At 39.9% G+C, this 118,330-nt stretch overlaps 1 long non-coding RNA gene across 1 annotated transcript; it reads left to right on the top strand.

Annotated features, from left to right (window-relative positions):
• Positions 1–656: 656 nt before the first annotated feature.
• LOC132394034 (uncharacterized) lies at positions 657–96,080 on the top strand. The gene is made up of 9 exons (XR_009512145.1): positions 657–958; positions 45,778–45,924; positions 65,835–65,959; positions 67,795–68,009; positions 68,238–68,281; positions 73,018–75,978; positions 79,523–79,645; positions 89,931–90,042; positions 93,912–96,080. It is a non-coding gene; the product is annotated as an uncharacterized LOC132394034 (long non-coding RNA).
• Positions 96,081–118,330: the final 22,250 nt, after the last annotated feature.

Here is a 118,330-nt window from a genome sequence, read left to right as displayed (position 1 = left end):
CCTACACAGTGGAGATTGTGTCTGATGTCTTCTGGAGATGACACATTGATCAGTTGTGGAGAGCAGAGTCAATTGTTAGAGAGAATAGGTGTCCAGACTTCTCTGAACCATTTCCTGCTGTCCCAGAGTCAACCCCTACAACCACCATGTAGGAGGCCCCAGAACCTGAGGTTGTTTCACAGCCTCAGGTCTCAGCTGCCAAGAAGAATGACCTCCTCCCACCACCTCAGAAAAGGCGTTATCCCACAGGAGTAAGAAATCCTCCACAGCAATTAAATCTTTAGGCCTGAATGGGACAATTTCAAACTTACTCTCCTGTGGATGTCTGTATAATAGTTGTACTGTAGAATGCTGTGTGTGTGTGTATATATCCATGTTAAGCTGGAGTTTATAGCTAAGCAAGGAGGAGTGTTGTGTATTTAATATTTCAGAATATTTGAGTGACATTGTAAATCTATTGCTGTTTAAGCATTCTTTGCTTATTTAAATAGTTCATTACAGTTTATATGCAAAAGTACATGAATGTCATACGTCATTACGGCACCCCACCATAACTACACGCTTCGTTGAAAATAAAACAAAAATAAGATATGCATCTCCTGACTTGATATTTTTCTTTCAATTGGTTTTATGTTTTGGAGTTGCAAACATAACAATTGCCTTTCGTTTTATGTTTGTTCAAGATGTTACAATTGTGTGGGGAAATTGTGTGAAGGTCGGATGTGTAGAAAAATCATTCCCTAAAGGAGTAAATATCTCCTGTTGAGGCAGCAATTCTGGACTTAATAGCCTGCAACACAAATGAAGCAGACTAGCTTTAGGGTTCAGTGATTCTTAAAAGCCTTGTCTGCCTTTCAGCAGCTTATTGACCGGCGTACAAAAGACCCCAATGAGATCTGATTTATACTGCGGCCTTTGCATGGTTTTGTCTGTATGGAAACAAAACATGGAATATTAGGTGAGTGAAAGCCAAGGCAGGTTTACGCTGAAAATGACTGAAAATCTTCTGGTTAATGCTTACCTCCTGATCGGAATATCTCCAGCTTTAGCTCGACATAAACAGGTCACATAGTGCCAACCTGCTATTTTCTTCTGTCAGAGCTTATCTTGTTTTGCTATCTAATTGAGTACAAACTGTGCAGCCCCCTACTAATTGCATGCCATGTAAAGAATTCCAGTACTGCTTTGGTACCCTGTCAGGCAGCCAACTGCTATGCCTTTACAACTGTCAGCATGGTAGCTGCTGTTATTGTAGAGAAGAAAGGGTTTCCTGTTTTCAGACCCTCTCTCTCCCACAGTGTGCAATGTGTATCACCTGACAAGATTGATAGCAAAAAATGCTGGGAATGTGCTGTAAATGGTGGTCAGTGAAACCACAAGAGCTTAAGTGTGGAAGTGAGCTAACATCTGATCTCTTCAGTAAAAGACATTATTCTTTTAGCCAGGCCACATTTGTTGGCTTGCACCAAGCAAGCTATCCTAGATCAAGGGGAAAAATACTTTGGCACTTGGGCAGAAAAAAAATGTGGCTGATGTTTTTAGAATTCAAAACACGACACAGTAGGTTTTGATGTGGTTCTTAAATAGCATAGTTCATCCATCAAAGCAAACAAATGCAGACATGAAAGAAACCTAATCTTCTGCTTTACATGATGTCTAAAGACTTTATTAAGTTGTGCTAATCATTGGTCCTGCTTAATATTGTCCAGTACGACTTTAAAATGTATTCTCCTCTAAGACGGATGTCAAGGGTGAAGGATAAATTTTTAAAAGAATTACTTTAATACTGAGTGAAAGAAAACTTCATCTGCTTTTAATAGGAAACTGCCAGTTTGTGCTCCCTTGTGCGTGGTAATATGTTCAACAGCAAAACGTCAGTGTTGAGTTCTGCCATCCACAAAAGAGCTGCAAGATAGTTTGTGAAGTTTTGCTATTCTTCTGTTGAAGGACCAAAGATGACAGAGAGCCCTTGAATTTTTAATCATGGAACAGGTTGAGTTTGGATTTTAAAGCTAACTATAGGTTATGAATCACCTCAGTATTGAATGTAAGATTGAAGCCATTGAATGCTAAAGAATTTAGAACTTTAAGGTAAGATGATTCCATAACCTTAATTTTGCCTATGATTTTCACAGAACTGTGACTCGAAGCAGTATGGCCATGTAGCACAAGTAACACAGACATGGATCAGTCCTGAACTCTGACCTAATTTTTTTTGTCAAACACTGTGCTGCATGTATTAACTTAGATACGAAGGGAGTCTTACTCTGGCATGTCCTGTCCCTCATTTGTTTTTCACTAAAAGAGGCACACAAATCCTTCAAATTAGCCTCAGATGTCCCTCAAATAAACTGTTGGAGGTTGGCCTGTCTGGATCAGTCAGTGCTGTAAATATGAAGTGTTTCAGTACTTAAGGAAGACAACATTATAAGCACCATTCTCTCTAATGCCGTTGAGAAACCAAATGCTGAGAAAATGTATCCTTTGTTTTGAATCATGGAATTTTTTTTCCCTAGTGTATACCCAGGTCGGGATCATCAATCTTATCACTGACTTCTCTCAGGAAGTAACAGCAATGTGCGGATTATGTTCCATGTGGATCCTTGTTAAAGCCATAAAACACAGAAGCAGAACCGGGCCATTCGGCCCATCAAACAGCTCTACCATTTGATCATGACTGATTATTTTCACTCTCATCCCAGTCACCTGTGTCCTCCCCACAACCTTTAACACCCTTACTAATCAAAAAACGATGAAGCTCCACTCTAAAGATACCCAATGACTCACCCTCCTCAGCTGCCTGTGGCAATGGATTCCATAGACTCGCCAAAATCCTCCTCCCCTCTGTTCTAAAGGGACATCCTTCTATTCTGAGGCTTTGCCCCATGGTCCTGTAGCCTCCTACTACAGGAAACATCTTCAATTTTCTTACAAGTTTCTACGTGCTTTATTCTAGCACAAAGTCTAAGAGATTTCAGGTTTGATGGACTGTCCTTTCCAACTGTTTGCAATTTTTCATGGTCCTGATGTTGTTGTGATGTTCAGGGTCAACAGCTTAGCTGGTGTTTCCACTGGAATCTCCATTTCTGCCTCAGGGAAATGAGCCCTTCAGCGGCCCTCTTCAGGCAGTGAATTCTTCAGCATTCAATCCCTTCCACTGTCATGAGCTTCTGACATTTGGAGTACAAGGTTTGCCAGTTCACCAACACCAAACTTTTCCAACATCCATTGTCAGTCTGACATGATCGCAAACTTCAGTGTAATCCTATTGTACACGAAGTGCACACGATTGGCTTTTAACTACAATGATGAGAAATATAGGTTGTTACATTGAAATGTCAGTCTGTGCATTTACACCACTATCATTAATTACTGCAATGTACTGTAATTCAGTGGGTGAAAATTTGGAAAAAAACTGCAGATGCTAGAAAAATTACATGAAAGCAGAAAGTACTGGAAATGGTCAGTAGGTAAGGGAGTATCTGTGGAAAGAGGAACAGTGTTGACATTTTAGGTTAAGGAACTGGGACAGGGGAAAGGAAGTTTTCTATAAATTACGTTGCAGATGGTGTGAACGAGGGAGGAGTAGGACAAAGGGAATATGTGTGATAGGGTGAAGCCTGGGTTTTAGAGGGCATCTTGTTGATGGGTTAATAGGTGCTGTAGCAGAGAGAGAAAATAAACAAAAGCTGAGAAATAAAGCCTTTAGAGAATGAAAATGCAAACAAAGGAATGTAAAAGACATGACATACAAAACTATAGAAGATGACCAGCAGATTAGGCTATGCGAATGTGGAGTGAGAAAAAGTGAGGCAGTATCACTGGGTATAAGTGTAGGTCATCCATCTCTGCCATGTGTTATTGATGCAATTTTGGTACCATGTGTTCAATGAGATACAATAACATCCTTACTTTTATCTATTCCGTTATAATCTGTTATAACTAGCTCAATAAACAGCGGGGACTCCTGCTTCACCTCTCTGCATATGTTGCACAAGATACTTTACTGAAAATCCATCAACACCAGCAGCTTCATTGTTTCATTATGTATTCTCGCAACTGATTTGCAAAGTTCACTATCTCTTGGGAAAAGTTCATATGCTATCTCAGTTGCTATCCCCAATGTTCGATTTTTAATGTATACATGGTACATAATTTTAATAATTTCACAACCAGCAGTTTTCTCTCAGTTTTTCCCTTACTTTCTCTCTAATTGGAAATAGTCAGTAATTTAAACTATCTACAACAGTGCTTCATTCATGAAGCAACTACAAAGTCAGCAAATATGCTCATAGTTGATTTCATTCCCAGAATATCTTGAAAGCATTTGTATACAAGCTCTACTGCAACCAAAGAAGCAACCACTGAAATACTCCTTCAAGGAGAGACACTATTAAAAGAGTAATTATTGTTTATGGACTGATATTATACATAGTTACCAGAAACATACAGAATATTGTAATATAACAACAGATGTGGCTGATTTGTACACAGTAAGTTCTAAGAACTGTGTAATAGACAAATGTTTGTTATTTTAGTAGTAAGGCATTTTTCTTAGAAAGAAACATTAACTTTATTTGTCATACATACATTGAAACATACAGTGAAATGCGTTGCTTGCATCAATGATGAACACAGTCCAAGGGCAGCCCAGAAGTGTCACCATGCTTTTAGTCCATTCCGACAACTCACTAACCCTAACCTTAACCTTTTGGGAGGAAATGGGAGCACCCAGAAGAAACCCAGATGGTTACAGGGAGAACATACAAACTCCTTACAGGCAGCAGCAGGAATTGAACCTCAATCCTGATCGCTAGTGCCGTAAGGCCTTGCTTTAAAATATTATTTATGTTCAGGGAAGGCTTCAATGTTCCTTTACAATCTGGAATTCACTGGAATTTGAAGAACAAGGTGACCTCATTGAAACCTCTCAACTGGTGAAAGGCATTGATAGAGTGGATGAGGAGAGGATGCTTCCTATTGTGGGAGAGTCTAAGACCAGAGGATACAAGGTCAGGATAGAGGGGTGTTTTTTAGAATGGAGATGAGGAGGAATTTCTTTAGCCAGAGAGCAGAAAAGCTGTGGAGGCCAAGCCTATATTTCAGGCAAAGTTGATAGTTTTTTGATTGGTCAGGGAATGAAGCGATATGGGGAGAAAGAAGCCAGGAGAACAGGGCTGAGAGGAAAGTTGAATCAGCCATGATGAAATGGCAGAGCAGATTTGATGGGCCAAATGCCCTAATTCTGCTCCTATATCTTATGGTCTTGAGTTCTTATACACTGTAATTGCTTATGTTGGATTTTACGTGATTAGAAAGTGTGAAAATGTTTGTGTGCTGAAAATATTTGAACATAGTTAAAAAAACTGCCGTGTTAAAAAAACTGACCAAGAAAATTCATGTATTCATGAGACTCTGATATGTTTGTATAGATGCGGCAGAGAGGGCCTCAAGGTGGCTGTGGCTTGAGGGGGGAGCCATGGAGCCACCTGGACACAAGCTGGGGTCTGATCAGCCCCGACTGGGTCACCTGGAGGAGGGTGTATGATGCTGAAAGACCCGAAACACCCGATGATTCCGGGAACATCACTGATGATGCGTCCAGAAGCATCAGTAGATGTATGCACACAACAGTATCTTCCATCATTATTCTGACTGGTGTCTTACGAATAGTCACAGTATCCCTTTCCAACATAGGGATAAAACTTACCGTAGCTTGGATTGTCTGGAAGGAAAGTTAAATGTTATTAGACAATATTTGGAAGCAGAAATAAGCTTTATAAAATGGCACTATTCAGTTGATTAAAACACCAGTACTAATGCTCAGAGATGCAGAAGAGTCAACAGCATCCATAAGCAAACGTTGTGAAGTTATAAAAACAGAGGAAAAAATAATGCGGTTAAGATATTATATTTTCATACATATCAGTTACTAAATTGCTGTTGGTTGATAAAATAAACTTCTCAGACAATTTTTGATATGACTGCTACATTAGCAGGAGAAAATATTAACAGTGTGTGACTTCCCGCAGTTTTGGAACAAGTTCTACTTTGACATGTAATATAAAGGTGTTAACACCAGATTTTATCTGCAATGACATTCATTTTAGGAGTTGGGTGTTATTCCATTTACTGCAACCATTCCATTTCATTCGTATTTAATTTGCAATTGCTGATATGGTGGGGAAATAGCTTAGCCTGAAGCTTTTGAAACAACTAAAATGAATTGGTGACAAAAAAACCCAGAAAAATCCCAGAAGCTCTCAATAGGTCAGGCAGCTGTGGGGGGAGGGAGAGAAACACAGCTGACATTTGGAATCAAAGAACCTTCATCAGAACTGTTAAGGTGAGAAGTCAGGTGCCTTTTTTTAAGTTGCAAAGTAAGAAAAGGATGCAGAGAACAGTGGGAATGTCTGTGCTTGATTGGGACCAAATGTAAAGATTCAAAGGTTCATTTGTTATCAAAGTATGTATGCAGTTTACAACTCTGAGATTCCTCTCCTCCAGATAGCCATGAGACAAAGAAAACTATGGAAGTCAGTTCAGAGAGAAACATCAAACCCACCAACATGATCTTCAGCCCTCCAAACTCCCTCCTCCATATGAAACGCAACAAGAACATTGACTATTACTTTAAGAAACAGCAGTAAATGGTAGAAATAACTAATGAAATAAATTGAGAAGAAACATGCAGCCACATCAATGGAGAAAGTGAGAAAGGGTTACATGAGACTGTTAAGTCCCAATGACCATAACACACTCAGATAAAAGATGTTCCTGAAGCTTACAATGGGACAGTGCAGGTGGTCAAAGACAGAGAGGTCAGAATGAGAGTGAATTGGAGAATAAAAATTACAAGACACTGGAAGTTCAAGGTTGTCCTTGAGGAGTGAACAATGTGTGTTTGGTTTGTCTATTTGAGAGCAGACTTCATCGTGAACACCGAATGCAATATGTTAACTTAGAAGCACACCTATAAAAGGCCACCTGTGCCCATGCATAATTTCCATTTAATTTAGCTTTAATTGATATTTAATTTACTACTAGTGGAACCTTGATTATAAAATCTCTTGCTGCAACCAGATGGTACATTGATAGAGTCACAGAGTTATAGACTATGGAAACAGGCCCTTTAGCTCCCCCACTTCCCCACCTTCCATGCTGATTAGCAAGCACCTAGTTATAAAGATTCTCTACAAATCTCAATTTATTGTACTATTCACCTACAATGGAGGGGAAATTTAGAATAGCCAATTAAATTATTAATCCATACATCTTTGGTATGTCAAAGAAAGCCACAGTACTCAGGATAGTCAGAAAAAATGGTGATTCACAATGTCCAATTAATGGGGACTGTGCTCACATGTTGTTGATCTACTGTGTATTTTCAGTTTTAAAATTTCTGGCTCAGAGTTGCAGCACCTGCATCATTTTGCTTTTGTGTCTTTGCTGATGTGGAGTATTGGTAACGTTACCATATTAAGGCAGGGCTCTAATGGTTCAGAGACTACATTTCAAAATCATTCAAAGCTCAAGTTGTAAAAGTTGTAAATATCAGGTAAGTGTAACAGGCACACAATTTCAAAGAGGAGAATTCTCCCAATCCCCCTCAAGCAACATCAAAAAGCAGATTACTTAATCACTCAATTCAATTAAAGTTTTATTGTCATTCAATCAGACATGAAGATCCTCAAATACAGCCAAATGAGCCAGCATTTCTGCAGGACCACAGTAAAAAACATAGTACCAACAGCCATTCAGCACAAAGAATGCATAGCACATATAAAATTGCATGTATATAAAGGTATCAGTAAGGTACAATCATGCTAAAAATCATAGTCCAGACCAGAGCCATAAATGCTGCAAAAATCTGTAATGGACCACGATATAGCATTGCTGAAGGTTTTAGGCCTGAGATGTCGACTGTACTTTTTTCAATAGATGCTGCCTGGCCTGCTGAGTTTCTCCAGCATTTTGTGTGTGTCACTCAGATTTCCAGCATCTGCAGCTTTTCTTGTTTGTCACAGTATAGGTTCTCTTTTGCCGAGCAAACACCAGGAAGGTGGGCAGCACTGACTTCAGCCTGGACACTGTGCCACATGACCCCTGGGTCACCGGCTCCAACCACCTCTCTCCTCATGACTGTAAACAGATGACATCATGGCTTGAGGCCCGGCAGCTCCCCCACCATCCAGCCCTGCTCTCTGCCAATAAAAGAGTGACTTCATGTGCCAGCCATAATCCTGTTCCCAAGTCTTCCACTAGCTTTGTTCCCTTTCCTGCTCATTTTATCTCTGAGATTATGTTGTCAATGAGTCCCACTTCTTACTCCCTTGAACCTATTTCAATCATAGTGTTGATCATTCTATTGTTTTAACCTTGCCCCACATTAGGTAATAATGCATATGTTTTCTACTCCTCATGTAGTGTTCATTTTTCATCAAAAATATTGTCCTCTTCATCAAAAGAAACATCCATAATAGCCCCACAAACTGCACCTCAATCCCTAACACTCTTTGAACACACTGCATATTTGCTTCCAAATTCTGCTCCCACTTTTCCTGACTCTCATTGTCTTGCCACTAAATTCATATTGTCCTTACCAAAGTCACCTGTAGCATGCTCCGAATCTATGTTTACATTTATTTCCTCCCTCGGCTTCTTGTCTTTCCGCAAGCTTTGACATATTGGATATATTTCTGAAGGCTCTCCCACTTTTGCTACACGTAGAAATTTGGTTTGGCTCATCTGCAGCTTCTTCCAGTGAAGGATAACAAGACTAAAACTATGATCTTTAAATTTTGGCACTAAGTAGATGTTCTTTCTACCTTGAGCACAGAACCAAACAATTTACAATCTCAGCATCCAATTTCAGAATCAGAATCAAGTTTTTTTTAATCACTGATATACTTCGTGAAATTTGTTGTTTTGTGGCAGCAGTACTGTGAAAAAGTACTGTAAGTTACAATAAAATAATCGTGTAAAAGAGGAATAACAAGGTAGTATTCAAAGGTTCATGGGCCATTCAGAAATCTAATGGAAGAGGAGAGGAACCCGTTCCTAAGTCATTGAGTATGGGTCTCCAAGCTCCTGTACCTCATTCCTTTTTTTTCCTTCTTACTGCACCTAGTCCAGTAAATGGCCATTGTGTGCTCTTCATGCTGGTTGTTGGAGTCCTGGAAGACCCAGAGTCTCCCAGGGAATTACATCTGCGTGAAGTGCATCCAGCTGCAGCTCCTTGAAGACTGTGTTCAGGATCTGGAGCAGCTGTTGGATGACTTTTGGCTTGTACGGGAGAGTTAATTGATTAGAGTTACCCCTAGGGAAGCAGTCACCCCTATGTTGCTGGGTGACTGTCAGGAGAAATGGAATTGTGAATAGGCAATTAGCACGAAGCCCCCCTGTGGCCATTCTCCTCAATAATAAGTATACTGTTTTGGATATTGTTGTTGCATTCCCAAGGGAATGCCATGGAGACCAGGTTACTGGCACTGAGCATGGATCCATGGTGCAGAAAGGAAAGAGGGGAGTGGTAGTGATAAGGGACTCAGTAATCAGGGGAACAGACAGGAGATTCAGTGAACATTAATGGGACACCTGAATGGTATGTTGCCTCCCAGCTGCCAGGGTCAGGGACATCTCAGATCGTGTCCACAGCATTTTGGAGTGGGAGGAAGAGCAGCCAAGTGTCTTGGTACATATTGGTACCAATGACACAGGAAGGAAAAGCAATGAGGTCCTGAAGAGAGAATTTAGAGAGCTAGGCAGACAGCTAGGACCTCCAGGATAGTAGTTTCTGGATTGCTACCTGTGTCATGCACTAGTGAGGGTAGAAACAGGATGATTTGACAGAGTAATGAGTGGCTGAGAACCTGGTGCAGGGAGAAGGTTCTCGGATCATTGTGATCTTGTCTGGGGTAGGTAGGACCTGTACAAAAGTGACAGGTTGTATCTGAACCCGAGGGGGACCAATATACTCATGGGCAGGTTTGTTAGCGCTGTTGGGGAGGGTTTAAGCTAATTTGGCAGGGGTTTGGGAACCTGAGTGAAGGGACTCTGGCTAGGACAGATGGTAAAAAAGCAAAGATGGCATGCAGTCAGACTCTTAGGAAGGACAGGCAGATGACAGGACAAAATTGCAGCCAGCAAGGTGAGTATCAGTGCATTAGGAATGCAGAATCTAAAAAGGTAGCAAATACAGCACTCAAAGCGTTATATGTCAGTGCATGGAGTATAAGAAATAAGGTGAATGATCTTGTTGACCGATAGCAGATTGTTAAGTATGATGTTGTGGCCATCACTGAATTGTGGCCAAAGGATGACTGTAGTTGGGAGCTGAATGTCCAATGTTACACGTTGTTTTGGAGGGATAGGAATGGATAGGAAGGTAGGCTGAGGGCATGGAGTGGCTCTGCTGGTAAAAAATGGCATCAAATCAGTAAACAGATGTAACATAAGATCAGAAGATGTTGAATCCTTGTGGATTGAGTTAAGAAACTGCAAGGGTAAAAGGACCCTGGTGGCAGTTATATACAGTAGCTGGGATGTGGTCCACAGATTACAAAGGGAAATAGAAAAGGTGTGTCAAAAAGGGCAATGTTATGATAGCCATGAGAGATTTCAACATGCAGTTTGATTGGGAAAGTTAGGTTGGTAATGTATCTTAAGAGACTGAGTTTATTAGAGGAGTTTATTAGAGGCATATAGAGGCATATAGAGGCATATTAGAGGAGTTTGTTGTTGAGACTACTAGGGGATTAGTTATATTGGATTGGGTGTTATGTAATGAACTGGAGGTGATCAGGGAGCTGAAGGTAAAATAACCCTTAGGAGGCAGCGATCACAATATGATTGAGTTCTTGAAATTTGATAGGGAGAAGGTAAAGTCTGATGTAGCAGTATTTCAGTGGAATAAAGGAAATTACAGTGATATGAGAGAAGAGTAAATTGGAAGGAGATACTGGCAGGGTTGACAGCAGAGCAGCAATGGTGTGAGTTTCTGGGAAAAATGAGGAAGGTGCAGGATAACTGTATTCCAAAAATGAAGAAATACTTAAATGGCAATATAGTACAATCGTGGCTAACAAGGGAAGTCAAAGCTAACAAAAGAGAGGGCATAAAACAAAGCAAAGATTAGTGGAATATAGAGAATTGGGAAGCTTTTAAAACCCTACAGAGAGCAACTAAAAGAATCATTAGGAGATAAAAGATGAAATATGAAAGTAAGTTAGTAAACAATATCAAAATGGATAGTAAAAACTTTTTTCAAGTATGTAAAAAATAAAAGAGAGATGAGAGTGGATATAGGACCACTAGAAAATGATGCCAGAGAAATAATAATGGGGGACAATGAGATGGCAGATGAACTAAGTGATTATTTTGCTTTGGTCTTCACTGTAGAAAATACTAGCAGTAGGCCAGATGTTGAAGAGTGTGAGGGAAGAAAAGTGAGTGCAGTTACTATTACGAGGGAGAAGGTGCTCAAAAAGTTGGTCCAGGTGAACTGCACCCTATGGTTCTGAAAGAGGTAGTGGTAGAAATTATGGAGGCATTCGAAATTATCTTTCAAAAATCATTGGACATTGGCATAGTGCCAGATGAATGAAAAATTTCATATGTCACTCCACTCTTAAAGAAAGGAGGAAGGCAGCAGAAAGGACCTTATAGACTAGTTAGCCTGACCTCAGTGGTTGGGAAGATGTTGGAGTCAATTGTTAAGGATGAGGTTACGGAGTACTTGGTGACACAGTACAAGATAGGACAAAGTCAGCATGGTTTCCTCAAGGGAAAATCTTGCCTGATGAACCTGTTGGAATTCCTTAAGGAGATTACAGATAGGATAGATAAAGGGGATGTAGTGGATGTTGTATATTTGGACTTTCAGAAGGCCTTTGATAAGGTGCCACACATGAGGCTGCTTGCCAAGTTAAGAGGCCATGTTATTACAGAAAAGTTACTGACATGGTTAGAGCATTGGCTGATCGGTAGGAGGCAGTGAGTGAGGATAAAAGGATCCTATTCTCATTGGCTGCCAGTGGCTAGTGGTGTTCCACAGGAGCTGTTGTTGGAACTGCTTCTCTTTATGCTCCAGATCAATGATTTAGAGAATGGAATAGATTGCTTTGTTGCCAAGCTTGCAGATGATACGAAAACTGGTGAGGGACAGGTAGTGTTTGGAAACAGGAAGGCTGCAGGACAGATTAGGAAAATAGGCAAGAAAGTGCTAATCAAATACAATGTTGGAAAATGCATGGTCATGCACTTTCTTAGTAAAAATAGAAGTGCAGACTATTTTCCAAACAGGGAGAAAATCCAAACATGTGACATGCAAAGTGACTTGGTAGTCCTTGTGCAAAACACCCTAAAGGTTATCTTGCAGGTTTAGTTGGTGGTGAGGAAAGCAAATACAATATTAAAATTCATTTCAAGAGGTCTTGAATACAAGAGCAGGGATGTGATGCTGAGGCTTTATAAGGCACTGGTGAGGTCTCACCTTGAGTATTGTGAACAGTTTTGGGCTCCTCATCTAAGAAAAGATGTGCTGGCATTGGAGAGCATTCAGAGGAGGTTAACAAGGATGATTTTGGGAATTAACGGTTTATCATATGAGGAACGTATGATAGCTCTGGGTCTGCACTCGCTGGAATTTAGAAGGATGGGGAGGAGGGTCTCATTGAAACCTTTCAAATGTTGAATGGCCTAGACCAGGGGTCAGCAACCTTTACCACTGAAAGAGCCACTTGGACCCGTTTCCCACAGAAAAGAAAACACTGGGAGCCGCAAAACCCGTTTGACATTTAAAATGAAATAACACTGCATACAACGTTTTGTTTTGCCTTTATGCTATGTATAAACAAACTATAATGTGTTGCATTTATGAAATTGATGAACTCCTGCAGAGAAAACGAAATTACATTTCTGCATGCAACAAAAACATTTTGAACTCCGAAAAAAAGATGTTGGGTTGAAGGTTACTTTTAAGTAAAATACTCAACGTCTATTTGAGTCCTTCTTGTATTTATGAAAAATGCCAAACTTAAATTTGCCGTCAGCAGCAAACGAAAAATAACGTCAGCCAGCTGTCAACCTGAAAAGTAAAAGGACTATTTCACTGAACAATGAAAACATATGAATATACGTAAAATAATAGGCAATTAAAATATTTATCATACTTGGTCAGGTTGACTCACATCTGACAATGCAGTCGTATTCAGTAGGGATGGATCGATGCTTAGGGGAGTGACCGGGAAGGATAATGTGTTTTTTTCCTCTCTGAACTCACAGAAGCGTTTCCCAAACGATGTTTGCATTGCGATGATTGCAGAATGTAAATACTCCGAATTTATCATGTCGTGACATTGTTTGAACTCTCTCAAATTGGGCAAGTGAGACAATGTGCCTTTCTGTAAATCTCTGGCAAGCAACGTCAACTTGCGCTCGAATGCCAAAACATCCTCCAACATGTGCAGGGCTGTACGTCCTTACCCCGTTGAAGAGCTGTGTTCAGCATGTTCAGGTGCGCTGTCATGTCTACCATGAAGTGTAGCTTTTCCAGCCACTCTGGCTGTTCCAGCTCAGGAAAGGTGAGCCCTTTGCTGCCCAGGAAAGTTTTCACTTCTTCCAGACACGCGACAAAGCGTTTCAGCACCTTCCGTCTGGACAGCCAGCGATAAAAACACGTTGTAGCGGTGTCAGTAAACTGCAGTCAAAGATAGCTTTATTCGAACTAAACAGCCTTGCTTTTAAGCCTCCCTCAACCCGCCCCCCATGGACGCAGATGCTGCAAAAGACGCGTACTCACAAACCCCCGTAGGCTATCTCCCTTAGCCGGAATGCTGGCTAATTGTTTCGGATGTGGCAGGAAATGTGTCGCCACACTTAGATTGTACAAGATCACCATAATCTTCAAATTTAGAATTACATTTCAAAAGCTAACAAACTAACATAAAATACATTTTAATTAAATACTGATCAATTATTTCCCAAAGCCACAGGGAGCCGCAGCACAGAGGTGAAAGAGCCACAAATGGCTCGGGAGCCGCAGGTTGCCGACCCCCGGCCTAGACAGAGTAGATGCCTCAATTCTACTTCTTCACAAAGACAGCTCACATTCACTGTTATAACATCAAATGTTTCTTTATATTCCTCTGGCTATCTCTTGCTGAAATCTTTAGCCTTGACTTTATTTCCTCAGCTCTCACCAGTTCCAACACTTCCTCACCATTCTGGACACATTTAAAATATCTTCTAATTCAATATTTTCTGTCTTCCGCTTACCCCTTCTTTTGCTCACATACCATTCCCATCCCAGTCCTCAGTTCCCAAAATATCATTCTGAACTTCTTGTGTTTGTGTGTATGCTTTCAATGGCTTGATCCTAAATTATACCTGCACTCTCTGCCATTCCTACACCATCTCATACTCTTCTAGAACCAAGGGTTCCCAAACTTTTTTATGCTACGGACCCTTACCATTAACAGAAGGGTCTGTGGAGCCCAGGGTGGGAAACCCTGGTCTAAGTCATTCACTTTTTCCTTAAACCATTACAGGACTCAACACTTCTTCTGTTAAGGTCCTCCTTAACATACAATCTGAAGACCTTTATAATTTCAAAGGGTTTCAGCCCAAAACATGAACATAGTCTTTTCCTAGATGCTGCCTGGCCTGCTGAGTTCCTCCAACATTTTGTGTGTGTTGTTTGGATTTCCAGCACCTGCAGATTTTCTCTTGTTTGATACCCTTATAATTCCTTTGTCTCAGGAGCCTTTTTGACTAAGTGTAAATTGTCGACCACATTTCAACTAACAAAAAATAATCCAGTGATATTTTGCCTTGACTTGTATTATAATAATTACATCAAGTAACAGGAATCATAATGATTGTTTCTTAGACGACAGTCTGTTAAGAATTTTTGGAGGACAGCTTCTTTTCATGCCCCTATCAGGTTTCTATTGCACTTCCAATGAAATTACATCAAGCAGCTTCGGTATGAATTTCCAAGCAATAGTTGGACCCGTGTATCCTGATCAGCTTGACCTTTCATAACGGAGTAAACATTTCCAGTCATCTATTTTCAAGTCCTGAAGTGAGATTTTCTAATCCCTAGTTTCAGTTAATTAATCAAGAAACAAGATCTAAATTATTCAGTGGAGTTACAAACTGAATCACCAGGGAAAGTCAAACTAGTGCAGGTTTGTGCTTTTATTTGGACTAATTTGCATGAATTGTCAGAAGATCTTTGCAAGCAATGAGCCCTGAGAACATAAGTCAGCAGATGGTTTGCTCCTGGTATTAGCATTCCCTCCTTTCTAATATATATGATCCCATTACATCTCTGTAACTGCTACCCAGGTTACTGCTAAATTACTCTGAAAGGCAGGGCAATAAGTAACCCATCTCACATGTAACCAAGCAGCAACATTTTCCCGTTCGCTGAACTTTTCATCCCACCTGTGCCTGTGCATAAATGCAAAACTAATAGCTCCTAAAATAATTGTAGCTGACTTGAGAGTTCCATGATGGAAGTGGCATCTGCATCACATAACCAGGAGGCGGATGGCAAAATTTGCCCTTGCTTAGAAAACAAGTTATATCAGGCATTTTCCAAAGCATTTACATTCAAGGATTGTGACACAAACAGTTGTATCAGCAAGTTAAGCTTCGGTAACTTTACTTGTGATGACAGCTGCTTGTTGGAACTTGGCAAAAGGGGATTTTTAAAAATGTAGCCACTGCACCAAATAGTTTGGTTGCATGAGTAATCTACAGTGTTATTTGAGGGAGGTAATTAAAGGGAATAGTTACAAATGTCAAAATTGAAAGTTCAAAGTAAATTTATTATCAAAGTACACATATGTAACCATATATAACAGGAGATTCATTTTCCCGTGGGAATGCTTAGAAAATACCGAAATGCAATTGAATGAATGAAAGACTGCACTAACAGAATGGGCAAACAATCAATGTGCAAAGGTGCAAACCTAAAAAGAAAGAAAAAACAGAAATAATAATAAATAAATAATCAATAAATACCAAGAACATGAGATGAATAGTGTTTGAAAGTGAGCCCATAGATTGTGGGAATAGTTCAAAGATGGGACGAGAGGAGTTAGTGAATTTATCCCCCCTGCTTCAAAAGGATGATGGTTGAGGAGTAATAACTATTCCTGACCTCGAGGCTCCTGTACCTTCTTGCTAATGGCATCAGTGAGAAGAAAGCATGGCCGGGATGGTGGTGGTTTTTGATGATGGATGCCACTCTCCTGTGACAGAACTCTGTGTAGATGCGCTCAGTAGTGGGGACAGCTTTGCCTGTGATGAACTGGGCCGTATCCACTACTTTTTGTAGGTTTTTCCATTCAACAAATCCATTGTTGTTTCCATTCCAGGCTGTGATGCGATCAGTTAATATACCCTTCACCACACATGTGTAGAAATTTATCAGTGTTTTATATGACATGCCAAATCTTTGCAAACTTCTCAGAAAGCAGGGGTGCAGCCGTGCTTTCTTCATAATGGCACCTACGTGCTGGACCCAGGCTAGATCCTCGGAAGTAATAACATCCAAGGAATTTAAAGTTACTGACCTTCTCCACCTCTGATCCCCAGAATCAGAATCAGAGCTAGCATTCATGGGTTTAATGTCCATTCAGAAATCTGATGGTGGAGGGGACGAAATTATTCCTGAATCATTGAGTGTGTACCTTCAGATTCCTACACCTTCTCCCTGATGGTAGCAATGGGTGTGTCCTGGGCAATGAGGGTCCTTAATGATGGACACCACCTTTTTGAGACTTTGCTCCTTGAAAATGTCCTGGATGCTGGGGAGGCTAATGCCCATGATGGAACTGACTGAGTTTGCAAATTTCTGTAGCTTACTTTGATCCTGTGCAGTGGCCTCCCCCCACCAAACCAAATGGTGATGCAGCCCGTTAGAATGCTCTCCACGGTACATCTGTAGAAATTTGCAAGCGTCTTTGCTGACACACCAAATTTCCTCAAACTCCAAATGAAATATAGCCCCATTGTATCTTCTTTCTAACTGTATTGATATTTTGGGGCCAGGATAGATCCTCAGAGATGATGACACCAAGGAACTTTAAACAGCTCACTCTTTCCACTTGGTGAGGGCTGGTGTGCTTTCTTTCAGCTTACCCTTTCTGAAGTTTGCAATCAATTCTTTGGTCTTCCTGATGTTGAGTGTGTGTTGTCACTGCCCATTCAACAAGCTGATCTGTCTTGCTCCTGTACACCTTCTTGTCACTATCTGAAATTCTACCAGCGGTAGTTGAGTTGTCAGCAAGTTTAGCGAAGACATTTGACCTGTGCCTAGTCATGAGTGTGTAGAGAATAGAGCAGTGAGCTAAGCACATATCATTGAGGTGCACCAGTGTTGATTATCAGCAAGGTGGAGACGTTATTTCTGATCCACACAGACTGTGGTCTTCTGGTGAGGAAGTCAAGGATTCAATTGCAGAGGGAGGTACAGAGGTCCAGGTTTTGGAGCTTTTTTGATTAGAACTATAGGAATAATTGTGTTAAACACTGAGCTTTCATCAATAAACAGCACCCTGACACAGGTATTTTTATTGTCTATGTGATCCAAGACCACATGAAGAGCCAATGAGAATGAAGTCACTGTAGACCTATTGTGGTGATAGGGAAACTGCAGTGGGTCCAGTTCCTTGCTTTGGCAGGAGTTGATGACCAACCTCTCAAAGCAATTCATCACCGTAGATGTGAGTGTCACCTTGTGAGGGTTCTCAAACTTGAAAAACATTAGCCTCCAAAATGGAGGTCACAGGCCTACCAGACCCTGCAGGGATCCTCATAGCTGGGGTTTTATTCTCCCTTTCAAAGTGAGCATAAAAGGCATTGAGCTCATCTGGGAGTGAAGCATCACTGTCATTCATGATGTTAGGTTTCCCTTTGTAGGTAGCAATGGCCTGCAAGCCCTGCCAGAGATGACGTGTGCCCGAAACCACCTCTAACCTCAATCAGAATTGATTTTTTGCTCTTGGGATATCTCTCCTTAAATCTACCTTGCCTTCTTGTCTAGTCTTGGATCACAAGACTTAAGTGCCATAGATCTAGCCGTCAGCAGCCTACAAATTTCCTGGTTCATCCACATCTTTTGATTTGGTTATGTATGGTATGTTCTCATAGGTACACACTCATCCACACAGGTTTTAATGAAATCAGTGACAACTGTGGAGTATTCATTCAGACTTGAAGATTTATCGCTGAATATTATCCAGTCCATCTACTCAAAACAGCCCTGTAAGTGGTCCTCTTCCTTCCTTGTCCATACCTTCTTGTTCCTCTCTACTGTTGCTAGTCTTCAGTCTCTGCACCTGCTCAGGGAGTAGAAGTACAGTCAGGTGATCAAACTTTCCAAAGTGTGGGTGTGGGATGGCACAGTAAGTGTTCATGGTAGTGGTATAACAGTGGCCCAGTGTGTTGGTTCCTCTGGTTCCACAAGTGATACATTGGTGATAATTATTTAGAGACATGTTCAAGCGGTGCGGTTAAAATCCCACAAAATGATGGGGTAGTCATCAGGATTTGTTGTTTCATGCCAGTTGGTCGTGTTGCTTCGTTTGTCTAGAATCTGTTTGACACAGGCCTGAGGTGGAATGTACATTGCTCCTAGATGATGGCTGAAAACTCCCGCTGCAGATAAAATGGATGACACTTGATCGCTGGGTATTCCAGTTTGGATGAGCAGGACTGGGACAGAACCTCAACATTTGTGCACTATGAGGAATTAATCATAAAGCATACTCCACCTCCTCTGCCTCTGACAGACTCAGCTGTCCTAACTTGGCAGTGAATTATGAATCCAGTAAGTTGTATCACTGCATCCAGAATGGCGGGGGATAGCAATGCCTTCATTAAAGACTTATGAGAACTGGCTCATGGACCTCTGGTTTCCACCTCCTGATGTCAATAATCAGCTCTTTGGTCTTGCTGACATTGAGTGAGAGTGTTATTTGAGCAGCACTCCACTAGATTTACAATCTCTCTCTTGTATGCTGATTTGTCACCACCTATGATTTGGCCAATGACAATGATCAGCAAACTTAAATATGGCATTGGAGCTGTGCTTAGCATTACCATCATAAGTATAAAGCATGTAGAGCAGGGAGTTAAGCATACATCCTTGTGGTGCATCTGTGCAGATGGAGATTTAAGAGGAGCTGTTGTTGCCAATCAAAATAGACTGGGATCTGCAAGTAAGGAAATTGAGGATCCATTTGCACAAGGAGGTACTGAGGCCTAGATCTTAAAGCTCATTGATTATTTTTGAGTGGATAATAGAATTGAATGCTCTCCATCAAAAAAATATACCTTCCATCAAAACTGAGGACAAGTTAGTGCCATTTAAGCAAAGCAATAAAAAGAAAAGCAATTGGTCTCCCTATCTCTCCCTATCTCAACATACACACACACATACACACACACACACACACACACACACACACACACACACACACACACACACACACACATGTATTTTGTCCATATCCTTGTCTACCTTCAGCTAGACTTCTGGTTGTAACTGGAAACAAAAATGGTGCATTCATGAAATTGCAGAGTATATGTAGGTTACAGGTAAACACAGGTCCTAAGGCCACTGATTCAACTGATTCATGCAGGAGCAGACCAATTTTCCTGAACTGCACTTTAACACTGTTTAATTCTTTGTCAGCTACAGTGTGGGATAAGTCGGTTAGAAAACCTCCTGGTGGGTATGCCTCCAGCCTTTTCAAAGATATCCATTTATATGTGCAGAATGCACCAGGCAAGTTAACTTTGACTGTTTACCCATGTTCACAACTTTACTACCTGGCTGTGTAGCCATGGAAACATTGCAAGGTAATAATTGCCATTTCTTTGGCTAACTGTGACCAGTGGGCATCATGCAGTATATAAAAGTCAGTGTTTTTTTCAGCTCCAGCTGAGTGGAAGTGGATACTAAGCTTGGATACTAAGTAAAATAAAGTAGAAAATAAACTACTTTTTAAAGTTAGCCTCTCCAGGTAAAAGAGATAATAGTGGACATACATGGATTTATGTGCACTACATGGATTTTGTTGGTGTAGAGAAGAACTCAATCCTAAAACATTCTGAAAAGCTTAGTCAGCAAAGTCCTATACTCAGCTTTGTGGGTTATCAATGGTGCAAGGTGCTTGTAAATATCTCTGTATGCTTATAACCTTCAGTAACATTTAATTACTGTTACATTTCATAATTTAGGAATGAAAACACAGGAAACAGCATGTGCTGGAATCTGGAGCAATGAACTCACCAGGTTGAGCAGCATCTGTGAGGGGGAAGGAATTATCAGCATTTTGGGTTTAAACTCTGTGTCAGGATTCATGGAGGACTGTGTTTTTTAAAGTGGTTAGGACCCAAAAAACACACGTATAATTCAAGATGTTAAACTGAATCGGAATAAGTTTAACGATAAGAAAGTCAAATTCCCTTTTCTATTTCCTTTTGAAGCTGCTGTGGATCTGTTTTGCTAGACTCTACATGGAGTCCGTCAGAGGAGATAACTGACCAACTAAGCATTCTGCATCCATCCATAAGTTCAGCAATTTGCACATGGAAGTGTGAGATTTGCTCTCAATGATAAAGCAAGATCTGATCAGAGGAGCATACCAGTAATTTTTTTTTTGCAGAGCAAAATCCCAAATGTCCTAAAGTCCTAAAACTGTAAGGCTTCACTGTTCTTAATCTCTAGTAAATCATTCATCCTGAAATATGGGTTGATTTAACAATTGAAACAGAAATGATATCATTCCTATGTCCCAAAACAGCAATGAGATAAATGACTGGAGTTTTTCCAAACATTTTGTTTAAAGGATGAGTATTGACCATGGTATTGGGATGATTGCTTTGCTCTCCCTATAATAGTCTGGGAGATCATTTTACATCCACCAGAGTTGGTGGATTTGGGCTTTAAAGATTCATCTGAAAACTGTTACCTCTGAGAGTGAAGCACTATCTTAGCCTAGACTCATTAGCTTAGGTTCTGAGCTTAGTGTTCAGTAAATAGAAGTTTTGAAAGAGGGATGTTCGATTAAACATGTTTGTCTGTCATGTCAAAATACAAAGCACAAGAGACCAGAAATATCTAAGAGTGCACAAATCACTGAATGTAGGAGGGGTAGATAAGCTTGCCAGAAGGGCATACATGATTTTATCAATGGAAGCACCATAGATGAGCAGAGAGGTTATATTAGAACTGATTAGACCTTGGTTGGGATATCATGTGTAGCTATGGTCGTACTGTCACCAGACTACGGGAAAGATGCAAATGGGTTGAAGTGGATACCTGTTTTACCAGGGCTGGAGAATTATGGTGACAAGGAGGGACTCAGCAGAGGCAGTCTTTTTTTTGGATTTGTCGATGTTTAATCAAGATATGTAGCATGTGTAGACGGGCACATTTAGGAATTACTGCCTGAAAGGGCACTGGCAGCATAAACTCTCACCATGCTAAGAAAGTATCTGGTTGATGATCTGAAAATCCATAAGCCAGCAGGCTGGAGGTAGTGGATTCGTCCATCTTGGCTCCATGGACGCAATTGGATGAATATTCTCCTTCAATAAGTTGAATTTCTGCATTTCAGTGAAAGACATGAGTCAAGCGAATTATACATGTTTGCTGTGTTAAGGGAGAAGTTTACAGTGCCTAATTTATTTCACCATCCATAACCTCTAGTGAATGCATCCATCCTGACATGAGATAAGGGTCCACTTAACAGATGAGCCAGAAATGATGTGGATGTGGCAAAGAGTTAAGCAGTCTGACCTTTCTTCATATCAAAGCAATCCAATATTTTTTTCATCTGTATTCTACCATGTTACCTCCCTCTCAAGGGGTTTGATGTTCCTAGTATTCTGGGTATTTCAGTACAGCCTGCTCCTACTACAACGTTAATTGGAAATAAATAGAAGGAAGGAGAAATGAGGAAGGGAAACAAAACACACAACTAGAAATATTCTTCTGGACATTATTCTTTTGAGACAGTACTTTTTCCACATTTCTCAATGCTTTGAATTTTTACCTATAGTGCTTACACAAGCTTGAAATTAATTAGCTAATAAAGGATTAATTAGGCTACTTTTAAAATTCTAAGCAGGACAGCTCTGTAGATGTGCTGACGGGAGCTTCTTTTTTTTCCCTGGATGAGTGAGAGCATACTGGTATAAATAAGGCAGTCATGCTGGGTCATAAAACTAATTGTGTTCCTTGGTGGTGAAAATTCTCAATTTCCAAATGCAGGCGCTGCTGAATGATAGATGAATGTTAGAAATGCAGCACCTTCATCTCTGTCAGCGAATGTTTATTCTTACTGAGCCTCTAAATTATTAATTTTCTTTCTAGGCAATCAGTATTAAGGTTCTGATGTGCATTGTGACATTTTTAGTCACACTTATGTTTAACTGGCTGTGAATAAAGGTCACTTGGTTACTCCCTGCTGCTTTTAAGGCCCTTTCCTAATTAATTCTCAACACGGCTTCCACATGTGATTATCAGTTGCATCCAAGAACAGCAATTAATTGCACTCTGTCTTTGATTCGTTTCAACCAGCTGCATGAATGATTTACATTTGATTGTTTAACACTGTTGAAAATTAAAGACTGTAGGCAAAGCGGCGTGTGTGTGTGTGTGTGTGTGTGTGTGTGTGTGTGTGTGTGTGTATCAAATTCCATTACTTGACTTAAAAATGATAAAACATGTCTCCACAAGTCGTTCCCCAAATACTCGCCTTTCAATGCCGTGTTGTAATGAGTTTGATTTTGTTTCCGCATATTGCTTCAACGCTCTGTGACGGGAATAGTCATTAATATTAGACTGTGTAACTTGCTGTCTTCTCCCCTGATGCCCAAGCAGCAAATGGAAAGAACTTTATTAGTGGTGCATATTAATTTTCTGGCAGGAAATATACCGATAAAAATATAAAGATCATTTGTTGCTACTAGCTTTCTAATTGTAGCATAATTCTGAAGGCCATTACTCAGCTACAGTTCATTTATTGATTTATTTCTTATTTATTTAACGAGACAGCGAAGAGTAGGTCCTTCCTGCCCTTCAAGACATGCTGCCCCAGCAACCTCGGACAAACCCAATTAATCCTAACCTCATCATGGGACAATTTACAATGACCAACCTGGTACAGTCGGCCCTCCTCATCCGCAAATTCCACATGCGCAAATTCAACCAACCACGAATCATGAAAACCCGGAAGTGCTCTTCCAGTACTTGTCGTTCGAGCATGTACAGACTTTTTTTTCTTGTCAATATTCCCTAAACAACGCAGTATAGCAACTATTTTACATAGCGTTTACATTGTATTAGGTATTATAAGTAATCTAGAGATGATTTAATGAATACGGGGGGGGGGGGAGTGCGTGGGTTATCGTAATTCGGGATCGAAAAATTTGGAAGTTCTCTTACTAAGTAAGTCTGAACAGATACATCCGGTATTATTTAGCATCAGTCAGTCAAATGTTTGCCTTAGTATATAGGATATATTTTACCTTTCTATGCATATAAAATGCTTAAGAATGTGTGTTTCAGCGCCGGGCTCGGGAATGGAAGTTTGCAAGTTCGATCCAGCGACAGACCGCTCCCGAGTGCGCTCTCCACCGTGTCAGGTTGATGTGGAGGATCAAAAACCCAAAACCCAGTAATTAAACCACTGCATTGCTTAGTAATAATTGCAGCTTTCATCGGGCAGGGCCTTTCTCACTTTATCCTTTAAAATTGTTCCGATCATTGACCGACGTAGCCTAACGCTTTTCCATTGACAGATGGTATTTCACCTCTTTTCTGATGGCTTTATTATTTCCACTTTATTTTCAATTGTGATCGTGATTATTTTCATGAACAGAAACATTGAGGATTCAGAGCTCCGTCGCCGGGTTCTAATGTCCATCAGACTGAGACAGGTTAAATAAGGTCTGGGTTTCCATTGGGTCCTAAGGTCCACCGCATCGAGACAGGTTGAATAAGGGACTTGAGCATCCACATTTTTTTGGTATCCGCGAGGGGTCCCGGAACCAATCCCTCGCGGATAAGGAGGGCCGACTGTACATCCTAGGACTGTGGGAGGAAACCTGAGAACCCAGAAAAAACCAACGCATTCCAAGGAAATTCTATCCTTAATTCTGTCCTTACCGAACAGCACCAGAATTGAACTCTGAACTCCAGGGCACCCTGAGTTGCAATAGCATTGCACTAACCACTTGCTACTGAGATTTACATCAGGACCCTGTTTCTAGAACCGTCATACATACATTTTTTTTGTATATCCTAGTCAACACTTTAAATTAAAACATGGGGGCCTTTTTATTTAGAAGTTTCTATCTGTCCCACAAATTTACTTATGAAATACAATCCATAAACTTTAAATATTTATTAAAATATCAGGCAATGCATTAGTTATTTAATTTAGTATTTTTGTCTATAATTTTCATTTTCTTTTTTGTTCCTTTCTAAATATTCTGAATTGAAAAGGTTAACAAATGTAGTTCACCATTTTCCAAATCTGTACATAATTAATTTTCTCATAAATAATTCAAATTCTACCTATTTAATCTTATATGGTATCATGTTTCTTAATTATACATGACTGCATTTGAAGAAGAAAATCTGCTCTTGATGGGCCATATTCCTCTTGAACTGATTCAACAGTTGACAGAGTTCACATCAGTGCAAACGTTCCAATGTCTCGCAGAATGAGATGAGTTTACATATGATGGTCATTCAGCTCAGGAAATGGCAGCTAGACCCCAACTTGATTCTTGATCTATAGAGAAATCACCAGAAACTCAGAATGTGGCAAAATACTACATGGAAAATTAATTATACTGTAATGTTTTGGAAACTCTGCTCCTGTCATTGGTCTTGGCTGAATGATATCATCTTTGCTCATGGGTTCAAGGTACATTCCTGAGATAATGTCTCAGATCTTACTGGTAATGGTCTTCCCATTCCTCTATACATCTGTCCCCATCAGTTCTTAACTGGGCAGCATGCAGAGGTCCATTTTGGCTGACCCAAGGTAGCCCGGACTGTAGCAATGTAGCTAAAATGGCAACAGTCTTCAACCAATGCAGTAAGGAAGTCTTGTCCTTGGAAATATCCTGAAAATTTTATAGTCGACAATGCTGGTGGCAAGGCTTCTCTGGATGTCAAAGTTTTCAAGTGCAGAGGTAACAATAGGGAGGTGTAGAATATTGATTCAGGAACCCCACTGCATTTCTGGTCAGGAGGGACTATGTACTATGAGATTTGTGGGCCAATGTGGTAAGCCATAGAGCTTTGGGTTTCTAGATTTCTCTAGCACTTTTATATATACTAATTGTTGTCTTAACTAAAGTTGTTAAGCCCTTGTGTTTTCTATTTAATCCTGTCAATTTAATTGTGACTGGCATGGGTTCTCTGCATTCTGTGATTATTTAAAGTAGTCTCCTGATTAGCACACATTGCAGGGTCCTTATGTTGCGAATGATTTGTCTCATGGTACTGCTTGGTCGTGGCACTGACGTCCTGTTGGAATTCCTATGTTTAAACTCTTGTTTCCATCTTGGTTCCTCTGCACCAGGGTTCGGTCATTGCCAGCACTCACTCTGCCACTATGGCTTGGATGGGAACTGAGTGGCTGCTCTTCTTGTCTCAAGGTGTTGTTTGGTCATGGTGGAAGTACTGAGAAATTTCACTATTCGTAGCAAGGAGTCACCGCAACATTGCCCTTAATCCAACATTTAAAATAATCATCATGAACCAAATGATTATGCACTGAACAATCAGAGTCCGGAGTAATGAGATGGTATTAATTTTGCATGTTACACAAATTTTGACTGGTATTTTAACCTGTCCTAAATTTGCTCTTACAGAATAAAATGCCAGAGGTTAATTAAAATGCCAGAATAGATTTACCAAAGCAGTCTGTTTTTCAGAAGTCAAAGAAAAGCTGTAAATGATGGAAATAAAATTTAAAAAATGAAATGCTGGAGATATTCAACAAATCTGGCAATACTTGTGGAAAAAGAAACACAGTTAAAGTTTCAGTTTGTTGACTTTTCATTGGAACCATTGTTAGACTTTCCACATTTTCAGGATTGTACATTGTTATTAACATTGTTTATTCCTGTTAAGGAAATACGTTTACTTCAAGGAAGTCTGTTTTTTTTCTCAATGTCCTTGGGATATTCCGAAGTGTCTTAGAGCCAATGAAGTTCTTTCGAAGTGTAATCTTTGCATCTCTTTTTGACCCAGCAAGTTTCCAAAAATAATAACATGAAAATATTCTATCTTTCCAGCATTAACTTTTCTACTCTCTTTCAAAGTGCATGAAAATTGCTTTTTGATTATCTGCCCAGCATATTTGTATGGCTCAGTGTCAAATGTTAAATTACAGCACTCCAGAGAGGTGGCTTTTAATGTTTTGCTATGTTAGGAATCTTGTATGTACAAGTTGCTGCAGTTATTAGATTGTACCGCAGTCCCAAAATACCCACAGTTGGGACTGTAGTAAAAGAGTCAAAGGTTTATATCTTTCATTTTGGTTCTGTTCACTTCTATTGTGCCCCATGCAGCTCCCAGTTGAGAAAGCCGTTTTTAGTGTTCTCAGTTAAAGCTGAATTGGAAATTTGCCCACAGTATAGCTGACCTTCTATAGGGCCATACGACATAAGAGCAAAATGAGGTCATTTGGCCCACTGAGTCTACGCTGCCATTCACAATGGCTAATTTATTTTCCATCTCAACCCCATTCTCCTGCCTTCTCCCCGTAACCTTTGACACTTTGACTAATCAAGAATTTATCAATCTCTGCTTTAAATATACCTTATGATTTGGCCACAACTATTCGTGGTGATGGATTCTACAGATTCACTATCCTCTAGCTAAACAAATTCTTCCTAATATGGGTAAATGATCATTTATCATGCAGCTGGTTCACATAACAGTGAATTTATGCTGTAAGCTTATGTGAAATTTTGGTATATGCCAACAATAATTGGAGAAATAGAACTGATAAAATCAGGTATGAAATTGACTGGGTCCATTCCTATTCTGGCAGATTTAGATAACATCAGGTTTTAAATATTTAATTATGAGAAGGATTTTACTGAAAATGTATCAAATTTCAAATTTTAAAGTAAATTTATTGTCACCAAATACAATTCTGAGATTGATTTCCTTGCAGGCATTCACTGGAAACAGAAGAACCACAATAGAATCAATGAAAGACCACCACAGCAGGACAAATAAACAATCAGTTTGCAAAAGACAACAAATACAAAAAGAAAGAAAATAATAATAATAATAATAATAATAATACTAAACGCCACTAAAATAGTCTGAAAGTTCCTAGCAATTGACAAATGCTTTGTGCTTGGCTTTGTCCATACCTCAACATGAGGTGAGAAAAAAATAAATATAAGTAATAATAAATAAGCAGCAACTATCGAGAACATGAGAGAAAGAGTCCCTGAAAGCGCGTCCATAGATTGTTCTATTTATTGAAACAGTTCAGTGACGGGCGAATGAAGTTCAGTGAAATTATACCCTCTAGTTCAAGAGCCTGATGGTTGAGGGGTAGTAACTGTTCCTGAAGCTGGTGGTGTGGGTCCTGAGGCTCCTGTACCTTCTTCCTAATAGTGGAAGCAAGAGGGAGCATGGCCTGGATGGTGGAAAGCCTTGATGATGGATGCTGCTTTCCTGTGATAGCACTTTGTGTAGATGTGCTCTATGGTGAAGATGGCTTTACCTGTGATGGACTGGGCCACATCCAATACTTTTTGTAGACTTTTCCATTGAAAGGTATTGGTGTTTCCATCCTAGTCTGTGATGCAGCCAGTCAATATACTCTTCTCCACAAATCTCATTTGACATGCCAGATCTTTGCAAACATCTAAGTAAGTAGATGCTCTGCCATGCTTTCTTCATAATGGCGCCTACCTGCCGGACCCAGGACAGATCCAGTGCAGTGACAACACCAAAGTATTTATAGTTGCTGACCCTTTCCACCTCTGATCCTCCAATTTCAGCTGTTTCCTGGACCTCTTCTTTCTTCCTCCTGAAGTCTATAATCAGCTCTTTGGTTTTGCTGAGATTAAATGAGAGGTTGTTGTGGTGGCCAGATTTTCAATCTCTCTTCTATATGCTGATTTGTCATCACCTATGTTTTAGCCAATGACAGTGCTAATTTAAATATGGTGTTGGAGCTGTTCTTAACCTCACAGTCATGAGTATAAAGTGAGTAGAGCAGGTGGCTAAGCACACAGACTCGTGCTGCATCTGTACTGATGCAGATTGTGTTGTTGTCAATTCGAACTAACTGAGGTCCAGCTCCAATTTCACGAAGAAGAATTGATTCCTAGGTATTGAAGCATATTGATTAGGTTTGAGGGGATGATAGTATTGAATGACGAGCTGTAGTCAATGAAGAGCATCCTGATGTAATCATCTTCACTGTCTAGATGTTCTAGGGTTAAATAAAGAGACAAAGAAAGGGCATCTGCTGTTGATCTGTTGTGACGGGAGGCAAATTGGAATGGATCTAAGTCACCTCTCAGGCAGGAGTTGGTATGTTTCATAACCAACTTCTCAAAGCCGTTCATCACAGTGGATGCAAGTGCTACTGGAGAATAGCCACTGAGGCAGGTTACCATGTTCTTCTTAAGCACCAGTATAATTGAAGCAGGTGAGTACCTCAGACTGCTGAAGTGAAAGTTAAAGATCTCAGTGAACACTCCAACCACTTGATCAGCACATATGTTTAGTACTTGGCCAGGTACCCCATTTGAGCCGTTTGCTTTTCGTGGGTTCACTCTCCTGAAGGCTGCCCACACTTTTGCCTCAAAGACTGAAATCGCAGGGTCATCAGGGGCTGTAGGAGTTCCTGATAATTTCCATGCTTTGACAGTCAAAGTGAGCATAGAAGGCATTGAGCTCATCTGGAAGCGAAGCCCTGCCGTTGTCTATGTCGCTTGATTTTGCTTCATAAGAGGTGATAGCATTCAAGCTGTACCACAATTGTCAAGTATCCTTCACTGATTGAATTTAGTCCGGAATTGCCAAATTTGCCTGTGAGATGGCTTTCTGGATATCATACCTGGACCTCATGTAACTTTCTTAGTCACCAACTATGAATGCCTCCGATCTGGCCCTCAGCAGATGCAGATCTCGTGGTTCATCCAGGGCTTCTAGTTGCGGAGGACTCTGAATGATTTTGTGGGGACACACTCATCTACAAATGTTTTTATAAAGTCTGTGACAGCTATGATGTATTCATTCATATCCACAGATGAGTCCTTGTTCACAGCCCAGTCCACTGACTCGAAGAAATCCCATAGCTGCTCCTCTGCTTCCTGTGACTGTGGGATGTACTACAGGTCTGCAGTACATCGCCGTGGTTCAACGGCATCATCTTGCTAAATAGCAACATGTACAACACGCTGGAGGAACTCAGTAGGTCGGGCAGCATCCGTGGAATCGAACAGTCAATGTTTCGGGCTGAGACACTTCGTCAGGACTGAAGATGGAGGAGGCTGGGGCCCTCTAAAGAAGGTGGGGGAAGGTGTGAAGGAGAAGGCTGGTAGGTGCCAGGTGAAAAACCGAAGGATCTCGGCCCAAAACATTGACTGCTGGTTTCCATGGATGCTGCCTGACCTGCTGAGTTCCTCCAGCGTGTTGTACGTGTTGCTTTGACCCCCAGCATCTGCAGTGTACTTTGTGTTTATTATCTTGCTAAATAGGTTGTGACTGCAAAATAAAATTTTTGTCTTTGTGAGTAGAAATCATGAAGGATATCACTTGATATTATTCTTTTGCCAATCACCTTTCCAGCTCTTAGCTTCACCCCACCCCCTTCTGCCTTCTCCTATCATTTTTGTATTTTCCCCTCCCCCTCCTACTTTCAAATCTCTTACTATCTTTTCTTTCAGTTAGTCCTGACAAAGGGTCTCTGCTCGAAACGTTGACAATGCTTCTTCTTATAGATGCTGCCTGGCCTGCTGTGGTCCACCAGCATTTTGTGTGTGTTGCTTGAATTTCCAGCATCTGCAGATTTCCTCGTGTTTATGATACTATTCTTGTCGGATCTAGAATTTTTCAGCTTCAGGTCACTGAGAATAATGTAGAAACATACAGTTCTTCCAAAACAAAATCATAGAGAGAAAGGCATTGAGCAATACAATCTTCTGGCCCAAAGAATCTCCTCTGACCATCAGGTACCAAATTTTAAACTAATTCTACCTTAAGCCATTTTACTTTCCCATATTTCACTAAAATCCCCTCTCCACGGAAACGCCCACTCATCTAAACACTAAAGGCAATTTCTAGTTTCCAGTTAATCTACCAACCAATGCCTATATGGGATGTGTGAGGAACCTAGAGAACCTGGAGGATTCTGTGCAGTCACAAATAAAATTCTGTGCAGACAGTGAGGTCAGGAATCTGAAATGCAGTAACAATCCAGCACAAGTCCTGAGTGTGTCTATCCTAGGGGATGAAATTATTAAATTATAAAGGAAGGCTGCCTGAACTAGATTTAAGTCAGGGACACAGCAACTAATCTTCACTCCACCATGTTTGTGCTGGGATCAAGTATCTGTCTGAGACCTCCTATACTGTTAAGGCGAAGTTCACTACTAGCCTTAGGAATGGCACTTTGTCTTCCAGCTGGAAATGTCTCTGCTTTCTGGACTTTATATTGAATTCTGAACCTTCAGATAACTTGATTCTGCGGTCTGTATCTGTTGCACATCTGTGATATTGGGGTAGCTCATTTGATTTCTCTCCCATGTTTTGCCTCCAGAAATGAAGGATCAGGCCACCTAACCTTTGCAATCCTCCATTCTTTGATCTATGTTCTTACCCTTTAACAGATCCATTCACTCATTGACCAGATAATCTTGTTTATAATTTATCCCGTGCTACCCCGGCTTTATCTTATTGGAGGCATTTTCTGTTGCCCACCCTACCCTGTCGTTTAACAAGCTTCCTTTCTGATGATGGGTCGTCAAACTGAAACACTAACTCCTTGCACTTCTCACAGATGTGGCCTGATTGGATGAGTAGTCTCAGCATTTTCTGTCTTTATTTTAGATTTTCAGAATCTTTATTTATTTTTTTTTATTTTCAAGTGCCTGACAAGTCCCATTGAGAACACTTGGTTTACAGCCTAGCATGCCTTGGTGAAATCATCCAGTGTCAGGCAAAACCAAACACAAGGTAGAATAATTACAGAAACAAGCACACAATGTTGAGGCATCGCATTAATGAAAAAAATCATCGCAGAATATTGGGGCTCCTATATTTATACATACGCTATTGACACCCTATCTGGCTGTCTATGTGGTAATCCCCTGACTGCTAACTGTAAAACTTGAAAATAGTGACTGTAATGGATCGGAATCTGCTTTGTTCATAGATGAATGCAGGCTGATACGTTGTTTAAACTCACTATTGTGGGCCTTCACAGGATGAAGATTAAGCCAGCTTGATGTGAATCATTTTTCTCTGCCCTATGTGCATACAGATAAATTGGTTTCAAACCTCTTGTGTGTATTGTGCAGTATACTAACTGCTGAAACTAACCATGCATTCCATAGGACTAGCTAATAGTTTCCATTTCTTTCCTCTCTATTATAGGAAGTGGAAAGCTTGGTTGCTCAGGCTCACTGGGGACATGACAGATTTCTCAAATTACTATCTGTCTTTCAACAGCCACAGCAGAGAACACATCTCACTGCCAGAGAGAGAGAGAGAAAAAACCATGTGTTTATATGCAATGATTTTCAGCTGGGCTATGATAGGTCACTCATTTCTTAATTAATACTTGGAATTGAAGGAGTGCTGAATAACAGGAAAGCATATCTTGGTCACAGAACCTTCTAATAAAGCATTCCTCGGAGAACTTTATAAAAAAAACCGGGCCACTCCTTTGTGAACTTTCCACTCCCTCTTAGGCTTTCCTCTGCATTTTTTTGTCTTCGCTGAACCGGTTGATGCAAATACTTGCCCTTTATTGCACTGTGTCAACCAAACCTGCATATGTTTTTCTAAGGCTCAATACACAAATGAGTCATTAACCTGAGTCCTGGCCTTCGTCAGCTGAGTTATTGCAAACTCAGGCAACCTCAAACGCTTGGTAAAATAAACCAATTGCCTGCAGAAACACTTAGCATGAGAGAAACATTTTGTGTCTGATTACTTTGGTTAAGAAACACTTGACCTTCAGATGTGTCCAGAATCCATATTAAATAAAACCTTGACATTATATTTAGTTTAATAGATTTTACGTGCAACATTAAAACAGTTATGTGAAATGAGGAAAACACCGCTGCATCCTTCCTAAAGGATCCCTTACTTAGTTATTTCACGAATATGCATTTTGGTTGTTCAAGTTTAGGGGGTAAAGTTTGGTTCATCATTTAAATAAGTTATTCTGTCACTTGAAAATGAATGCACGAGTTCATAGTCTTTCTACGTCTTCCAGGTGCTAGGATGCATGTGATGGAAGATTACTAGATGCCCTATTTGAATAGCCCAGAAATTGCTGTGTTGTTATCCTGAATCAGCAGCTCCAATAAGTTGAAAACAAGTTTATGCTGACTGCTAATTGACATTATTACAGCATCCAGTCAGTGCTAATCATGGAGTTCATTGTGTCTGCATCAGCAGGGATCAACACTTGCCGGGCTGACTTGGACACAGACTGCTGTCTGGAATCACGGTCCCCAGAATCTGCCTGCCCGAGTTTATCTTTGCAGGATTTATAGATTTGATTAATCTGTATTTGAGGCACATTGGCTTCTGATCCATATCAAATAATTGGTTATCAGGGACATCTACAAATAAAATAAAACTTAAAATTACAAATTAAAACATTTAAGGTTTTGAAAAGGATAATTAAAATACCTTAAGGTGCCAAGATATAGTTAAAAGGATTAAAACAAGTTGGATTAAATTAAGGAGAAATAAATAATCTCCTGGAGGAACTCATCAGGTAAAACTTCTGGTAAGAGAAGAAATAAATTAAATGTTTGCTTAAATCTCCGAAGTGAATCATCAAATATTCCAGTTTTGGATTAGTATAGCTGAAATACACAATCACAGCCATGGGTACTTCAGTATGCAGCACCATTTTAAGACAACTTAAAAATCTATTGATAGTCAAAATTGTCAGATCTCGGATGGCAGACTCAGGTTGTGAGTGCAGTTCCCCTTTAAGAAAAATGAAGTGGGGACAGGTATGATGGAAATGCAGTAGCCTTAGACCTCCACTCCTGACTATTCTGCTGGCAAATTACTGTTCCTGCAAAGTAAAATTGAAGACCTCAGAACCAGTTTGTTGGACCAGAAGGACGTCAGGGCTTGTTGTGTACTTTGCTTCCAGGAAACATGGTTACCCCCCACCATTTCAAACAGAGCACTGCAATTTGATGGCTTCACCATTCTCTGCAAAGATCGGACAGCAGTGTCTTTCAAAGTCAGAGGAGGTGGAGTGTGCTTTATGACGTGGCTGTTCTGTCTCAGTCCTGCTCACCTGACCTGGAACATCTAGCAGTCAGATGGAGTCCATTTTATCTGCCAAGAGTAGTATCTGCCATTATCCTGGTAGCAGTGTACATTTCACCTCAGGCCAATGTCAGGCACACACTGGAGTAGTTGAGCAACGTAATCACCAGGCATGAAACTGCACCACCTGATGCCTTCCCTGTCATTGTGGGAATTTCAACCAGGCCAGCTTGAAGAAATCTCTGAATAACTCCCACCAACCATCACACTTGACCACTGTGATGCCACCATCAATAATGCCCACAACCACATATTGGCAAGTTCAATCAGCTGGCTGTACTTCTATTCCCAGCATATAGGCAGAGACTAAAGACCGCAGCATCAGTGGTGAGGACCAGGAGGACACGTCCTCTTCTCATTGCTACCATCAAAGAGAAGGTACAGGTTCCTGAAGACACACACACAATGCTTCAGAGCAGCTTCTTCCCCTCTGCCATCAGATTGCTGAATGGGCAATGAACCCATCAACACTATTTCAGTATCTTATTTCCCTCCCTTATTACACTACTTATTTAATTTACTTCTCTTTTTTATACATATTTCTTATTGTAATTTATAGTTTTATTATTATGTATAGCAGTATACTCCTGACACAAAACAGCAAATTTCATGAGATATGCCAGCCTTATTAAACCTGATTCTGATTCAAGCAGCATCTGTGGAAGGAAAGGAATTGTCAACATTTCAGGTTGAAATTCTGCATCAGGACTGGTTGCTGATCAGGACCAGAAACAAATTCAATTAACACAAGCTCCGATCTGTACTTATTTATGGCCCAGTGTAAGCAATCTCATTCAAGTAGCTCAGACTGTGATCCATATGCTTACTGTCCTTAGTTGAGGGGTAGGATGCAAAGTGCATCTGGTATCTCTCAGAACATCATAGTTTGCCCACTAGTGTTGGTGGTGAGTATACAAAGGAAGGACGAGCACATCAAAAGTTTGAGCTGAGCTGAACAGCAATGGCTGATACCAGAACTGCCATCTAACAGACAGTTTCATTTGGCCCATTGTGAATTATTGTTACCTCTTGTTAAAACTATGCTACTAAAATTTATTCAATATGTCTTAAAGGGAAATTTATTCAATATGTCTTGAAGGGAAATAAAAAAAGCAGAAAATGCCAGAAAAACTCAGTAGGTTAGTCAGTATCTGTGAAAAGTGAAACAGGGTTAATGCCTCAGTTCAGGATTTCTTTGATAGGAATGGCAGTGAGAAAAAGTTTTTAAAGAAATGCTTAATGAACACTGAAATGCATTTCAGTTAGTGAATGCACATTAAGGCTTCCTGTCTTGGATTCAAAGCTTTCCAAAGAACCTGGAGGATAAAGCTACCAGAAGGAAAAACCATTCCACTTGATAAACTCCAATATGAAGCTGTTTCAAAGTTCAAAGTAAACTAAGTATGTATATGTCACTATGTACTATCCCAAAATTCATTTTATTGTAGGCATTCTCAGTAGAACAAAGAAATACAACAGTATCAATGAATAACTATGCACAAAGACTGACAATATGCAAAAGAAGCCAAATTATGCAAATACAAAAATAACAAATAATAAATGAAAAAAAATGTATGTAATAGTATATGAGTTGTAGAATCCTTGAAAGTGAGTTCATAGATAGTGGAATCAGTTCAGTCTTTAGGTGAGTGAAGTTATTCTTGCTTGTTCAGGAGTCTGATGGTTGAAGGGTAATAACTCTTCCTGAATCTGATGGGGAGGGACCTAGGGGTCTTGCACTACCTTCCCAATGGCAGCAGTGAGAAGAGAGCATGACCTGGATGGTGGGGTCTGTCATGATTGATGCTGAAGTCCAGTGATAAATGTTAACTCACAGTGAAGTCGGCAGCCATCCAATGCCCAACAGCTCAGCTGCTCTGGAAGCTCAAGGTTACCCTTGTACCAGTTCACACGCAGTTATGCAAGTTCATCTTCTGCCATCATGCCTGTGGATTACAACAAGCAGAAGAGCTTGCTAGGTGTCTTGTAGCCAGAAATTCATCCTCCAATTGATAACCAAGATTACGAAGCATTACTCCTGGGAAGTGGTAGTGGCTACATGAGGCACAAACCTGCTGCCCCTCTTGGAAGAATATTGCCTGGCCTTCCATCCAAGATATCACCACCAGTATTCTGTCAGTGGTATGCCTGTGTGTTTTTGCAGATGCCGGAGGTGTATGAGTGCATCTTCCAAAAATACTTGCAGTCTCGCTTTAAATAATGTCACAAAGTCACGCTGCAGCTACTACTGCAATACTGCATTGCACCTCAGGACAGTCAAAAGCTCAACAAATCATTGAATCATAATATAACAAGAGGAGGACATTTGGCCCATCAATTCTATACAAAGAAAACAAGAACTAAGAGGAAGCAGAAGCATGTTAATTAAGTTCTGTGTTTACTGTTGACAATAACTTATTTGCATGCTTGGTTTGAAATTATTTTGGCTAAACAGTTTCCATGATGCTCAATACCAGAAGTCATGGACAATTGGTGAATGTGGGATTGTGACTGCCCTTACTGGTATTGCTCTCAACCAGACTGTTCAGGTAGAAAGCAAATGTTTGTGTTCCCACCTCCTGCTCATCTTACTTCCCTGATTCCCTCTTGCTTCTACTGTTCAGTTACCTTTTCTGGCCGTTTGTATAGATTCTGCTGTCATGGCATCAAGGCTGAGTGGAACATAGCAAACTACAACGGACCTTGACATCTGCATGGTTCCTTAAGAGCAGTCCAGAAAGGGAACAGCTACTTCAGCACCAGTGATCTCATCTGATGTTCCTTGCTTGGCAACGTGGCTGTCACTCCATGCATGCAAGACACCCGTGCATGGGCTATAAACCAAAGTCCTTGCAGGCAGCATTCAGTTGACTGCAGATGGCACAGGAGACCACCATGTAAAAAGGACATCATGCTATCCACCAAGATGCTGGTTACATTATTCTCTATGATAACTCGCAGGCTGAATTCTAAGGGGAAACAAGCCCTTTCTCCTCAGTATAGAGCAGATTTAACATTTCAGTTTATTTGCAAAGCCTGCAGAGTAAGCCACAGTAGTGTAGTTGTTAGCACAACACTATTACAGCTTGGGATGTTGGAGTTCAATCCTGGCATCTTCTATAAGAAATCTGCCCATCCTTCCTGTGGAATGTGTGAGTTTCTTCCAGGTCCTCCGGTTTCCTTCCACAGTCCAGACATACTGGGTAGGCTAAATGGGCATTTTAAATTGTCCCGTGATTAGATTGGGGTTAAATCGGTGTTGTTGGGGATTGCGGGGCTCGACGGCCCCGAAGGACCTATTCTGCACTGTATCTCGAAGTATAAATAAATGAAGGCAAGTACTCACCTGCCAAAGAGAATGGGATGTTGTTAGCTTAGCTCGAGTAAAGTACCTCAGAGATTTCCCTTGACCTCAACATATGACAAATTGCAAGAAGTTGCAAAAACTTTGCATTAATATTCATTAACACAAGAGATTCAGCAGATGGTGGAAATCTTGAGCAACATTCACAAAATGCTGGAGGAACTCAGCAAGCCAGGCAGTGGATATGAAGGTGAATAAACAAGTCAGTTGACGTTTTGGGTTGAGACCCTTCATTAGGACTGGAAAGGAAGGGGGCAAAAGACGGAATAAGAAGATGGGGGGGAGGAGTACAAGCTGGCAGGTGAATTATGTAAGAGATAAAGGGCTGATAAAGAAGGAGTCTAATAGAACACGGAACAAGTTCAAGTTCATTGTCATTTGAAATTATTTAAATTTAAATCTTACATCCATCCCACAACGTGAGGGAATAAAAATCTGCGTTATGACCCCCATCGCAATATACAGAGTGAATTTCTAAGTCTAATGGCTTGACGAAAGAAGCTGTCCGATGGCCTGTTGGTCCTGGCTTTAATGCTGCAGTAACACTTGCCAAATGGATGCAGGTGAAGTAGTTTATGGTTGGGGTGACTGGTGTCCCCAATGATCTTCCAGGCCTCCTTTCTGCATCTACTGCTGTAAATGTCCTCAATGGAAAGAAGTTCACATCCACAGATGTGCTGCGCTGTCCGTACCACTCACTGCAGTGCCCAGTGATCAAGGCTGGTGCAGTTCCTGTACCAGGCAGGATATAACCAGTCAGGATGCTGTGCAGATATACAACCAACATTCCTCTGAACCACAGGACACCCACAACACATATATCACACACAGCACATGAAACAAAATAAGTTACTGAAATATAAAGTAAAATGTATGTTGTTTGATGCACAGCTAAACAATAGACAGAATGCAACCACCAGCTCACTGTCCTAGTGACAATGCTTTGGTAGTGGCAAGGTATTTATTAGTCCAGCAGTCCTAATTTTGATGCTCCTGTACCTCCTTCCTGGTGGAAGTAGGTCTAAGAGGTTGTGGGATGGGTGGTCGGGATCTTTAATGATTCTTTGGGCCCTTCAACTACCATGCTCTCAGTAAATGTCACAATTAGAGGCAAGGAAGCAAGTGATCCTTTTGGTGGATTTTACCATCTCTGAACGGTCTTGCAGACTGATGTCTTTCAGCTTCATTACCACACAATAATGCAGCCAAACAGCACATTCTCAATGCGGTTTTTGTAGGAAGTTGTTAGAGTAGGGGAGGGGAGCCTTGCCACAGCTCAGTCTCCTCAGAAAGTGTAGATGTCGTTGTGCCTACTTGATTAACGATGAAGTGTAGTCGCTCCAGGTTACATGATCTGTCATGTGCACACCAAGGAGAGGTCAGTGGACCATGAACGAGAAGGAAGGAGGTGGGCAAAGGGAGGTGACGAGCAATTTAGGGTAACTAGAATGAGGAATGGAAAAGCAAAGAAGGAGGCAGAGGTGGGGAAGAAATGCTGGAATTTAGGTAACTTGATGTTCATGCCATTAGGCTGGAGGCTACTGAGACGGAATATGAGGTGTTGCTCCTCCGCCCTGAGTTTGGCCTCATCATGGCAGTAGAGGAGGCCCCAGAGAAAGACACTGGAAAGAATGTTGCCTTTGATTTGTCCTAAGCCAAGAAGTGTGTCTGTAGAAGGAGTTGGAATTTAGTGAAGATATACTGTGCAGGGTCAAATCCAAATAAACAGTTCCTTGCCGGGAAGCAGAAATTGTTTCCTGAACACTGTTGGCCACCCGCTGAAAGTCTGGAGTCTTTCTTTGTCTTCAGGCACCTGTGTGCCCTCTCCTGATTCTCCTGGTCATGTTGTATTCCAAGGAATTTGTTTACTAATGTATTCATGCCCAGGGCAAATGATTGTTAGCACAACTCATTGCAGACTTCAACAGAGAAAAAACAATAGAAATCATCATGTACTAGCAGCAACATAGCAGAAAGCAACTTGCAACCACCTTTTGAAGAAATTGATGATGTTTTTTAAATTGCACCGTGGACCATTTTTGGCCCATAATACATCTTCAATTGTGATTTTACTCCTCATTGAGTATGATGATGAGACATTATTTTGAGTGGCCTGGTGGCTCGGCAAATTTAATTATTTGGCAGTTCAGCAATCTGAGCTAAACCCTAATACAGTATCTGGTGCTCTTAGTGCGGAGTTTGCACATTCTCCCTGTGACCTTTTGGTGGTACCGCTTTATTCCATATTCTAAAGGCATCAGGTTTGTAGATCAATTATCCATTGAAAATTGAGCTAAATTTGTTAGTGTGAGATAGAATGTTGCTGGTAGATGGAAATGGAATTGAAAATGTTTTATTATTGTCACAGATACCCAGATAGTTTTGCAAATATCCTTATAGACCATTTTAAAACATAAGTCCATTGAGGTAGTCAAAGGAAAAGTCAGAATATAGTGTTACAGCTGCAGTGACAGCAAAGGTGTAGGTCATGTGGTTAAAAAGGTGCAAGCTCCATGACAAGATAGATTGTGAGGTCAAAAGTTCATCTTTAACATTCAATTCAAGTTTTCTAACAATGAGATAGAAGCTGTTCATGAGCCTGGTGGTGTGTGTTTTCAGTCTTTTGTCGGTTCTGGCATATGGAAGAAGAAAAATCTCTGGATTGGCACTAGCCATCAATTCCATCATCCAAATCATTGACATATAATGCGAAAAGGAGCAGTCCCCACACAGATCCCTGGGGAACAGAGCTAGTCATTGGTAGCCAGCTAGAAAAGGCCCCTTTATTCCCACATTTTGCCTCCTGCCAGTCAGCCAATCTTCTATCCATGCTAATAACTTTCCGGTAATACCATGGACTCTTAACTAGTTAAACAGCCTCATTGTGTCAAAGGGCCTTCTCAAAGGCCTCTATGCACACCATTATGGTAACATCTGGTTACTTGAGTTATTGTCGCCTTCCTGTCTGCCATTCTCTACTGACTTCACAGAACTGTCACTCACTGGATTTTTTTAAATTTTCCGCATCTTTTTCTGTGAACTCTACAGACTGTTGTGTGTGAAAATTCCAGAATATCACCAGCTTCCAGATACTCAAACCACCCAGTCTGGCACCAGCTATCAACCATCAGTCAAAGCCACTGAGATCACATTTCTTCCCCATTTTGATGTTTGGTCTGAACCTCTTGGCCAGGTCTACATGCTTTTGTGAATTGGGTTTCTGCTATATGATTGGCCAATTCGATATTTGCATTACCGAGCAGGTGTACAGTATACCTCATAAAGTGGCCACCGACTGTAGATAACAAGTTGTGATGCACCTGAATATTTGTTGGGAATGTGGAAAGAATAAAATGGGTTAAGGCAGGATTAAAGTATAAAATGGATGTTGAATAATCCATTCCGAATCAGTGCGTCAAAGGTCCTGTTTCCATGCTGTATCTCTGTGTGACTTGCTAGGACTCTTTGGATAGCAAATGAAAAGGACTTCTGATCAGATCTTGCTTCATTCATTCTGCCGATTCCTGGTTTAAATTGTAAATGACTACTTTATGAGAGGAGTGGTCTTTTAATTAAATCTACCAAAGGAAAAATAATTGCTAGGAAGCCATATAGAGGAAAGAATGTAGTTTCATTTGTCACTTTATGTTTTGTTGTTGATAGCTATCTTGTACTTTACAGTGCTATTTATGGTGAGAATATATAGGTAAAGGGAATTGATTATTTGAATCTTGTAATTTGAGGTCAATAGGAGCTATTGTTGCTTGAAGGCAGTAGTATGTAATTGTAATGCTAGAATCAAAGATTCTGTTTATATTACTCAAGTAAGGAACTTGAAAATTGTATCAAATCATATGTAAGTTAAATACTAGCTTATGACTACATATTTAGAATTGAAAAAGGAAATTAAATGGAAAAATATATATCACTTTCATTTGAGCAAAATGGAATTTTAAGTGCTGCTGTTGATTTATCCTGCATAGTTTTACCATTTAGTAAAATATTGAAAACAGTGAAAAAATGTTAAAAGATGGTTCTTCTCCCTTGGAACAATCTTTGCATCATTCACTTTGATTACTTTTTTAGTGTTTCTTAATGGTTACAAAAAAGAAAATAAAGAGTAAGCTTTGAGTAACCCATCAATTGACTGGCAATTTTTATGTAATGTGCAGTATGTTGTATAACCAGAGTTTTTACAGAACTAACCAGTACACTGGTGGGTGGTCATGATATCTTCATTATGCATTTATTACACCATTCATATTGCAGCAGTTCTGCCATATGATCTAATTTCTGTTGTGTCAGATTTGATCTGTTCATGCTCTGGGAAAAATTCAGCAACACTGGGATAAAATTTGTGCACAAGCAGACTTGTCAGGGGAATTGCTCTTACAAGCTAGTGATGTATAAATCACATTTCTGGCCTAAACGGGATAGAAAAGGGGCTAACATTTAATGACATCCCCAAGAGTAGACTATGTAGGAGACATCTATCTTTGCTGTGGAAATATATTAACCCTGGAAATAAGATCTTTTTCAGGCAGTGTATCATTGATTTTGTGATGGAATTCAGGAAGTTTATGCAAGTTTGTAAATGATGTAAACATTTAGCTACAATAAATAATTCAGAAGAGTGAAATATATTCCAGTGGTGGAATTGGATATTTATCATGAACTGTAAAGTGGAAACTTCTGAACTGGAAAAGATCCAAGTGAGAGCAATGAAGTTGCTGAGCTATAGGAAGGAGATAATTGGGAATTCAGATCAATAAGGCACTAAAAATACCATAAGTGGACTGCGGTGGCATAAAGTTATTACAGTATACTCAGAAATATATGAATAGGAACAAGCTATTCAATTAAATCATGATTTATTTGTATCATAAGCATGGTTCAATTCCCATTGAAAATGATCAAATGAACTAAACCCTAAGTTTAGAAATTGTTTCCAACGGCTATTTTTGGGGGAGGAACTTCCAGAATTTTACCACACCTAGTGTGAAAGATTGCCTCTTAATACTAACCTCAAAATCTAATTTTATGTTTATGCCCCATTTTTCTAGACCTTCACACCAGTGAGGACACCTGCATTTTATGTACGCTTATCAAATCTATTATTCATCTTAAACATTCCAAATAGTGGATGGATGTAAAAGTCAAAAAGAATTGTAGGTTTAAATAAAATCTATAGTAGTCAATAGTAAGACAATAACTAGAAGGAGAATTCTACCTTGAGGCATGAGCACTGAATGCATGCAAGGTTATGTATGTACTGAGCTCAGCATATTCACTTTGAATGAAGTCCTTGCTGGCAAATATTTGGCAAAGGGTACAATTTACATCAAGAACCAGATATGAATTTCTCCATCTTTCAAAACCGTCTATGGTTCTGAACAAACACTCTTAAGGGAAGCTATTCTATATGATGAAGAATCACTTAGACATTCCCTGATTTCAGCAAGTGAAAATACAAATGGAGGAGGTCTATTAAAAATCTAATCTAATTATGAGGGGATGGGGCAGGAAAGATTGACATAGATAATAATTGAGCATTTTGGAATAAAATATAAGGGTAGGTACTGTATGGCTTTGTGTTAATGATTGGAGCAGATATTGAGGTGGCATTAAAGAAATTGCTGAGAGACTGTTGCTCCTGAGAAGAATAATTGCTGATCCTAGATGTGAGGAGAGCTGGTTTCTATGTCTGGCAAAGCTGGGTAAGTGTGGACACCAGAAGAAACCCTATTCACGTGTCTGCACTGAAAAAACAACTACAGTATAAATTGGAGACAGCCTGAATACAAAGAGAGCACTTTGTCGGCTGGATGATGGAAAAGTAGACTGTTTATGAAATAAAACATAATGGCCTAGAAATTCAGTCAGGTAGTATATGCTTTTAGCACAGCACATAATTGAATTGAAGTATAAGATTGATGCCTGAATGCGGTTGAAGTCTGCAGGTCACATAGGACCTGAACCCACTGCAATTTGCTTATTGCCACAATAGGCCTGTAACAGATGCAATCTCAGTGGCTCTTCACATACCCCTAGATCACCTGGACAATACAAACACATATGTCAGGATGCTGTTCATCGACTATAGTTCAGCATTTAACACCTTCATTCCTGTAGTTCTGAACGATAAACTACAGAACCTAGGTCTCTGTACCTCCCTCTGCAATTGGATCCTCGACTCCCCAACTGGAAGTCTACGATATGTGTGGATTGGTAATAATACCCTCTTCCTCACTGATGATCAACACTGATGCACCTCAGCGATGTGTGCTTAGCCCACTCTCTACTCTCTATACCCATGACTGTGTGGGAAGGTATAGCTCAAATGCCATCTATAAATTTGCTGATGATATAACCATTGTTAGCAGGCTCTCAGATGGGGATGAGAGAGCACACAGGAGTGAGATATAGCAGCTAGCTGAGTAGTATCACAGCAACAACCTTGCACTCAACATCAGTAAGACGGAAGAGCCGATTATTCGAGAAAAATTCTTCTTCTCCAGAGAGCCATGAAACCAGGAAAGGAAAGAATAGCAGCACGATCATCAACTACTCAAATCCATCCTCCACGCCCAACCCCCCTCCCCCCCAAAAATAGAACAGGCATATCAACCCCAAAATTCCCCTCCCCCCGTACACAAAAAACAAGTAAAACTGGATGAAAAACACAGAATATAAAAACTATTAGCCTTAAAAAAAGTCTCTAGTCCAAGTCCAAATCCAACCTGTAGAAAACCTAGGTAACATTCTCTGGGCGCAGCAGCAGACTCTTCCCTCTCCGACAGCAGACCGATCCCACCAGTGTTCAAAAGGCAGGTGGCCCATGCTCACCTTTCAGCATTTGCCACGATGTCTCAATCTCCCTCGTCACTTTAATTGGTGAAATGGAGTCAAACATTGGCTCGCAACCTGTCCTGCAGCCAGCTCGCCACAAGGTTTACTCACGCTGCCTCTGCCTCCCGGAATCCTCTCTGGGCCTGCAGAGTGCTGAAACACCCAAACAATCTCTAATCTGCAAATCACAGGATCCAGCAGTTCCAGAATCACATTCAAGATGAAAAGCAAATGTAAAGGACACAAAAGAAGTGAAATATATGGTTTGATGATCTATCCAGAAGTTGTTGACCGAAGGAGTGTGTGTGCAGGTGTTATCTTGACTGGAGGCCTCATTGATTGTGGATTTCAGGAAGGGTAAGATGAGGGAACATGAACCAATCCTCAGAGAGATCAGAAGTGAAGAGAGTGAGCAATTTCATGTTCCTGTGCCAATATCTCTGAGGATCTAACCTGGACCCAACATATCAATGCAGCTATAAAGACAGCAAGATAGCAGCTATATTTCTTTTGGAGTTTGAGGAGATTTGGTTTGTCACCTAAAATACTTGAAAACTTCTACCGATGTTCTGTTTAGAGCATTCTGACAGGCTGCATCACCGTCTGGTACAGGGTGGGTGGAGGAATGGGGTGTCACTACTACACAGGATCAAAATAAGCTAGAGAAAGTTGTAAAACTAGTAATCTCCATCTTGGGTACTAGCCTCTGCAGTAACCAGGACATCTTCAAGGAATGGTGCCTGAGAAAGTTGGCGTCCATTATTAAGGAACCCTCTTCTCATTGTTAACACCAGGAAGGAGGTACGGAAGCCTGAAGGCACACACTCAGTGATTCAGGAATTGCTTCTTCCCCTCTCCCATATGATTCCTAAATAGACGTTGACCCATGAAGACTATCTCACAATTTCTGTTTTTGCACTATTTTTAGCTATTAATATACATAGATACTTACAGTAACTTATTTATTTATTATATGTTACCATGTATTGCCTTGTACCGCTACCGCTACGTTAACAAGTTTCACAACATATGCCAGTGATATTAAACCTGATTCTGATTCTGATGTAGTAGGAATAGGAATTTCATACCTCTGGATATGACCCACCCAATACTGAAGGCCGTTGACTGTGTAGCAATGATGTTAGTGTTGTCACTTTTACTGTAACATATACACAGTTGATGTCTCTGCAGCAATAAAAAAAATTGTAGATATGGGATTCAATATGCCTCCTTCATAAAACTATAATGCTTTGGAGCAGAATTAGGCCATTTGATCCATCAGGTCTGCACCGCCATTTGATCATTACTGATTTATTATCCCTCCCAACCCTGTTCTCCTTCTTTCTCCCTATAATCTTTGATGCCCTTACTAATCAAGAATCTATCAACGGCTGCTTTAAATATACCCAATAACTTGGCCTCCCCAGCCATCTGTGGCAATAAATTACACAGATGTTCCATCATTTGGCTAAAGGTGATCCTCCTCATCTCTGTTCTAAAGGGAGGTCTTTCTATATCTCTGCACCCTCTCCCACAACTGGAAACACCGTCTCTACATCCACTCTATTCAGGCCTTTTAATATCTGCTAGATTTCTATGAGATCAATCCCCCCCTCTGCCCACCAATCCTTGTAAAGTCCAGTGAGTACAAACCCAGAGCCTTTAAATGCTCCTAATATATTAACCTCTCATCCTTTGGATCTCCGTCATGAACCTCCTCTGGATCCTCTCCAGCACCAGCACATTCCAGGAAAGGAAAAGGAAGAAGGGATACTCCAGCATTTTATAAAGGAAAGACCTGGCCAGAAGCTGCTGTTTGGGAGTTGGTTGCTAAAGAAATCAAAATAATCTCCATTATAACTATAGATCATACGTAGTAGCATTCTGCGTTGAGGGCTTTCTCGGGAGAATCAGCCACTCTAAACCTCTCCTTCAACTTCTCTTCTGCTCTCAGGATGTCTACTCAAGCAGAAGAAAATGGAACACCATTCCTGTCTGTCATGACAGCAGATGAAATGAATTCTCCTGCTATTTCCAGTTGCGTGCTTCCTGACAACTGTCACTTCAACAGCTACTCCCATCAGAGTCAAACATTGTAGAGGTAAGATTTTATTTCTCATTGGATTCCTGAAATTATACTCAGCTACACTGCAGAATCACGTGAAGGGGTTGTGGGGGGGGGGGGGGGTGGGAAGGGCAGCATGTGTTTCACAATCTCCTGCATATCACATGCATTCTAAGTCCACTCTTCCTTAGCCTGAATGAATCTGGTGTGAATGCCCCTAACTGCTGGATTTTAGATGCAGTGTTGCAAGAACAACCTTTCACTCAATTCAGAAAGACCAAGAGACTGATTGCAAACTTCAGGAAGGGGAAGTAGGGAGAACACACACCAGTCTTCAATTTCCTGGGTGTTAACATCTCAGAAGATCTATCCCTGGCGCTACAGGTTGATGCAATCCTGAAAAAGACATGCCAGCAGATCTACTTCATTAGGAGTTTGTAGAGATTTGGAACATCACCAAAGACTTGCAAATTTCTATAGCTATCTGGTGGAGACCATTCTGACTGATAGCATCACGGCCTGGTATGGAGGCATAAATAAATGCAAGAGGATACAGGGTGTTGTAGACTCAATTAGCTCCATTGCAATACCCTCACCACCATTAACGACATCTTTAAGAGATGGTGAGTCAAGGAGGCAACATCCTTTCCTAAAGACCTTTGCCATCCGGGATATGTCCTCTTATCATTTCTCCATTGGGGAGAAGGAACAGGAGTCGGAAAATCCACACTCAGCTGCTTCCTTGCTTCTGCCATCAGATTTCTGAATGATCCCTGAACCCATGAACACCACTTCATTATTCAATTTTTTGGCATTTTTTATTCATTTTGTAATTTATAATAATTTTATTTGTCAGAACATATAAGTCAGTGATAATAACCCTGATTCTGATTGTGATTTTATATTTGTTATACAGCATAATTTTAAGCTATTATGTAAATACCACAATTTGAAAGAAAACTAATAAATAATTTTCCAACAATAATTTCAGTTATCTCTTTTAAATCTGCCTTTACTGAAGCTGTGAGGTGATTTTCATGCGGCACCAGGAAACTAAAATGAACTGAGAGGTAAACAATTATCTTGAGAAGAAACCACTCCTCCAAGACAGAGCTTCTTGCAGCGAAAGTCATGGAAGCATAGAAGGGCAACATTTCTAAAATTCATGATATTCTGATCATCCAGCGATTCCTCCATGTGCCAAATCGAATTATTTTAAATTTTGAAGTCATAATGAATCATTCTCCAGGACAAAGATGCATGCAAATGAGAAAATATTTTCTTTCTGCCGTTGTGTATTTTTCCTATAAGTTACAATAATAAAAATCATTGTATCTAGCTTCCATTTCCAAAGTCAATGCATAGAGATTTTCCAGAAGGACAATGATCAGAAAAGGAACTCTTTTTTTCTATCCTGACCTTTGCATTCTTACACATTTTGACTATAAACTGATTATTAAGAAGTTACCCGTTGCTAAGTGTGGTCTGTTTTATGAGTGGAGTGACTTGCCTTTCATAAGCACATTAGTTTCATTTAACTATTATTGTAAATGCCATTCTAAGTTGAAAAAATTTATCCTGTATCTGTGTCTCACCCATTGTATTAACCTTTAAAGAATAATTAGAAGCATTAGAAACAAATGGCAAAGGAAAAGAAATATAACTGCACACAAGCTCTGTTTTGACCAGAGAAATCGTTAGCTGTATGTTAAAACTGAGGAGTGTGTGCGAGCTTAGCGCAAAAGGTCAGACGTTCTGTAAATAATTTAGAAGTTCAATAAATGTTGTCTATTTAAGTTTCTCTGGGGTCTTGTGCTGATGTTTTCCACCAACTCACCATCCAGCTGGTGTCCCAAAGGAGATGAAGCATTAGTAGCTGGATCTTGTGCTCTCATGTATATCAATTATATGAAAATGATGGATTAAAGTTTGTCATAGATAGAAAATCTGCACAAAAGTGGTACTTAGTGATGCTTCATTTAAATAATAATGATCAAAGAAGTTTAGCGATAAACATTGCTTCAATGAATCAATGCACTCTTTTCATTCATGTATGGCTTCATATATAAATCATCAAACAACATCCAGAAGTTCTTGGCTCTCTGAAAATCTTATATTGTTGTTCAGAAATACTTTTACTTGGAATGGCCATTTTTAACACTGTGTAAATGGAAATGGGTTCCTTGCAGAGTGGGTTGTGATTGTGAGACTTCTCCAGTGAATTATACAAGACAGGAAATTAGACTGGGGCAGGTTCACACATATTACCTGTTTGTTGTACACAACACACATGCAATAACATTAATTCCTGAGTGATGCTCATTTGCTAGGAGAAATTGAGTCATGTTGTTCCAATTTAGACTATTCATTAGAACTTCCTGCAGAACTTCCTTTTCCTTTGTGTTGCATTCTGAGACACAGTGTACTGAAATGCCATTCTTCACAAAACCTCCACAGTCTGATTCATAATGGGGGATCCATTCTGATCTTGAAACATGATCTACTGACTGCATGGAAGTCTGCTGTCATTGTCATATATAATAGGTATTCCAGGAGGAGCTGGTGGAAGTGCTGCACTAGCTGAAGCAGCACGGCTGGCATCAGAGGCTGGCCAGGCATGTAAGAGAATCACAAAGCGTAAGGCCATCCAAGCCCCTTCTCTGCAGACCCTTTCCCCTGTGGTGATATTGCTCCAGAGGTTCTTCAGAACTCAAGAATGGGGCATTAAACTTGATGGTTGTGACCATTTTGTTAAGCCTTACAAGATCAAAGAATGAATAAGGAATGAAAAAGGAAAAAGAGATTGTGGTCATCTCATACTCAGACTAGAAATGAAGCACATTCCATTGATAAAATGTAACCTATGAAATAGCCAGATTCATGTGATGTCACTTGCTGCAGAACAAGCTAAGAAGCTTTGTTATAATTACTCACTGAACTCACTCATGTACATTAGTGATCATATAAAATTTCTAAGCAAGCATAGGAAAGGTTAACTGCAAGAAAATAACAATTCTATGCCCTGATCAGCTCCCAGAATGGATATGGATGGATATGGGCCTTCTACTCCTTCCTTTGTTTCTGACTGTGGTCCACGGAGTGTAGCTGAGCAACACTGTGACAAATGACAAAGCACCAGCAGGAGTCCAGATGAAAATATGTCCAGGATGCAGTTTTCATGTTTGTACTACAAGGAGGAGTTGGAAATCTGCTGGGGGACAAGGCATCTTCCGATAGCACTCATCAGATTCGGTTGCATTCACTGTCAAAATCAGTTATCTCCTTTCCAACAAGAGAGCTCATCCTCTCCTTGAAGGACTCCAGGTGGAGGAGAAGTAGGAGAAAGAAGCAAAGCGGTAGAGGAGACAATGGATAAGTTGGAAAAGTCTTGCACATCAAAAGCTACAGGATAATTGTTTTTTACAAAAGGAAAGTCCTTTTGTATATTTGTGTGTACACAGCTGTGTATGCATACCTGCTCTTGCACATGTCTCTATGCATGATTTGTTTCTGAGCAAGTCTTTAATACTGCAGCTGAAGACAGCAAACGTGAGTTGCAGATACATTTCGAAGTGTAAGAGCACTTATCTGATGAGCTCACTGAGTAGCTCTCAGCACTGCTTCAACATTCTCGAGGAGACATTTGTTAGAAGAAATTCTATCACCATCCCTAACCCCTAACCCACTTCCTGCCTGGGTGGTCTTCAAATCCTGTAGAATAACATGGAGGCTGTGAATGGAGAAATGAGAATCCACATTATTGCCTTTCCTCTTCTTCTGTCTGCCGTTCCAATATGTGAATGATCAGGACACATCATTCTTGGTAGTACAATTGCTTGTGACAGAGTGCCCTTTAAAAGTTGGGAACATTACATCATTTAGCATCCTAAAATGCTCACAGTTGCACTAAATTCATACTGAATTCATGCTAAATTCATTCAGAGTTCATAATGCCTGACACATGCCAGTGAAATCAAGCTTGCATTTTTGCATCAAAACTTACAACATTTTTACTTCATGTTCCTATCAGGAGCAAAAAGTTCCCTTATAATTTACCGATGCAAATTTGTAAATCCAGAAGTCCACGGGACCAATATGTGCTGGTCAATATGTCCTGGTTAATGATCTCAATCTTAACTTAGCTAAAGGGTCAGATAGGAACCAGTCACTTTAGTATTATAACTTCCTCTTGCCTCCTGCCTCACAAGCTGAGCACAGACCAGACAGGAGCACTCAGTATTGCTGCCTAAAGCAGACCTCTCTGGCACCTCCAGTACCTGAACCCTCCCGACAGGAAAAGTTACAGTGTCTTCAGGACTTTTCAAAAGAACAAGGAAAACCCTTTCTCAGCGAGAGGAAAGTTTGACAGTTTGTGTTAATATGACAGAGTCCACAGCATTGTTTTTTATTCTGAGATTCCTGACTCGAGATTCAGCACCAAACTCTCGCTCCATCGAGAGGAAGTCAGTGACCACTTAATGACAGACTCCATCCATACATCCACTGTAGCAAAAGCCTGATGTTTCATCTTGATGCACCATCAATAACTCTGAGGCGTGGGTTAAGGTAGGCTTTTATTGGCTGGAAGAAAGCACAAGCAGCAAGTGACCATCACACAACATCCTGGAGACTGAAGAAGGGTCTGTGGCTCCAATCGGCTTTATACCGGGGTCTGTGGGAGGAGCCACAGGAGCAGTTAGTTGGGGGGGGGGGGGTGTCCAGACAGGTGTATGTAGTTCACACACATCTGCCGCGAGGCCTCAGTCAGCAATACCAGCCAGGAATTGGTCATCCACAGCGCCATGGATAGCCAGCAAGATCCAGGAAGGGGAACTCATCCACCGTAAAAAAAACAACACAGTTTGAGTGTCACTTGCAGATCAAGACTTCGAAAGAATGCCAACCACCAAGAAAAGGAAAATAAAAGAGACAGAAAAGGGAGGAATTCAGATGTGCTCAAAGAGGCAACCACTTGGCATCATCTTAATCAAGAACCTATCAATCCCTGCTTCAAATATACACAATGACTTGGCCTACGCAGCTGTCTGTGGCAATGCATTCCACGGATTCACCATCCTCTGGCTAAAGAAATATTTCCTCATCTCTGTTCTAAATGAACATTTCGCAGTACTGAGGCTGTGCCCTCAGGTCCTGGATAGCCCCACTATAGGAAGCATCCTCTCTACATCCACTCTATCTAGGCTTTTCAATATCTGATAGGTTTCAATGAGATCCCCTTTATTCTTCTAAACTCCGAGAAGTACCGGCCCAAAGCCATCAAGTATTTGCATGTTAACACTTTCATTCCTGGGATCACACTCGTGAACCTCCTCTTGACCTCTCCAATCCCAGTACATTTTTTTCTTAGCTCAGCAGCCTTTAGCTGCTCAGAATACTCCAAACGCAGTCTGTCCAATGATTTATAAATCCTCAGCATTTCACCCTCGTTTTTGTATCCTCCGGAAATGAATCCTGTCATTGAGTCTGCCTTCCTTATGAATGACTTAACCTGTAAGTTAACTTTCAGGGAATTCTGCATGAGGGCACCCAAGTCTCCCCATACCTCTGGTTTGTGAATTTTTTCCCCATTTAGATAATAGGCCACATCTTTATCCCTCTGTCAAAGTGCGTATTCATGCAATTCCTGACACTAAATTCCAACTGCCACATCTTTACTCATCCCCCCAACACTACCTGCCCCTTTGTGGTGAACTGTGCCTGTCGGGACACGCCCCCCTGCTGACTGCTCCTGTGGCTCCTCCCACAGGCCCCTGTATAAAGGAGATCTGAGGCCTGACGCTCGGCCTCAGTCTCCAGGACATTGTATGATAGACACTCACTCCTGGTTCCTTCTTCCAGTCAATAAACGCCGATATCTCGCCTTACGTCTCAGTGTGAGTTATTGATGGTGCATCACCCTTCACTTATCTTTATGTCATTTGCAAACTTGCCACAAAGTCACAATCCCTTCATCCATATTATTGACATATCATGTGAAAAGAAGCAGGCCTAACTGTGAGCCTTGTGGCACACCCCTAGTCACTGGCAGCCAACCAGAAAAGGCCTCCTTTATTCCCATTCTTTTACTTCTGCCTGTCAGCCAATTTTCCGTCCATGCCAATACATTTCTTGTAATACCATCATGTTTACCCTGTCAAGCAGCCTCATGTACAGCAAGTTGTCAAAGGCCTTCTGAAAATCCAAATAAACAGCATCCACTGACTCTCCTTTGTCTATGCTGCCTGTTGTTTCCTCAGAGAATTCCAAGAGAAAACCATGCAAATTTTGGCCTATTTTATCACATGCCTTCAGGTACTCTGAAGCATCATGCAAATGAAAGGAAGATAGGCACAAACCAAGTGGCCATTGTCAGAGTGTACCAGACATTGGCTTATCAGGCTTCAACGTGAACAGGCGGAAGCACAGTTAAGTAGAGGTAAACCTTTTTTTAATACAGAGTAGTGAGGGTGGAATGCTCCTTCTGCCAGTGGTGGGAATTCAGGATACCTGAATGTTTGCCAACAACTGCATCTGCAGGAGGTAAAACCAACTTCAATGCTTGTAACAGACCGGGTCAAGGAGCTGGAGCTGGAGTTGGATGCACTCAGGATCATTCAGGAGGCTGAAGATATTATAGATCAAATTTTTGAAGAGGTGGTCACACCCAGAGTATATGTTTTAGTTGGTTGGCCACAAGGAGAGGTAAGGGGATTAAGAAATCAGTGCAAGGTTACCTTGTGGCCAGTCTCCTCAGGAACAAATATACCCTTTTGGATACTGCTGGGGGAGTGACCCATCAGGGCACAACCACAGCAGTTAGGCTGGTGGTGTGGTGGCTGGCTCTGATGCTCAACAGGGAAGGGTCAAGTCAGACAGCATGATTGTTGTAGAACACTTGATAGTTAGGGGAACAGAAATGAGATTCTGCGGCTGAAAAAGAGATAGTAGGATGGTGTGTTGTCTCCTGGGTGCTAGAGTCCATTATGTATCAGAGCAGCTGCAGGATATTCTCATGGAGGAGGGGGAGCAGCCAAAGGTTGTGGTGCATGTTGGCACCAATGCCAAAAGGATAAGAGGTCCAACGCAGTGAGTATATAGAGTTAGGAAAGAGGCTGAAGAGAAGGACCTCTAAGGTAGTAATCTCTGGATTACTAGCATTGCCACGGTCTAGTGCCGGTAGGAATGGGGTGATAGCACGGATGAATGAGTGGCAGAGGAGATGGTGCAAGGGACAGGCTTTCAAGTTCTTAGATCATTGGAACTTTTTCTGGGGAAGGGGGACGGGTAGCACCTGAACTGGAGGGGAACCAGGGGAACAGGATGTCTACTGATGCTCATTGGGAGAGTTTGAACTAGTTTTGTAGGGGGTTGGTAACTAGAGCACCAGATCAGATCTGATTACCAGCCCCCTACAAAATTAGTTTAAACTCTCCCTATGAAGGATCGGAAGGTAGATGTCAGGGAAAGTATTGAAAGGCAAAATCGAAATAACAGGTATAATGGGTCAGATAGTTTGATGTGTGTATTTTATGCTAGGAGTGGTGCGTAGCCAAGTGAATAAGGCATCGGTCTAGTGATCTGAAGGTCGCTAGTTCAAGCCTTAGCTGAGGCAGCATATTGTGTCCTTGAGCAAGGCACTTAACCACACATTACCTTGCGACAACACCGGTACCAAGCTGTATGGGTCCTAATGCCCTTTCTTTGGACAACATCAGTGGCGTGGAGAGGGGAGACTTGCAGCATGGGCAACCTTGCCCAGGCCTCAGTCATCATCAAAAATTGACAGACAGCCGAAGAAGATGAATGCTAGGAGTACAATGGGTAACGGTGATGAACTTAGAGCATGGATTAGTACGTGGACCTATGATGTACCATTACTGAAGCTTGGTTGATAGGAGGGCAGAAATGGGTGATTAATATAACAGATTTTTGACATTTTCAGAAAGATAGAGGAGGAGATAAAAGGAGTGCCGGGGATTGGGTAGTTGCTCTACTAATCAGGGACGATATCGCAGCTACAAGGGTGGGGGTCAGACACTGAATTCATTTGGGTAGAACTCAGGAATAGGAAAGGGGCAGTCATATTGATGGGATTATACTGCATACCCCCCAATAGCCACTGGGACATTGAGAGACAGATATATAATCAGATTAAGGAAATGTATGAAAATAATATGCTTGCTGTCATGGGAGATATCAATTTCCCTAATAAAAGTTGGGACCTTCTTAGCGCAAAACGTTTAGCTGGGGCAGAATTTGTTAAGGGTATCCAGGCAGGTTTCTTAAATCAATATGTGGACGGTCCAACAAGAGGAGGGCCGTACTGTACCTGGTGTTGTGTAACGAGCCTGGCCAGGTGACTGACCCTTCAGTGGGTGAGCAGTTAAAAAGTAACCACAATTCTTTAACATTCAGGATAGCTATAGATAAAGAAAGGTATGGTCATTGTGAGGGAAGTTTTAAATTGGAGTAAGGCAAATTATGAGAGCATTAGGCAGGAACTAAGAAGAGAACTAAGAACACCTATTTTTTCTGGCAGGTCCACATCAAACACTTAAAGGATGTTTAAAGATCAATTGCACAGAGTACGAGAAAGGTGTTAGAAGGAAGGATGGGGATGGAAATATAAGAGAACCCAGATGTCCAGAGAGGAGGTGAATTCAGTCATGAAGAAAAAGAGAAAGTAAGTAAAGCTTCTGAAATTAGGATGAAAGGAAACACATGAGAAATATAAAGAAGCCTAAAAAGAACGAAAGAGGGGAATTAGGAATGCCAGGAGGGGCCATGATACATCCTTGGCAAGTCGGATCAAGGTGAATCCCAAGGCATTCATTACATACATCAAGAGCAAGAGCATAATTAGGGAGATAGTGGAACAACTCAAGGACAACTCATGAATGCAGAGAATGTAAGTGAGGTACTCTGTTTCATTATTTACCAAGGAAAAGGATATGGAGGACCAGGAGATCAGTGCTGAGCATTTATAGGTCAAAGAGAAGGAAGCGTTGGGTCTCCTAATGAGTATTAAAGTGGGTAAGTCCTCACGGCCTGATGGGATTTACCCCAGTTTATTGGAGGAATAAGAGATTGGAGTGATGGAGGTCAAGAGGTGACCTGATAGAGGTGTAAAAGATGATGAGAGACGTTGTTCGTGTGGACAGCCAGAGGCTTTTTCCCAGGGCTGAAGTAGCTAAAAAAGGGGGCATAGTTTTACGGTGTTTGGAAGTAGGTACAAGGGGTGTCAGAGGTAAGTTTTTGGGTGCGTGGAATGCAATGCCAGAGAAGGTGGTAGAGGTGGATTCAATAGGATCTTTTAAGAGACTCTTAGATAGGTACATGGAGCCTGGAAAAATAGAGGGCTATGTGGTAGGGAAAGTCCAGGCAATTCTGGAGTAGGTTACATGGTTGGCACAGTACTGTGAGCTGAAGGGCCTGTAATGTGTTGTAGATTTTTCGATGTTTCTGTGCTTCTGTTGCTGGGCCCTTGACCAGTATCTTCGTGTCCTCTCTAGCCACAGAAGTTCCAGAGGACTGGGGAGTGGCTAATGTTGTGCCTCTATAAAGGAACAATGGAAGATCAGGGAACTACAGATCAGTCTCACATCAGTTGTAGGGAAAATTCATAGGGATAGGATATATGAACATTTAGAAACCAAAGCCTAATTAGAGAGAGCCAGTATGGCTTTGTGCAGGGTAGGTAATGTCTTATCAACTTGATTTAAGTTTTTGATAAGATGATGAGAGAGATTGATGAGGGTAGGGCAGTGGATGTTGTCTGCATGGATTTTAGAGAGGCATTTTACAAAGTCTCTCATGGGAAGCTAATCCAGAAGATTAAGATGCATGGCATCTGTGGTAAATTGGCTGTTTGAATTCAGAACTGACTTGTGTATAGAAGACAGAGGGTAATAGTTGAAAGGATGTATTCAAGCTGGAGGTCTGTAATTAATGGAATTCCACAAAGATCTGTGCCGGGACCTCTGCTGTTTGTAACATATACAAACATCTGTATAAACAACCTGGTTGAAAATGGAGACAAGTGGGCTAGTAAGTTTGCGGACGACAACAAGATTGGTGGAGTTGTGGACACTGTGGAAGACTAACAAAGAATATAGTGTGATAGAGATCAATTGTAGATTCTGGGCAGAGAAATAGCAGATGGAGTTTAACCCAGATAGATGTGAGGTATTGCACCTTGATAGGGTAAAAGCAAGGAGACAGTATCTTGTTAAGGACAAGTTTCTTAAGAGTGTTGCTGAGGAGAGAGATCTTGGGATCCAAGTTCATAGCTCCTTGAAAGTGGATGCACAGGTCAATAAGGTGGTTAAGAAGGCTTATAGAATGCTTGCTTTTATTAGTTGAGGCATTGTGTTCAGAAGTCAAGAGGTTATGTTGCAACTTTATAAAACTCTGGCTAGGCCACATCTGGAGTAGATAGATAGATAGATAGACAGATACTTTATTCATCCCCAAGGGGAAATTCAACATTTTTCCAGAGTCCCATACACTTATTGTAGCAAAACTAATTACATAAGTATTTAACTCAATATAAATATGATATGCATCTAAAATCACCCTCCCAAAAAGCATTAATAAATAGCTTTTAAAAAGTTCTTAAATAGTTACTAAAGTGCATTGAATGGTAACTTAAGCTCAGTCCTAACCCCGGCACTTTAACATGTCTTGCCCCTGGTGGTTGAATTGTAGAGCCGAATGGCATTGGGGAGTAATGATCTCTTCATCCTGTCTGAGGAGCATTGCATTGACAGCAACCTGCCGCTGAAGCTGCTTCTCTGTCTCTGGATGGTGCTGTGCAGAGGATGTTCAGGGTTTTCCATGATTGACTGTAGCCTACTCAGCACCCTCCGCTCTGCCACCAAAGTCATACTCTCCAGTTCTGTGCCCACAACAGAGCCCACCTTCCTTACCAGCTTATTGCATTGCATACAGTATACATATAGTATTGCATACAGTGCAGGTTGCCCTCCATAGGTAGGATGTTGAGGCTTTGGAGAGGGTGCAGAAGAACTTACCAGGATGCTGCCTGGTTTAGAGGGCATGTGCTATCATGAGAGTTGGATAAACTTGGGTTGTTTTCTCTGGAGTGGTAGGGGCTGAGGGGGAGATCTGCTAGAGGTTTACAAGATTGTTATAAGAGGCATAGATGGAGTAGGCAGGGAGTATCTGTTTCCCAGGGTTGAAATGTCTACTACCAGAGGACATGCATTGAAGCCAAGCGGGGACAGGTTCAAGGGGGATATAAGTTTTTTACTCAGAGATTTGTGGATATTGAGAATGCACTGTCTGGCATACTGGTAGAGGCAAATACAGACATTTGGATATACACATGGATGTGAGGAAGATGGAGGGATAGGGACATTATGTAGGTAGGAGTGATTAGTGTTTGGGTGTTTTTTATTTGGTTTTAGCTGGTTTGGTACAACATTGTGGGCCAAATAGCCTTCTCCTGTGCTGTGCTGTTCTGTTCTATAGAATATCCCCTTTGCTGATCCTCCATCGATTTCCCTGGGCTTCGTCGATCCCCGGCCCTACTCCGTCCACTCCTACGACTTCTCCTCTCCGGCATCTTCACTCTTCATCTCCCGCCAAACAAAAGACCCTAACACTCTGGTGTCACGCACACGGCACAAACACACACTCCTGTCATTGGACGGCTGACGTTCCAAGGCACCCGTTATCTCTAACCATAACTCAAACACTGCTTCTACAGAAAGACCATTACGTTAGCAGTGAAACATTCCCCAGGGTGTAAAAATAGACTCCAATATCCTTCCAATCACTGAAGTTAGGCTAACTGGCCTATAATTTCCTTTCTTCTGCTCCCTCCCATCTTAAGAAGTGGAGTGACATCCGTTATTTTCCTGTCATCAGGAACCATTCCAGAATCTAATGATTCTTGATAGATCATTACTAATGTCTCCACAATCTCTTTAGCCACCTCCTTCACCCTGGTGTATGGTCTATCTGGTCCAGGTGATTTATGTATCTTCAAACTTTTCAGCTTCTCAGGAACCTTCTCCTTAGTAATAGCAATGACACTTACTACTTTTGCATATCTGGGATTCTGCTAATGACTTCTACCATAAAGGCTGATGCTTATTCAGTTCAACCACTATTTCTTTGTCCTCCATTACTACCTCTCCAGTCTTATTTTCCAGCAGTCTGATATCAATTCTTGTCTTTCTTTTATTCTTCATGTAGCATCCGTGCCCCCAATTTACCCCCTTTAGCCTAGGGTAAACTACCATCGCCCCACCAACAGTACAATACTTTGGTGTAAATACAGTGTAATGCCCCCCACCAACCAGTACAAGCTCGCAACACAAATATCAGACAATACAATATCAGGCAAGTAAATAATTACAACTTTATAGTTATTTCTTAGTGATGGGTTAGTAGAAACAGATGACCTAAAGACACCAAATCAGTAAGTTTATCAGTTTGTGCACATAATATTTTAATATGTTGGAGCTCACACCTCCGGTTCCATCCACAACGACCTTCCGAGCCTTCGGCCACCGTCCGAACCGCTGACGTCCAGTATCCACCACCCTGGAACCGCTGTCCGCTCCTCATACGTCCATCCTTCTCGCTCACCTCCCGAAAAAGACCGCAAGCTCCCACTCAGCTCACACGTACAAGATAGCATAACAATTCTCCATTGGTTTGTTCCCCCCTTATAAACCAAACATTCCAGCTACAGAAATCCATTACAGCATTAAGTAACATCACAGAGAAGCCATTTCATTATAACAATACAGAGAAACCATTTTGTTAGCCTGAACAGTTAACACCACAGTTAATGATACTGAGAGCCCAACATTCATATATCTGAAAAACACTTTTTGCCTCTTTTATATTATTGGCTGGTTTCATAAGTTTACCTTCATATTTAATATTTTCTTTCCATATGGCTGTTTTTAGTGGTCTTCTGTTGGTTTTTAAGGGCTTCTGAATCCTCTAACTTCCCACTAATTTTTGCTATATTATATGGCCTATTGAGCTTTTATGCCGCCTTTGATTTCCCCATCAGCCATGGTTGCCTCATCCTCCGTTTAGAATGCCTCTTCATTCTTGGGATGTATTTTGCTCTGCACCTTCCAGACTTTTCCCAGAAACACCAGCCATTGCTGTTTTTCTGTCATCTCTGCTGGTGTCTCCTTCCAGTCAACTTTGGCCAGCTCCTCTCTCATGCCTCTTTAATTCCCTTTACTCCCCTGTAATACTGATATATCCAATTTTAGCCTCTCCTCCTCAAACTACAGGATGAATTCTATCATATTATGATCACAGTCTCATAAGGCTCCTTGACCTTAAGCTCTCTAATCAAATCTGGATCATTTCATAACACTCAATCCAGAAATACCATTTTCCTTGAGAGCTGAGCCACAAGCTCCTCTAAAAGCCATCTCTGAGGCATTCTACAAATTCCTTCTCTTGGGATCCAGCACCAACCTGATTTTCCCAATCTACCTCCATATTGAAATCCTCCATGTTTATTGTAGCATTACCCTTTTCACATGCCTTTTCTATCTTCCCTTGTAATTTGCAGCCCACATCCTGGGTACTGTTCAGCGGAAAGTATATAACACCCATTTTGGGGCCTTTTATCCTTGCAGTTTCTTAACTCTACTCAGAAGGATTCTACATCTTCTGTTCCTATGTTACTTCTTTCTGAGGATTTGATTTCATTTTTAACCAACAGAGCCACCCTTCTGCCAACCTGCCTGACCTTTTGATACAATGTGTATCCTTCAATGTTGAGCTCTCAGTAATGATTTTCTTTGAACCATGACTGAGTGATTACCCACATCACACCTATCAATCTTGAACTCTGCTACAAGATCATCTACATCATTCCATATACTGCATGCATTCAAATATAACACCTTCAGTCCTGTATTGATAACCCTTTTTGATTTTGCCTGCTGACTGCAATTTTGCCCTATCATCTGTTTGTCCTTCCTCACTGTAACACTGCACATTGCATCTAATTGTATACCAACTGCTCTATCCTCAGTCCTATCGCTCTGGTTCCCATCCCCCTGCCAAGTTAGCTTAAACCCTCTTGAACAGCTCTAGCAAACCTGCCCGCAAGAATATTGGTCCCCCTTGGGTTCACGTGTAACCTGTCCTTTTTGAATGTCGGCAGGAAATAGTGACATATATGTATTTTGATTATACATTGGCTTTGAATTTTGTACTTTGAACCAAAGATCCCTTTTTGAAGGCAGGGAAGTTTCAGTTAATCCTGCAGAAACTACCACAACGATGTTTTGGAAGTGTGGCTACTTGGTTCAATTTTCAATGTTACACTTGCATGATAGGCATTCCAGATTTTAAACAGTAATAAATTATTACAAGCCTTATAGATATATATAATTATACAATATTAATTTACATACATGAAATTATACCATTTACTAAGTATTTATGAAATAATTTTATATACAGTTATAATTGTGACCAATTAAAATACATGTATAATGAAAACAAAAAATACTCAGCAGGTGAGTCAGTATCCCTGATGATGGTATGATGGTGGCATGGGTGTCCAGGAGCAACTCAAAGGCCAGGACTATCTTAGATACCTTTGATGAAAGCACTCAGAGGCCAAATAAAATTGGCAGAAGGAGCAAAGATCCTCCAGGACAATCCACACAAGCACCTTCCATCTCACCTGGAATAAAGACCAGCATTCTGCAGAGGCCTCATCAACCACCTCAGAACCCACAGAAAATAAATGAAAGCAAGCCATTCTCATTTGTGAGAAACTTCCAATAAAGAGGGTAGAGGAGGCAAAATTCTTGCAAACTTTGGATGCTGCAATTGGGATATTTTAGAATATTCCTGGAGAGATAAAATTGAAATGCATATTCCGTGTCCATATGCGGAATGTCCATGTAAACCAATTTAAAATAAATAGGCTGTTGCTAGTGTTGACATGACTCTAACTGAAATGTCGATGCTGCGACAATTAATATACATAGATTTATGAAAATATTGTAGCTGAGTACAAATATGACAGGAAGTATTCATTTGTTGGAAATTTCTAAACATGTTCTTAATAAAAAGGATTTTACTGGAAATAACACTTCTTAAGTTTAACACAAAAGCAGCATTTATACAGTACTACAAATTGCATAATATATTTTTTCAGAAGGGTATGATACAGATTAAATTTGATCTCTTTCTGTGATTTACTTAGGTGCTGCCCTGAACCAGTTCATGGTATTAAATTACTTGCTTGTTATGTTCACTGAATTCCCTTTAGCTGCAGAAATGATGGCAAAGTCATTGTGACATACTGTAATGCAAATACTTTCCAGCCAAGTACATTTTCAAGAGCACAAAGCTGTCTTTACTTACAATGATTTGTCACTATTTAAGCCATAGGCTTCGTGCCCATCTGTGTGCTAAGTAGTTGTCCATACCAAAAGCAGAAGATAATTCACTAACAAGAGAAATTCTGCAGATCCAACCAACACACACAAAATGTTGAAGGAACTCAGCAGGCCAGGCTGCATCTATGGAAAAAATTAAACTGTTGACTTTTTTGGGATGAGACTCTTCATCAGATAATTCACAACTATCAAATGTTACTCAATGTGGGGAAAAGCAAAGAAAATTATTGACTTCCCTTCATCTAGTCAACTAGATTTGCTTTAAGAAGAATCTATTGTTATTAGGGTTTCAAATTTTCTTATTTTTACACCAAACGGCAGGATTTACACCAAACAAAATATCTCAATTTTCCAAAATACTTTCCTATCCCAAATTGATACAATATATTTCTTGTGTCCAAAACATAAGTTTCCGAATTTCTTGATCTCTGTCTTTCTCACTGTAGATTTACTGATCAATAGCTTTATACTTCTTTTGATTTGATTGTCTATTGCATCTCAACACAATTAGTTCTAAAACTCCTTAGGCCGCAAGTGTGCTCTATTGACCAATTACATGTAGTAAGAGAGAAGCCAGCATTTGAATACCATTTCAGACCAGGCTTTGTAATGTGTCCTGTTTATATTTAAAATAGTTACAAGTGCAAATCATCCTGGATTATAGTAACAACTTCCAGTGCTTCTCCTCTGAGACTAATCAGAGGAGAAATTTATTTGGCTGTAGTCATTTCCTGTTGACTTCAATGGAATATTTAGTGGTCTGTGACTGATATTTCACATGTCTTATTCCAAACAACCAAAAACAAATTCCTTTTCTGCTATCTCTTCCAACATAACTTCTCCATCTTATTGGTCCAACCTCATTCACAAAGTGCATACAGTTCTTGTACCTTTCATGCGTAACATCAGAGAAGAACAATCATACATCTTTACTAACTTCTCAGGTTTTCCAGTGTTCTCCATTTACCTGAGTTTTCAAGTTGCATTCCTCCGGATAAAGTCTTGCACAAGTATTCTGTGGAATCTTTTCAATGTAGCATTTAGTCATGTGATTTCTTTATTTCCTTAACAAAAGTCCTCATTAGCTCTATCATTTTTCCCCAAATCCTATCTAACCTTCTCCTTCTTTCAAAGTTTCTTAAAAGTATATTGCCATCCAACTTAATATTTGAAGTTGGGTTCTTACAAGAATAATTGCTAGAAGAGAAAGACCCAGATCCGTCTAAGTCATTGGAAAGGTCCCTGATACCAATTGGGGAAGTAACACACACAAAATGCTGGTGGAACGCAGCAGGCCAGGTAGCATCTATAGGAAGAAGCACTGTCGACGTTTCGGGCCCAGACCAAACGTCAACAGTGCTCTTCCTATAGATGCTGCCTGGCCTGCTGCGTTCCACAACCATTTTGTGTGTGTTGCTTCAATTTCCAGCATCTGCAGATTTCCTCGTGTTTGTCAATTGGGGAACTGATTTTTAAATATTTTTTTATTTGGTTTAATTAATTTAATCAACAGAACTCTTTCATCTGTGCTACCAAAAATCACCCCCCCCAAGGACATAATAAATACCATATGTTATGTCTCAAGCTACTCAGACACAGTATCCTAAAGTTCTATCTTATTGCAGAAATTCATCCAATTGCTGTCCCTGCTATGGATATTGAAACAGCTTATGTTTATTTCAGGTGGTTGCAATGTTCACATTTCTCAAGATTGTCTGACAACTTTGAGAGCTTGCCAAATTTGCTGACAATGCAAAAGTTGATGGGAAAGGAAATAGTTAGGAAGACACAAAGGGATATTGACAAGTACTGCATAGGGAATGGGCAAAAATATGGCTGAGAATATAATGCAGAGAAACATGTGGTTATTCACTTGAATTAGAAAAACAGAATATTTACTTATATGGAAGGAGATCACGGAATGCTACTGTACAGAAAGACATGTTTATCTTCGTAAGTGAATCATTAAAAGTTCACCAATACTAGGGTGAATAATTAGCAGTGGGGAAAGCAGATGAAGAGGAAGGCAGTGGGCTGAAGATGGTCCTTGAAATTCTATTGTTGGAAATGTAGTGATGGAGTGTAATGAAGGAATAATGGGATAAGACTGGAATGGAAATTAAAAGGTTAATTGAGTGAACAGGGGAAGAGGATTAGATTGTGTGAAGCATTAATGCGTGGAGAGAAAGAGGGATAGTGGGATTAGATAGTGTATTATATGAAACAGTAATTAATGGGGATAGTTGTATTATATTGCAGCATATTAAATGTTGTGCAGAATAATGGGGATTGTTGAATTAGACTGCATGAGGTATAAATTGGAATGGGCAGTGAGGGGGGAGAATGGAGTTAGACTGGGCGTTTGGCAATATTTCAGCTAAACCGGAGAAACCTTCTTTTGTGAATTTAGTCACTTATAGAAGATAGACATTGCAGCTAATATCAGCATTTGTAATCCATCCCCTCCCCCCCCCAACCACCATCGCCAAATTGCCCTTGAACTGAGGAGGGAGTTAGCATAAATCACTTGACTGAATCTAGAGTTCTGGAGTCACATATGGGCAGATACAGTAAATGAGCAATTTTAGGATGACCCCAGGGCTAAAGACGAGGAGTAGCATAATTACCTGTCTCCTTTTGTTTGAGCCAGTCACAACCAGTATTACCAGAAAATACTTCTAATAAAATGGGCTTTAACATGAAACATTATCAATTTATCATTGTACCAATGCTGCCTGACCTGCTGTGTGTTTCCAATAGTTCTTGTCATTAGCTCAGGTTCTGGCAGCTTTTGTTTAATTAACAGGAACCCAGTATTGGTCAACAGTGGAATGATCAATAAAATATCGTAGCCAGGGCAATGGGGATGAAGGGTGCTGAATGGGTTGTGGGAGTATTGGTTCTAAAGTGGCAAGATAAAGGACCTGTTCTCCTCTCAGCTCAGACTGAAGTGTGAGGTGTTGCATTTTGCTAGGACCTTCTAGGGTAGATCTTACACAGTGAACGATAGGGCACTCAGGAGTGTGGTAGAACAAAGGGATCTGGGAATACAGGCCCATCATTCATTGAAAGTGGTGCCACAGATGGATAGGATAATAAAGAAAGCATTTGGCCGGTATTGCTGGTAGAAACTTTATTTCTGCCCAATCTACACCATCAGCACTGCCATGGTCCAACACAAGTACCCATTGACACCTCATCAACTTTAAACATCATTGTCAGAAAAGAAATTATTTGCAAGTATTTATTTCCATTTACAGTCCAGACTGAATTAGACTTCATTGATTATTGTAAAACTCTGCTGTGAATATGAACCATTATGTAGATGGGAATAGATGGGAGCAAAAAAGTCTCTGCCCACCAGTGGCTAAAACATATGCCCATTTTTTTTTCTTTTATTAGGTGGCCAAATTGCCTGCCAAATTTAATTGCTTTTCAGCTAACTCCCATGTGAAATACTTACAGAAAAAAAGTGGAAGGTCACCCTGTTCCCTCTGACAATTTAGCATTTCCTCAGTGCTATACCAATTGCTGGTGTGGATTAATGGCTTGAATCTGTGTTGGGCTCTGAATCCTTTCTGTATCATTAGCGACATCCTATCAATCGGTGCAAGGAGAGTAAATAAAATAATCACACAAACTGAATAGAGGTTAATAAACAAGTATGATAATATGTTATACTAAACCTTCATCTATATTTTGATTTACATCCAACAATATTACTGCTTAATTACCAATTGAAAGGTAAGGAAACTATAGTAAAATAGTAAAATTTATTATCGATCATGCAATTTAAAAATAGAATCTTGCATAGTTTCAGTACTGAAGAGGTACTAATATAGATCAGTTCGTTTTCCAGAGTTTACAAGAGGTACTTTAATCATTCAGTGCACATCTGTGGGTGGTCTGCTTTGCTATTTGTATATTCTAATACTAAATTTACATGGACTTCTGACATACATAAGCACAACCACACTTCATCCTGAGACCAGGGCTGGATATACCACCCACCAGGCTAGTTAATCAATAGTTATTCTGCACAATGCATTGTGAATGTAATACACTCGTAAAGTACTTGTACCATTAAAGGTCTTTCTTGAATCTAATGAAAAAGCAGGGATGTAATAGCCTTGGTTCAGTACCCATAAATTGGGTTTATTCATAAAACTGGATTCATTCCTATGAAGTGGTTAGTGTGGGATGTAGCATGACCTATATACCTTTACAAAGTGACTACAGTAAAATGGATACACTTTATTTGACACATCTAAAGTTACTTCATGATTTGGAGCACAGTTTTTAATAGCATTAGTTAAAAAATAAAATAAAATTATGGCCTATAAACGTTAATGTATTCTGTTAACGTATTTCAGTATGAAGCTGCCTATTTTATTAAGACGAAATCTTATTTCACAGCTACCTAAAATATTACATTATGATGTAGAAATTATCATTGCCAATATTATCTTACAGATACTTAAAGTAACCACTAAATTACTCTCTCACTGCTCTTTTTAACAGTGACTGTTTTGATGAGTGATAATGCTGGTTGCTGCCTCTGTTGAGAGAGCAATTTGGAGTAACAGAGGAAGTGCTCACGCAATAACATCTGCATTTACAATTTCTGCCCCAATACTTAGGAGCTGGTAAGTTATTTATCAAGAATACAATAATTGACAGAAGTGACCTAATTCAAGATGCATGTGGACAAAGAAATAGAGATACTAGAACAAGGGAACAAAGCAGTCAGTTTAATCACCCTTTTGCCATTTATTACCAATGAAAGCAAATAATCGTAGTCATATTTATCTCTTCATTCACAATATTCTTCAGAATCTTTGCATTCATCTGCCAAAGAATCTAATGTTGAATGCTAATATAACTTCTTTTTCAGCCAATACTTCTCAATGTTGTTTGTACAACCTCAAAATTCTCAGTTTTAAATGTTTTACTAGCTGTTTTAATTTTCTATCCACTTTTCTTTTCTTTTTATAAACTATTTATAAAAAACTGGGCCAGCCACAACTGGAGTGCTATGTCCAATTTAGGCAAGTCGTAAAGGAGTTAGAAAAGATGCTGAGGAAATTGACTGACATCATTTCATCGATAAATGGAATAGAAAAGCTAGGACTGTTCGCCTTGGAAAAACCTTATTAGCAGAAGAATTCATAGAATGATGATGATTGGCCAAAAGACAGGAGAAAATATTATTTATTCATCACTAAAGTCATCGTCATCAGTCATCACATTATCCATTTTCTTTCCATATTGAATAGAAAGATATGGAATAAAATGCTGGTGACAGTACTAGAGACAGATTAATTAGTAGCCTGCATTAGGGAGCTTGAAAAGATTGTAAAGAAAGAATCGCAGGACTTTGGGCTGAGGATGGGTAAATGGGATTAGCTAGCATGTCCTTGCACAGATATGTACCCGACAGACCAAATGGCATTTTTCCATGATTTAGCCATTCTATGGTTCAGTCCAAGACTTTGTTTTTCTCTTCTTGTCACTGGAAACAGTTGATATCCATCTATTGTGTTTCATTTTTTCATAATTATAAGCACTTCTACCATGGTGTGCAAAACATCCAACTCTATTTAAAGCAAAATTTTGTGAAGAATGAGGTGCTCCAATTTCCTCTCACAGGTCAAAGACGTACCGGTTGGTGGGTTAATTGGTCACTGTAAATTGTCCCATGACTAGGCCAGGATTCAATGCTACTCTGTGCTGTATGTTAATAATAATAATATTATTATAAAACAATGGAGAGGACTTCTGTAAGTTATATCTAACAACTTCACACAATTTTAGGAATATCATTCACAGAATGCTCCAACTCTTTCTGCCAGAATATGCTTACCATATGTACTACTGCATGCAATGTAATGCATAACATTTTGTAGCCAGTACTACTGATTTGCCACTGATATCTGATTTTCTTTTACCACCAAGAGGGACTATGCACCAGTTAATTAATGAAGCAAGAATGCATATTTCCTTACCGTTCAAAGAGGTAACAATAAATGTGAGACTACGTGGACAAATAAGGGATTTGATTTGAATGGAAACACTCATGTCTCAAGAGGTTTCCTGTTCTGACTTCATAACTGTAAGGGAAGTTTAGCAGAACCACAATTTTGCACATAAACATAGTTTGCACTGAATAGCTACTGACAGAGATGGCTGTGCTTCTCAAATCCGGACTTCATTTTCTTGTTCCATTTGCCCTATTACTGATACCAAAGTTTTCAACTGCTTATGCCATTAATTCCAGAATTCCACTCTTTCTTCACTTCCTCCAAGCTACAGTATATGTCAGTTAAGCAATTTCAAACTCTCCTTCTTTGTCAATGCTTTTAGTCACCTGTTGTAATATTTCCGCTTTTCGCTTGTTTTTTTTATGATTATGCTTCTGTACAGCTTCTTACTATGTAAAAGGAAAGATATTAATACAAAAATGTTATTGTTAATGTTACAGGGGCAGAGTGGAAAAATTACATAGGAAATTTATGGCATTTGTTTTGCTATTCAATCACTGGTTACTCCTGTTGCAACATGTTTGTACAGAGAAGATAAGTGGTTATAATTATACAAGCCTCCAGCTTGCACGCCACCCATGCTGTGCCCACTTGCCCAGCCAATGACCTTCATGAAAGAGCTGAAAAGCTTTGCTGATTTCTCCACCCAGCTGAGGTCTGTGTTCTTTATTCAATGCACTTATTTCTATAAGGTGAAAATAATTATTCATCAAATGAACAAATATTGTATGTCATGTTTGTTCGGCAGCAGTACAGTGTTATGATTTATGCATTCCTGATTGTAAGGTGCTTCCCTCTACAGAAAGTTGGAGGGTTGACTGAGTGCGCTGCAAATATTAGCTGTAAAAATGATTAATTACAGTCATTTTTCAATCTTTCCCAGCTCCATTATTCCGAGGCCTCCTTTTGTGGCTTCCTTTGATCTGAGTGAGTTAATTCTCTTCTTTACTTTTTTTTGTATGGCATTTACACGAGCTTACTGAATCACTTTGGGGTAAGTGTGGTGACACACTTGTGTGAATTTATTTAATGGCTGCATCGCTACCATTGACAATAATGGTTATCTATAAATTGACAGCCTCCATATGCAGCAGGCTGCATGTAATCACACTCCTCATTTTTCAGGCTGCACTTCCCTCAAGCCTGACATATTCTGTTGAATATGCTTTAAGATTCTCTGTACATGACCTCTATTGATTTGATGCGTGATGTGTTCAGCACTTACCATGGAGCTGTGAAACACCAAATTGTCTCAAATAGACACACAAGGATAAAATGAGTAAATGAGAACTACAAGTAAATGTGGAAGAATAAAATCCGCTGACAAGGTATGCAATATTTAAGTTGGAGCATATAGCTTGTGCTATTCCCAAGAACTATTTTCTTCCTCCACACATTGTTTATAGGAACAGCAAAATATCAGGAATGCTGTCACGCAAATCTAAATGTAAATGTGCTCCTGTTGCTTTTCTCAAAAAAAAATGAATAGACTTGTATGATTTTAAAGTGTTCAAAAATCGATATTTTCAAGCAAATGTTTCAAAACCAATTGTGAATTACAAATTTGATTTCTATGCACACGTTACTAGGAAGAGCCTGAAATGCTGATTGCAATAACAAAACAATTTGCATTTAAATAGATTGTTAGAGACATCAGAAGGTGCTTCACAGGAGCATAACAAGAGTTATAAGAGATTGCTCGGATGACAGCTGGGAAGAGGGTATTTGCGTCCATTCCCCGCCAGCTGGCAACTGATACAACCCGAGAGCAGCAAATAATTAAATATTGGGCCTTTTGAACTCAGTAAGAAGTTCTGCTTTATTTGGAAGTGAAATACATTCATCTTTACTAAATATTTTTCATTCATTTGCAAGGATTCATAACTTTACTCAGCACAGCATCATTCACGTAACGCTGGTGGTTATTTTTATTTACCGTTACCTTATTGGATCACGGATGAACTGTGTCTCAGTTGTAGAGTGCTAAGCCATACAACATAGAAGCAGACCTTCCAGCTTGTTGGCTGCATGCTGAACATCAATTGCCAATCTCTTTTACCTGCCTTGGGTCCATACTTCTGTACATCGGCAATCCACGTGGTGGTCTGAATACTTTTTAAATGTTGTGAGAGGACCTGTTTCCATCTGCCATCGCTCTGCCCTTTTTACCACCTGATCCCAATCCTTCCCACACGACCATTCTTTCTGCAGACTTAAAAATAATCCCTCTTGCATTCATATCTGCATTTTTGGTGCATGTGACACACAATAATGGCCCCTACACCAGATCCCATGGTGCTAGCTATAGGCTTCCCATCACAAAAACATTCCGCCACCATCAGGCAAGAGGTTCATAAGGATGATGTCCCACGTGACTTTGTTCAATAACAGTTATTGCCTTCACACATTTGGCTCTTTAACCAACCAGAAAAATCCTAATTAATACAGTTTAGCAGACTGATGGGCATTTTGATCTTTCTTATAAAAGTTATGTATAATTTATGATTTTCTTGTGAATTGTGCTTATGTGCCTATGATACTACTTCAGATAAGTTTTTTCTTTGCACTTGTCCATAGGACAATTAAACTTGACTTTTATAATTTGATTTTGACTCTCTAACTCCTCTCATTAAGTCAATTATGAATCCTGTTCCTCGTGATTTTAATAATCCTGTACCTCATATATTTTTCATTAAGTTCCTCGCTGCTAACATTAGAATCACAGGCTTATACTGCTGGCCCTCCTGAATGAATGTACCATATCTGCTATCCTTGCAATGCCTGACAATTTGCTTGTTGCCAGTGAAGATTTGAAAATCTCTGTCAGGGTCCCAGTAATCACATCCCTTGCCACCAAGAGAAGCCTGGGATGTGTCTAATCTAGTCCTTCTAAAGCACCGAATACCTTCTACTTTTAATGGTAAAATGTTGTAGAATATGTCTATCCCTTCATGGAATTCTCCAGCTTACAAGTCTTTCCCCTTAGTGAATACAAAAGATACATATACTTATGGAGGGGCTACTGCACAGGACTGAAAGAAGGTGCAGAAGGTTGTAAACCTAGTCGGCTCCATCTTGGGCACTAGCCTACAATATACCCAGGACATCGTTAGGGAGTGGTGTCTCAGAAAGGGAGTGTCCATTATTAAAGACCTCCAGCACCCGGGGCATGCCCTTTTCTCACTGTTACCATCAGATAGGAGATACAGAAGCCTGAAGGCACACAGTCAGCGATTCAGGAACTGCTTCTTCCCCTCTGCCATCCGATTCTTAACTGGACATTGAAGCTTTGGACTCTACCTCACTTCTTTTAATATACAGCGTTTCTGCTTTTGCACATTTATTAATAATCTATTCAATATACATAATTGATTTACTTGTTTATTTATTATTATGTTTTATTTTATTTATTATTATTTTCTCTCTCTGCTAGATTATGTATTGCATTGAACTGCTGTTGCTAAGTTAACAAATTTCACATCACATGCCGGTGATAATAAACCTGATTCTGATTCAATATATAAATTGCAAATTTGGTACCTAAAACTTTCCTCTTTCCCTGATTACCCTCTTGCCCTTCAGAATCAGAAGTGTATTTGAGTGTATTTGTTGACAAGCCAGATCTCTTCAAACTTCTAATAAAGTACAGCCGCTGTCTTGCCTTCTTTATAACTACATCAATATGTTGGGACCAGGTTAGATCCTCAGAGATCTTGACACCCAGAAACTTGAAGCTGCTCACTCTCTCCACTTCTGATATCTCTATAAGGATTGGTGTGTGTTCCTTTGTCTTACCCTTCGTGAAGTCCACAATCAGCTCTTTCATCCTTGAATAGTCCCGCCAGTTGGTTGGCACAGGTTTTCAGAGCCTTACCTGGTATTCCATCGGGACCTTCTGCCTTGCGAATGTTCACTCTCTTTAAAGACTGTCTAACATCAGCCCCTGAGACAGAGATCACAGGGTTATCAGGTGCAGCAGGGATCTTCATAGCTGTAGTTGTGTTCTCCCTTTCAGAGCAGGCATAGAAAGCATTGAGTTCATCTGGTAGTGAAGCATCACTGCCATTCATGCTATTGGGTTTTGCTTTGTGGGAAGTAATGTCTTGCAGACCCTGCCAGAGTTGCCGTGCAGTTGATGTTGCCTCCAACCACATTCAAAATTGTCTCTTTGCCCTTGATATAGCCGTCTGCAATTCATACTTGGTTTTCTGGTACAGGCCTGCTTTGCCAGGCTTGAATACCACGGATCTAGCCTTCAGCAGACAACATAACTCCTGATTCATCCACGGCTTTTGGTGTAGGAATGTACAGTAAGTCTTTGTAGGCACACACTCATCCACACAGGTTTTAATGAAGTCAGTAACAACTGCAGCATACTCATCCAGGTTCGAAGATGAGTCCCTGAATACAGTCTAGTCCACAAACAACTTTGGGATATTCTTGAATCCTTCCTTCCTTTTCTCTCCTTTTCTCTTTTGTAGTTACATCCCCAAACCTTTGATTCTCCAAAAGGGTTTCCTGTATTTTCAGTTTTCAATACTCACCAGGGACTTACTTTTTTTCCTTATCTAGCACTTGATACCTGCTGTTATCCAGGGTTCCTTGGACAGACTGTCATTTTGTTTCACTCGTTAAAGGTACATCAGCTTAAGCTCCATTTCCCATTTAAATACTTCTCATTTGGCAGTTGTAGACCTCCCAGCAAGTATCTGTTCCAAGTCTATTATTGTTAGGTCCTGTCTAAGTTAATTGAAATTGGTCTTCCCAAATTCAACACCCTGGATTCAGTGAACAGGAAAATGAATCTCTGGGTAGTACATGGCAAATTGTATGTGCTTTGAAAATAAAATTACTTTGAACTTTGAACTGTCCAGAAAATTTTCACAAACTACACCTTTGTTTTTCTCAAAAAAAATTCAGGAAATACTTTGGTTGTAATAAACCTCTTAAGGTTATTTAACTGGCGAGACTATGTCCTTTCATCAAAAGGACATTCATAAATAGATTGCAACCAAGATTAACAATGACCATAACATATGTTAGAAGTATTTTTTTAAAATAAGAATGATTCAGCAAAGACATAGATATCTAACTCTTTCCTAGCCTATTTACACAAAGATAAAGTATTTTGATAACATGAATATTATGCAGAAATTCTTCTGAATATTTATGCAGGTAGCAGTAATCAACAAAACAAACCAAATGTCTAGTTTTATTGCCAAGTTGATAAGGAGGAATTGATAGAAAGGTATAAAGGTATCATGTTGAGGTTGTCAACAGATAGCACCTTCAATATACCATTCACATTACCATGGTGAAAGAAAAACAACCACAATATAGAAAAGACATACTCCGTAGAAAAAAAAGCAGAAAGCTCTGAACTTCCCAACCTTGACAGGAGGTGAATAAAACTGCACCCTCTTGAAGTACATAAAATACTACCATAAATTCCACGGATGCTTTTAAGTGGGTGAAAGAACAACAGAGGGTGATTGTTAACTGCTGTACAGGTGTGTCATTGAATATGTCCTAAGTCTCAGGATGGAATTGATTGATAATTCAGGAAGATTATCAAGGCTTGTATGTGCATTAGACCTGTTTAGTCACCAAATTGGCACGTCCCTACCACTCTGAAAGGTGACACCTAACATTTCACTTTTTAGGAATGCATATATGGCACCCTGGAGCGGACGAATCTCGATCATAGCTGGAAAAGAAAGCACCGGGGTGAACTTCAAGCCAGGTTAAAGCATCGAGGCCCATGAGCCGGAAATGAACCAGTAATCAGCCTCACTACCCTGCACCAGCGAAGATTCCCCACTTGAGCCCATCCTCTTTGCCTGTGTTTGACTTGTCTCCCTCTCCTCTTGCTACTACCATCAGGTGGAAAGTGCAGGAGTCTTGGGTCCCACTCGACCAGGCTCGGAAATATTGTTGCCCTACTTCCATCCTGGACCGGTGTGGATGGTTTCACTCTTAACGGCACTGAACTGCCATTGTTATGCATGGTTCTTATGTGGATTTTTTTGCATTCTTTATTTTCCTGTGGGTGCCTGCAAGAAAATGAATCTCAAGTTTGCATATGGTGTACATATGAATGAACTCTTTTCGGGCTTCCAGCTGAGTCCAGGTATTGATTTTAACTGACGTTTCAAGAGGCTTCAATAGGTTTCCAATAGGTACATTTAATGTCAGAGAAATGTATACAATATACATCTTGAAATTCTTTTTCTTCACAAACATCCCCGAAAACAGAGAAGTGCCCCAAAGAATGAATGACAGTTAAAATGTTAGCAACCCAAAGTCCCCCCAGCTCTCTCCATCCACGTATAAGCAGCATTAAGGGAACAAACCCCCCCCACCAGCAAAAAAAAAGCATCAGCGTACTCCACTGAGCACTCAGCAAGCATCAATAAAAACACAGACCTGCAATACCCCAAATACAACTCGTTCACCAGCTAACTCAACATGTCACAGGCTCTCTCTCTCTCTCTCTAATAAGGGAAAAAGAGGTGTCCCCATTTCACAGCGAGAGGGGAGACATAACAAACAACTCACTGATTTACAACTCTGTTGAGTTGCTTTTTCCAAGCTCTGTGCCAAAAAAGCACTGCTGTCCGGACACACAACCCCTGGTAGCTAACCCACAGCTCCCAATGTTCCATGCTTTCCTGCAATGCTTCAGTTAGGGGCACTAGCCTGGAATGAACACATCTCTCAAGCCACAAAAATCTGGAACCCTGAAGGCGCACTCCCTTCCAGGTCGCATCCTTGGGATATCAAAAAGCAGCCAGTTGTGAGGCCCTGAGAGTGGGTCCCACTCCCGCAAAGAATTAATTAAAGTCAGAGTGTAATTCCAGGTCAGGGCCTTGAAAAGGGGGGGGGGGGAAAAAAAGAGATATTAAAGATAAAAATAGAACTGTTTCTAAACATGCAAACCAAGGAGTCACTGTTTAGCGCCATCTTGACCTTGCTCCACCTCTTCAACAAACTCTGCTATCTTAATCAGGGATGACGCCTGGGCATGTCTAGTCCGGTGGTATTTATACCCCCCCATCACCTGTCCCTCCTGATTGGTTAGCTCCCATCCACCTATGAAGGTGTCATCAACATACCTGAAGAGTCATTTGGGGCGTATGGGTGATGAACTCAGAATTCTCTCCTGAAAGTCCTCCATGTAGAGATTAGCAAAAGCCTGGCCAAGGGCAATCCCATGGCCAGAGTAGTTCCCCTTATCGAAGAAGAACTTTGATGTAAGGGTGTGTTCAAAAAGGTCAATGGTATGCTTATCAAACCTTGACTGCAAGAGAACAAAACTGTCCTTAACAGGAACTCTTGTGAACAGAGACACCACATCGAAACCATTTTATTAGGGGCTGTGAGCATCACATCACAAATTTGCCTGACTTAGTAAAAACAATAATTAACATCCCGTTGACCCTAGAGGACATAATGATCAGTTTCAGTATGTATAAAAACAATAGTTGTTGGCATGGGGGATTTCAACTTTCCTAATATAAACTGGGACCTCCTTAGTGTAAGAGGTTTAGATGGGGCTGAATTTCTTAAGTGTATCCAGGAAGGTTTCTTACATCAATAGGTGGACAATCAAATGAGAGGAGGGCCCATACTGGACCTGGTATTGGGTAATCAGCCTGACCAGGAGACTGATCCTTCAGTGGGTGAGCAGTAAGCTAACAGTGACCACAACTCCTTATCTTTCAGGATAGTCATAGATAAGGATAGATATGGTCCTTGTGAAAGAGTTTAAATTTGAGTAGGGCAAATTACAAGAGCATCAGGCAGGAACTAAGAAGAGTTAATTGGAAACACCTTTTCTCTGGCAAGTTCACATCAGATATGTTAAAGGAAAATGGGGGTGGAAAGATAAAAGAAACTTGGGTGTACCGAGAGGTGAAGAATTTAGTCAAGAAGAAAAAGTAAAAGTATGTAAAGCTTCAGAAGCCAGGATCAAACGAAGCACATGAGAATTATAAAGATGCCTGAAAAGAACTAAAGGAGGGAATTAGGAAAGCCAGGAGGGGCTATGAGAAGTCCTTGGCAAGTAGGGTTTAGGTGACTCCGAAGGCATTCTATACACACATTAAGAACGAGGATAACTAGGGAGAGGGTATGACCACTCTTTGATAAAGGGGGGAACATTTGCTTGGATGCAAAGAATTTGTGCGAGCTGCTTAATGAGTAGTTTGGTTCAGTATTTATCAAAGAAAAGGATTTAGAGGAGCAGGAGATCAGTGATGAGTGTATACATATATTTTGGTGTTTAGTGGTCAAGGAGGAAGAAATGTTGGGGCTCCAAGGAGTATTGAAATGAAAACTCCCCACAGCTGGATGGAATTTACCCCAGATTATTGAAGGAAGCAAGAGATGAGATTGCTGGGCTGTTGACCAGTAACTTTGTAGCACACACTCAGCAGGCCAGGCAGCATCTATGGAAAAGTGTAAATAATCGATGTTTTTGGCCAAGACTCTCTCATCTTTGTGCTACTGTTAGCTTTGTGTCCTCTCCAGCCAAGGGTGAGGTCCTGCAAGACTGGTGAGCGGCTAATATCGTACCTCTATCTAAGAAGGGAACAAGGGAAAATCCTGGAAACTATCGACTGGTGAGTTTCACTTCAGCTGGAGGGAAATTTTTGAAGAAAATTCTTAGGGATAGGATATATGAGCATTTGGAAACCAAGGCTCATACAGGGAAGCCAGCATGGCTTTGTGCATGGCATGTCTTACCAACTTGACTGAGTTTTTTGACAAGGTGACGAGAGAGATTGATGAGGGGACAGCAGTGGATATTGTCTATATGGATTTTAGTAAGGCATATGATAAAGTCCTTCATGGGAGGCTAATCCAAAAGATTAAATTCATGGGATCTGTGGCAAACTGGCTGTTTGGATTCAGAACTGGCTTGTGCATAGAAGACAGAGGCTGGTGGTTGAAGGGACTTATTCAAACCGGAGGTCCGTAATTAGTGCAGTTCCACAGGGACCTGTGCTGCGACCTCGGCTGTATGTGATGTATATAAATGACCTGGATGAAAATGTAGATGGGTGGGTTAGTAAATTTGTGGATGATACCAAGATTGGTGGAGTTGTGGGTGGTGTAGAAGCCTGACAAAGAATACAGCACAACATTGCAGAAATGGGCTGAGAAATGGAAGATGGAGTTTAACCCAGATAAATGTGAGGTTTTGCACCTCGGTAGGGTAAGTGCAAGGAGACAGTACACTGTTAAGGGCAAAGTCGTTAAGAGTGTTGCTGAGCAGAGATATCTTGGCTCCAAGTTCATAGTGCCTTGAAAGTGGCTACACAGGTCAATAAGGTGCTTAAGAAGGCTTATGGAATGCTTGCTTTTATTAGTCGGGGCACTGAGTTCCAAAGTCAGGAGGTTATGTTGCACCTTTATAAACCTCTGGTTTGGCCACATCTGGAGTACTGCATGGAGATTGCTCCACTATAAGAAGGATGTTGAGGCTTTGGAGAGGTTTTCCAGGATGCTACCTGGTTAGAGGCCACGTGCTATCACGAGAGGCTGGATAAACTTGTATTGTTTACTTTGGAGCACTGGAGGCATAGACAGTGTGGACAGAGAGTATCACTTTTCCAGGTTTGAAGTGCCTAATACCAGAGGGTATGCATTGAAGCTGAGAGCAGCTAAGTTCAAGGGGAACGTGAGGGGTAAGTTTCTTTACTTGGAGTTGTGAGATGCCTGGAATGCGCTGCCTGGTATGGTGATATAGGCAAATATATTGGACGTTTTTAGGATACGTTTGGATAGGCACTTGGATATAAGGAAGGTGGAGGGATATGGATGGTGTAGGTAGGAAGGATTAATATTTGGGTGTTTCTGATTTGCTTTTTAAATGGTTTGGCACAACATTGTGGGCTGAATGGACAGTTCTATGTTCTATGGTAGGAAAAACAAAAAGGCAAGTGAAACTTTGCTTTTGTATTAAGTGAGATTACAGAATTTAAAAGGTGGTGTAAACAGAAGTGTTCACTTGAAGTAATTCTGACTGAATTTGGCTTGAAGATTGCTAAGCATTTCTGTTAGAGTCCATCATTCTGTATCTACTGAAAATACTGCAGTAAAGTCATTAGTACGATAACTGCAGGGTGGAAAACAATGGAAGGCTTGTTGAAACAAATTTCATGTGCCAAATAGTAAACACCCTAAAACTTAATTCAAATTGTAACATTGAATGACCAAACCTGTAATGATTGAGATGAGCTGAGGCGAGTAAGGGATAATTTGAATGTTTGCTTTGTTTAAGCAAATGATTAGTAGCTAAACCATGTGACCTACATTGCAAGGCTTTGCCTTGGGCCAAACCTTTGTAAATGTGCTATGATATTTTTCATTGTTTTGATTTCTGATTCTGCAATATCGATGCATACTGAGCAAAGATGTCTTTTTGTTAAAATGTCAATGAAGGTCAATCTTTGTTTAACAACAGAAATATCTGAAGTAGAAAATTAAAACTAAATAAAACAGTCAAGCGTGTGCCTTTAAGCATAATTACCACATTTTATTTCTATGTCCTGCCCTGGCAATGGGTGCCGAGATAAGATTAAGTTGTAGCTACATTGACAGGGTTAAGGACGTACATAACAGGAAGGATTTGTGTGATGTTCAGCTGCTTTAAAGGGAAATGGCATAGGCTGAGTTTATTCTTGTTGGAATATAGGAGACTGAAAAGTGACCTTAGAGGTTTATAAATCTGAGGCACATCAAGAGGATGGTGAGTCAACATCTACTTTTTTGCCCTGAAGTGAGGGAGTCTAAAACTGAAGGGCACAGGTTTAAGTTAAGAGGGGAGAAGTTTGTAAGAGATTTGAAGGGTGCGTTTTTCACACGGAAGGTGGTGAGTATCTAGAATGAGCTGCAAGATAAGGTGATGGAGAGGGATAGAAATGCAAGTCTTGAAAGATGATTGGACAGCACGGAAAAAAGTAGTGAGATACGGGCCTAAGATATACAAAAACAGGATTAACATAAATAGGCAGGCAAATCACAGGGTTATATAATTTATACATTCTCTAATAATAAATGTACTTGAATCTTGATGAAAGCATTGTTACTTTTGTTGTGTATTTAATATTTAAGAAATTTTTGAATAATCATACTTCTACACACACACACACACACACACACATATATACGTATATATATATATACACACATACATTGATTAGGTGTTCTTGTTCAATTTAATAATACATTATGAGTTATAAGTAAAAAATACGTGAATTGCATACATCATCACATTACCATGTGATACATGCACTTCTCACTAAAGTAAACTTGAAGTTAGACACACATTCCCGGACTCTGGTGTCTTCCCATAATATTGTTTCGAAATTACAAAACATAAGAATGTTGGTACCGTTGGCGTTGGAATGTTGGTGTATGACAACACTTGCAGGCTGCACCCAGCACATCCTTGGGTTGTATTGGTTGTTAACGTTGGTTGGATGTCTTGATGTACAGTACATGTGATAAATAAATGAACACTGAAATCTGGATGTGTTACTGTGCTCTACATTTCTATGATTCTGACATTTGAAGAGACAGCTACCTGAAGTTTTAAGGCAGTGGAATGTTCACGTATGATTCATTGAGCACTTGGTGAGCCAACAGCACTCATCATGAAATTGGGTTCCAGTTCTCTATATGCAGGAAATGATAATGATCAAAGATAAGCTGGGAAGTAACTGGGCCAGCTCCCTGATGTCACATCACTTGTAGAAAAGTATACTGTGCAGACACAGACAACTGAAAAATATTAAAAATATTAAAGCTGGAAAGTTGAGGCCTGCTTTAGGAATATTTCAATAGTACAACTTGAACCATTTTGTTGTGAGGGGGGACATGAAGGACCTTCTCCAAAGTTAGCACCTATTTGTGCCTCCAGGGTATTAGTCACCTCCGTTGAAACTGAAGTTTTCAGTTTTTGCCCTGTATCTGTGCCCCCAACTCATCCAGATCATGTTTCATGGATTGGTCTCCACAGCCAAAGGGTCACTGCCTTCAGTCGCAATAGCAGAATCCTTCCCAACTGCCCACTCCCATCAAGGTACCTACAAGCTACATTTCAACATTCTGTGCAACTTCACTGATATTTCCATCTCTAATCTTTTTTATCCGCTCCAGCAGGTAGACCTCTACATCCGGCAATAGCAGAGTATTGCCAATCTAAGACCTGAAATGAATGTAGAAAGGTGAGGCCTAATTCATCCCAGACAACACCATGCCCACGAGATCATTTTGCACAAGGTGAATATTAAACCACATGGCCTTGGAGCCAGTACACATGCTTTTAGATGTGTTATGATTCATAGGTTGATATTTTTCATGGTTTGATAATGAGAGAGGTACTAGAACAATACAAGGTTTGTCATGAGCACTCAAGTTCTGGATAAACTTGGAATCCTACAGAGTTCATATTTAGGAAAGAACAAAGCACGATGTAAAAGATGATGAGCTTTTTTGGAGGAATTTTTAACATTTAAGAGGACTGTGATTCAAATGAATCTGTGGTCAAGATGAATAAGATTATTATCTCCACCCTCTAACTCCATCTCTAATTCTTATTTCCTGCTTCTTGATTCCACTATATTCTCTCCATTGACTATATTTGTATGTTTTATGATTATAAATATATCCACCAGATCTTTTCCTGTAAACGTCCTCTCACCTCTAATCTTCGTTTCCTCCTTAAGGTTGTCCAACATGTTTTACCTGCTCAGTATTAATTATTCTCACAAATTCCTGCATGATTTCCAGTCTGCCTCTACTAGTCTCATTACAATGGATGGTTTCAAACAGATGACATACTGTGTAATTCTGATTTTGCTCTGTATCTTTGATCTCATTCACTGGTTCACCATTCCCCATTGCATTTCCTCTATTGTCCATGACTATCTATCTCCATCCAGCACAAGTTGATAATGGCTTCCTTTATTTCACCCCTTTACTTCTGCAAACCCCAACCCATTTTACTTTGGCTGCTCCTCAGAGCCTGTACTTGACTGGTACTTGTTTTTCTATAGACCTGAATGCCTAATCACCATGCATTTATCCTGGAGGTGCCACATATTTCAATTCCTTCAATGCTGATATTAAGAATAAGATGTAAACAAAGGGTTCTTTTTACATGATGAGGGTCCTGACGAAGGGTCTTGGCCCAAAACGTCAACTGTACTTCTTCCTATAGATGCTGCCTGGCCTGCTGCATTCCACCAGCATTTTGTGTGTGTTGCTCTTCTTACAGGTCATTTTCTGAAGTTCTGAGGTTTCTAAATAAGAATGAAGTTTGATATTGCACACCTAATAAGACTAATATAATGAGTCAGTGACTCATTCTATGAGGCACTATCTTCAAACTTCTTGAATTAAGCACTAAAGAGTTTACGAGTCATATTTTTTGTTATTGCAATGTAGAAAATTTCAAACACATCATGAAGTCTCGAAAATGCTTAAGGCATAGGCTGTGAACTAAATGATATGTAGATATGATAAGGGAGCTATTAATGGACTGAACTGAATGGATTATTACACAGGGAGGACAAAAGGTCAGAAGACAATCAAAATTGGAATGATTGCATTCATGCAAAATATAATGTTTGACATAATTAACTGAGAATATCAGCACAGTACTGAAGGTAAAACATTGCACTTACCTCAGTGTTAGAAGAATTATAAACTGTAAATATGCAAAGTGAACAAAGCAAATCCAAGCAGTATTGACTCTGCTTCACCTTTTCCGATAAATAAGAAAATTTATTGTAATTAATAATAGAATTGCATTAGACACAAACATTCTAGATTTATTTTGATTTCTATCCATGGCAATATAATTTTTATATTTCATCAATTAAAATGACTGTTTAGAAAGGCGTAATACTGTTTAATGAAACATTATTTTCTGGAATTGAGCACTCTCCTCTCGCCCTCCTGTGAAGTTAACAGTAATGTGGTGTCCTATCTCTACTTACTTGGAAATGTGCAGCAATTGCCTGAAGTTTGCATACCTAAATTAAGTAAATGCCCATGGCCTCCTGCTGCTGGCTCTTGGATCAACTGTTCCAGCATAACATATTCCCTGTGTCTGGTTTGTTGTTGCAGGAAAGAGCAATCCAATTATAAATGTTCACCTTCACGGCAGCGTGCCATCCAAAGCAAACTGCAAGTAGTGAGGACCTTGCCTTTCAAAGTAATCAAATCAGCGATTTTACTTGTGTTTTTAAGCAGCACAGAGCTGTTTGCAAAGTGTAGGGCTGAAACAGAACAAGGTTGCTATTAAATTACCATATTCAAGTCAAGTCAAGTCAAGTCACTTTTATTGTAATTTCAACCATAACTGCTGGTACAGTACACAGTAAAAATGAGACAATGTTTTTCAGGACCATGGTGTTAGATGACACAATACAAAAATTAGACTGAACTACATAAAAAAAAACAACACAGAGAAAGCTACACTAGACTACAGACCTACACAGGACTACATAAAGTGCACAAAACAGTGCCGGCATTACCATAAATAATAAACAGGACAATAGGGCAAGGTGTCAGTCCAGGCTTCGGGTATTGAGGAGTCTGATAGCTTGGGGGAAGAAACTTACATAGTCTGGTCGTGAGAGCACGAATGCTTCGGAGCGTTTTCCCAGACGGCAGGAGGGAGAAGAGATTGTATGAGGGGTGCATGGGGTCCTTCATAATGCTGTTTCCTTTGTGGATGCAGCGTGTAGTGTAAATGTCCGTGATGGTGGGAAGAGAGACCCTGATGATCTTCTCCGCTGACCTCACTATCCACTGCAGGGTCTTGCGATCCGAGATGGTGCAATTTCTGAACCAGGCTGTGATGCAGCTGCTCAGGATGCTCTCAATACAACCCCTGTAGAATGTGATGAGGATAGGGGGCGGGGGTGGTGGGAGATGGACTTTCCTCAGCCTTCGCAGAAAGTAGAGAAACTGCTGGGCTTTTTTTGCTATGGAGCTGGTGTTGAGGGACCATGTGAGATTCTCCATCAGGTGAACACCAAGAAATTTGGTGCTCTTTATGATCTCTACCGAGGAGCCGTCAATGTTCAGTGGGGAGTGGTCGCTCCTGGTGGAGGGTATTCCTGGTGAGAATACTACTAATGTTTTATGCCCGTGATTGAGCAAAAGGACACCACACTGTTCAATATCATCAAACAGTTTATTATTAAATCACACAGTATTTTTGGATGCCCTCAATTTTAAGGATTGCTTTCATACAATAGGATATCACTCTGTACCATGGTGGGCTCCTCCACCTCAGGTGACTGAAGAAGTTGGCCATGAGCCCCCCCAAATCCTCAAGACCTTCTCCGGGGGCACCATTGAGAGCATCCTGACTGGCTGTATCACTGCCTGGTAGAGGAACTGCACCAAACTTGATCGCTGGGCACTGCAGAGAGTGGTACGGACAGCCCAGCACATCTGTGGATGTGAACCTCCCTCCATTATGGACATTTACAACAGCAGGTGTGTAAAGTTGGGCTGGAAGATCATTGGGGACACCAGTCACCCCAACCATAAACTGTTTCAGCTGCTTCCATCTGGCAAACAGAATATGAGACAGCTTCTTCTACTTCCAAATTCACATTGCGATAGAGTCATAATGCAAATATTTTTACTCCTTCACTTTGTGGGATTGATGTAAGATTTAAATAAATTCTAATTGTAATTCTAATTCTATATTGCCTTTTTATTAGATCCTTTTGGACCAGACCTTTCACTTGCAATGGAATTATTGTGCCTACTGCAAATGCTCACAGTTGGACAGGATGTTGGAAGCAATGTTGAGATCAAAGGAATATGAACTGGGTGCAGGCTGTTGGAAAGGATTCACCGTTTAGGGACACGTACTGAGACCTTTATTTTCCAATACTGTATTTAAAGTGATTTAGACATAACTTTATGTTCCTTTATGGCGTGTCCTCCAAAGGTTTTGCTGTTATATACTTATCAATCAGCTGATTGGTCGTCATTACAGAAACTCAATTGTGATGTAGGGAAATGGGTTCTCATTGCTGATTGGTTGCATGCTGAACTACTGGACAAGATTCTGATCCACACATTGTCCCACTCTGCTTAATGTTGGACCATGCCATTGGATGGTTAATTGGTGTTTGCAACTGATGCTTAGTTGTAGTATATGTCACCTTGTAGGAAGGAAAGTTGCTCTTGTATGGAGAATTGCCAGCAAGTGAAGTTCTGCTGATGGCAAGTTCATTTGAGCATTTGATGCCTGAACTTGTTGAAAATCACTCGGAAGATGTGTAGCTCGGATGGTTGAATTGCTGTCTGATCTTGGCAATCCATTTACAAATGTTTTGTCACCATAACGAGGACACATCATTAGTGTGTTGTCCCTTTATTGTGTGTCCTCCAAATGTTTGGCCCTTATATACTTATCAATCAGCCGAATGGTCATCATTACAGAAATTTAATTGTGATGTAGGGAGGGGTTCTCGTCACTGATTGGTTGTGTGGTGAGCTACTAGACAAGCTTCTGATCCACACATCGTCCCATTCCGGATGGGGATGAACCATGCCATTGGATAGTTGATTGGTGTTGGTAACTGATGCTTCGTGCCAGTATATTTCACCTTAGGCTTTTGTGGAAGAAGAAAAGTTGTTTCCAAGTGGAGGCTTGCCTGAAGGCGATGTTCTCCGGATGGTGAGAATATCTGAGCATTTGACGCCCAAATTTGTTGTAACTCAGGTGGTTGATGGTTGGGTTGAGTTGTTATCTGCTCTTTGCAATCCATTTGCAAATGCTTCATCATCATAAAAATAGATATGATCAGTGTGCTGTTCATTTGTGGTTTGTCCTCCAAATGTTTTTCCACATGAAAACGAATCTCAGGGTTGTACATGGTGACATATATGTACTTAGATAATAAAATTTACTATGAACATTGAACTTCATGGGGTAAAAATTCATCCTCAGTTGTTTGTGTTAAATGCATTTGTAGTAGTGGTTTTGATTTCAAAGGATCAGATTTGTGAACAGGATTATAAACTATAATAACAGTTACATTGCATTCTTTGCATTGCAAAGCAAAAAATCTTAGTCAGTACAGACATTGGGGGATGAAGTGTAGAATTTACTTAAACAGATTTTATTCATAATCCATTCATGAGTTCTTCTCTGTGCCTTGGAACCTGATCTTTTTCTAAATGTAACAGATATTGTTAAGTCGACTTATTTTCCTTATTTATGCATTTGCTGGTAAAACTATGATGTTGTGATTGGTTATTTCTGGTCCTGTTATACTTAACAGGCTGTTAACATTCTTCAGGGAGTTATTTTAACTTCTGGTGATGACTGAGACAATCTAGCAAATGATTACTGGGCACTATCTTAAATTGAAAACTGTTTGTTTGAACTGCCACTTCAGCAGCCACTGAAGGTCTATGACCAGTGAGTAGTGTTCTGCAAGGATAGTTGCTGGGAAAACATACAAACGATTTCAATGAAAATGTAACCACCACATTCAAAATGCTGGAGGAACTTAGCAGGCCAGGCAGCATCTATGGGTCTCAGCCTGAAACATTGACTGTACTTATTTTCAAAGATCTGCCTGGCCTGCTGAGTTCCTCGGACATTTTATTTGTGTTGCTTGGAATTCTAGCATCAGCAGATTTCCTCATGTTTGTCAATGAAAATGTAGGTGGTCTAATTAGTAAGTTTACAGATGACATCAAGGTTAGTGGAGTTGTGGGGAGGAAAGTTGTTGAGTGATAGAGATAGTTGGAATTTAGTGTAGGAAAATGGAAGATGGATTTTAATCTGGACAAGGGTTGATATGTTGCACTTTGGAAGTGTAAATGTAATGGAAACTGTGTAGTAAATGGCAGGATACTTGGGAGCTTTGATGTACAGAGCAGATCTTGAGTTGCAAGTCCATAGCCCTTTGAAAGTGGCAGCAGAATTGTATAGGGTGGTCCATCAGCACGTTTATCTCTCTGCTCTACTCGTTTTATGCTTATGTCTGTGAGACTAAACACAGCTCCAATGCCATATTCAAGTTTGTCATAGGCTGAATCAAAGGTGATGACACATCAGCAGATAGGAATGAGATTGGAAATCTGGCTGAGTGGTACCACAACAGCAACCTCTCACCCAACGTTAGTAAGACCAAGGAGATAATTATTGGCTAGAAAAAGAGGACACTGGAAGCTAATGCATCAGTCCTTATGAGGGGATCAGAGATAGAGATGATCAGCAACTTCAAATTTCTCGGTGTTATCATTCCAGAGGCCCTGCCCTGTGCCCAGCATGTAAGATCAATAGCAAGGAAAGCACGGATTGAAAAGAGTTTATGAATATTCTGCTTTCTTCTTTGGCTGAACCAGTTTTGAATCCAATCCACTAAGTCACTTTGAATCCAACCCTCTGGGACCTCACTTGTGACTAAAGAGGACACAAGGATCTCAGTCAATGCCTCGGTAATATTGCCTCCCTCAATAATCTGGCATAGATCCCATCAAACCCTGGGGACATCCATTCTAACATTCTTAAGGAGACACTACAAACTACCTTCTTAATGTCAATATGGCCTAGAATGCCATGTACCATATGCTCCGAGGTAAACATTAATTCAAAGTATTGATTGAGTACCTTGCCCACTTTCTCTGCTTTCAGTCATAAATTCCATCCTTTTTCTGTGAATGGCCCTACCATTGTTAAAGTACATATAAAGTGGTTTGTGATTTTCCTTAATACACATTTTATGGCCCCTCTTAGCTCTCCTGATTTACTGTTTAAGTTTTCTTTTGCTTCCTTTAAATTTCCCAAGAGCCCTGATCGATTTCAGCTTCCTAAGCCTAATATGTGTTCCCTTTTACTTTTTTGATCACTAATATTACCACTAATATCTGACTCCTATAGTTGTTGCTGTTTTCAATGCTAAGATTATCTGATGTATGGATTTCAAGGTATCTAGTACTTCCCTATAACACCTGGATGGAAATGGTTCAGATTGAATGATATTTTTGGAAACTTCGCAAACTCAAATCAATCCATTATTTTCATCCATTGGTCATAAATCTTAAAATGAACCAATCTAGTCAGAAGCCTCTCATCTGAATTTGGATTTGCCTTTGAAAATGAAGGTTGAGTATTATCTTGCACATGGACCATTTCACTAACAGTTACTTATTGTGCAAGTTTCTGCCATTGGGTTATGCATTTTGGCATTATCCATTTTCATTTGTTTCATTTCTTTACTATTCTTCAAGACCTTCTTTTCTTGTTGGTCTGCTGCTTCCTAAACATAGAGATGTTTAGCTTCCTAGTTTATCTCCTGCTGAAAGTGGAAAAAAAAACTGCATTCAGGCAATATGTTGGCGACCCAATGAAAAACACCCAATGTGTTTGTCTGTCTTTCTCTCTCTCCCCATAGATAATGCCTAACTTTGTGGGTATTGCCAACATTTTTTTTTTCTTTTTATTTCCTCTCTTGTTTAACTACTTTTAGTAGTCCCTTAATTGCTTATCAACAATTGCACTGTTTCATTTTTGATGTGAGGTGCAGGAGCCAAAGTCCCAGACTCAGCATTTAGGAGCAGCTTCTTCCCCTCTGCCATCAGATTTATGAACAGTCCATGAACCCATGAACACTACCTCATTATTTCTCTTCTTGAATTTTTTAGTTAGATTTTTATTTAGTTAGAGTAAGTATTATGTCTTTCACGGTACTGCTCCTGCAAAACAGTACATTTCATGACATATGTCAGTGTTAATAAACCCGATTCTGATTCTGACACTCAAAATATTGGTTTATTTTAATACCTTCTTGCTTGTATTAGGCAGGATTCATGACTTTCAACATATTTTACTAGCTTTATTGGTTGCAAGTTTCCATATGTTTAGGAACATACTTTGAATACCCTCTGGGCTTAAAGATTCTCCTTACATTATCCTTGTCTTCTTTAAGTGACATGTTTATTGTTGAGAACAGTGATTGATAATGCTCGTTCAGCCCACAGATATCTTACAATTTTATTACCATCATCAGTTGTGCTTCAATTGATTGTAAATTGCTTACTGGTGAGAGGGCTGTACTTTCATAGGTTGATTGGAATGACATTGGAGGATCACACTGGTTAGTGTGTTAGGCCTAGAACATGTGCTTTGGAATTGAGATATCTGAGAAAATTCGGCTCCAAAAGCACCAGATCCTTTCACCTCTGTTCAATAATTTTTGCTAGAGAGCAACGTAAACAATTAGTGCATTATTTACTTCTCAGTGCCATTCTGACATGTCATTCCACAGCCTCCTCTAGTACAATGATGAAGCCACTGTCAGGTTGAAGAAACAACACCTCATATTCCAGTTGGCTAGCCTCCAACCTGACACCATGAATATTGATCTCTCTAACTTCTGGTAATTTCCCCCCTCCCCCTTCTGTCTTTTTCATTCCCCATTCTCTCTCCCTTTTTATCCCTTCCCTTCTCACCTGCTCATCACCTCCCTCCCCTTTTCCCATTGTCCATTCTCCTCTCCTATCAGATTCTGTCTTGTTCAGCCCTTTAACTTTTCCACCTATCATCTCCCAGCTTCTCACTCCCACACCCATCTGCCTTCACCCCCCAGCTTGCTTCACCTATCACCTGCTAGCTTGTTCTCCTTATTCTGGCTTCTTTCCTCTTCCTGGTGAAAGTGATTCATCAACTGTTATTCCTCTCCCTAGATGCTGCCTGACTGGCTAAGTTGCTCCAGCATTTTGTGTGCTACTCTGGATTTCCAGTGTCTGTAAAATCTCTTGATTTATATTAGTGCATTAACACTCAGTGAATTTTTCCATCATAATCTCTGTGCATTTTTCTTAACTTGTTCCTAGGCAGAACTTGGGAATTGCTAACGACTTGCTTCCACTGCAGTTCCAAAATGACTGAAGAGCCCAATGTGATGATAAGCAGGCTATGTCATTGCTGGACAAGGAGTTGCTTGATGGGATGGGCTGCAGTGTATTCTGGGAATGGTCTGGTTTTTTTCTGCCATTACCTTAGTTACTAAGTGCTACCAATGCATGGAATTGAATGTTGCCAATGTGAATGGTACTTTCAGAGACTTTGCTAACTCAGAGCAATAAGATTCATTATTTTCATTCATGAGTTGTAGATCTTGACTTAAACCTCAAGATCAAGCACAAGCAGTACATCAAAGCCTGCATACGTGGCAGAAGGAACACAGCCATTTCACAATTTACTCATTGCTTTGCCACTTCCTGGCCCATCTGAGGAAAAGTCAGTGGTTCCCATATTAATCACATGAACAAGTTCATAACCAATATTATTGAAGTGGAAGTTGATCATCTTCATTTCCAAGGGACTACCTATGGATGTGGAGAGGATGTTTTATATAGTGGGGGAGTCTAGGACTAGTGGGTACAGCCTCAGAATAAAAGGACATTTCTATAGAATGGAGTTGAGGAGGAATTTCTTAAACCAGTATGTGGCGAGTGTGTGGAATTCATTGCCATTGGCTGCTGTAGGCACAAAGTTATTGGGTATATTTAAAATGAAGGTTGATAGGTTCTCGATTAGCCAAGGCATCAAAGGATTATAGGGAAAAGGCAGAAGAATGGGACTGAGAGGGACAATAAATCAGCCATGATGGAATTATGGAGCAGAAATGGCCTAATTTTGCTCCTGTGTCTTATGTTGTTATGGTCTAATGGAAGAATGAAATGTTTGCCAATGTTTTACCATATTGTACAGTACATTCCTGAAATTTCTCTGAGACGTAATTAGTCTGAAGTACATTAATGTATTGATGTTGCATTGAATTTGTTTTTGCTTGTTAAGAAGCAATTAACTGGATGTACTCAGTTGGTCTTCTATTACTCTCATGCTAAAGATAGCTAAATAAAGCCTGTAGTTTAATCAGCAGAGGAGCTTGGCAAAGGTTCAGTACAGGACAGAGCTGGAAGTGGTGAACAGAAGTAGCCCGGGATTCTCACTATACAGAGTTACACAACTGCAGCAGCAAACTTTAATAAACTGAACATGATGCTGGAATAAATTGAACACATGCAACAGAGGAAGGCAAGGAGAGGAGAGGAGGAACTGTTGCAGGATTTGCTATTTCCCTGGATATTCTTCCTACCCCATTTGAAAGAGCCATGTTTTCGAGATTAATTACTGTATAGTATTTCTGTAAATCCAACCATAACTGAGGTGTGGCGTTGAAACTGTGGTGTGGTATATCAAGGTTGGTATACAAATAATCCTGGGATTGAACTAGCATAATGGCAGCAACACACCAGGCGCACCCAATGTCATTATGGAAAGTGGCAGCATGGGGCAATATTTGTAGATGAAGGGAAGATTTTTTACTATGAACAAGTCAGTTGAAAACAGTCATCAGATCATCATTGATTAATTCTTCTTGTGAGCTTGTTAAACACATAATTTCATGATCAATAGTTTTAAACATATCTATACTTCTGATATTACTGATTTTTTTTGTAGATATACCATTCATTTCTGTTTGTTTTATATAATACACTGAATGCACAGAAATAAAGTGCTGGCACTGAAGCTTCAAGGAATTGGATACATTTTCCAACAAAAGGGAGCCTTCCTGTAAATATGATGGAATGAAAGGAATCTGCATTTGAAGGATTAGCAGGTAACTAAGGATAATAAAATCATGATTAATGTATTGCATTAGAATTTTGAACAGCTATTTAGCAAAGGTTAGTGCCTGAAATGTTATTGTTGTGATAGGATTGCACCTAAGTTTCAAACTAGTATTCAGATCTCTGGACTATTGATCAGGAGACATCTCCATGCCAACTTAAATACCATAAGAACTTGGTACATGGAACAGTACAGAACGGAACTGGCCCCAAAGCCCATGATGGCTCGTGGCCTATAGAAACCAACTATACAATCAATCAATCTAACCCTTCTCTTGTATGTGACCCATAATCCTCCACTTTTCTTATATCCATGTACCTAAGATTCTCATAAAAGTTCCTATTGGATCAGCCTTTGCCAACATCCATGGCAGTGCATTCAAAGTTCCTACCACTATGTTTGTTTGACATCTCCCCAAGCATTCCTCCACTCACTTTAAACAGATTCTTCTTAGGCCATTGCTGCCCTGGGAAAAGGTGCTGGCTGTCCACTTTATCCATATCGCTTATAATCTTGGACACCTTTATCACGTCTCTTCTCATCCTCCACTTGTCATTACGTTCAGATATGGCCCAAGTACAGACAGAGAGAGAATCAGTGAAGTGGGTCAATAATTCACAGACTTTAGTGCAAACAGAGTTTAATGGGAAAGGAAAATAATAAACACTAGCCCAGACAGCACAGTTAACTAAAACTCTCAAATGGAAAATGAATCCAACACTGCGGCTGAAAGGAATAACTAAATATAAAAGAAATACCTCTATTCTTCAGTGTCAGTTGACTCGACAATCCAATTTCTTAGGCAAGGCCGAATGCAAGCAGGCAGCAAAACATTGCTGTGCTTTGCTCAAGTCTAGACAAGCGCTACAATGAAAAGAATGGAGTTAAATACTGTTGAAGTGAAATAATAATTAGGGATACACACATATTCATAAGAGCAAGTGCCAAATCTGCTGCAGTGCCGAATCCATGGTTGTGACACCACTCCAAAGATAAAAGCCCTAGCTTCCCCAATCTTTCCTCATATGGCAGGTTTTCCAATTCAGGCAACATCCTAGGAAATCTGTTCTACACCCTCTCTAGAGATTTCACATTCTTCCTATAATATATAGAGCTGCAACATAATCTCTCAGCTCTTGAACTCCTTTCTCTGACTCAGTGGAACAAACTTATCCAGAACCCCATCCAAGTGATCACTAAACCATCTCCTCATTTCCATTGTGCATTTTCCTTGAGGACATCTGTTCCCAAGTTCCTGCATAATACCATTGTAATCAGCCCTCCACCAATTAAATGCTTGCACATATCATCTACTCTTGTTCCTGTCCATGCTAGAGGTCAGGGAGCTGTGGACACTGCCTCTGTAAAGCTTCCCTATGGAGTAGTCTGTCATCTCTCCAAGTTCATTGCCTAGTGGTAGTCAGCTTGTCCATATATAGTGACAGGAATGTTTCCTGGAAAAACCTAACTAATCTTGTGCCTCTAAAGCTTTTGCACTAAAGAAATGCCAATCATCATTAGGGAACTTGAAATCATGCATACAATGAACCTGCTATTGTTGTACCTTTCCAAAATCTGTCTACTTATCTGTTCCTCAGTGTCCCTGTTGTTATTGGGGTTGAGGGGATGGGGTGTCATAGAATTCTCCTATGCTCCCTTCCACTTACTGTCTCAGGAGATGATCCTCCCTTACTGCAGCTGTGATACTACCTTAATTAGCAATGACACTCACCCTCATCTTTTATCTCCTTCCACATCTCTTTTGAAACATCTTAACCTAAAACATCAAGTGGCTAAACCTGCCTTTGTGACAGCCAAGTCTTTGTAATGGCCACAACATTGTAACTCCATGTACTGATCCATGCTCTAAGTTTATTATTCTTGTTATTAATACTTCTTGCATTAAAGTAAACATTTCAATCCACCCAACGGACTTAATGTATGCCCTATACACTGCCTATCCTTTCTCATAGTCTCACTGCACATTTCATCTACCCATACACCAACTGCTCCATCACCCAACCTAACACTTAAATAAAATAAAGCTCAATTAATAAGCTAATTATTATTAATAGTGATGAGCAAATACTGGACTGCTCTTTAAACCAGCACACGGTTACAGTATTACCCTCAGCAAAAGACATCTAGCACCCCACCCAAATGTCTATCATATGTCATTGCAGACCAAAGTGGTTGGTACTTAACTACTTTCTGATTGGCTTGAAAGCTATTCAGTTCAGAGAGACAATTAGCAATGGACAATAGTGCCATCCTTGCCAATGATTTTCATATCCAGTGAGTGAATTATAAAGAATAGCTGATTTTTCTATTGTAGGCATTTTCTACTGTGAAAATACGAACTAATTATTCCAATCACTGCACCATTTTTAAAGCATTACACTGAGGCTTGTGTTTAATTAAGATAGAGTACAAAATCAAATTGTAGATTAGGTGATTGAAAAAAAAAACAAACTACAAATGCAATTATTAAAAACATTAATATAATGAACCATTTTTCAAGAGTAAACAAACTCTGTGTCTTCAACATTCATTTTTACTTCAATAATCTCTAAATTACTGTTGGAGTAAATTGTAATGGAAGAGGAGTGTTGGATTTTCTTGAAGAAAAGGTTATGAGAAGCCCATACCATGAAATGATAGTGGATCATCAGGAGAATACAATGAATTATTTCAGCTTCCCTATCCAATGTGTCCTAGGTCTATATTCACAGTGGGGGATTGAACTGACAGAATTTTGAAACTGTTTGCCAGCTTTTACAGTATGCTTGCTAGGTTTGAATGTATTTATAATGGCAACCCACAGAGCAGAAAACACTTCCTGAATGTCAGTGTGAAGCTAAGAGGTGAATTCTGCTGCACGACCTGACATTTTCTTCTGCAAGAAGACAGGTGATGCCCATCCATTCATGTTCATCACATACCATCATTGCACTGTTGTATCCATGAGATCACATTCACAATGGATGAGTATTCATGTTAGGCTTTTGCTTATCAGCAACTCACTGTCTTGCAATATCTCCACCTTTTATGCATATTATAAATGATCCAAGCTCTGTTCCATCCTTGCCTTACATTCCCTCGTTTAAGACAATGATGTGAAATGAGTTGATACCTGCCTCTGGCCACAATTCAGAATGTTAAGGTTTGGTTGCTGTTTCTGAGTTTATTTATTTATATTTCTGGATAGTGATATTTTGCATAATGAATACAACAAATAAAGCAAATATTAGAATTTGTAAAGAGAGACAATCATTTGGCATCTCCTGAACCCAGGAATTATTACACAACCAATAGGAATTGAAATTATTACACAACCAAGGAATCTAACTAGTTATATAACACTTTCTCTCTCCTAGACTTGCATGCCGCCCAAATCCTCTCAATTATTCATCAATAATGTCTATGGCTGTGTTCTTGAAGACTCCAAGCAGTATTTTTGTTGAACAATGTCTTACTTTTTGCAAACCATGGCAATGAACATTGAATGAATACCAAGAAACTTGTAACAGTAGCTCTCCCAAGGGCTACAGAGGATGTCTGACTGAATGCAAGTCACTAGTATGAAGGCAACTCATTTGCCACTGCTGTTGCCGTGAAATCTGGTTTATCACGAGTTTTAAATTTGCTGAGTCATGGTCTAAAGTGCTCCAACCTGTCTATAGTAGTGTGAACACAAAATCAAAAAAGATTTTGATCAAAATCAAAATAAGACTGAAGACAGCTGAATCATGTTCAATTATCCTACTGGAAGCATAAACTTTAGTTTTAATCTGTTAAAACATTCCGCCATGTCAGGTACAAAGATGAATATCAGTTTATTATTATTTTCTGTTCCAGGTAACCAAAGTGATAGAGCCAGCAGGAATGGGAACTACATTATAAGTGCATCATCCACCAAATTATTAATAGTTCAAAAATTGTTGTAGTGTACAGATCTATTTCTTTTAGCACAATGGCTCCACTTAGCACCAATTATTGACTGATAACTGACCCACGTGCATTGACTTATTGGTCCCTCTGCAAAGTGAATACTCAAGTTAACTTCACCTCTGAGTGCATGACTTTGTTTATTTGTTATGTAGTTGTACGGATACAACAAATTGGCGATGAGTATGATTCTGAATGTCAGCATATATAACCAACTGCACCGACAGTTCTGAGATGACTGAACACGGAGGACGGGAGAGAGACAGCCAGAGGAAAGAGTGAACCAGTACAGAGATGCTGTCGTGGAAGCTAACAAAAGGATGCGTGAGTGACAGTGCACAGTGAGAGACACACAACTAGCAAACTAATGTGAAAATAATGTGACAATAGCATTTGTTGGGAAAGTTAATGAATCTGACATGCTAATGAGTAATGGGAATTGTATATTGAGTAAGTTGAACTGTATTGTAATGCTAACAACATGGATGAAGAAAAGAAAGTCTCCACATTTCTTAGTTTAGTGGGTGCTAAACCTTCGCAAACTAGTGACTCCTGAGAAGCCAGCATGCATGACATTCGATGAAATTGTTGAAAGTTTACAATATCACTTGAGCCCAAAACCACTAGCAATAGCTGAGAGATTCAGAGTTCACAGAAGGAACTGGTCAAAGGATGAATGCATTCTTGAATACATCTGAGAACCGCACAAACTTTCCAAATACTGTAACTTTGGAGAGCTCAAAATGTACCCCCAGATGCACCTTTACTCCCATGGGTGTGGCCGTCATCACAATGGCAAAGAGTACATATTGACCTTGCTGGGCCATTCATGCACTCCATGTTTCTGATTGCTGTGAATGCTCATTTGAAGTGCTGGAGGTCATAAAATGAAGTCAACCACATCAGAAAAGACTGTTTTCACTCTGAGGACTATCATCTCCAAAAAGGGCTTACTTAAACAAATTGTGAGCGACAATGAATCACAATACGCAACAGAAGAGTTCAGACTCCCCATGAAGAAAAATGGCATCAAACATTTCAAGTCAGGTCTTCACCATCCAGTAATGAATGGGTTAGCTGAAAGGCTTGTCCACACGCTCAAGATGTCCATTAAAGCAAAGGACAAGAAGGACATTTCTCTTTAGCACAAAGTGGACCACTTCTTTTTGTGCATCAGAACTCTGATCATGTGCCAACAAGTCAAAGACCTACAATGCTGCTCATGAACAGGAATCTGAGATCTTGCATAGACTCCTGAAACCAGATCTGCGGAGCAAAGTGCAGAATAAGCAGTTCAACCAGTTGCCCAGAAAATCAGCAAGGAGCTTCGAGGTTGGACACGAAATCACAGCATGTAATTACCTAGAAGACAAGTGGACACACGGTAGGATAGCTACAAGAATTGGATCATGGATGTACGCAGTGGAGGTTGGAGGTCATACATGGAAACGTTATATAGACCAGACACTCGGTGCTCAGCCAAAGAACACACTTGGGTTGTCTGCATCCAACAAGATAAACACATTACATCCACCAACTTACCTCTCAGTGAGGATAATGTCACTAACAGTAACATGACACCTACAACAGAGAAAGTTGTCTTTGATAAGACACCTGCCAAACCGAATGCTACTCCACAGGTCCAGGGGCATGATCTTGAAAGAAGCAGAGCGCCACCAAAAAGACAGGATCTTTAGTGTAGTGAAGTTAGTTATGGACTGTTATTTTAACACTGTTGTTGTGGAAGCATGTTTATTTGAAAATGGTCTGCTAAAGGGAAATTGAATGTTTTATTACATATACAGCTTTATGTTACATTAATCTAAAGGAGGATGATGTAGTGTAACGCGTGGATCTATTTCTTTTAGCACAATTACTCCCCTTAGCACTAATTATTGACTGTTAACTTTAATTTGTTGCTCTCTCTGCAAAATGAATATACAAGTTAACTTGCCCTCTGAGTGCATGTCTTTATTTATTTGAAATGTAGTTGTACAGACACGACATTTGTTACAGCTGATTTTTGCTTTGTACTCATTGTAGGTCACATTACTACAAAGATCATAATGTTTTGATGCAGTGGCCCCCAACCTCCAGGCCACGGACCGATACCGGGCTGCGAAGCATGCTGGGGTGCAGCAGGTAAGCGGAACGCAGCCAGCACATCTTTAAGAGAAAAGCCAAAATTAACAAGCTAATTAATTAGGTGCCGCCCGGCATGTAAAAGTTGGCCAAGATCAGAGGCATTTGCCAATTGCGTAGAGCAAGTGAAATCGGCAATTAGCTTGTTTATTTTGGCTTTTTTCTTAAAGGTGCTGAGTTCATTCCAGCTACCGCTGCACCCCTGCATGTTTCGCAGCCCGGTATTGTTCCACCGCCTGGAGATTAGGGACCACTGTTTTAATGAACATCAAAAGCTGAGATTCCTGTTTCAGATGAACAACTGGGTAAGTTGCACTTCTGCTAACTTGACAACTTTATTAACTTCTCTAACAAAGACAGTTGTGTAAAAAGGGCCCAAAGGATCATTGAAGACCCGAGTCACCCCAACCACAAACTCTTCCAGCTGCTCCCATCCGGGAAACGGTACCGCAGCATAAAAACCAGGATCAACGGGCTCTGGGACAGCTCCTTCCACCAGGCCATCAGACCACTTAATTCATGCTGACACTGCTGTATTTCTATGTTATATTGACTATCCTGTTGTACATAATATTTATTATAAATTACTATAATTGTACATTTGAACAGAGACGTAACAAAGATTTTTAGTCCTCATTTATTTGAAGGATGTAAGTAATAAAGTCAATTCAATTCAGTTCCACCCTGTCCTTAAATTCTCTGGTCCATCTCCAACACCTCCATCCCTTTTTGATCACTCTGTCTCCATCACTGGAGACAAATTGTCAATCAACATCTTTTACTAACCTACCGATTTCCATGGTTACTCAACTATTACTTTTCCCACCCTTTCTCCTGTAAAATGCAATTCCCTTCTCTCAGTTTCTTGTCCACTGCCGCATCTGTTCCCAGGACAGAGCTTTCCATTCCAGGACTCCAGAGATGTCCTTCTTCTTTAAAGAATAGGGGTTCCCTCTCTCCACTAATGCTTCCCTTACCCACATGTCTTCCATTTCCCTCACATCTGTACTCATCCCATCTTCCTGCCAACTTAACAGTGATAGAGTTCCCTTGTCCTTACTTAGCACCCCATCCGCCTCCGTGTGCAATGCATTATCCTCCACAACTACCACCATCTCCAAAGGGATCCTACCACTAAACATATCTTTACCTCCGCCCACTCCACGTTCTGCAAGCATCACTTTCTCTGTGATCCCCTTGTCCTTTTGTCCCTCCCCACTGATCTCCCTCCCAACACTTTATTCCTGCAAGCGGCCCAAGTGCTATATCTGCCCATAGACCTCCTCCCTCACCTTCTTTCAGGGCCACAAGCAGTCCTTCACCTGCAAATCTGCTGGGTTAGTCTATTGTGTCCAGTGTTCCAATGTGCCCTCCTCTACATTAGTGAGAGCTGTCATAAACAGGGGGACCACTTCGTTGAGCAGCTCCACTCCATCCGCCAAAAGCGGGACTTACTGGTGGCCAAACATTTTAATTCTGATTCCCATTCCCATTCCAACATGTTAGTCCAAGACCTTCTCATGTGCCAAGATAAGATCACCCTCAAGATGGAGGAAAAACACCTTATATTCTGTCTGGGTGTCTTTCAACCTCATGGCAAAAATATTGATTTCTCCTTCCAGTAAAAAATACCACCCCACTGTTTCTCTATTGCTGGCTGGTGGCGTAGTGGGCCAGACTTTGGAGCGAAGGTGCCTAACTTCGAATCTAGCCGCTCCCTTGCACACTTTCCATCTGCGCTGGGTTGAGCTTCGAGCTAGCAACTCGGCCTCGCGAAAACAAGAAAGCCTGCTAAAAAATCGCTGTCACAACGGCGCCCCGATGACTCCACTCGTGAGTTAAGGGCTTTTTTCTTCTTCTTCCTCTCTACCCCACTCTACGTTTTACCTCTTCTTACCTACATATTACTTCTTCCTTCCTTTATTTCATGGTCCAATTTCCTCTCGTATCAGATTCCTTCATCTCCAGCCGTTGACCTGCCCCACCCACCTGGCTTCACCTATCACCTTCTTGTTAGCCTTCTTCCTTCCCCCACCTTTTTATGCTAGCATCTTCCCCCTTCCTTCTCAGTCCCGAAGAAGGGTCTCAACCCAAAAAGTCAACTGTCTATTCACATCCATAGATGCTGCCTGACCTGCTGAGTTCCTCCAGCATTTGTGTGCATTGAACTGGGTAAGCTGTTTTTCAACTCATTGTTCAGCCAGTTGGGTTTTAGGCTAGTTGCTAATTTCCTGAGTATTCAAACCTGAAAATATTCTGCAGCCCTCTGTAATAATTGTGTGCTTTTCCCAGCATTTTCTTCTTTACTGTAAGGTGTCAGCTGTTTTTCAGAACATTGTTAATTGGCAAATTTTCACGAGCGATAACAAATTATATTTTCTAGGATTCTTTTCCCACCCTGTAGCTAGTTTGGCGGGAGCATGGAGCAGAAAATTAACCGTCGATGTGAGTGCAATTGATTCATGGCATCAGAGCTTTTCTGACTACAATTAAAGCAAGGAATATTGGAATGTGAGGCAGCTTGTTCTACCGTTCAATTAGATCTTCATTCATGTAATCTATATCTTTGACATGCTCACCTAATAAAATCTATGAATCCCAATCCTGGAAATTTCAGTTTGAGCCAAGATCCACAGTCACTTGCCACAGGAATTACAACATTAATCTGAATGAGAGGAATTGTAATTGTTATCCTATTGCTAACTCTTTCATTAGCACACTGCAGTTTGAACTTCCTTCAAAGTATAACATGTTACATCAACCCAATTTATATTCTAAATACGCTTGGAGTCAAAGTCACAGAGGTACAGCACAGAAAGAGGCCATTCAGCCCATCTAGTCCATGCCAAAACCATTTAAACTGCCTATTCCCCTCGAACCCAGGACCATAGCCCTCCATATCCCTACTATCCATGTACCTATCCAAAATTCTTTTAAACATTGAAGCCATGCTCGCATGCACCAACCCTGGCTGGTCCTACCAAAGTGCGAAACCTCACATTAAATTCCATCTGCATTTTTTCAGCCTATTTTTCCAGCTGATGCAGATCCCTCTGCAAGCCATGACAGCCTTCTTCACTGTCAACTACACCCCCGATCTTAGCGTCATCCACAACTTTGCTGATCCAGTTAACCACATTTTCATTCAAATCATTGATATAGATGACAAACAACAAAGGACCCAGCATCATTTCCCTGCAATGCACCACTAGTCACAGGCATCCAGTCAGAGGTAACCCTCTACTACCACTCTCTGGCTTCTCCCACAAAGCCAATGCCTAATCCAATTTACTGTCTCATCTTGAATGTCGAGCGACTGAACCTCCTTGACCAGCCTCCCATGTGGAACCACGTCAAATGTTTATGCAGCTGGTGACCAAAGCGTGCACAATTAACTGACAAAGTTTCTGCAGTGAAGTTATTTATATGCCTCACGAATTTACTGGCTTCAGTGGACGTACTAGTCTAGTAGTTTAGTGGTTAAAGTATTCATCTGTATTATCTGTTAGTTAACTAGTTAGGGCAGAGATCCTTAGCAAACAATCTGAGGAAAGTCATACAACTTTTGCATAGAGTATTTGAAGCCATCAGAAAGGCTACAGGCATGAAGGGAGAAAGCAAAGCCTTCCTATATAAAGAAAATATCACTCAACCTGCTGCTGAGATCCCAAATCAATCCTTAAGTAGATTAGCTCCTGTGACCAATTTGAACTGACCTTAGGGAGCCAGAGTCGATCACAACTATGTTCTTTGGTAGTTGGCCAAACTGCTCCACTGGGCCCTTCACCATCGTCTGAATACCTGAAGGTGCTAAGACTCTAGCTCAGAAGTCCAGGGACATGTGGCAAGAACTGATGGGAGCAGAGAACTAAGGTGATATATTTGGGAATGGGTTAAAGTGCTCATTTTAGGGCAAAAGTCTGGTCATCATTGCAACATGTTCCCAGTGTTGAAGCATGTGATGGAGATTCAAAATGGCTTGTGCGGAGTTGCCATTTCATCTGGAGTTCCAGAAAAGATTGAGTTCACTAAAATTTGATGTATAGTTCTCTGGACAAAGGAGGGAGATCATACCCATTATTGACTTTCTCCTGATGCTCACCCATGCATAGTTGCATCAATCTACACTTAGCAGCCACTTTATTAAGTACACCTCCACACCTTCTCATTAATGCAAATTTCTAATCAGCCAATCATCTGCAAGTAAATCAATACATAACAGCATGCAACAGTAGTCAAGAGGTTCAGTTGTTCAGACCAAACATCAGAATGTGGAAGAAATGTGACTTTGACTGTGGAATGATTGTTGGTGCCAGACAAGGTGTGCGTGTGTGCGTGCGTGCACACACACTCACACACACACACACAACAAAAAAATACAATGAGCAGCAATTTTGAGGGCGAAAAAATGTCTTGTTAATGAGAGAGGTCTGAAGCAAATGACCAGACTCTTTCAAACTGACAGGAAGACAACAACAACTCAAATATCCATGTATTACAACAGTGATCTGCAAAAGAGCATCTCTGAATGATTAACATGTCAAACCTTAAAGGGGATAGTCTACAGCAGCAGAAGAATATGAACATACACGAGGTGACCATTTTATTGGGTACAGGATTATAAAAATACCAAAAATTCTATGTGCTGAGGTTCTACCTTATGTTGATGGTGTGGTCTTGTAGCCACTCAATAGTCCTTCAGTTGAACCTTGTTGAAATTACCCTGTCAATTGTAGAAGCTTTCTGCAGAAGTACACCTTTCATCACAAGTCCATTAGAGAATGCATTGAATGCGATATGGAATAGTTTCCTAAGCAGATTGCTCAGTAAATGAATGTCTCATCACCGGAACTTGCACCAGCTTCCTGCCATCAAGGTAATATGTAAATCAATACAGAAAGGTATTGGAAAAGGGCTAGTAACATCAGGAAGGATCACCTGCACATTGCTCATGGATTGTTTGTCCCAATTCCATCAGATGCCACATTGCACCCACTCCAGGACCAGCAGACTCAAAAAGAGTTACTATTCCCAAGCAGTAAGGCTGATCAATACCTCCACCTACTAACTGCCCCATGATTAATTATTTCCCAGCAGTTACCTTATGCACAGCCTAGTGTCACTTTATGGACATACCGTACAATCAATTTATGCACATACTGTAAGCTATCTTACAAATTTATATTTATTGTGTTTATTATTATTATTATTGTGTTCTTTATCTTTTGTGGGTTTTTTTGTGCTATATTACATCCAGAGTAGCAATAGTAGTGTGTTCTCCTTACACACGTGTACAGCAAGTGACATTAAACAATTTTGTATCTTGAAATAACTTATAACTTTGAAATCCAAAAAATATGTTTGAAGTGTAAGGAATCTGAGTGAAAGACAGCCAAAGTGCAAAAAATGAATTGCTGCACATAAATATGAACAAATCAGTAGTGGAAATAATAATCGCCTGCAACGGAGCCAGATTTACTTCCATTTCACCGTGACTCAGAATGCAGCAGTATTCCAGCAAGTGTTGTTCAAAGCCAATTAATGGATCTGGCCATTTCCAGTTTTTTCCAGCCTGTGTAAAACCACAGAATGCTGGATGAAGTTTAATAACTTAACAATATAAGTACTGGCAAGCTAAACCAATAATGCACTGTACTAAAACAATTTAGTACAGAGTAAAATTTTCCTTTTGCATAATTACTTATTATCAGAGCTCATGAGGCAACCTCCATCCAGAAATGTTCCATAATTAACATCTTTAGAGCCAATCACACTTGCCTGGAATTCATTTCACTCGTTGGTCTTCTAGATTGCATGCCAAGATCCAGATTTTGTTGCACGCTATGAAAACAAGATAATTTACACTTCTGCATCTGTTTTCAAGCAAGGGTTAGTTCGCAACACTCATTTGACAGACCATATAGGAACAAGAACTTTGACTTCTCTCTCTTTTTAGTAAGAAGGACTATAAAGCCAGAGGAGGGAGGCAGTGGAGGGTGGGCAAGATAGTTTATTAAAAAAAGGGAGGGAAAATTAGTTTATCATTGGGTCTTAGAGAAATACAGCTTGGATACAGGACCTTAAGCTCGAAACGTCTATGGCCAGCTAGTTCTGATTTCTTATGTTCAGCCCATATTGATCTAAACACACTGCTGCATGTACCTATGTAAGTGCTTCTTGAATTATAATACTGCACTTGCTTCAATCACTTCCTCCAGCAGCTTGTTCTATTTACGCACCAAACTCTGCATATGGTCCATTTTGATTTTTAGTTCCCTTTTCACTCTAAATCTATGCCCCCTGGTTATGTGTACCGCTGCCTTGGGGGAAAGACTGTTACAATCCACCCCATCCAGCCTCTCATAAATTCAAACATTTCCATAAGGTTGTCTTTCATTCTTCTACACTTTAAGGAATTAAAACTTAGCCTGGCAGCTTCTCCCTGTGAAGCACGCTCCCTAGTCCCAGCAATATCCTTGTAAGTCTTTTCTGCACACTTTCCATTTAAACTATGCCTTTCCTATAAAAGGGTAAGCAAACTGGATGCAGTACTCAAAATGTGGCTTCACCAACGACTGATATGACTGCAATCTAATGTTCCAACTCCCATACTCAGTATCCTAACTGATGAATACAAGCATGCTAACAACCTTTTTCACCACCCTGTTGACATGTAACCCCACTTTCAATGAACAATGCATCTGTATACCCACGTCCCTCTGTCCTATTACTCTCCCTAGTGCTCTATCACTCATAGTATAACTCCAATACTTGTTTAACTTTCTAAAACTTATTAACTCATTGTACTGAATTCGTATACTTATTTGAATTGCCACTCTTCAGCCCAGTTCCCTAACTGATCAAGGTCCCCCCCGTAACCTCCAATAAGCTTCTTCACTGTGAACAATTCCTCCTAATTTTGTGTCATCTGCAAACTTACGGATGAAGTTTTGTGCATTTCCAAGCAACTCATTGACAGTACCATGCAAAAGTCTTAGGCACATATATATAGCTGTGTGTCAATGTGGAGCGGAGAACAAGTTTGTAAATCTGGTAGGAGCAAAGGAAGATGGAAATGGTGATGGAGGAGTGCCATGGGAAGGGTGTGGAACAGGTACCAGAGAAGCAGCACCAGCGGCAGGGGAGTCACAGATGCAGACACACCCTGCCCTGAGATACTGCAATATAATTTGATTCCCAACAATCGGTTTATTGTTCATTACAGAATGTTATTTTGGTGCTTCCTGCTCCCTCCCCTCTTCTTACCACTTTTCCCAACAATGATTCCCCTCTTCCTGCCCTCTTCCCACTCAATCCATAATAGAGACTCATATCATCAGGTTTATCATCACATATATATGTCACAAAATTTGTTTTTTTGTGTGTGGCAGCAGTACAATGCAGTACATAAAATTACTACAGTACTGTTCAAAAGTCTTAGGCACCATGGCGCGCTCTCTCTCTCTCTCTCACATATATATATATGTGACCCCAACTCTACTTGTCTCTCCACATGTGTCATAACCTGCTGAAATTATCTTCCTGTACCTCAGTAATCATGTCTACATGTCTATTTGAAAGTTGACTATCAGGCAAAAGGAGATTTTCATTTTAATCTCTGCACTAAGTTGCTGATTTAGGATGCTGGAGTTGTTGAGTAGTAACAAATGCAGAGCCTCTGAATTCCTGTGTTAAGAGAGAGAGAGATATTGGGTGATGGCTCTGATTATGATTTTTTATGCTGGAATATGCATTCATTCAGAAGAGGAGATCAGATTCTGTTGTGATATCATTTACAGCTGAATAACTCTTTGAAACTGCTCAAACATGAATAGAGATTACCTCTGGATGAGAAATATCCAATGTGGTGTCAGTTTCTTTAGGAGGGAGGTCAGAATAGAATTATTAATAGTTGAAATGTTGTTACTTTTAAAATATAAGCAACACAATCTCAACAAAACAGATGTTATGTTCTGCACAGTTTGAAAATCGTTAGTCAAATTAGAAAACATAATACCACAGGATTTTCATTTGCATATTGACACTATACTCTTTTTAACTTGTTTTCCAGGATGCAGAAGGCAACTGTTGTCTGACTAAGCACAGAGAGGAGCCCAGAAATTTCCACAGCTAGGGAGTAATGCAAATTAGACATTATGAAACTGAACCTTCCACTTTGCCCATAAGCGAATTTGGCAAAAGTTTGCATCATCTGAATAGGTTTTGGCACAAGAAGCGAAAACTGCTTCTGATTTTGGAGATTATGTGATAAATTTGGACCATATGTGATGGTGATATTTCATTAATCAATGTTTGAATTAGTTGTAACCTGTTTATTTTTTTCTGAAGAAATAGGGATTAACATATCACAACATATGCTGTTTCCAGATTGTCCGTCCGATTGGAAGCACTATCTTATTCAACTTCAGTATTATCTGCTTTCCATGACTTCCTGTAGAATTAAATATCACAGTTTTCTGTGAAGATTTTGTGATGTACAGGATAGTTATAAGTATCCTGTCACATCATATTACTTATTCTAGCACATCACAGTGGATGTCTTCGAGTTCAAGAACCCCAAGGATTCCAAGAACCTAACAGTAACATAAATCTAGCCAGGATTTTTGCTATGTGTCATGTAGATACCTGAATAAAAACAGAAAATTAAGAACAAAATCTTTCTCCCCAATAGAGAATGTAGAAGCTGGAATAGACACAAATGCACTTCTAACCTGTAAATGCCATTGAATGCTTGTAGGTGCCTTTAATAATCCACAACAATTCAAAGATGCTTATGTAAAGGCATCTCCCTTCCCCACCATTTGTGACATCTATAGGGAGCATTGTAGACAAAGGGACCAAAGCATTCTTGAGGATTTCGACCACCCATCCCACAATCTCTTTATTGTCGATTGGTCCCCAATGCTCACTAGGTGCTCACTAGCTTTGAGGCCTAGTATTGACCCCAACGCCCAACTCTCACTAGGCAAATCCATGGCTTTGAGGCCAAGTCCTCATATGTACAAGAACGTATAGAATATTAATAAGAACACAACCACACACACATTTATATGTATATAGTCCAGACCTCTCGGTCCATTTGAAATCTTCAGTCGCCACAACTGTGCTAGGCCACCCTCAGTAGAGCACGCCAGTTCAGACGCCTCGTCATCTGGCGGCTGAAGTGCAAGCGACCCCACAGGTGGAAGCCCCAAGTCCCATTGAGTGCAGCCAAAAATGAAAAATCTGCAGTCGCCAACAACAGAGCCTGTCTTCTGCAGAGCAAAGCCCTGGGAGGACACCCAGCCACACCACCGTCTGTGAAGCACAATGGCTTCATCCCCTCACTCTGAGCAACTGCAAACAGTAACTGAGGTTTCAGGTCTAGTCCTTGCTATGACTCTAATCTAGAACCCTCCATCCTCCCCCTGCTCTCAGCAAATCAATCATGCGGCCTACCAGATTAACAATGTCCAAAGGGGTCTCACAATCACAAGAAAAGCGACTATTTGACTGTAAGCCTCCATTGACTCAGACAGCAGCAAGTTGCACAGTTCCTTCATTATCTCTGCCTGTGAGCAACTCGCTGATGGTATTGACCTGCAGTACATTAAATTCTTAAGTTCTTAATGTATAGCAGAATCTTGCGATCATTAGATGTATTTTAAGTGGAATGGTAGCACCTTTTGTTGACCTCATAGAAGCCGCTGCAACCAGTCACATCACCACTTTGCAGGATATCTGGAAGAAAGTGCAGGGGCACCAGGACAAAGTCTGCCAGACTGTGAGACTAATGAGTATCCTGCCATCACCAAGGATTTGTCACTAAGGGCTGTTGCAAGCTGTTTACTGTTTACCTGTGCTGCACACTACACACTACATGAATTTTGAATTATATTTCATTCACTTATTTATGGCACTATTTTGTTTTATGTGATCTGTGTGACATATGATTTGTGGGTACACCATAGACTAGAACATCGTTTCATTTGATTGTGTATATGTACAGTCCAAATTACACTAAACTTGAACTTAACGATCACTGACAGCTAAAAATATATTTTTAAATAATTTAATTACTTAAAATATTCCCATACACTTGAAACCATTAGATACATTTCAAGTAACAGAGCTGAAACATACAGAAGATCTACTTACAGTCTTCTGGAAAGTCATTCCTCTCCAATGAAGTTATTACTCCTGCACCAGAATGGCCATTAAATGTCCTGTGATTTCTAGCCTAGGAGATGGAACATCATAGACGTACTACGTTGGCTCATAAGTAGTTGTTGTGTAATACAGATGTATTTATGTTGATATTCAAATTGAGTCAAAGGCTGGACTCTGGCAACATGCAGTAGTGCAATTCCAAGCAGATGGTCCTTCTGTTTTAGCACAGGGGATCCCAGACCAGGGTCCACTGACCTCTTGCTTAATTTCCTTGGTCCATGGCATAAAAAAGGTTGGTGACCCCTGTTTTAGCATCTGCCCTAAAATTGTTCATAATTGAAGCGCAGCTGATGAAGTGAAAACTTAAAGAAATTCAAAGGACAAGTTACTGCAAAACCCTTGAAAATCAAAGGTCTAAAAGTTAAATAACTTTTCTCAGAGCATATACAAAAAATCACTCTGTGTAAAGTGATGCCTCTCAATAATTAACTGTTTGTGGAATCTTTAATGCCATGTCATTCCCTCGTTGGGAATGTTAGCAACAATGATGCTTTGGAGTGCTTATTTTAAGCTGAGGTCCCCAATAGCTTCTGTGGAGTATTTAAAAATCTGCAATCAGGAGCAGTGCTCACTCAAGTTAAAATAAAGGAAAATACATTTAAAATTTTTAGTTGTGAAGAATGAAGAGAACATCAATGAAATTAGGATGATCACTGGAAAAACAATTCAATAGCTAGTTTCCACCTTTTTCCTGTGATATTCATTGATCTCCAAACAAAACCAAGTCTCATGGAAATTCCGAGTGAACATATTTAGTTTCACGTTTGATACTCAAGACTCTGAATAAAATATTTCTCTGAATAATTAAGCAGAAAGTGTTGTAAATCCTCAGCAATGTTGAAGAATGGAAAGAGTTAATACTTTAGTACAGAGGTTCCCAACCTTTTTTTATGCCATGATCCAATACCATTTAGGAAGAGGTCCATGGATCCCAGGTTGGGAAACTGTGTATGGGGATAATAACCTTTCATTAGGTTAGATGTTCCAATATTAATTCTGGCTATTTTTGATATGGTATTGTGTAATTAGAAAGGGTTAATTAATAATCTATTAAGGGATATTTTGGGAAGAATGATCACAAGTATTGTAGAAATTAGAACAAGACTGAATGTGATTTAACACAGTCCAAAACCGGAGTCTTGAATATAAAGGAAGTCAGCTACAATGGTATGAAGCATGAATTTCTTATGATAGATTGGGAAAGTATATTACAGCATATTTTCATAACTAAATATTGGCTTACATTTAGAGAATCAATGCACAGTTTACAACAAACATTCTTCATTTTAAGTCACAAGTACCCAACAATAAATGTAGTCCTGTTGTGGGTAACAGAAGAAATGAGTGCAGGAAATAAGGAATGTTTTATAATGTTGTTAAAAAGAGCAATTAACCTGGGAACATGGAAGCCATCAGCATTTTTAAAAAAAATGATGTTAGTACAGAAGATGCTAGTAACCAAGATTAAAAAATTTGAAGTAGAACGCTAATAGAATATTAATGTTCAACAATCTGCCAGATTTTTGTGATGTAATTAACAATAGATAAATGTGAATGAGTGGATGTAGCATATTTGAACTTTCAATGGGTCTTGATAAGAATCTGTATCAATGACTGTATAACAGATTATTGAATAAAAATGAAGCATGCATGATTGGAGTAAAGTGGTAGTGTGGAGTGAGGATTGATAAACGGGCAGATATTAGGAATAAATGGACCATTTTTGGGTTGGACGCTGTAACTGAGAGGACACAAGGGCAATTAGAGCTCAGAACTGTTCATAATCCTGACTTGGCCAAGGAGACCAAGTATAATATGTCCATTGTGATGACACAAAGGTTACCAGCAATGTGAGTTGGGAAGAGGGTGCAGTGGGACTACAAGGATACGTGATGAAAGTTTAGAGAATGTGGAATGATGGTATGGCATTTGAAATATAATGTGGAGAATTATGTCAGCCAGTTTTATATATATTGGATGAAAGTTAATATTTGTTTTTTTAAGTGGTAAGTGATTGAATGGTATTGATGTTCAGAGGAACCCATTTGTCCATGACTTACAGTAAACCACTGAATGTTGTTGTACCAGTCACAGGTTCAGCAAATCATTTAAAAAGCATTTTATGCTATAACATTTTGATCAATTTTATTACAATATATGAATGTACACAAGTTATGTTGAGATGTATCTATGTGTTGCACTCTGTAAATCTTTTTTTTCTGAATAAAAATATTGTAATAAGAAAAGAAAGAAAAGTATTAAAGTACAATGGTAAAAATGACAGTGGAATTACAAAGGACCTTGCAGAGACTGTATCTAGAATATTATGCACTACTTTGGTCTCCTTACCTAAGTAAGGTCAAGCATTTGATAGACAGAGTGCAGTGACATTCATCAGACTGATTCTTGCAATGCACACAAAATGCTGGTGGAACGCAGCAGGCCTGGCAGCATTTCTCAGCCCGAAACGTCGACAGCGCTTCTCCCTATAGTTGCTGCCTGGCCTGCTGCATTCCACCAGCATTTTGTGTGTGTTGCTTGAATTTCCAGCATCTGCAGATTTCCTCGTGTTAGACTGACTCTTGGAATGAGTTTTGTCCATGAATTCTGCATGCTTGATTACAGAAGAATGAGAGGTGATCTTACTGAAACATACAAAATCCTTAAAAGGTTTTACAAGATAGACAACATCAATGGCAGTACCACTGACTAGAGTTCACTAGACTTCACAGTTTCAAAGTAAGAGGTTGTCCATTCAAGACTGAGATAAGAAATCACTTCTTCAGCCAAGGGTTGGTGTACAGGACAGAAATGGGCTTCACGACCATTAGATTCATACTGAACTTCTTTGCCCATCTACACTAATCTCATTTACGCTGTATCCCATGCCTTGACTATTTTCAGTATCTGTCTAAGTGCCTGTTAAAATAGTGATTGTCACTGATTCCACTACCTCTTCAGGAATATATCTCAGATTTCACCTTCTTTCCGTTAAAAAATGCTGTTAAGATATTCTTTAAATCTCTTACTTCTCTCCATAAGACTATGCCCACTTGTTTTCGCACCCAGAGAATGAGAAAAAGATTTTGACAATCTATCCTATTTATGTCCCTCATAACCTTATACATTTCTGAGAGGTCACCTTAGTCTCCTCTGCTCCAGGGGTAATCTGCCCAAAAGAATATCATCCAGTTGAAAGTACATTCACTGTGAGAGGCTGGTGATGAAACATATCAACTCCAGCCTGAGAAGTGACTTACATCCATTCCAGTTTTCCTAGTCACAACAGGTCAACAGAAGGTGCCATTTCACTGGATCTTCACTCATTCCTAAAACACCTGGACAGCAAAGATCAGGATACTATCAGCTCCTCAAAACTAATCAAGTCCTAGGCCTTAAAACACCCTTACGTAACTCCATCCTCAGTTTCCTCACTTGCAGACCCCAGTCAGTTCATAATGGGAAGATCATCACCTCCAAAAGCACCTTCAACACAGGTGCACGACACGGCTGTATGCTTAGCCCCCTGCTCTACTTGCTTTATACTTCTCACTGTGAGGCTAAGCACAGCTTCAATGCCTATTAAAGGTTGCTAATGCCACCACTGTCACTGGCCAAATCAAAGGTAGTGATGAATCAGCAGAACGGAGGGTTATTGAAAATCTGGCTGAGTGGTGCCATAAAAACAACTGTCAGCAAGATCAAGGAGATGATTATTGACATCAGGCGGGGGAAGCTGGAGGTCCATGAGTCAGTCCTCATTGAGAGATCAGAGGTGGAAAGGATCAGAAACATTAAATTCCTCTGTGTTATCATTTCAAATGATCTGTACTGGGCCCAGCATGTACGCGCCATTAGAAAGAAATCATGGCAGCACCTCTACTTTCTTAGAAGTTTGTGAAGATTTGATATGTCACCTATAACTTTGACAAACTTTTATAGGTGTGTAGTGGAGAGTATATTGGCTAGTTGCATCGGGGCCAGCTGTGGAAATACCGGTGCCCTTGTATGGAGAACCCTACAAAAGGTAGTGGAATGGCCTAGTTTATCCCCACCATTGAGCTCATCTAGACAGAGCACTGTTGCAGGAAAGCAGCATCCCTCTTCAATGACTGCTCCATCCAGGGCATCCTCTCTTCTTGGTGCTGCCATCAGGAAGAAGGTAGAGAAGCCTCAGGAACGTACTGTGAGATTCGGATCAGTTATTACCCCTCAGCTGTCAGGATCTTGAACCAGAGGGAATATCTTCACTCACCCTTCACTGAACTGTTCCCTCAACCTGTAGACTCATTTTCAAAGGCTCTGCATCTCATGTTCTCGATATTTATTGCTTATTTATTATTATTGTTGTATTTTTATTTTTTCTTGGCTCAAGTTGGTAAAATTTAAGGTATGGGCATAGCCAAGCACACTCATATGTCAATTACGAGGAACTTTCAGACTATTCTAGTGGTGTTTAGTATTGTAGCTTTCTGGAGATTTACATAAATATTACTGTGTATGCTTAATTGTTTAATGCTATTGTGTAGTGACTTTGGAATGATACCAGCTGTGGATATTAGCATTGGGACAATGTATATCCTGTTCATGTTCCATAGTCTTTCAATTTCCTCCCTTTGTTCAGCATAATTCTGGTGTTTTTCCTTTATTGATTTCTGTTTGTTATGTGTGTTTGGAATGACTATATCTAGTAAGGAAGATGTTCTTGTTTGTTTATCCTGTATCATAATATCTGGATGGTAATTATAGATTGTCCTATCAGTGATAATGGATTGAGCTTAATATACTTCAGGGACTCTGACTCTAAAACTGGATTAGGCTTGTACTTATAGTAAGGTATAATTTCTTTTATGAGTTTGTATTTTAAAGCAAGATTTTGGTGAGTGATGTTTGCCTCTTGATTGTGCCTGTGTAGATAATCAGACTGAGTTAAACTGCTATAGGATCCTGTAATGTGTTGGATTGTTTCTGGTTTCTCTTGGCATTTTCTGCATTTATCATCTTGAACTTGTTGGTCTTTTGATAATTTTTTGTGCTAACCGTCTGGGCCTGTATTACTGCAAGAAACCCTCTATTTCTGGGAGGAGGTTTCCAGCTTTAAGCCAGGCGTTTGACGCTTCCTTGTCGACATTTAGTCTGCTCAGATTGTGGGGATGTTTTCCATAGAGGGTTATGCTCTTCCATTGGTTCACTTAGAGTGTACATAGTGTTTTCCTCATTTTGTCATTACACTTCGTATTTTCCTGTTTGTTTCTTACTTGTTTCAGACCAAGATATTATATCAAAAGAATACATTAATATGGGCAAGACAAAAGTGTTTATTGCCTTTGTTATATTTTTAATATTGAGTTCTCTTTGGTAGATATTCTTAAGACTTGAAGTAAATTCTGTTGAAAGTTTTCCATTTATCGCACTATGATCTATTTTATTTCATTATTGATATCTCAGATACTTATCTGCTTCATTTTCCTCCATTGGTTTTATTGTGTACTGCTGCTTCGTTTTGTATTCTATTACATCTATTGGATCTTTCTTTATGTTTAATATTCTGCACTTACCTAGTGCAATGTTCATGTTTATATCTTTTGAAAATAGTTCCACTATTTGAATTAGTTGCTTTAGCTTTACTGATAAAGGAGCATATAATTTCAAATCGTCCATGTACAGAAGGTGTGCCAAGGTATAAATTTTTTGGTTGTTTCTGATTTAATACCCAATTTTTATCCAATTCAGTAAATTAGAAAGTGAGTTTAAAGCTGGTCAAAACCATGGTGAGCTTAGAGATTCAACCTGAAAAATGTGTCAGTTTAATTTGATAATGGTGTTTGTTCTTTTTTGGTTGTTAATAGTTAGGGTGATAGCATTATGCCAATATTTCATCAGATGTTGAAGAAATGTCTCAAGTATTGGGTGTAGCTTATACATAAACTTCTTTTAACCATGATTGTTTAACAGAGTCAAATTCTTTTTGTTAGTCAGTATAACAACCTGAAAGATTTTTGTTTTTTGCTGGGCTTGATTTGAAATTAGAAAACCTATTAACAGCTGTTCTTTACAACCTTTCATAACCTTACAACATAATTTCTGCTCCTCTGTAAGTATATTGTGGTTATCTAAGTGAGTGGTGATTAGTTATTAAATAAACTCTACAGTGTTTTTGTTAGGTTGATTGTATCTTGTGCATACCTTATATTTCCTTAACTTTCTTGCTCAAGTTATCCATTTTATACTCTAGTATGCAGGCAATTTCTGCTCTGAAGGTTTCAATTTTGTTTTGTTAATCTCTTCTGCCATTTCAGTGTTCTCATTTTATCATTCATTTTTGAGTTTCTACTAATGAATACCTCTATTTTGGAACCATTGTACTACACTGCTGTTAATGCTGTACAGTATGTTATTCTGTGTAGTTCTTCAAATGTTTCAAGTTTTCCTAATTATTATGGTTATATAATATTGTTGAGAGTATCAACAATTTTTGCAAATTTTGATGACATATTTTGTTTTGGTTTGTGGGCTCTCTTGTTGGGTCAATGCCCACGTACTTTCTTAATGTGGTATTAGATATTAGGAAAATTTTGTCTGTAAGCTCAGCTTTGTCTTTAGCATTCTACACAGGCTCTACACCTGTGTTGTTGTTGTAACTGTCAGGTTGTGGAGCAGTTGAAGTAATTGTATTTCTGCCAGTGCTTGGGTGAGTGGCATCATTATTTTCCTGCATAGTATTTAGGCTGGTTTCTTTATAGCTTTTGTGCAACTTTATGTCATATTTGGTTTAACATGTCTATAGGGATTAAGTTATTTTTAAATTATCACTCTACATTGATCTGCAAATCATTGTGCATTTATTTGCATGAAGGGATGTTGTGCTATAAACTGCTGATGAAGTTTGTCCCTGCATGCTGTCATGTCAGTTTCAAGTTCCATTACTCATAATATACACACATTATGATTGCATTCACTTCTAATGACTATTTTGTGTGTGTCTTTCTTCTCTTAACTGCTTGAGTGTTGTAGGTGGACTGCTCCTCTGAAAAACACCTGCAGCAGTCACAATCTATGATGTTGGCCGGCTACTTTGAATGCTGGCTATATCTTTTTTGGGTTTCCTGGTGCCCGTCCACCTGTTCCACAGTGCATCATTCACGGTTCGCTTACTGTTATTTTCTTTTTGTATTGCACAGTTTGTTGCTTTGTTTTGTACTTCAGCTATTGTCCGTCCTGTTGGGTGTGGTCTTTCACTGATACAATTGTGTTGCTTGTATTTACTTCGACTACCACAAGAAAATGAACCTTAGGGTTGTGTATGGTGACATATATGTACAATAATAAATTTATTTTGAACTTTGAACTTTAGCAACAAGTCCACCATATCCAATCTCTCAACAGGCAACTTCCTGATGAAACTTCTCTGCATTCTCCCCAGAGCAATTACATCTTTCCTGCCTTGTGTGGCAGCTTGAACTATATACAACACTCCAAATCTGAGAAGGCTTAGTCACTGTGGATATTCAAGAAAGAAATTTATTGTTATGGATATTAAGGGAATCAGGGATATAGCTTTAGAATTAATACTGAGGTAAAAATATAGACGTGGTCTAATTGAGGTATGAGACTCCAAGTAGCCCATTTCTCTGTTTTCTTAATGTTTTATATTCATTCATTCCCCTCATCTGTGCAGATTTCTGTAAATAGCTTTAGTTCTCTGGTTAAACACTTCAGAACTACTCAAATGAAAGAAAAGAGAATTCATTGTTAATTGTGTACAATGATAATAAATGTATTACTTTTAAGCACATTTGTGTGTCTGTACACAATGGAAACCTGTCTTCAACTGAGACACTCCCAATATTCAGAATCTGAGGTTTGTATATCAATAATGGAAAATCAACATTGAACATCTATTGGGTGAAGATATCTTTTCCTACTATACAGTCTGTGTGGAGAAACATATTGTCAAGTTTTTGCAGCTTAGTGATGTCTTATTTACATAATTTATCCCAGTGTTGCGACAGGAACTAATTTTTATTCTACTCAGTCTGAGAATTCTCTCAGTTAATGCACTGCAAATAGTTTATTTTAATAATCTGTCACATTGCTCATCTAAATTTCTATCTGCTTACCTCATTGGCACTGTAAATATAAATATATTTGAAAATTGGCAGTCTAGAAAGAACTGAAGTAAGGACTGTAGATGAGAGTTCGCTGGAAGGCTCTTGTCAACATTGATAGCAAGCTATTTATTTTTTATCTTCTGTGATATTGCCAATGGACTGAAGCATTTTAATATAATTTCAAAATATTGAGCAGTTTGCTAAAAATAAACATAAATAATCCTTTAATCAATGCATTTGGCTTATCCTTCATGTTCCTTCTGTTTTTATTACTCTTTTTTCCTAATACTTGGCTAGATTATCATAGCCTTGCATGTAACCATATTATTCTTTTGCAAATTCTTCTATTGCTTTAACATATATACATTTGCAAAACTGCAGTTATCTGTGGCTTCAAGTAACTCCTGTCATGTCTTTTTAATCACTTAAATCAAACTAATCTTTTGAAATTATTTTTAATGTTAACAACACGCTCAATTGAAAAGAGCAAGAATTTTTGTGTAGGTCATTTCATGATAAAGAGGGAAAAAGACTTTGGAAAGGACTGACAAAAGAGGCTGAAAGAATAATCAGAAGACTTCAAACGGAAGGTGTGGGAGCAAGTGGAATAGTACCTTGTTTTGAAACATATTCATGGTTTGAAAAACGCTATTTAAATACAAGTTCTTTTTTAATTTGTAATGCTGCAGTAAATAGTCACACACATTATTAAAAGCATAAAGGCTAGAAGAAAATAATCCCCTCAGGGGCTATTCTAAATAGATGAAAGGGAGATGGATGATAATTTGTTATGGAACCTGTTAGCATTCATTTACATTCAGTTTTGGGTTTCTAAACCTTTCTTTGTACAAGGTTTTCAAATCCCAACTAAATTTTAATTTATTCAGCATGAATTCAGCATTTCATGAATTGGGCACTCATATCTACTTCACCAAAATACACTGATGAAAAGATGAGTGTATGTTCATCAGCACACTGTTGTGAATATGCCCAGTAGTGATTACATATCCACAATTCATTGATGAGAGTACTTATCCTCGTCTCACTTGAGGCCATACCACATGGTGATAAATGCCCTTATTCAATAACCTACCATTGAATTGGAGGCTGGGACTCAACACACACTGATTGGCTTAAATGTCAGGTTCACTTAAGACAATGAATCATTAAAATACTTAATGCAGTCATCAATCATATTCAAACAAAATGTCCTTTGAACAGTTCAGCTGGTTCTCCATTGAACCCATTGCACACTAGAGAAATGACATGAGATTAAGGGATTTAAGTGAAATGTATCATCGGCTACTGTTCCTACAATTACATTTTTTCAGCTATTTCTGATGTTCAGATTTTCATTTCCATTCTGTTCCTTTCTCTCTGAGCCACCTATTTGTGATTTGATATTGCTAAGGACCAAGGAGAAAGTGCTCATCATCCCGTCCTGTCAGTTGTTATCACAATAGCAAAGAACAAGGACCTATTAGAGGCAGACATGACCCAAAGAGGTAGTGCTTATGTTCTAACATAATTGAGTTCTACCCCTGAAGAGAACCACATTTACAAATTACAATTCCTAAAACAAATCTAAAACAGCATTACAGTCAGCCCTCCTTATCCGCGGATTCCATATGCATGGATTCAACCAACCACGGATCTGGAAAACCTTGAAGTTCTCTCTCCAGCACTCATTGCTTGAGCATGTACAGCCTATTTTTTCTTGTCATTATTCCCTAAACAATACAGTATAACAACTATTTACATAGCATTTACATTGTATTAGGTATTATAAGTAATCTAGAAATGACTTGCAGTCCCCGGGTTATGAATAAGTTCCATTCCTGAGTCCGTCTCTAAGTCGGATTTGAGATCGAAACAGGTACATCCGGTAATATTTAGCGTCAGTTAGTCAAATGTTTTTCTTAGTATATAGTACATATTTTACCTTTCTATGCATATAAAACACTTAAGAAACATATGTATTTCAATAATTGTAGCTTTCATCGGGGCAGGGCCTTTCACATGCTCCATTAAAATTGTTCTGATCATTGACTTAGCCGAACATTTTTCCAATGACCAATGGCATTTCACCTCTTTCTGATCACTTTATTACTTCCATCTTATTTTCAATCACGATCGTAATTACTTTCATGAACAGAGACACTGCAGATTCAGAGCTGCGCCACCAGGTCCTAATGTCCACCACACGGAGACATGTTAAATAAAGTCCGGAGTTCTGCTGGGTCCTAAAGACCACCGCATTGATACATGTCAAATAAAGGACTTGAGCATCCACGAAGTTTGGTATCTGCGGTGGGTCCTGGAACCAATCCCCCACAGATAAGGAGGGCCAACTGTATTTGGAAGTGGGAGTGTGAAGCTGCCAGTAACAATTTGTTGATTCCCCTTGTTGTTATATTCGACCCAGTTTCAATTACCTAGCTCAGGTAAGGTCAAGTCATTTGACTAAAACTTCAGTAGACCTCAACCTTTTTGTCATGACCAATACTGTATGTGTGGAAATTGATTAAGGGATGTCCTCAGCGTAGACACAGATGGAAGACCTGGAAATGCACTTCATGGGCCTAAAGTCCATGATGATGTTTCGTGGTCATATTCTATAAGCTCTCACATAAAGCATTAAACTATGTGATAGAATATTCTGGCTTGGAAATTCCAGACATACACTTGCCCAAAGTTTTCAAAGTCTGTTGCCCACTCAGTATAGCTTTCTATCAAATTCACACTTTTATAATTTCATGCACTAAGGATGTCACAGAATTTTCAAACTAAATAAAATGTGTTGCAAATGCAACATTTTGAATATAGAATGGTGCCAAAAGCAGGAGACAATAAGGCATGCTGCTTTGGATTTTGTGTTCGGAAAGAGTATGGGCAAGCTAATTCACAATATAGTATCATGTGACATCGTAGCCCAATTTTGAGATGTGCAGTTTTGTGAGAAGAAAGGGTGAGCTTTGGTCAAACAGCATGCAGAGCACGACACCAGAAGACTGCCTAATTCCCAGGCTTTGCTCTAAGTCAGATGAGGAATTAGAAAGAGAAGGGATGCTGCAGTCAGATAGGTGGTAGCTGGGAGTGTGGATGTGGTGGTTGCTGATCAATCAGGGTTTCGAAGTCCAAGTATGACCTGATAACATGGGGAAACTGATAAAAAGGGATGGGTGGGAGTGAGCTACCAGACTTGTTTGGTGGTCATGTTGTAGGATGTGATCCAGGTGTAGGAGAGGGAGAGAGGGAAGTAAATTGGGTCAGCACATAGAAATCACTCTTATTCTGTTTGTCCATGGATAGACCTGCAGAAACACTCATCTCACTTTATTTGGCAGGTTTCTGAGAGTTTGGGATGTCCATGTCACTAGACTAAACACATAAGTTAAATATGGACTTGAAATGCTAGGAATATTTGATTCCCAAATCCTATCCCATCTCATTAAGACTGGAAGTGGACTGGTGCTGGGGTGCACCAGAGTCCTCTAGGCTTTGACAGGCCTTCTCCACTGATTATTAGTTGGTTATTTTCACCTGTGTCTTGTTTTAGTTATTAGTGGAACTGTGCCTTGTGTTGTTTATCTATTTAAGTTTTTTCTGTTTTTCTCAGTCTAGAGTTTGTCTGCTCTCTGTGCAGTGATCATTGAAGCCTAGTCTGTGTTCTCTGTAAACCAATCCAGAAGTCAAGATCCTTTGTTCAATTCTATCTTTGTTTCTGGTCTCCTCTGCACCTGAACCCAACTGGTCTAAGTCTCTCCAGGTAGTCCACTGTTTAAAGATATGGAACTTTGTGAGAACATCCCAAGTTCGAACCCAGCCTGGAAACCTGCTGGTTAC

Source organism: Hypanus sabinus, chromosome 5, assembly GCF_030144855.1.
Source record: "Hypanus sabinus isolate sHypSab1 chromosome 5, sHypSab1.hap1, whole genome shotgun sequence".
Classification (NCBI taxonomy): Eukaryota; Metazoa; Chordata; class Chondrichthyes; order Myliobatiformes; family Dasyatidae; genus Hypanus; species Hypanus sabinus.
The sequence above is the reverse complement of the archived record's forward strand: the minus strand, read 5'-3'. Positions and strand labels throughout refer to the sequence as shown.